General features: G+C 43.8%; 1 protein-coding gene and 2 long non-coding RNA genes across 17 annotated transcripts in view; 2 read left to right on the top strand and 1 right to left on the bottom strand.

Annotated features, from left to right (window-relative positions):
• Positions 1-44,047: 44,047 nt before the first annotated feature.
• Positions 44,048-58,626, top strand: LOC142064072 (uncharacterized). Of its 5 annotated transcripts, none has more exons than XR_012662983.1 (5): positions 44,055-44,339; positions 49,150-49,252; positions 50,041-51,769; positions 52,604-54,093; positions 55,072-58,626. It is a non-coding gene; the product is annotated as an uncharacterized LOC142064072 (long non-coding RNA). The 5 variants fall into 5 exon arrangements; XR_012662980.1 differs by having other exon boundaries at positions 44,080-44,339; positions 50,041-50,239; positions 51,623-54,093; XR_012662982.1 differs by having other exon boundaries at positions 44,048-44,339; positions 49,150-49,307; positions 50,041-54,093.
• A 6,399-nt stretch (positions 58,627-65,025) lies between these two features.
• BCAS1 (brain enriched myelin associated protein 1) lies at positions 65,026-121,310 on the bottom strand. Of its 11 annotated transcripts, none has more exons than XM_075108685.1 (13): positions 121,104-121,310; positions 120,442-120,471; positions 115,221-115,294; positions 115,033-115,114; positions 104,689-105,101; positions 99,009-99,164; positions 98,407-98,451; positions 90,371-90,406; positions 89,832-90,035; positions 81,592-81,759; positions 75,439-75,504; positions 71,407-71,673; positions 65,026-65,986 (listed from the first exon to the last, which is right to left on the bottom strand). In XM_075108685.1, exons 3-13 carry the CDS (start codon positions 115,287-115,289, stop codon positions 65,912-65,914), a joined length of 1,581 nt encoding a protein of 526 aa, XP_074964786.1. In that variant the 5' UTR covers positions 115,290-115,294; positions 120,442-120,471; positions 121,104-121,310; the 3' UTR covers positions 65,026-65,911. The 11 variants fall into 11 exon arrangements, with proteins under 11 accessions (XP_074964786.1, XP_074964782.1, XP_074964787.1 ...); XM_075108681.1 differs by having other exon boundaries at positions 104,689-105,272; positions 121,104-121,248; XM_075108686.1 differs by having other exon boundaries at positions 115,221-115,319; positions 121,104-121,199.
• A 21,641-nt stretch (positions 121,311-142,951) lies between these two features.
• LOC142064196 (uncharacterized) overlaps positions 142,952-144,179 on the top strand; it is a 20,728-nt gene continuing 19,500 nt past the window's right edge. Inside the window, exon 1 of the long non-coding RNA XR_012663027.1 lies at positions 142,952-143,024. This is a non-coding gene — a long non-coding RNA (uncharacterized LOC142064196). The remainder of the gene's footprint in view (positions 143,025-144,179) is intronic.

Below are 144,179 nucleotides of genomic sequence, written 5' to 3'. Positions count from 1 at the left end.
CGTTGCTATTGCTCCGCTGTCTGTGTGGAGGAAGCACAAACTGCTCTGTGACTCATCGTGTCTGTGAGGAAAGGTGAGAGCAGCTCTTGTGTCTGTCTGTGTGTCTGTGTCCGTATGTGGAATATCGATTTCAACAACACCGACAGAGTCATCTTAACCAAAACACATAGTTTAAACACACTACATCCTGTTGCCTACCAAGTTCTATCATTTCATCATAAAGCAAAATCTGTTTGTAATCAGGGAGATGCTCTCTATCCACTGATCTTCTTCCTCAGCTAATCCTGTATACGCTCTGAAAGAGCTCTGAATTATTTTTTCTTTCGTCACGTTAAATAGGTACATGAAGGTTTTATTCTCTAACCCACTGTCTTAAGTTGATGGGGTTTTTGTAAGTTATAAGTGTTTGCCTTAGCAGATGGTGATGTTTTATCCTTCATCATAGGTCCTTAAATAAAGTCAATGTTGTCAAACCCAGGGGAATTAAAGAAAAAGTCAGGCACGCAGGAAACCTTATGGCCTGTGACAAATCAATACCTTTCTTAATCTCCATAAACATTGGGATTTCTACTCTAAGAAGCTAATAGTGAGAATTCCGGGTCTCCCTTCTGATTTTGATGCTGAATTAAAAAGACAAGGTCTTGATTATCCCTCATTGTTGTGGTTCCTTATTTTTAGGAGGAAATTGGATATGAAATAGCTCCCGGACAGGATCTAAGCCAACTGGATGCTACCACTCTACATAATGTCCTAATACTGACTTGACATGTGGGTTCAGCTTCCTGCCTGCTTCTGAGCAATGTTCCATCCCAGAGAAATCCAAATCAGAGGCTCAAAACTTGCTGCTCCCCCATCCTGAGAAGACCCTTAGCCACAAAGTCATCAGCTTACTCTGCAGGCGGTACCTTCTCATTAAACAGTATACGCTCACCAAACATCATCTGGGGCAGAAATTCTGCCCCGCTCTCTGGTTAGCTCACGGAGTTCCCACGCGCAGTGCAAGTATTTTGGCATCAGCGTCTCACCATCTTTTTAGCTGAATTGAGACAGATCCACAGCTTGTGCAAGCTTGTGCTTTTTTTTCTATGTCAACATGAAATCGAAACACTTACTCTGCATTGTGGCTAATTGCAGTGGCCTCTATAAACTATTACCACCTGGATTAAATGCAGAAGCCAAATCTGCAGTAATAGCCCTTTCCACCGGGGATAAGCCATCTGCATTATCCAAGCAGGCAGTTTCAGTAGCACCAATTCCATTTTTCTCAAGCCACAGGGCTACACGCTGCTTCCGCTCTTTTAAACATCAAGAAGGCAGCAGTTCACAAAGCTGTTGCCAAATGAAACAAAGCAAACCTTCCCCATGAGTGCAAACCACAGGTAGAAAATATATTACAAAAAAAAAAAAAAAAAAGAAAAAAAAAGATATATAAGTTTATTTTAACTTTTACCAGGTTTGGACTTCTTTCCCCGCAAGGTTAGGTGTTTTCAGGATTAAGAAAAGCTGAAAATCGTTGCTCAGTACTTTAAAGAGAGAGAAAATTATGCCTAAGGACTCTAAATCAAAGACAGATTCCTGTTCCCCTCACCTAATCCTTCTCAGGAGCAGGAGAGAAAAATGTGATGGTGGGTGGGCATTAAGGACCAAAACAGAAACATATTTTCCTACTTTGCTGGATAAATGTCAAAAAGATTTGATTTAGCAGCTCCGTGCCTTGCAAGACCCTCAGTCAAACGCTTCCTCACCCGCCAGCCAAGAAAGTTCCAACAACTTCAAACAGTTGAGTCCCATCAGGTTAACCCAGCCCGGTGAATCCAGCCCTCCTAGATGCTAAGTACAGCTGAGAAAACCAAACCTTCCCTCATCTTAGAAGTAAAGGCTTCTCATCTCAGAAGTCAACGCTTATCAGTCCTTCAAAGCCCTCGATGATAATATATACTTTGATTTAATAATCAAGTGAAGATGGCCCCAATAGATCTGATCACCTCAGAATAGCAACAACGGGGCAGCCATAACTGAGGTGCGATTTGGAAATAATTAACGCTGGTAGGGCTGAAAGATGGTACAGACGCCTTTTATGATGCCGAGTCCTAACGCAAGTTCTCATCTAGAGAAACCCGACCCACACGGTTAATCTTCCACCCACAACCCATCAGGCGCTGAGGGAGAAGCAGCAGGGCAGATCCATGCCCACGAAGCCGTCCGTGGTGTGGGGCCACGAGCCTCCAAAGGGGAGATGGACGCCCATAGGTAGGTGCGAGAGCCTCGGCTGTCCTGCTTAGACCCATATCCAGCTATAAATTACAGCCCTAAATCTTGGGGAAGCTGGAGCTATAAAACCTATGAGCTCTCAGTTCAACGTATACTTTTGATGCTGGCCATCATCGGTGATGCACAAAATCAACCAGCATATTACTTAGACTTTTTTTTTCCCCCCCTTAAGCAAGGGGACTTTGAAGTAATTTGCTCACGGGCAGTGTGATCTTTAAAGCTTGCTCTGAACTCAGCTCACTCAAGTCCTGTTCCTATGTGAACACTTTAAATACATCACATAGGTCTTTCTCTCCCCTCCCCAAAGTGACAAACAGTAATGATGGCTTGTGAAATCCAATTTTGCATTTTACTTCAAAGTATTTTATTTCATAAGCTCCTGAAGCTTTTTGTATTGATCCCAGTTAAGGTCATCTATCTGCCAGTTTCTACTAGTCTTTTCCTCGCTGCTGACTCTGGCACGTCTGCCACCGAGGAAAATATGAAACCTGACAAATGGATGCAGCCAGAGAACTTCTGAAGCAGCGTATATGTCTTGCTGCATCCTTGCAGAGGAAGACATAAATCCAGGCTTATATAGTTATATATTTTGTGTACACAGAGACAGTTAAAATGTACCTAATATAGACAGGACAGAAATGAATGTACATTTTCATATATGTTTCTCACAAAACAAGTTTATACGCGTTTTATAGATGACATGGTTTAGACATATGAAAATATAAATAGGTATCAGATAAAAAAAAAAACCTATCTGAGTTCAAGCAAGCGCAATTTAAAGTTTTCCTAGATGTGCACTCCCCCAAAATCTGCAAGGATATAGAGTAAAATATCTTTATATAAATTATTACTATGGTCACAAGAGCTAGTGAAGGACCATACCAAATTGTTCTGACTTCCCAACAAATCAGAATAAAATGCCTTTTGAACTAGATGGCAATCCACTGAATCGGAATTACACATTAGGGCTGCGGCTACCATGTTTGGCAGAGGTTCAAGCCCTGTAAAGTCACCTTCAGAAAGTGGGCCTGACCTCTGTTTTCAAGAGTAAAGGGTGCAATAATTTGGGCTGCTTCTTGTGCTTTGTTCTCACGTGTCCCGAGAGCTCCAAAGGGAAACTGCAAGGGCAGCAGGACTTCCACTGTGCTGATTTGCTGACGTCCTACTGCTGATAGGAAATTAGCTGCTTGTAAAACAGCCGCAGATGGGCCTATAGGCCAAGCCTCCGTGGGGTGGGCAGGCAACACCGCTGCCGCCCTCAGAGACGGGGCTGAGGGGCAAAGATCAACTCAGACCCGATTCTTCCCAAAACTAGGCGCTGAGCTCTGCGGTGCTGCTTCAGATCTCGCTCTGGTGACTGTACGGTCACACCGTTGCCTCTTAGAGCTTCGCCTCTTTTTATCTTTCCATCGGGAAGAACGGGAATGAGAAAGACAAGCAGCAAAATTAATGCGCGCAAAAGAGCGTGTTACAGCCCTCTCCCATGCTGGCTCCTCAGCTTTTTATAATACTGCTGCCAAGTTAGTTTTATGATGTTTATGCTACCTCAGTTTCCTCATAAATACTGAGGAACTGGCACGAGCAAGACCAAACCACCGCAGTCCAGCCCAACGATCGGATTTTCAGTTTGTCTGGACGCCACGCGTACAACAACCATCTGCAACTGCTCGGCGCAAATCCCATTACTGGGCACAGTCGTCAACCAGAGGCTTTCTCTAATGCTGGCAGTAGCTGAGATTATGCAGGGGTTTAGAGTTGGGGGTCCAAAAGAAGGAAGTTTATCTTAAACCTGAAAGATGAGTCTTGGTCTCATTGCTATATCGTGGCTGGAAAGCCCATAAAGAAGAGATACCGGTAGGAGCCTAAGAGAGAAGGTGGGTGATTAGAGAACGAGGTGCAGCAGGTGGAAGAAAGTGTTGCGGTCCTTGTAAGCTGATGATGGGAAGCTCGCATGCAGGGGACAATTGGACGAGGGCAAGGAAGAAGTTTTATCGTCTGCATAAAGATGGATGAATGCCAAAGAATAATATGAGATGAGGGGCTCCCTTTTTATCGTGGAGCTCTTTGAGTTCTGGCCCTAATACTGTAACATCTTCTAAATACCTTGTTTTCAACTCAGCCCCTGTGGGATATGGCAAATGTAAATAAAACTACCTCAGAAATGAAAGAGTCTCTATTTGTGCAGTATTTGTAGCTGCTTAAAACACTTTTTATGTCTGTGTTTATTTGATTCCAACTTGACATGGCAATTGCTAAGAGTAGCATTTAAATGACTAAAGCATTTGCAAAAGAGACTGCATACATCTCCATTTCTTTAGGCAAAACAACAGCACAATTGTCATAAGTGTTGGAAAATCTAAACTTGAATTTCTACCCTAAAATATCCAATTATTTCCCGCTAATTTCTAAGGAGGTTTTCTAAGGAAAAGGCCTTTGCAAAAGGTTCTCAAATAACAAAAAGCCCCATAGCTCCGTCGGATTATTCTGTTTGCTGCAGCGTGTTACACCAAACACACGCTCCCAGACAGGTTATGCAGCTCTAGGGGCTCCCATGTTTAAATATGCTCTGCCCGTAGTTGATATTTCTCTGCTTTTAAAGTGTGTTAATGCTGCATTCTTTCAAGATCACTCAGAGTTGAACCATGCGTCTATCGCTTTAGCAAAAGAATAGGCTAATTAAAAAGTAAAAGGTGTTTTTTTTCCATTTCGTCCTAGAGGAACAACTGAAATGGAAGGATGAGTAGTTCAGAACAGTAAGACAATGTAACGCAAAAAAAAAAAGCCCAACTTACCCCTCTACCTCGTATTTCACAAAGGAAAATAATCTATTGTCTTTCCAAAGACAATGGCCCCGACTGTACATCTCTTGTACAACAGAAAGAATAGCAATCCTGAAATTATTCTAAATGGTTCACATGCCTATCGATTCCTTCAAGTTACAAGAGCTAAACAAAGACAGAGGATCACACCCTGACCCCTCTAAAAACATCAAAGTGCCACACTATGGGTCCCGAATCTTCCTTACAATCCAACCTTTGGCGATTACGTTACAGTGCAACTGATTATCCATAATCTGTCCTGAAACTACAAATTATTTATTGATTTTTTCCCTCTAATATTATCAAGTACTAAAGAATAATTACTGGTGTAATAGTTAGCCAAGTTGTTATGAGAATTGTAAACCCTTTTGGTTAATGCATGGCATATGTCTGAGGCATTCAGCTAATTCACATATCTGTCTGCACTATTAATAGAGAAGGTTACATGCCAATTATCCAGGGTTCAATCAGCCTGTTAGGATACAATAGCTGCAGTGTTCACACACTTGATGTGCCACATTCCTCACAGACATTATAAGCAGCTGGTCCAGATAAGACCACTGGGGCTTTAATATTTAGGAATCACTCCTTCGTCCAACCTGGATTGCGATTTCTTTATGGTTACGTTAACTGTGGTTCTTTTGTTACCTCTAATCTCTTTTTATTTTTAATTATTTTTAGATTCAGCAGTATTGAAGTCAACTGACATTTCCCTCCTAACAGGAGGGAAAACAGACCGTTGTAAATGGCTGTAGCAAACCCGTAGACACAATAGATTCGGGGGTTCTCCAAATTCCGCCAAACTAACAGCATTCTTCTCTCGTGAGGAGGCATGTTAATACCTCCTGCAATACCCAAATCTGCAAAAAGGAGCACGTTGAAAAGACTGTCCCATACTAAATGCTTAATCTCATGTAATTATTTTGCCTGCTTTACTTAAAACCCGAAATAAATAAACAAAAAAAACCCCAAACCCATTAATTTAGGTTGTTATTTTTTCCTGCATTCTTATTTCGTTGTTATATTTTGGGGCATAGTAACTTTGGAAGAACTATTCCTATTTATTTTAGCGAAAGGTAAGAAACAGCATGCAAACAACCAATTTAGAGTGCCACGTTAGTGAAGCCACTGTGAGCTCGATTGGGGATTTCACCACATGAAAACCAGACATTCATCTGTTCCCATGGAGATATTCCTTCTCCCAGTCAATCAGGGAGCTGTTCAGGTCAAACAATAGGCAGTGGTTCCTTTTCTCGTCTTACAAATAGATACCCCCTCCCTCCTCCTCCTTCTATTTACGAGTCTTCTCCATAACATTTAAACACCTACAAAACAAGCAATTATATTTTCAAATGACTAGGGAAAAGTTTTGCTGAGATTTTTCTCAAGCTTACAGAAACATTAATAGGGGCCTAAATTAAATAGAAATGAGGCCACCCTGGCCTCTCGCACCCTAACCATACGTGTACCCTGAACTTTTTTCCACAATATTTATATGAAGACAAAATTAAGATTATCTTCACGGGATTGGAGCATCATTTGTTGCCAGGCCCCCCCGAAAGTGTGTGAGGCCGTCCGAGGTAATCGCATGTAACTTTTTAATTGTCAGAACAGAGCCTAAAAGAAAGAATAATGCTGGGGAAAAAGCAAAGTGTGACTACTTACAGAGATATTTCCTAAAAAAGCAGTCGCACAGCCCGGAGCAGAAGGTGGAAATGATGTGTTGAACAGTGCTGCCCCTGCTCAGGAGTTTTGGGCAGGTTAAGGGACGCCACCTCAGAGCACGGGGCTGGGATGCTTCGGTACAAACTCAGTCAATTTAGAATTACCTTTTTTCCACTGCTGTTGCCCATTCGTTTCCACAAATTTGTGCATTTAAACATATTACTATATAATTCTATGTGTATTTCTAAAATTATCTACTTTTCTGTGTTATTACTTTGGAAACTACAGGTGCACTTTTTCCACTCTTAAAAAAATCTTACCTTACACATGATCGGGTATTAAATTTCCCTCTCCCAAAATGCCTCTGTATTACCAAGCTTTAGAAATGCCCTAACACCTGAGCGTGCGCAGTCTCGCCACCTGAGGACGGGCCCTCGTGAAACCAATCTCTTCCGCACCCTCCTTCCCCTTATTGACGATTTCAGAACCCGCAGACCATTTTTGGCAGAGCTCCTGAAATTTCTTAATTAATTTCTTGATTAATTCATCACAGTGATGATTAATCCCTTGGTTTTTATGCAAATGGATTACTTGGCAGAGGGAAGAGAGCACCCAAACCAAGGGAAAGGCAAGTAAAATTCCATAATTATTTAACCGCCAGGTAACTAATCAGCACATACCTGCCAGCAGCCCAATCCTGGTGCCCCTGCCCAGCTAGCAGGCAAAAAGACAGCTACAAAAAGAGATGTATTGCAGTTGGGTGGGGAGAAGACGGGGGTTTATTGCACAGAGTGGGAATCAGAACGGTGTCTGGTGTTATGTTGGCAAGATGAAGGGATCTAAGAGCTACGTAACACAAACGCATACAAAAGAGAAGTTCATTACTTCGCCTCGGAAAAGAAATTCCTTAAAAGAGGGTTTGCACTGAAGCTTGTGCCTGAAAAGCAGCTTTGCACGTACTTGTGTAAAAGTTCAGTGTCAGACACTGACGCCCTGATAATCTGGCTCAGTGGCCATGCCTGTGTAATGGCAGTACTGGTACTTAATCACTTAATAAATACTAATGTATAAAGGGAACTCCCCAGATTAAGGAGAAGAAAAGAAACAGCAAAGATACTACATGACTCTCCTCCGAGTTCCTCCTTAAATACCCTCTCTACTGGGAGGCACCAGCATCTGTGCGACTGGACTGCAGAAACACGCATCCCAGTACTCTGGCTGTCACGTTGCGCTTCCCCTTGTTTTATTCACTAATTGTCTCCCACACTTGGAGGCGAAACTCCTTGGGAAGGCTGCGTACACAATGCCTGCTTTTATGAGGGATGCATAGCGGGCCTCTTGGTGTTACTGTATTACAAATACTAAACAAAGGTAATCAGCTCCTGCCAAGGGTATGCTGAGACACAATCTAGCCCTCAGAAAGCATGGCAGCGTGCGCCGATGCAAGTGGGTAGAATTTCAAAGTGGCATTAACCGAACCAGAAATGCATTTACGGCAAAGCAGAAAGGATAATTTTCCAACACGCTCGCTTAAGAAAATGATAGGGAGGAAATCTTGCAGCATAAGGAGAAGATTTTTGCTCAGATGAAACCTGAAGGAGAAGTTTAAAGGCGAATTCTCGTTCAGCTCACTGAGTAAGAATAGAACAGGAAACTGCAAATGACACCAGTGGTTTGGATTGTACGATTAAGTAACTGCCCTCCTTTTTAATGAAGTCACTCAAGTACAACTAAACAGCAAAGCAAAGCAGTAAAGTCAATAGAGTTAAAGTCTCCCAGCTCTAAACAAGCCTGGCCAGTTATACGGCTTCTCAGAAAACTGCATTTCCATCCCCACACGGGGAGATCTCATTTCTCGGAGCGATTGGGCCCGAACAAAGAAATGCGAAATGTTCTGAACCGACTCTGTAAATAACCGGGGGGGGGGGCGGGGGGGGCGGAGTAGAATAAAGTCAGAGATAGTTAATAAACAAACAAAATTAAATTTCACACTGCAGATTTAACTGGGTATCAACTACCCTTTGTGCCATTTAGCCAGAGCCCAGCGGCCGCCTACTCTAGTCGGTGATTTCTCACCTATTGAAAGCGCACATTTGCAAGTGACTTGCCCTGTGCAACAGCCAGCACTGCTGGAGGGGCTGATGGGCTGGCACCTGCCCCCAAAACGCTTTTATCTATTCAATAAGGCTTGACTGTGCTCTTAAAGAAGAGCTCTGTGTTCTTGCATACTGTAGTTAACCCATTCAAGGAACAATATTACCGCTCAGGACTCGCCCTAAGGGTTGGGTTTTTTTTTTAATCTTTCCTCCCTGTTTGCAAGACCAAACTGCTCCGTGCGACATCCTGCATCAGCTCTTTCAAACCAAGTACTTGCTACCGAGTAACTCTTGGTCGCATATTCCTCTTGTGCCTTGATGCAAAGCTGAGAAATTAGATGGTGACCTTTCGTATCCGCGGAGCGGCCAACAGGCGCTGCGTCCCGGCTCGCCCGGCAGCCCTGGGGGCGTCAGCGAAACCTCTGCGGGTCAATATACTCAGTGATATTCCATTAAATGATATCTTACAATAAGGCCAATGGTTAAATAATATTATCAAGATGGAAAAGACAGTCGTGGATTTTATTTCCTAGTATTTCTTCTCTGGAGTATTTCAAATACAGGATAGTTTTACAGACAGCAGAAACTTTAACTTGCTATGGCAAAGCAGAAGGATCTGACGACCAGAAAAAGGAAGTTGCGTGTCATATTAAAAATGAGCTAGAACTGTCTGAAGTATTAACAGATAAATAGAAAAAGGGAAAGTAGCAAACAAAACATTACCTGAAGAAGAAAAAAAACAAAGGTTCTCAAACGAAAAGCAGAACTTTTGAAGAGCTAGATCCGCAATTTGCGGCCGTACCTAAGAAAAAGCAAAGCAAATCAGTGGACTAACTGATCTTAGAAGCAACCTGAATTCTCACTAGGGATTTTATGCTTGCAAAAGAGGGTGGAGGGAAATCAGGCAAGAAAAATTAGTGGCAAGAAAAATTAGTAGCAAGAAACCCTTCCCCTCCCAGAAAAACCCTGAGATGAAATCATAAGAGAAACCCTGCTTCCACTTAAATAAATAGGAACACGCTGATTTCTTTTACTAAGATTAAGAGCTCAGCCTAGGTGGTGGACTCGTTTCTGTAGGTACTGAAGATTTACTGCCCCTAACATAGGAAAAAAGCCCTAAAATGACTAGTTTGCTTTAAGTTGAACTGGTGGAATTCTTAACGTTCAAAAGATGGAAGGAAACAGGCAGTGCCATCGGAGGGACCAAGCTGAGGTTTTGCCAGGTGTGGTATCTTAAAACTATTGAGGATGTCCCGATCTGAAGTTACAACTGCGCAGGAAATCCAGGCCCCCAGCCCGTCTTGCGCTCAGGGCATCCAGACCCCAAGAGAAAGAAGCAACAGTGAAGGCAGCAGCCAACAGAACACATCTATCATTTTAAAACAATATTTGCATTTTTATTTGGCCCCAGTGCAGCAGAATAGTAGCAGGGCTAAACTGCAGAGGCCCAAAACCACACACCACCGGTGATTCATAGGAATTAATTCTTGTATGCAAATTTTCTCATTTTTACTATTCCATTATCTGGAAAATTCTGGGGAAATCCTGAATCCTTTGGCATCAGTAACAAAACTCATTAATTTCAAAAGGACAGAGTGAATATTTATACCACAGATCCCTGGAGTTACCAGGTTCCATATTCAAGACTGTATTTTCAGGATAATGAAAATTAGGCTGAATTTTGATATCTTTATCCCTGTGTGATATTTATTCAAACCAGATGCCTCAAATTCCTTACGAATGCTTACAGTAACTATTAATCAAGTACTCATTTTGTACAGGTCGTAACTGAGTGCGCTCAGATCTGCAGTTGGCTTCATGTATCAAGAAACGGTGATGTTTTTAAGCTTTCTTCATCAAAAAGGGATCAAATGTAAAAAATAGTAAACAACCATTTTTTCTCACACAGAATCAGCCTGGAAAATTCCTACAGAAAACAAAATATTAGTATTATTATCTTATATGACTTGTGCTGGGTAGTACTCAGGGTGCCCGGTGATGGATCGGGACCTCACGAGAATCCTAACGCAGACGGAAGAGGTCCTGTCCCGGAGGCACCACGGTTCAGAGATTACAGGGCTCTAAATATTGAACTCTTACCGGGGTGTGTTTTCTTTAGGGACCAGTTAGGAGGACAGCGCCTCCAAGACAAATGACACGGCAAGTGTCCCTTCCAGCGACAGAGAACCCTACAGAGCACAGCTTCTGCAGCGTGGGCTCTTCGTTGACCAAGCCGTGACGCTGAGGGGTCTTAAGCTGAGTAATGCAAGTATACCCTGAAATGAATAAACAGGGGTGACACACGCCTTATTCACACCCTGATGCGTTGTTTGTGCAATCTTTAACTTTAGGAATGATTCGAACAATAATACTAAGTGCAGGGAAGGAGTGTGCCAGGGGCTGCAGACCGTGGGCAAACACCAGACCTGCCGACTGTTCTTGGTTTAGAGGAATACGTAAACAAAATGGCCATAAAGACCTCAGCCTGTGCTTGCTACGTATTTACCTAAGCATAACTGCTCTGTGGAACAGCCAAATCCCAGCATAAGCAGGAAATAAAGTTGTCTAACAAGACGTTATCAGAAGGAAATAAAATAACTCAGTTTCTTAGCTATACTTGCTCCTCGTTGCTATTAGTTTTCCTGAATGCACACAACCGAGGCCTTCAACATCACACCTCAACAGAGTGCTCTGACACACTCACTGATTTACTTGCAGATGAAAAGGGTAGTAAGCCTATTAGGTGGCTAATTAGTAAGTTTAATTGTAAAGCCAGCTGTTTACAAAAAGAGCATGTTCACCCCAAAATATAATTCATAATAATAAATGACATCCACTGATTCTGTAAACTCAGATAACGGCCTAAAGAAACTGAGGATATTACACAGTAACAAAAGCCCAACACTGAAAAAGACCCTTATTCCCTCTCAGGCCTCGGCCCTCTGTTTGGAAAAGTGGAAAAAGATGTTTCTAAGATGAATATCTTTTGTCGCTGCAGCATGATTACATGATTGTAGTGGAACCACAAGCACGGGAGGGGAAAGAAGCAGCGCTAACGTGCGCTGGCTTTCATCACATGCATGAAAGTAATTCTTGTAATAGACTTTTGGGTCTAAGAAATTAAGATACTTCATATATATTATTGATTGGGGTGTCATATCTGAAGCCCAGCTGTTACACCGAGGGACTTTTTATTCTAATTCTTTTGTTGCCTCATAGTAATGGATTCTTATTTTTTAAAAAAACTAAAAAATACTAGTTTTCCGCTGAATTTTTTCAAGCTGCCTCTTCACCCCACAGGTGATAATTTGGAAGGTTAACTTCTATTCAGCTGTTTTGGTGGTTTTTTTTTTTTTGTTATCTAATTTGCCCAACTGAAACTCAGTCCGTCGATAAGCTGGTACACCAGCCCTGACTCAGCTCTCAAGTATGTCGGTGTATCTTGGGTGTGACTCCACTGAAATCAATCTGGTATGAAATTAAAACAGAAGCGAGTGTGAGGGGTACTCTGAGTGCCCGATGCGTGACAGCCAGGGGAACAGAGCAGCCGTCGAGCCCATTCCGGAGGGTGTCCCCCCTGATTTCCCAGGGGGTGCAATGCCCCGCAGCCCGGCAGAAGCGTTTCCCACCTCCCCAGGATACAGAGCACGGTGAAGAGCCAAGCTCTCAAACCCAGAGGATGTCACCTGCAAAACATCGCGTGCACGCACCTAAGAGAAACTAGCAGATAGCAACAAAGCCTGCTGAGTTAAAAAAAAAAAACAAACAACTAATCTGCAAAAGGTCAGGGACAGACAAAACAGAAATGTGCCAAGTCCTGCCTGCCCGATGGCAGGCACCCGCGTTTTTTCGGTCTCGTCTTTAGGCAGCTGTAAGACCACCAGCCCCTTCCCTCCCCCTTCCCGGCGAGGCAGGCGTTTGCTGTGCGTTCTGCCGGGACATTAAGAATCTTCCTCATTCACAGGGCCGCAGCGGGACGCCGGGGAGAAGCGGGATCCAATTAAGGTGGGGCCCAGCCTTACCCGGAACATCGGATTCATGCGAGAGGCAACGACACTATCGAGCCCTTGCAAAATAATTAAGGAAACTGTTCTTCGTATGAGAGGCTACTCCTAGCTGTCAGAAAAGAAAAAAAAAGTTCCTGTATCACCGCAAGCAAGTGAAAGTTATTTTAGTCTAGGCATACCGGTGTGAAACCGTAAGCATTTTAACTCAGACCTGCTTTGAAATGCATAAAAACGGAATAGGATCACAACTTTTCATTAAATTGTTGCTTAAATTGGTCCTGTTTTCTGGTCTGCAGTTGCTCAGGCCCCTGAAAATTTGGCACCAGAAACAACTCTCAAGAATATAGCTTTCCACTTATAGAATTCTATATACGTTCCCCACAGAGAGCCGAACCTAAAGCTGAGAGCATGCTCTATATTGTCATTAGATTGACATCAGTGCTTGCACTGGGAACTGAAATGGGAGGAGTATGCCAATTATTTTTTTTTAAACTTTTTTATTTAATAAAACCCAGTGAACCATGTGCTTAAAGTTAAGCACATGTTTAAAGTGCTTAAGGAAATAGGAATAGCTTAACGTATGTCTTTGGAAGGACAGAGTTGATAAGACAGATTACAGTTTTACCACAGAACTGATGCAAAAATGGATTCAAAACCTTTTTTGAACTAAAAACAGCTATAATACAAGTTTTGTCTACACTAAAGACTTCTGGCTTCGTAACCAGCAAACTGGATTCATATTACATAAATTTCCTCCCAAAACGCTAACTGTGCCCTCATACCATTTTTGTTAGCTCTTTGGAAAACAAATCATAAAGTCTTTTTTATATGATTCTGAGATCCTTGGTACAGAGCACGTGGTGAATTTAAACCGTTCCAGTTATATTAATATAACTTCATTGATGACTCTTCATTTTGGAGAGCAGGCAGTCAGCTAAGCACACTTGTGTAAGAGTAATTCAGCTAACTAGAAAAATTGCCCATGTAGGCAAGCTCACATGACTTTTAGTCGCGGCATATAATCCCTTAGTGCTGGCAAACAGGGTTTCTGGGGGAAAGGACTCGTCTTTCTCTTTTAGCATTTTACAGCGTCTAGCTCAAAAGCTCCTGATTCGTGACTGCATGGATTAATATTAATAATTTCTTTATTAATAACATTATTAATTGGGAAGCTACAGCTAGTCCCAGCCCATTCTCTCCACTGCAGCCTACCAGTAGCCCTGCAGAGCTTCGTGCCGGCCCGTTCCCGAGGGACAGCACAGTATGTGTGAATGGGGAAACTTGAAACGGGGTGAGAAACACGGTACCCTAAAAGAGCAATATAAGGAGGACCCACGTTTTCAGGCCAAACCTGCCTGTCTCCCCTACTTTCCTGCCAAAGCAATAAAGGAACGAGAAATTAAAGGACATGGTGGACTTGCGGGGTGCGATGTCCAAGATCAGCAGGGCGTTTTGGGGGTCTTCAAAAGAGAGCAGGCACAAGCCCACACAGCCACACAAGCACATACAGCTATTCCCTAGCCCCAATGTGCCAACCTGACCCCACAGAAGTAAAGAGCAAGATTAAAGCAGTGCTGTTGCCTGGCCAGAGGAGAGAAAGTAGCCTCAGGCAAGACGTAAGGAGCATCATCCACCAGCTCGGCCACAGCCAGAGCAGCACGCTTGTCACAGAATCCCAGCATCCCAGACTGGTGGGGGCTGGAAGGGCCCTCTGGAGCTCACCCCGTCCCACCCCTGCTGGAGCAGGCACCCCCAGAGCAGGGGCACAGGGCCGCATCCAGGCGGGGGGTGAATGTCTCCAGGGAAGGGACCCCACAGCCTCTCTGGGCAGCCTGTGCCCCTGCTCGGGCACCCGCACAGGGAAGGGGTTTGTCCTCATGTTCAGGGGGAACTTCCCGTGTTCCAGCTTGTGCCCGTTGCCCCTTGGCCTGGCGTTGGGCACCGCTGAAAAGAGCCCGGCCCCATCCTCCTGACACCCGCCCTTCAGATATTTATAGGTATTGATGAGATCCCCCTCAGCCTTCTCTCCTCCAGGCTGAACAAGCCCAGGTCTCTCAGCCTTTCCTCCCAAGGGAGATGCTCCAGCCCCTGATCCCCTTGGCAGCTCTGCGCTGGCCTTGCTCCAGCAGTTCCCCGTCCTTCTTGACCTGGGGGGCCCAGACCTGGCCGCAGCCCTGCAGGTGTGGCCTCACTGGGGCAGAGCAGAGGGGGAGGAGAACCTCCCTCGCCCTGCTGGCCACGCTCCTTTCCATACAGCCCAGGGCACTCTTGGCCCCCTTGGCCCCAAGGGCACTTGTCCACAGTCTGAGTTTCTTTCCCTTTCTGCCACCCCTCTCTCTCGCCCACCAACACAAAAAAAAAAAGTCAGTATTAAAATTAGAGGTTGTTAGGCAACTTAGCTAAATTTATATACATACTCAGCACTCTGCTACTTCCTTAAGGGAACAGCTTTCCTATCGGAGGGCTGTTGGTTTACATCTCTCGTTCTCTTTTCCAGCCTGTACAATGGTAAACACCTGTTCATTTAACAGCTGATGGAAGACATAATAGCTGTGTAACTGTAAATAGTCAGCAGCTGTAAACGTTGATGCAAATCATACCTAAATGATTGAAAGAGCTGACAGAGCCTATTATGCGTCCTGCGAGCAACGCCGCTCTGCTCTCGTGGCATTTCATTTTTCCTGAGCAGTGACAAGCCTGGTTTTACTCAAGTTAGGGGATGGAAGTACATTCTTCATTAGATCTAAGAATCTGTAACACCTTACTCCTGTGGTTGAAGTTTTAAAGTGATCTTTTGATAAGAATTACTGCTCTCTGGCTCCTGTCCCAGTTCGACTGAGGGCAGAGGCTGAAAGATATATTTTAAGTTGCAATGCTAGAAAATTAGTTGCGGGTGAGGAGAATGGCGAAACCGCCTGTTCTAACTGAAAATTACACTAGTTTCGAAAATATCTGTAGCAACACCGTTTAGCAAAACCATTTTTAAAAGCAAATCAATGCAGGCAAACTACCCTTCCCAGGAGTTTTTTGGCTCGGTGCTTACTACGCCGAAGCAGGGAAGCGCTTTAACTGAAACGCACGCGCGTGCAGGCACACAGACCCCCTTGCTGACTGCTTTTCACAGCTAGTAGGAAGCAGTATGGTTTAACAGATAAATCACTGGAGCGGGAGTTCAGGAAGCTTCATCTGTATCAATGCTATTAACTCGAGTTTTGTCCCGCTCCTCGGGAAAGGGCCCTCGGGGTGCTCGTGATGGGGGAGACAGGGGCTGCACTGGCTGCGCTGTGCTGCCTGGCATTTATCCTAGCTATCTGCCCTGTCTCCTGAAGGCAATACTGGCAGGTTTTTGTACAGGGCGATGCTTTGCCGCTGAGGGTCAAACATGTTTTTCACGCGGTTCTTCAGCTGTGGCCGCGGCGTTCGTCCCGCCGCGCCGGAGCCACTGGAGCTCATCGCTACCAGACTTCTGCAGCGAGGGGAAAAGCTGATGCGGCATCACCAGCACGCGCTGGGGAGGGAGTTCTCACGCAGGGAGCGGTGGAGACGTGGAGCACGCTGCTGCTGTCGCTGCTCCCGGCGACGCCACCCGGGCCCCGGTCTGCCACTGGGGACGGTGGGGCCGCCTCCCCTCGTCCTTCCTTGCTCGTGCTTGCACCGATGCCAGGGCAGGGAACGGAGCTGGCCGAGGATGAGCGCAGACACAGGGAGGGTTTATGCCAGATTAAAGCTACTGTAAAACCACAGCCCGAAGGCTTATGTTTACATTAAAAATGCCACCCAAAAATGTCATGACCTGACTCAGCATGACTATAATGACAAGTGTTTTTTTCTGAAGACCTGCCCAGTACCTTGTAAACACCTTATAGAAATTAACTGAATTCATCTAAATTCAGAGGTACCGGTTGAATATGTTTCTGCATCATTCATTGCCCAGATAAAATATTTATGAGCAGGGATTTTATTATTGCATTTTCTGTTCTTATAAAGTCTAATTTAAAGAAGGAAACTCGCAAAATAGGAAATTACAGTTTCAAGCGTGCTTCTTTAGCAATGACTGTTGAAATCTTGAGAATTTTACCTGTTAACCAATGATACAACGTTATCTGTGCTAACACTAAAACCTGTAAATCATAATTACGTGTAAAACCTTGCTTGTAAATATTTTTCCACTAAATATTGTTTACTTACATCCCGACTAATTAATTTAATGTCATAAGGTAATGTCTCATGTTATAACTAACTGCATTGTCTAGCATCTTTAAGCTGCATGTCTTCTTTCTTTCTGGCTCCCTCTTCCTCCTACTCCAGTAGTATCAAATTGCATTGAAGTCAATTAAGAACTGCTCATTTATTATACACACCTTGTTAAAGCAAGAAGGATAATTGAATGCCAAGACTCCCTTTCCTTCACGTTCATGATTTAAAGTAACACGATAGGTAATAAGGATTTTTGAGATTAGATGGCTTATAAATAGATGTATAGGATTTTTTTTTAAAAGGCCCCATTGTAAGAAGGCCCATTTCTTTGATTTTAACTATTGAAGTGTGCATTAACCTGTGGGGCTGATGTTGCAGGGACAGGGGGATTAAGCCCTTTTTTTGAATTTCTGTAAGTGAAGGGTTTTATTGGAGGAGGAGAACGAGGAGGGTGGCAAAGGCAAAAAGACAGCTGGGGAATGAATGATGAGCAGAGTCCTTTGTGCCACCATTTGGTTTTAACACTAGGATTGCTGTGAAATGGTGGCTGTTGCTAATGCAGTGGCAGCAGAAAAAAATATCCCAGCTGTGATGCCTTCTGGTGAAGCAAGGTGGTGTAAAAAGGAGAGAGAAAGAGAGTCCCTAAAACCATCTTTTTGACAATTCTTGCTTTTGACATTTATGAATACTGAATGAAAAATAAACTCCTCTCTTGCGCATGCATGGTTAGGTCCACCTGTGCTATGTCAACATTACCAAAAGGACTAGGGATGAACTATTAAAAAGGGCACTCTGTTGCAACACCCAAACCTGGCTTCCTTCTGACAACTGTGGGTTATTAAATAATAACATTTAACAGATTCTGGAGAGGTACCAGGGACCCAGAGAGATAGCCAGGCTCATGGAAACAAGCTTAGTTTTACCGGAGCGAAAGCAAACAGAAGGCCCCAGTAGCCGTGTCCGCTGTGATGGAGAGAGCGGCACCTGGGCAGTGATGCTTTGCCCATGGGTATGCATGAGGAAGTCTCCCTTTCATTAAAATCTCCTATTTCATAAGTGTCTTTTGCCAGAAAAGGAGAAGGATTTAAAACATAAAATATAGGCACATCCTCCATGCCACCTCCCCCGCCCATGCCTGTTTTCTTTACTGCTTTCTTTTAGACCACTTTCCTGTACATGCAAAAATCTGAGTAGTCACCTTCCCCCCCCCCCGCCCCAGGAATGTACATACAGATCAGATAAAGTAAGGTTCAGGCTGCTGAAATTTGCACCCATAAATTACAGTTCAGAGAAGAAAGCCTTGCCCAAGCCACGTCGAAAAACATCTCCTTAAATGTTCCTTCCTTCTAAGCAAGAGCAGTCTAGTTCATTCAAGGTGACTCATTTAAATACATATTTAAGGCCAAATGTCGTTCCACTATTATTTATTAGCCCAACACAAAGTCCCCAAGCAGAACTGGAAAGCCACAATCGCGAACTAGAGGAGTTTGCAATACACTCGCTACAGATTTATTTTGCTGCTTCTGAGAGAGAAATTTACTCCGGAGGCTTTAAAATATTAATTCTCAGGTGTAATGAAAAAAAAACCAACCCAACAAACCCAACCCTCTTGAAGAACAGTTTCCAGTTCCACATACCAGCTGTCTGGTAAAGTTAAATACGTGGGATGTTTTCTCAACCAATACGAAGCAATTAGGCTCGATTGTGGTTTAATGATTCTCCAAATGCCTTTTTTTGTTCTGTGCCTTTGTCCTGAGGGTTCTTCCTATCACATCGACCCAACCGAGGGAGGATGATAAAGTGCACATGTTTGATTGGGAGGTTTGAATAAGAATTCATCCCTAGCAGCTTTTTCCCCTCAAGGAAATAATGGTATGAAGTAAATAAATAAACAAGCAAACAATTAAGAAACTGTCTCTGTCCTATTTCCTTGAAGAAAGCAGAGCTGCTCCCCCCCCCCCCCCTTTTTTTAATTTTTATTTTGCTGCTTTTCTCGTGGGCCCCTTTCCCCAGCCAGCCCCTCCTGGGCAGCGGGGCAGCTCGGTGCATTCAACGTTTCGAATGCTGATGTTTAAATGTTTTCGAGGAATCTGTTAATTCCAGTGGACAAGCCTTGAGCAGGCTGCTGAAGCAGCAGCCTGAACATGGTGTATTTAGCAGATCCTAGAAGGCGATGACAGCTCACGAGGAGCTGATAAACGCCATTCCTCAGGAAGATAAATGTAAAGCAAACCTCAAACAATTTATTCACAAATCCAATTATTTTACGATAACGTTTTAAATTTAAGGGATTGTGAATTTAAAAAGCAACAATAGAACTTGGGCTTGGGTTTTATTTATAAACACTGAGCAAAACATGAGATAAAATGCAAAAGTCAAAAGAAAAGAAGGTTAGGAGGATATTAATATTCTCTACTTGTATGGGTCCCGGCTCCCTGCTGCGATGACTTCACGTGCTTGTCGTAATAACAGACTCCAAGCAAGTCCCAGCTTTTTTCAAATTCAATATTATCTTTAAAAGATTTGGAGGAGCAGGTGGATTTCAGAGCTTGTCCAGCCAGCGGGCTGCAGCGTAACTACCTCGAGCACGCTCACACTAACGCGGGCTCGGCTTCACGGGGACCCCCCAGCCCAGGCGCCCCACAGCTGGCGGTAGGACTTGGGCAGCCATGAAGCTTACAGGTGTCCCACCGCGTTCGTCGGACCCTGACAAACACAGGAACCTCGAGAGGAGCAACCGAGCGTTTTTTAAAGTACAAAACTTCATTTAACGATCCCACCCCCCCCAGGGCTGCTGCAGAAGCAGCAGTTGCCCAAGGGTGTGAATATTCTCTCACTTTCCAGGTGTACAGCCACTAGGCAGCTGGTGACAACACAGATCGGACCTTTCTTGCGTGGATCTGCACATCAGTGTCCCCACATAAATCTCTCGTCCTCAGGAACGTTCGGTGGAGTTGGGGCGATGCCTGGAGGATTCAGCTCTATAAACCATTTTGGCAGCCTGGTACAGGACCATAATGCTGCTTAAAGATGTTTCAGGGACATTGTGCCCTTCTTCAGATAGATTCTCATATAATATTATGGCTTATTTATTTAAAAAAAGAATGAGATGACTCGTATTTTACTAACAGACTAAAATATGCCTCAGTGGTTTTAAAATTTCTGTGGAAACCTCAGACTTCGGTCAAGAGAATGCTAGCTGCAATTCTCTGTTAATTTTAGAAAATGACATATGTGGGAACCATGGAATGGAAGCTGCTGACATGCACACCAAAAAAAAAAAAAAAAAGGGAAGAAAAAAAAAAAGGCCTGTAACCCCTGCTGTTTTCTTTTTGAGCATATCTGCATGTAAACACAGCAAGAGAAGAGCTCAGCGCAGGCATTGGAAGGTGTCCGGCCAGTTGTGCTCTGTAATAGTATCGCCACAGAGATCTGCTTTTCCTTTTTTATTTTTCTTTTCCCTCCAGTGTTAATACACTGAAGCGCTCATAGTTTTTTTTGCATACCTGAATCCCATAAACTAAATATTTGCTATACTCATACAATGTGGGTCAGTGGAGGATCAAAACGGTAAGGGCCTCAATTCTCAATGCTCTGTGGATCCTGAAGTTCGCTTAAGTGATATTTTTTGGCACTGGTTCTAAAAGAGTAATCCTTCGGATTGCATATTTTCAGGAATACCTCCCGTAGCAAAAAAGCAAGCCTGCTCCATAAACCAAATACGCTGCTTCTTGAGGGCGCTCTTCTCAGTTACAACAAGGATAATTGTGTTTTGGGATACGTAAAGAAATTCTTCTCTGCCGGGACATCAGAAACTGAAACCGTGAATAAATAAGGTGTGTAACAGAGAACCCGAGATACAGACAAGCGCGCCTCGAGTCATGGCAACGCGTTCCTCTGTTACAGCTTTGATGAAATCACAGAAATTGCACCACCGATAAGTCTGTCCCACTGGAGGGACGCGCACCCAGCCTGCTTCGTGAGCCCTTCCACTGGTACTGAAACACTGCGACGTGCCACTTCCCAGAGATGTGCCGGTCGCATAATTGTGCGAAACACACTCAAATTTGTCCTGGGCTATTTTTTTACTACTCAGAAATCAATGGAGCGGCATCTATCAGATCCTGCTGGGGAAGGAGGTGTCGGGCAGCCTGTGCTTCGAGCAGGTGGTGCTCGCTGCTATCCCAGACCAGCCGCTCGGAGAGCACGTAAATGAAAGCCTGTCCTAATCCCGGGATGGGGTCTGAATATTCTTGCTTCTGCAGCGCCACCCCACCGGCTATACCTCAGCTAAAATACACTTTTTATTGATTCCCCAGCTTGGCAATTATATATAAGTGCGTTTATATGTTTATGTAAGTACAGAAGTGCTCACGCAACTGCCATGTGAGGCTCCTACAGTGACTATTTTATCTTAATTGATTAATTGCATTTAATTATTGTATCCGTTGACCAAGCAGAACCTCATCTAAGGCAGAAATTTCACATTCTGATTTCAGAGGAGTGTATGATGAGAGAATCACTCACTCTACATAGTTTAAAGTTCTTTCATACCAATCGCTCTACTTGTTCACCTCTAGAGGAGGTTTGAAACAGGAGCCGCGCTCATGGATTTGATTCATACAGATTTCGGACACACATCGTGTGAAACCATTTAGAAAGATTCAACAGGTTTTGTTTTGTTTTGTTTTTTTCTTTAATTCTGCATCGTAATGACTCATTTGGAGTGCCTGCACACAAACTCACACAAAAACCCCTCAAGCAATGACTTACAGTAAAAATGTTCAGGGTGTGTGTCAATGACTGTAGAATGGGTAGCATTATAGTTTGTTAAAAGCTGTTTGGTGTCTGGGCAAGATTTCTGACTAAGAAATACTTCCTGTTATCTAAAATATTTTGGGGTATTTTCACTGGGAAAATTTGAAACATGTTGTCATCTACTGCATCTGCCTACGGAAGGGAAATTTCATAATTCCCACTGATGTTACAATTTGTTCAGCTGCGTGCATGAAAGGTGGGAGTTGCTGTTTAGCTGAAGCTCTACTGAGTTTCAGCATTTTTATTCTACGTCAGCTGCTTCGACCACAGGCAGCAGAGGCCAGTTCCTCAAAAGGTGCTATGCAGAATTTGTTAAAAAAGCAGTTCTATCAAGGAAGATACCAAAGTCCACATGACCGAGGTAGAAACATCAAGGCACAGATAACATGCTTTGCTCGAGATCGTGAGTTAATTCAGTATCGCAGAACAGAATACAGACATTCTAACTCTGATCAGAAACCCTGTGGAATAGCCTATTTCTAATGAATTTTTAGTTGGTATATTCCAAGTGCGGTTTCTATATTCTGAACAATGCAGGGTCTCCTGAATTCCAGCTAAATATTTTGTCCCATTTAGGACACACAACCGCTTTCTAATTATCCACCCTATTTCTTGTTGCAGGATAACACCTGAATTCTCTCCAGTTATAAGCAACCTGCTTTCTGATTGTTGATTTCTTCCCACATATTAACACTTCAGACTTATGAGACTTATAGTAAAAATTAACATTTATGCCCTGGTTTATATTACAACTATTTCAATTGTAATGTCAGTAAGAACGGCAATAGACAAATAGCAACACGAGCATCACAGCTGTAAATAGTATATTATTTTGCATAAAAATATGTTATTTATTATTGTCCAAACACTCCCCCACATGAAAATATTTCTTAGCCCAACTGTCCCTACAGAAAACATTTCTAGAAAAAGCTTAGTTTCTAACTAAGAATGATATGTTACTTTTGTTTCGTGCGAGTACTGTATCTAATACTGTGGCTGTTTAGATCTTAGGTCATGGAAAGAAGAGAAAAGATATTAACATATCAATGAAACACTCTCCTCAGGAGCCAGGGAGTGGGAACAATATTTGCATCTCCAGTTTGTTAACAGCACGGGCAAAACTGCTAGTGAAATTTCTTAAATTAGGGTTTAATGTGATGGTCTCTGTTTTCAAAAGAGAAACAAAAAGCCACCACAAAACCCATGTGCTCAGAAGTGGCTTGTTCTGTGTAAATATCACCATAAATCACCAGAGACGACCTGAACCCCTTTTGGTTAGGTAAAGAACAAACTTCTGTGACAACAAATTCATCCAGCACTGCCCTCCTGCAGCCGTCTTGGGCTCCCAACCAGGAAACGTGGGCAGCTAATCTAAAGTAGATTTGCTCAAAGTGCAGTAAATTAATTGTGTTATTTATCTGAAGAAATTACTACTTCATCCAGGTACAGAAATCGCCACATTGAATAAGGGCTCAGCAGATAAGCATCTTCTCCCTAACGTTGGCCAGTTCAATGTTTGGGATATTCAAGGATCTCGTAGGAGATCCCGTCCATAGCAGAGTTGTTTTCTAACCCACATCTGTTAATAGTGTCTTACGCCTTGGAGCCTGAGAAGTTATAATTTCTTTTCTTGCCCTATCGAATGTACGTATGGCTGTTGCTGATACACATCTAACTCTTTTTGGCTTCAACAACATCTTGTGATAATGAGTTCCATGGAATATTTGTGTTGCACTGCAAAAAGTATTTCCTTTAGCCATTTTAAACATGTCACTCATCTCTTAGCCACCTTTATTTATGAAGTATTTCTTGCTGAAATAAGATTGAACACAGTATTCCAGATGACATCACACCACTAACATTTTATACTTTATTTTCTATTGCACTCCTTATACGGTCTAATATTTTAAAAAAGAAATTGAAATCCTGGCTGAATGCTGAATACTGATCCCATTAAACTGCCCTCAATAACGCTCAGGTCTTTTTTTTCACACCTGTAGAACTCACTGCAAAGAAGAAATAGACCTGTTCTTTGGAACCATATGTCAACGGGATTGTTAGCACAGTCACTATCCTTAGCTATATTTAAAGCTGTTGTTAGAATGAAAACAAATATCAAGACATCAGAGTTTTTCACACAAGGGAACTGTTTCCTGGAACACCTTGTCAGCTTGCCTCTGTCTTCCAAAACATTATCCCCTCCTTAGGTCCAAAAAGCAGCGGAAGCTGAAGGAAATTCAGTATTTCTGAAGTTATGGCCACATATTCAGGAAAGTAAATATGGAATTAGGAGACTGCGCCAATTGCTAATTGTTTCTGAAAACCCTTAACTGGGTGATTTTATGTAGAGCCAAGAACTTAGCTAAAATTTTAACTTTCAAACCACGAGCTCAGGGCCCAGTTTTCGAAGTGGTGAGCACCCTTCGGTTCTGCAAAAGCCACTGTGAACTATAGCACTTCATAAAAATCAAGTCCCATGTTGTTTATTTAATTTATTTTTAAAAGATTTTCTTTGCTTTAGTCCGCTAACAACTAATTAAGCTGCCTCCAGATTAAGAGGCTGAGCCAAGAATTACAGGATATACCACATGCTTTCTCAAGGCAAATATTTACAGTTGTTTGTTGGGTTGATGTCTTTGACGTCTATCTTCTACACATAGGCCATTAAAAAATGCAACATCACAAAAATCACCACATGACATTATGTGAAAGATTTGCTTTTTGAAAAGCAAGATGTATTCAACACCAGCTTGCAAATTGTTTTGCAGATGCTATTTCTATAATGCTGGCATGGCTCCTTTTAGCAAAGGGGGTTGGGGGGGGAGAGAGAAACATAAAAGACTTAGATCAAAGATTCTTTTTTGGTAGGCAAAGGCTTCTGGCTTCTTTTTCCTAATAGAAAAAGTTTGTGATATCAGAGGAGACCGCACATCAAGCAGGGTTATGCAGCCCAGCTTTAGCATTCTCTTTATTCGTGCTTTGTGTTTGCTGCCGCTCCCTTGTCACTGTGTTGGTGTTTCATGGGGGCCTCTGCGGGATTTAGAGAACAGAGGCAGAAAACGCTGTAGAAATAGAGACTTCTAGTAATTTGTTTATCATTCCTGTTAAACTAACCCTACGACTGACTGTCCTCAATAAGGCTAATCCAGTGAAAGGCTCCGGTGGCTCCTCGCGGCTCTCAGTAACCACACAACGCCTTTATGCCTAACGGTGGCACGGCAAACGCGTCCCTCTGCGGGAGGAAGCAAGCTCCTCAGAGCAAACGCAGCCAGGCACTGCTGTCCCTTCTAAAATGACACGCGTCTCTGATGTCAATGGAGGTCGATAACAGCTTGCTCCTTTGGAAGAGTCAGAGTTACGCAAACAGGAATGCAAGGTAAACAGTCGTATGTATGGCATGCGGCTGTCCAGAGCGCTCCTCGTTGCCTCGGTTCTGCAGCCATTCAAGTTTAGGATAAAGCTCCCCTTTTCTCCGTGGGCAATGCCTAGCGTCCATGCGTCCCACCAAGGCGGTGACCGAATGCTTTCCCGGCAGGTTGCAGACATGCAGCGTGACCAGATCGGGCAGTTCCCAGCGTCCCTGTGCCGACCCGCTGAACCAGGCAGCTCCACTGACGCCGGGTGCGGATAACACAGCGGTACGCGCCTCTTCCAGCCAGCTCAGCAAACGGAGTTTGTCAAGTTACTAAATATATTAAAGTATAGACTTCAAAAGCTTCTGATTGGAAGATGGTGACAACGAAGGACACCATGCGAACAAATAATCTAACACTGTAGACCAGTTTAAGAGCTGGAAGAAGTGTAGAGAAGATTTTTCTCTCCCTCACCCCCATGGTTTTCAGGAAAAGGTCTTTGAACTTCTTTATCTGAGCACTTACATTTTTATTACAGGAAATTAAGAGGCTGAATGATGTGTGATTCAACTGTAGATCTCTGGACATGAAATGAAGCCATAATAAAACATTTTAATATGAAATCAAAACCATAAGCTTGACTCTCTCCTACTTCTGACCTCTGCTCTATGCAGGGGCAAGTACGGAGTGGGAGCCAACAATTGCTCCTTCGTTGTATTTCACCAATAAGTCTTTAGACAAGTTATGTGCTGCTTTAAATTATAATACTGGCCACGGGGTTTCTAAGAGGAGATCTCTGTTGTGTAAGAGAAGGCAGCCCAGGGATGCCCGGCCAGTGTACGCCCATGAGAAGGTAGTCAGCTGGTGTGGTTCTCCACTAGCACATACTGCATGTGCACTCATATGCCTGGTTGGTCTTGAAACTCAAGCCTGGGAGTCCCAGTCCGTCGATTTGCTTTGCCTCCTCCTACCACAGTAAGATGAGATGCTGAGAAGGTCTGAGATACAGATTCTGGTCTTAGATTCAGACGGATAAAGTCAAGAAACGAGATTAGGCAAGAGAAGGTTGCTTCAAAGGTTATTTTTGTTTTTGCTTTGAGTATTGCTACTTGGGAAGAACAACTGCAGACACTCGGTGTCATGCTGCTGCTAGCTGAGCTGGCAGAGAAAAACATGTGAGAACTGTAAGCACTAGTCCAAGAAATCAAGCTAATATTCTAATCGAGCACAGCTAAAATCTGTAATGTCCAATAAAAGACAATCAGCACAATTGGAAGAGTGCCAAACGACCAAACAATACAAATGTAGCTTTCCAGGGAGGGCCTCTCACATTAAACTAAAAAAATCAAGACAGACTTCAGTGTAACATCGCAGCTAAAGCAGTGCCACGGCTCGCCCCACTGCAAGCTCCCTTCGCCTCCCCTGTGCCAGCTTCTCCGACTGCAGGGATCTGGTTCAGGGAGCCAAACCAGCCAAACACTGACAAATTCCTTCTCACACTCAGGCCCCATGAAACGACAAACAAGGGTCGGTGCCAACGCAAGGGAAGTGGCAGGAATATATATCTGTGCACAGACGAGGAAAACCTTGTCTTTAGACTGGGTACACTTGGACGTTACTGGTAAGGTGACGAGGAGAGCCGAAGCACCCTGCCTGTACTCCGTCCAGGAAACCAAACCAGGGCTTGCGGCAGAACAGGCCACGGCATGCGTGCAATAGCACAACAACTTTACGCTCGCTGCTTTGAATTTATAATTGAACTGCAGTTGTAAATCTGAATAACTAATCATAGAAGCAAAACCTCACGTCTAGGCTTCCACAACAGTTCTCTGGTGGGTCATTTCCTTCTGGCTTACTGGGCTGCCTGACCTCCAAGGGAGTGTTTGGAGTCAGGCTAATATTTAAATAGTGATCTGCTTCCAGCAGCCAAACACGGTGTTTCTCTCAGTCTTTGGAATTCTGAGCAAATCACTCCAAGAGTTCTCTGGCAAACAAATCAGGTGTACATCTGCAAACTGGGTCCCATTTATTCATTAAGACTGTAACAGAAATACCGGAGAATTCATGCAATGGCAGGAGGTTAGACTAGGTGGCCTTCTCAGGTCCCTTCCAGTCCAAATTATCCTACAGCCCTGTGATCCTGCGAGAGTGATTTTCTTCCTACCTTTGTTCACAAGAGCTACTTTGGATAGAAACTATTCACCTACAATCCTGGAGAAAACAGCTCGTCCACCCTCCTCATGCAAGTCAATGAGGCATACAGTGGTCAGTCTTGGGGCGAAAGAGATTTTCTTCAGATACCTTTTACCGGGCATGGCTCGCTGAACGGGACACCTTGCTGCTCCTGCTCCTCACTCTTCATCGGGCATCCCTCACTCTGCCTTTCATATCAAATTTCTGCTCAGAGATCTGCTCCGTGTTCAGGAACCAGAGCTTTTGGGCAGCCCCTTCCGTATTTCTTTATTAAAATGGAGATGACAAGGGTGAACAGGGATACCGGTGTTAAGCCAGTTTTATGCCACCGCTATTGAAGAGTCAGAACATAATAGTTAAAGACACCCAGGACAAACGCCACTGTCTGGGCACTCAAACAGTGACCTGGGCATGTTATACCAGAAATGTAAATACAGGTGACGCAGTGACACAGAGCGGGACAGCTCTCCCTTACTCAGACGTCGGTACTTCAGCTCCCGTGGCACCTAAAGGAAGTGCACGGTACCAGCACTGCGAGCCTTGGTTGCTCAGAGGGGCGACACCGCCAGGCTTGTCAAACCTGGGTGCCAGAGGCCGGCTGTCGGCTCACCTGAGCGGGAGGGGCGGCGGGATGCGAGAAAGCAACGCGAGAGATGGATTAGCACTGAAAAGTGATACCCAAAGAGGGCAGAAACAAGACATGGAGAAGGGAAGTGATACAGAAACAGAGACAGGGAAATAGAGGAAAATAATAATAAAAAACAAAACCCCACAGTCGTTTTTCTGTTACTCAAATCTGAAGTAAAGGATTTGTTCTTGTTCCATGGGGTCTTTGCTGTCTTTTACGCTCCTGCCATCACCTATGCTGTCCAGAGCCCTCAAATTTATGGTCAGAAGATGCGAGGATGTGAAGGGCAGGACAGGGACTGTTGGTTTTGGTGCAACACCTGCAACAGCGTGTTCCTGGTTTGTAACCAACAATTGAAAAGGAAAAAGACACATCCATTGAAGCATCTGCTACTGCAGCATCTTTGTCACTGCTTCAGAATCAATTCTCCCACCTGTAGTGTTTGGCTTTCCATTTACATTTAAAGTGATGTGAAATATACAGTAACAAACTAGTATTAGAACAAATAAGCTTGAGGAGACAACTAAAAGAGGAAGTGAAAGGCTTAAAAAATAAAAATAAAAATAAGAATGAGACATAGCATTTGTCTCTGGCAACATTTGCTGATATGTTCAAATTGAAATGCCATATGGAAATGGTGCAATTTTTGCTTTAGGTATGGGTGAACTTGTCTGTCAGATGCTTTCCTCCTATCCTCAGCAGTCCACACATTGATGGAACAGAGGACTTCTAAGGTGGGTAACCTGCTGTCAGCCTTCCAGGCATAACACCATGAAGCCAAGGCTTTTCCATGCATGGGAAATCATAGAGGGGTTTTTATTTCCATTCCAAATTAGAGGTAAAAAAAAAATCTGAGTATGTGAGAATTTTGCCATGAAACCTCATAAATTTTCTATCAGCGGCTGTGCTAGGGATGCTTTTCCCAACCATCTGACCAAGAAGTTCCCAAGAGTAGCTCACGTGGTTATTTTCTCCGAAGGCCACGACCATGTCAGGCCACAAGAGCAGAAGCAGACGGCGCTACGTTGGTCTGCGTGGCTGAAACACGCCTCCTTCCCAAGCTTCTCTCACATGGCAGAGAAAAGAGTGGCAGCTGCAGAGCCACGAGTACTATGCGGCCAACTCCCATCTCGGCTGGGGACAAGATAGCAGGATATATTTCCTTGGTGTACCACTTCCAAATGGCTTGCGTATCACTACCAGACCTGGGCTTGTGTTTAGAAATTGGCAGTTTAGTTTACAACTTACACTACGAAAGGCCCTAGAAGCCCTGAACTTGATCAGAGTCGTAAGACATCACAAATTTTCCACAACCCAGGTAAACAACTTGTAGAGAAAATCCAGATACCAAACGCAGGGCCAAACAGAAGGTGACAGTCAGACACCAACCAGGAATAGGAACCAGCCTTCCCCAAATCCCAAACATCCCATGTTCTGCACTAGATCATATCGCCCGTGCATCCAGCTTGCATGGACCCGTCACTGCAGGACTCCTACTTCATATTGGAGCATCTACAAGCTGTCATCAAGTATTTGTAGCTTCAAGCAGAGTTTTGTGCAATGCGAGCAGATTGTCAGGTATTAGAGTGAATTAACTTATTTGGCAGTTGAACTCTTCAAAGTTTGGAGACTACTTCTCGATTCCTCATCGAAACATCTCCTCGGTTCACACTGCGTATGCGAAGCCTCAGCCGGAGTTATCGGGCTTATCAGAAACCCATTGACCTTTTCTAAGCACTTCTAAATCCATCAGCAAAACTCAAGAATGGAATGATGAGGATTATGACCATTGTAATACAGAAGTTGTCTTAATTTTCAGGGATACATGCAAGATACATGGCCTTGTTACTAAAAAATATAATCTAAGACAAGAGTTGAAAGACCTCTTGTCCCGCTCGCTAATTGTATTTAGAAATGCAACTCCTACACCTAAACACCTTCTGATAGGGACAGGCTTAATGAAGTAGCAGTGTCACGATAGCCAAGAAGACCAAAGTGTAGCAGGCGAGAAGGGAAGGGATTTTTACCTAAATAGCATACACCAAATGTTGTTAATTTTGTTACGCGCTTTAAAAAGTTATCAAGGTACGTGTCAACGAAGGGACATTCTGGCAATGTCCAACCGTTGTCCTGCCACTTCAGGTAATGCAAGAAATGACACTTCTTCAGAGAGAGCAAAAGCTTTGCTGCTGATTAAAAATAAAAAACAAACCTAGACACAAAACAAAACCCTGCAAAAGAGAAGAAATTAAAGGCAAAATAATTTTTAGAAGCGCCAAGTTCTTCTCAAAATAAACAAAACCTAAAGCTCAACACGCCCCCTTTTGCCAGCTGCCATTTTGTAGGCCCTTATAATTAGAAAGAATAATTTTAAAAGCCATTAAGAAAATCCTTTGCTGATCTTTTGAGGTCTTTTCAGTTACACTGTATGAATCTCCTGAACTGATCTCCTGTGTTACATACCATCTTTATTTGGGAAGCTTTTCTGAGGTTATTTCTAGGAAAAAGAAACTAGGAAATTACAATATCTGCTGTTGTTTCAGTACCTTTTTTAAAAATTCTTCTTCTTCTAATGTGGTCATCCAGAGATGACTGGAATGTTCAGGAGCAACCCAATACTCAGAAGAATAAAGTTCAAAAATAATTTTATCACAGACCCCCCAAAAAATGCAAGCCTGGTAATTTTTCCTGATTCCTTCTGCCAAGAAATAGAAATGCTTTCTGGTTCATTGAGCAAATTGGTGGGTCTGAATTCCAGAAATTCAGATATCCTCACAAAGGCAGCATTATGACCGAACAGGTTACGTGTTCAGAATTCTGGCCGGGTGCCACTTTGTTAATAAATACAAGTGTTGAATTCAGCTGGATTTAAAGCTTGTGTTCTTTGCTTGAGCAAGTCCAAAAGTGCCAGAGTTGTAAAATTATCGTTGCAGCTTGTATTTTGAAACTCAGAGACACCATCGCAGATAGAAACTGTCTCTGATTCTGCAAAGAGAATCAGATGGGCAGGTCTCACACCGAGCCCAGCTGACTTCAGTGACCTAAAACAGCGGTTGGCTGCAGGATTGCACGACCTGTAACAAATTAAACACTCGGATAATCTACAAAACCTATTTAATCTGGATTTTAATTTTTTTAATTTTAGAAAGAGCAGACAAAGCAGCAAAGATATTACTATAGATAGGAGCTAAAATTGTTTATTTTTGGGGTGTCTGTGCTCTGCTTCATTGCAAAGAATTTAATTTTCTTCAATAAAATGGGTTATATTCCATCATCAGCAACAGCAATCAACTAGAACGTCAATAAAAGCCTCCCAACAGTTGTTTTTTAGTTGTTTTTTTTGTGTTAGTTAAAATCCAGTTGATTGATTGCTTTAAACAAATTCTTCTGTGTCTTAATTACACAGGATAACATTTACATTTTATATTATACCATGGCAGTTATCAGAGCTGAACAATTCCAGGCAAGCAATTTATTTTCCTATCTGCTCCAGGTAATCAAAAAAACCTGAATTACTCAAAATATATTTGTTATTCAAAATTAGTAAGTACTATTTGCAATTAGTGGTTAATAACTAGACAGATTTCTCTCCCCCCCCCCCCCCCGTGCAGAATTACCAGATCCATTTCACAGATTAAAACCCGAGGCACAGAAAGGCATCTAACCCTGCACAAAACCAGCGGCAAATACCATCTCCCTGCTGAAGCACTGGACCACAGCGGTGGAGAGCGGTCAGATTCCTTGCAGGTACCTGCCTGTGCACATTTCCTTAAGGAGAGTAATCCTTGGATTTTATGCATGCAGGTACACATACATACATATGTATCTACGCCAACACTCCGGTTTTATCAATACCAGGTTCTACATATGCAAGGCGGCTAACAACTCGAGCTTTGTTTTTCATTTTTTGTTTTTAAACCAGGTTAAGTGCCAAGGAGCTGCCATCACTTAGGTAGCCTAAAGGCAATTCCTCCTTCCTAGTACATCTTAGTTCTTCTAATTGCTTTATACTGCCTTTCACTCTTCCTAAAAATTCGAAACTGTGCTGGTATTAGCAAGAAAGAGAATTTTTTGCCCTCCTTCCCCCAGTTCTGGTACAGCTAGAGACTCAGACTCGCGTGAAAGCCTTGTTTCATGAGAAAAACAATTATTTGATTTGAAATGACTCACATAAGAATTCTGTTCTGAATGGCTTCAGGGAAAACTGTTCATAAAATCCTCTTGTTATTAGCAAAGATAGTTTATTATTGGCATACTGTAGCGAGAGACAAAAAAAACCATGTGGACTGCCACTGTCTGCAAGAGAGACACGGCTCTTCCATCAGGTGCTGAACGCTCTGGCCTCTGGATTAAAGCACGTCCAACGCAGCATAGCTCCCTGTAGAGACCTGAACCGCATCTTTACAGCCTGTAGTAGCAAGATGCAAACAGGCACCTGGTGGGAAATTCCCTAAACTACTACTTTTCCTTACCCTTGAAATGCTTAAGTATTCCAAGGCAGCGATGCTGAGCATCTCCTAGAAGAATACGGTGAAAACTCCTGTGCTGAATGGGCCCCAGCAGCAAGGATGCTACCTTAGACTTATTTATTTTTGCTGTAAAAGCGGCTATAAATTCAGCAGTGCCCAGGTTCGTAGGACACACAAGCTGGCTACGCACCGACACCGTCCCAGAGGCAGGCAGAGTTTGTCAAAGAATCAGAAGAAAAGTTTTTTTCCTGTGCTGGAACTGAGTTTAGAGCAGGAGCGAAAGCACAGTTTGAATTCTGTGTTACAGGGACAGCTCAAGGCATTATTAACATCTCCGAAGTTCCTCCCAGGCACTGAAGGATTTAATTGCAGCAGCCTAACGAAACTCTGCCGTGCCCCCTTGCTTCTCCCTAGGGTCGGACACATGGGGCTGGGGGAGGGGACGGGAGGAAGGGAAAAGGAGGAAAACAAAAAGATCAGAAGTACATTGCTTATCTGAGCGCTTTGCTAGGTGCTTTTCATTACATTGTGGTAGCTAATCTGGTCAAAATAATCCAAAACATCTAGTGAGAGAGATCACTGTTCCACAATGAAACCTTGCAAGACGTTTGCTCTTCTTTCAGACGCCACCCACGTCCCTGTTTGAAGATTTCCACACTTTTTCCCCAATTAAGCACATTTAAAGTCACAGATGCTCCAGCTGTTCCTCATCATGTACGTGGCTACATGAAATCAACACTTTCTTTGTAAATGAAAGTCCATGTAAAGACATATGCACATGCGTACGCACAAAACAAAATACGAGGTTTGCAGAAGTGCCTGCATGTATTTACCAAGCTGCATATTTTACTTCTGTATTTGCACCGCTCAGAAAAAGGAACAGGGGAGCTTTAACATGGTTATGCTTATGATTATAATTCAAATACCTGGGAGATGTGCCTCTTACAACATCTCATCGCAGACATATTGTACCATCCTAAGAAGAGCAGGGGAAGCATTTTCATCCTTAAAAACGTCACTCATGAGAGCTGTCTCACCAAAATGTTTTGCGCTCCTCAGATGAGGGTCAGTCACAAATAGCAACTGGTTTGATATCTAATCAATGTCAAGATGCTGCTAGAAGTTAGTGTCTGTCCACCTCAGGGATCTAATGGACCTATTTTGTCATTAAAAATACATGGAGAAACTTCTCTTACACAAAGCTAGAGCAAAAAGCTTTTAATTGCTTTACAGATGACTTGATGGTGCATACCACATCGGTGGGCAGGAAAAAAAGCCTGTAATGACAGCTCAGAGCCTATTTTTGTTCCAGGATGGTCTTGAATCTACAGGGCAAAGCTCTCAGGTCTTGGTTTTTCCTTCCAAATTCACCTTCTACTTTGGTCGTTGCAGAAGGCAGTGGGAACTGAAAGGGGGATCAGATATTCCACGCAGCCTGGATGGAAGGATTTTGCTGTGGTACGCCTTTAGATAGAGCTTTTATGGTTAACCTTCAAAAATCTCTCACTTTCTCCCCACTTCTTATCCTTAATAACATTTTCGGTATGAGCACCCCTATATTAAATCGCTGTAGTCAAAACAGAACCACAAGGATCTTAACACAGTCAAAAGAATGGTTGTTCCTCCTCTTACCTCGTCATCTAAGTAGTAAAATGGCCTTAAACTAGTCAAAGATCATTTTCAAGGTGGAAATAACTTTTGCCTTCACTTGACTTTAGAAAGATCAGATAATTTTGATTAAATTCATTGTGAGAAAAAAAGGTTTTGCAATGATTACATGCATTGCAGACCTAAATTACTTTCTCCAAAGCACTTCCTTAACGTCAGACCAGTCTTCTAGCTGTAGCCTGCTTGCCTGACAATTTGTTATATTTACTTTTCGCTCTTTTCCTCTACTTTTTCACTGAAGTGTAGCCCAGTAAACCCAGATAAAAGGAACGAAGTTATTCAACTTTGAGAGATTTACCAAATATAATGAGAGGTTAACCTACCAAGCGTTCAGCCCCTTAGCCGGCTGAGCACCGAGTTTATGGTTTCAGCTGTTCTGCTACTTTTTCTTCAGGAGGTGCAGTTTTTTAAAGTTTAGCGGATAATAGCACAAAGACCCAGGTGGGGTTTTTTACCCAGTGATACAAAGGAAGTGGTTTTGTTGCTAGCAGGTACCTTGTTTGGGGTATTAAGATAATGAAAGTTCATCACCACAGACAAATTGTGACTGCACCCCATCCAATCTGACCTCGAGCTTGAGTTACTGAATAGAGAGACATGCATTTATAACAACCCTCCCTAATCCCCCAATAAATCAAATTCGCCTCCCCTAAGCTGTTGGAAGAAATTGAACTTTTATATACATAGATTTAATGGAGGAAAGAAGAAAATCTGTGAGAAAGAGCAGTTTCAATGGTGCTATGTGTGTGCAAATCTAAGGCCGGTTCAACCCTTAATCACATTTAGTTCTTTCTGCCAGCAATTGCTCGGTTACTTAGAACAACCACGTCCCAAAAAGGATGCACAGGGCGGGATACGAAGAGATGGGAAACGTTACACACAGACCCCCCAATTTCTGCAAGACCAGTCTGTGCCCAAAAGATTAGCTGCTTCTGCAGAAATACAAGTAGTAGATTTTAAAATAGCAGAAGGGAATACAAAAACATCGGCATGTGTGTTAATCACAGCGAGTGAATAACTGGGCTGAATAAACACCAAGCAAAGCCACTCCTCGATTTTGCAGGCACGCCTATAAAAGTTCTTCTCTACAGTCAGTGCTTTGCTAGTGATTTAACAGCGTGTTTAGTGCCTTGCGAGAGCGGGTGTGGTAAAGGCATCGTAATCTTGCAGGATAACCTGGTAACCTTGCTAAAGACACTTTCTCTCTAACCTGAAGTGTTCACTTTTCCTGATTAAAATGGGTACAAAATAATTTATGTTGGTGGTTACAGATTAAATAGGCTGGTGTACTTCAAAAGCCTGTTTACCTGTGATTTAAAACCAGTATCTTTTGATCAAAGAGATAAGCTGTCTCCATGCTGTCTGGTGATCACTACTTTCCTAAGGCCTTTTCCCCCTTTCCTTAACTTCTTTTAGGTTTTACCGGAGTGTGAAAAGATGCAAGTTTCAAATTTGTCCATGTAAGTTTACATACGGTTTTGCTAGGGTCTATCATACTGCATCGCGGATTATGTTTCAGCAGTTTAAGATTTAACAGCTGCTGCCAAGAATTGCAGTTGGATAATCTCACGGCTGCCGTTACTTTGAAGTTGCCAAGTCACAATAAAACCCACAGCTTCTTGCGAATGCTGCGTTTGGGATTATTCCCAGTTAATTGGGAGATCTGTTGAAAATATTGAGGAGAAAACACTAAAATGCTTTCCTATTTTTCTGCTAAATTCAGCTTGAAACCTGCAGCAAAGCGAATCAAAACTTTATTCTTCTTAATGGCAGCGTGGAGTAGAAAGGAAGAGAAGAGAGTTTGACCCGACTTCCTTTGGTGCTTGTTTATGTCATTGGAGCAGAAAGAATCTCAGTGCTTGGCAGCCCACTTCCTGAAGGCAGAAAGAAAATAACCTGCATTTACTGCAAATTGTATTGAGATCGTGAAGCTCTGATATCACAAGTCATTGATCTGGTCAAGTGTTAAAAGAGAGATGTGAGACTTCCCCTTTTCAGTTACAAATTCCAGCGCAGGAGACAAGAAAACAGCTATTTTCCTTGCCAATGTGTTAACTACTGAGGGAGGGAACCCGGGGATGGCATTTTGCCTCCTTGCAACAAATACCCACTTTTATTTTTCCCCTGATAGCAACAAACAATTTTTTTAGGTATAAAATGCTGTAACTAAGCTACTCAGAGGGCATCGCGATAAATATTTACTTGAAAATATTGTCAGAGTTGAAACTTAATTGAAATGCTAAAGCTTTGTTTGCTTCCCCTGCTTCGGCACAGCTGAAACAACAAAACCAGTCAGGCAACCTTTTTTTTTTTCCCCTTTTTTTTTCGGTCAGGTATGTGCTGAATTACTGACAAAAAGCGTCGGGGTTCTTAGAAAAGCTGCAACACCCAAGGGATTTCTCCCAGCTCCAGACAGAATGACTTCATTTAACTCCGTTGGGTGCTCTTTTTGTGACTGCCTTTCCCCGGCTTGGACTGAATGCGTATCTATTTTGTGGGCAGACATAGGATTTAGTGCGAAAACACTACTGGAACACCCTTTTCCAAAACATTAAAAGGTTTACAAATGAGAGTTTAGAGTTTCTGCATAAGCAGTTTGTGAGTGTAAAGGGATTGGGTTTTGGTTTTGCTGTAAACCTCCCCCTTCGCATAAACGAGGGCTGCGGAGATAAAAACTGTGTTCTTTATATCCCACTCTTTATTTTGTTTGTTTTCTGGATAAAATGAAATTTCTGAAATTCCATGGTGGGTTGTAACATTTTGTAGAATTCTTATCTTTAATAGCTTCATTTTTTTAAGCCTCTAAAACTTTTTTTTAAAAAAAGCTTTTCAAAGACACGTCTAGAGTAGCTGTGACCACACAAGCGCAGACTTCCATAAAGCGCTTTTACACCTCTTCTGCGTAACTGTGTTAATGTCAAATAAGTGCTACCGTCTCCATTTTACAGATGGAAATCTTCGACGCGGATCCTCACAAGCTGCCCAGGCATTTATCTTTTGATCCGCTTCCCGGGCTGTGGCGGGCTAGGCGAGCCTCCACCGAGCTCACCCGGGCAGATCCCCTGGCTGGGTGCGTGACGTCCTCCAGACCACCCCTGACCCTTTCCTTGGGTCTGGGGGTTCCAGCTGGAAACAGAGCTTGATGGACATGGATGGGAGAGGACGTTTCGGTGCGTAAATGAGGAGGAGCAACGCCTCAGAGTAGCCTGAACACAGCTACAGTACTTTTTTGCCTGCTGATTCTTCATGTTGCTGCAGTTTACCTGTGCTACCTGAATGAAAGCTAGCAACTGGTGGTATACACTATAATATTCTTCTTCTTTCACTCTGACATAAATGTAGACTTAGTTTCTACTGCTCCAGTGCTTAAAAGACTTCACACTCTCAGCCTAAAGTAATCCAAACTGCAGAAAGCTTCTAGGTCAAGATTCAGGAAAATGTCTAAATAAAGTCTAAATAAATGAAATATCCCCAGTATTCCTAGACAAACTGATCTTCCAACTGAAATGGAAGACATCTAACCTGCTCAGATCCTTGAAAACACCCAGAGCTGACCAAGTTCCACAGTATGGGAAAAATATATCACCTCTGAGTGTATTGTATATCCTGGCTTCAGGTTTTCAAGCTTCCCTCTTAGCTCTGTGATACTGGAAACACACGTAAACAACACACAGACACAAAAACCGAACCAAGAAACAAAAAAGATGTCTCAGCCCCGGCAGGCTTGCTTTAAAGTAAATACAAAGAGCTTCATGAAATGGTACAAAAGCCATGAAAACCCTGACAGCTTGAAAGATAGCAATCGTTTGTAGCACTAATGTGGGGCACGAGATGGGGAGGGCTACGGCACAACCGAGGTTGTTTTGGCTTCTATAGCAGTCACAGGAGGCGAGAAAATGAATAAATTGGAGAAATACAACATTTTTTTTTTTTTAAAAGAACAATTGTATCTGAACAGGGCACAAACCAAATGGACTGAAGAGCGTGCCATGTTCCACAGACACCACTTTTTCAGAAGAGTTTTTGTGTAAGGTTTTTCCAGTACAGGTATCTCACCCTGCTTTTCAGAAGGAAAGAGGAGAAAAATACAAATTATTACTCTGCCTGTGTCTGATAATACATATAAATTCTCTTCTGTTTCATACAGAAAATGTGGTGATGCATACCAGGATGTGGGTGACTCAAAGGTTAGCGTTAATATTATGCAAAGAACACTTGTAAGAGGTGGGGAAATAAATCTACAGGAAAGGTGTATATAAAAAAATTTCTGGAACCCTCATTAGAAATCCTCACCCACGCAAAACCAGACAAATATTCATTTTTTCACCTATTTTTCAGTAAGCTTTTTTTTTTTCTTTTCTGTAAAGAGCTTTTTAAATGGCTGACAGCGTAATAACCACCATCATCGGAGCGCGTCCCTGATTGCTGCTCCATGAGTTCTCAGGTAAGGGTTTTCAAATCGAGCACAACGCAGGCATTCAGAGCTTCGCGGGGCTGTACTCCGTACGGTACAAGACAGACCAGTAGTCTCTGACCTTACAATGTGAAATCATAAATCGAGATCATTTAGGGACAAACGTAGCATCTTATTCCATGTTTATTACCCCCGACTGCAGGAAAGTAACTCAGGGAAATGATTAACGGCAGGGATAAAGGGCTTCTGTTGTGAAGCGCTGACCGTATCAATGCCTAAGTGTTAGGCAGGGTCTAAAGAAAATGAGAGCCACAAGGCCTGGAGAGCCAAAGGGCAGCAGAAGTGTGCGGAGGCAGGGGATGCCTCATCTGCCTTTCAGATGAAACTTTTGGTGTGCTAAGAACACTTAGCATCCCAAAAAATTATGTTTAATTCTCCTTACGAGGCTTCCTCTTAGAGCGTTCACACCTCATTCTGCAGATTTACGATCTTCTGCATTTAAAAATGAAACTACAAAAGTAATGCTATTTTTGCGGCAGTTTTTCAAGAACTGACAGGGTGTGCTGGGTCACATCAAAAACTCAAGAGCAAATGTATAGAGCTCTGAATTTCTACAGTTCTGTTCATAGGAGACTGTGACACGTTTAGAAGGTGGAATAAGTGCCTTGCAATTTTGGAGAATGGCTGTAGAATCCTACTGGCATTTTGATATGCATTAATACATTTTGTTCTGTCTGGAAGCACTTAGGATTTCTGAAACGGTAGCGCAACAGTGGAAACTGTAGCTGTGTGTTGTATTTTCGGCCAAAGCAAAACTAAAAACCAAACTATTTCTTGGTGGGGGTTTTCCCCATCCACCCAACATACAGGGGAGATTATGGTGGTGTTATATAGCGTGCTGGAAGATTCTCCACCTGCAAGTAAAGAAACTAAAGGTAGTGAGTGGGTGAAAAGTATCACCAAGGTAAACACTAGACTGCAGAGGAAGATAGTCCATCTTGATAAGAAAAAGCAAATCAAAAAGCAGAATTTCAGAGGGCTAAACTGTGCAATCTCAAGAAAAACAGTGTGCTGTAACATTCTCTGATCCCTGGCCCCCGCACAGGGAATGCTGGACTGTCTATCTACGTCCTTCTCCTACCTTCTCGTTTAAAGCATTTCATTTGCCATTCTTAACAGAGTGAAAGAGCTCCTGCAGATCAATCCCCGGGCTAAACACCATCGAGAACCTTGGGTGCCCAATAGCACTGGGCTAATGAAATAGTGTGGCGCAACTGGAGCTCCTTCGTGGTATATAATTTGTCGCCAGGGTCTCACGTGCTTTTGACGCCACGAGGACATAGCTAACGAGGATAAGGGCGGCAGCTAGGCCTTAATGATTTATTTTTCACGATTTGAGAATGTCAGCTGTACCTTCTTTTCCCATGGCGGGAATCCATTGTTAATATTTACAAGCAATTCTCTAGCAAGCAGGTAAGGGCTCATAATCAGAATCAAATTACTGTACTCCTGATGATACTTCACGAGATGAGCACTTTATTAGGAAAGAAAAGCTTCCAGAGAGACTATTTAATAATAAGTACATCAGTTTCTTTAATAGTCTAATGGTAATTGCTAGTGAGACAATTATTTTTCTTGCCCAATGATTTTCCCCCCCAGTGAGAATTGTTGTACTCAATGCTTACAGCATAATATAATTATTCAGAGTTCATTAATAGACAATATCAATTCTCCTTTCATTAAACCAGATTGTTCATCCGTTTGAATAAGGATATATAAGTCATCGACCATGGAGCACATAGTTTTTAATTTATTATTTTTTTAACTGTTAGGGAAGGAACAATGTGAACCCGGCACTTACTATTCAATGAGTCGAGGAAACCCGACTCCTAGTTACAGCTTGCTGTTCATGGTAGCGTGAGCAAGTCTCTATCTCTCAGCACATCTGCTCCGCTTCAGTTTCCCACATGTCAGACAAGGACAAATCTTCCCCAGCTTCGTAGGAAGCTTTGGGAATTTAGAGATGAACGATAGTAAATGACTTACACTCTTTTCAAACTCCTGTCAGGCAGTAATGAGGACAACGAGCAGTGATAATATGGCCAGAATGATGGGACGAGCCTGGTGGCTCTGTAGTCCCATTGGCCTTTTGGCACCAGGAGGAGGAGAGCTACGCAGCGACCATCATTTTGGAGGGCCTTTTGCCAGTGGTGTTCCTTTCCACCACAGGGTTTCCTTAGGAAGTCTTCCTCAGCTGGATAAAACCCCGTTGTAAACACAGTGGTGAGGCTCCTGCACTGGATTTAGAGAGATGGAAGCAACAGGCAAACTCCTCTCCCTCGGCACGCCAACTCCACAGTCAGCCACACTCGCGTTGGGTGATACTAATGAGAAGCAAGGGCTAAGTAACGCCGTGTTCAGAAAGGCAATAGGCGAATCGAGAAAGCGCCCTCATGGATAATATCAGCCCAGGGTGACTCTCAGTGGGGCAGGAACAGAACTATCAGCTATATAGGTAATGTAAGGGACCCGCTTCACCTTGCAATATCAAAACAGCCTTCTCCCCCGCCTGAGCTCTCCTACGGCGCCGCAGATTAGCATTAACGCCACTGTATGATTAAAGGCAGCGTGTACCAATTTTTCTAAAACCTTGTAATTCCTCTTAAAAGAAATTCCGAAGTCCTTCGATTCAATTTGGCCTGTTTGCCCCATAAAGCCTTAGTCTTATTTCAAGTCAAGCAGTTAGAGTAGTGGGAAAAGCAGTTCTGATGCGGAGCAAGAAGACCGAGGCAAGTACTTCTCCTGAACGTTCAATGTGGTGCCAGTAATTACTGCCAGTAACGAGGGAAAACAAGCGAACACATCCATCTGCAGTTGTATCGTAGTACCACAGCACGTAATGCCGTCTGAGTTTCCCTTCTGTATGTTTTTGCATGCTAGGTGCTGATAAAGATCTTTTCCTCTAGTTTCATGTTTGCATGGTATTCTTGTGTAATGGCCAAACCTGTTTGGTTACAGATTCCTCTGTCTGTCCTGATTAATGTCCTTCTCTTTGGACCCCATGAGGGGAATCTGGGAAGCTTTTGGTGCTTTTTAGGCCATTTGTTGCATTATCTGGGCTGTCATTCTCTATTTCAGCGGGGGATTGCTCAATACCCAGCACTCCATGCATTGCTTGAGGTTTTACTTAGCTTCTCCATTCTCTAGAGCAACTTTTCTTTGAATTGGTACTGAGTTACACAGCACGTATGGTTCTGGGCTTGTGAATTCCTTACCAGCCAGCAGTAGTGAGCAAGAATTCCTGGCTGCTTGTCTGTTTTTCAGAAGAAGAGACAACACCTAGCACACGGTACCAACAGCAAAGGAAAGAGCATGACGCGCAGGCATTCCAGCCCCAGTGTGAGGCAAGGCAGGGGTAGCAAAGTCCTCTCCTGGGGGACAAACTGCTGACCAGAGCGGTTAGATATTCATTAATTCGTATCAGCCTTCTAAAAAATAAGCTCAGCGCAAAACGGGTTACACCTGTCCTGGGGAGTACTAGTATTTTAGCCTGAAGAACCTGGCTGTATGGGAACACTAGGCACAAAAAGGTGAATTAAATAAAGTTACTTTGATGTGACATCCCCATAGAGACTGTTGCTACAGCAACAAGACCTTTAGTTCCTGAAGTCACTTAAAAATAAATAACACTCGGAAGAAGAGACTTTGCCTCCCAAGCCATTATGAAGTTTTCAAAAAAGAAAATTTCACCCGAGAAGAACTCCGGATGAGTGTTGCTACGCTCGTAACCCACCCAGCAGGTGTACAGCCCTGCAGTACTGTAATCACAGCTTTTGTCCTGATCCTTATTCTGGGGCAGTTCAGCATCCTTTTAAATAATAGTATATATTATACACGCCGCCCCCAAAAAACAAGAGGAAAAGACGACAATGCCTGTGGCTACAATGTACTATTTTGAATGGCTGATGGAGAAACGGGGGAGGGTACGCGTGTGAAAAATGAAAAGTATATTTATTACTGATGCTCGCTATTAAATTTGACAGATAGCATTTGCCTCCAACCTTTCAAGCCAGAAGTGGAACAGATGTTCATGAAAAGCCGGTTAATTTCCTGCCATTTGTGAACTGATTAGAAACTGAAACATTAGCACACTGACACTTCTTTATTTTTAATCTTGCTCATGTTTTGAAAGGAAAAGAAAAGAACCATCGGGAGCTAAGGTCTGGTTTTCAGATAGGAATGGCTGCACATTTTTGTTTCCTCTTTTGACCCAAGCCCTCCCCGTTAAGGAAATAGAAAAGAGCAAAACTGACACCACGCAGCCAGTAGCAACTCGGTGCTGCAAACTGTCGCCTTCTGCATAGCCGATGCGGCGCTGCCAGCAGGGCGAGGGAATGAGGAAGAGTGCGGAGTGCGGAGCTGCTGCTTTCGCACACACCTGGCTATTGTTCCAGCCGCTAAGTAAATAACAAAGGGGCTAAAGCTGTTTTCAGATGCCGGTAGTAAACAGGCAGTTACGCTCGTCCAGCTCATTGTCAAAACCTGAGCGTTCTGCCCTGCGATGAGGAACAAGGAATGAGGAACTTTTCCAGTTTTAGTTTTCAGAAGGGCTGTTACGGAGCTGCGTTCGTAAGAGGCCAAGCAGCCTCTGCTTTCAGAGTTCCCAGAACAGAAATTCAGGCGCAAATACAAATCTGGCACAAGCAGGCTCGATTCCATTGAAAACTGAACGGTGTCTCCAGATCTAATTCACGGACAACTCACTTTTGTTATAAATATTTATGTGCTCTTATTAATCCCAGTGGGAGAACTTTGGGCACGCATTATCAGTTATTTATATACTCCCTGCCCCTAGAAAGCTGAGGCTTTTACGTCTGACCCGGGAGAGTAACAAGTTACTCAAAAGTAAAGCCAGTCAGAAACTTTCTGACAAAGCGAGGGTTTGTTGGATAATCACAATTTGCTAAGCCTGAAACGTGTTATTTAAAACATCCTGGGGTTTGATGAGCAGCCACCGAGGCTGGGGCAGGGTCGAGCCCAGCTGCTGGGCCAGCCTGCTGCCCTCGGCGCTTCGCCGCTGCTCTTGTCAATTCTCCCGGCGGGCTGGGGGGGCCCGAGCCCAGCGCCTGCAGAGATCTTCACCCCGCCAGTACCCAGAGCGAGTTCAAAATGAGCAAGCAAACAGGATTAAAAAACCCAAACAAAAAAAAGGACACAACCCAAAATAAAATGAAAAAAATCCCTGCAAACTGGAAACCCTGCTTTTCAAGCCAGCTGTACTCCGGAGTAATTAAACCAAACCAAAACAAGATCTCTGTATTTGAAACTGAGATTTAAAGGAGGAGAATCAGTCTGGAAAGATTCTGCCCCCGGTCAGCATGCCGGTCGATATTAGATACCCTTTGCCTATGTTGGGCGTACATCTACAACTGGAAAAGCACATGCTTTCAAGCATATATAACGTATACTTAGCTTATCTTTGCTTATCTACAGTCTGAACAGCGCAACCGTGGCCAAACAGAAGGTTCGGCGCGCAGCAGGTTTTGCCCGAGTGTGTGCGCGCACATGTGTGTGCGTGAAGTCAGAGCACAAAAATCACAGAAATGCAAAGCTGGCACACAGCGAGGGCTGCTGGAAAAGCTTCACGTTGAAAGACAAAAGCTGATGTGTTCCCTAGGAAAGATTTCCTTGCTCTGCAGTTATTTCACCCAAGGTGCGCCTTTCTGTGTGCATCTGGAAAGGTATGTAATTGTTTTTCTGACTGAGTTTCGTGTTTTAGTAACAGGTGGTTGGACTAATCCTCAGAAAATAGCATGCAACACACAAAGCTTAACTCATTCTGAATACTGCTTTTACCGTACTGAATCAGCACACACCCAGCTTAAAGGTTATGAAACCTCCTGAGTGAAACTATCCAAGTTGCTTACCTCTCCCCTAACACGGGAACAGTGAGGATGTTACACAAATACTCTCATCTGTGCTTTATCCTAAACCTTTAGGCCACGCCTTTAGTTGGAATAAATCAGAGGAGCCAAACCGATATCAGCAGGACAATGCGTGCGCTTAAAATCAAAGCCAACGGCTTGTGAAATCCAGAGTTTTCATTAACTCACAGAATTTAGCCCTCTTTCCAAAGATTTGCCAAAAAGCGTACAGTTCCCCTTTAAATTCCTTTCCTTGCTCCACTTTCAAGTTTTCTTTACTTTTTAATTCCTTTCTTCTTCCTCCTTCTACTACCACTCCTCTGCTTCCTCCCTCCACTGGGGGAGGGGAAAGGGAAGAATAAGTGCTTTGTTGTTACTCCCCTCCCCCAGCTTGTAAAGTTTTCTTCTCATATCCCACTGGAAAATAGCATTTCCCCAACCATCTGAAAAAAATGCTGCAATTTTTAATTGACAATTAGATGTTTGAAAAAGTAAAAAGAAAGAAAAAAAAAAAGAAAGGCTTTGTGGGGAGAAAGAATGCATCACTCTTTTTTTTTTTCCTGTCGGACACGTGATGTGTAACTCTGCAGAGTGGGACTCTGCATCACGGTGTCTACGTTCGCGATCGTATCGCTCCCACCAGTGAGAGCCGAGCAAAGTGAACTAATTGAAAAGTGAGAGAAGCCACTCCCTCCAGCTACTGCAGCTCCATCTTCCTCAATTACTCTGCTTTTGAGGCCTTTTAGGGTTTTACTTCTCCAGGCTCTGTTCTGCGGGAATTTCCTATTCCCAGCTATTTCAGTCCCTTCCACTTTATAAAGCGATCAGCTGTTAAACAATTCCCACCGGCAGGAAGTGCCATTACTCCACTGGAACACTTAATGTTCCAGACACGGAGGAAACGCAGGGCAGCCTGCGCCAGCCTCCCCGCCTGCTCAAAGGCCATCCTAATATCAGTTTAAAATTCCAAGCAGTCTCTTCGCTATTATCTCCGTACTCCTCTTTCAGCCTTCGCTACACCCCAAAAGCCAGCCGACTGTTTGAAAGGGGCAGTTTGTTGTCTCACGGAAGGACAAATGCATAATGAATAATTTCACACGAATCATAAGTGTGCTAAATTAAATCACCACTGAAGACCCTGGGAAAATAACACAAGTCACCAACTAATTTTAGAATCGTACAAACCTGATCACTGAGAGGAGCTCTGAACTGACAGGGAGGGGACTGGCAAAAAAAAAAACCCAACCAAAAAACAAACAACCAACACCAAAAAACCCCAGACTTAATTTGCACAACTGTTGTAATCTTCACAGAGACTCTTCTGTCTACCCCCCCCAATCCTTCCAATTAAAAAAAAGTTTATTACATTGCTGAGTATATTTTAATACTTCTGTATGAACTCCCTTTGATTTTAAAAACTTCCCATTTTTACCCCCACCCCAATGTCCAGCTGTTTATAGGGTTCTATTGCTAACTCAGGGACGAGAAAAATAACTAGGCTTCTGGGTGAATTAATTTATTTAAAAAAAAAAAAAAAAGACAAAAAAGACGACAACAGAAAGGTTGAATGCATGTAATTTGGTAAAATTATGACTAAGGGAGGATATGATAACAGCCTAAAATATTTGATGCGTGCAAACATTAAAGACTGGCATGAAATAGTGTGGGCTGAAATGAAATTAGACTGACTAGCAACACAGTCTCTCCTAGACTGTGGAATATTTTGCTAACAGGAGTGGTGTTTGAATCACTTCAACCTAGACTGGACAGGGAACTGGAGAACATACTACATGGTTAGAGACGCAGCTACATCAAAGGGTGATTTTCAGTCTATGAGTCACCGTGACAGCTGTGCCCCGCTGGGAAAATGCATATCACAAAGCTCAGGATGAAGCACATGAGAGGCAGAGACAAAGCTTTCTCTGTCGAGGGGAGCTGGCTACACAGCGGTCTTCAGCAAAGAGATCAGGCAAATCCAGAGTCTGAGCATCTTTAGGACACGCTGCAAAACCGCCTCCCTTGAAAAGTCTCTCCACGAGGAGACAAGCAGGATATTGATAGTCCCTTCCACTCTGAAAGTGCAACCGACTGACTGACAAGAAGTAAGGGAAAAAAGAAGACAAACCCCAAACACACCACCAACCCAACTTGTCTGTAAACAAAGATCTTATCCCAGAAGAACTTTGACCCTGAAATGCAGAAAGGACCCACACCCCGTGAAGCCCACTACAGACTCGCCCGTGCAGCGGTGCCCACACACTGACCTCTGAATAAAGCTCCTTAATCCAAAAGAGGAGTTATTCCAGCAAAATTAATAAATACATATTTTCTAGCAGTTGCTTTTCTCATATAAATAACCTCAGGCCCAGAGCACAGAAGAATCCTGAAATGACAGGGAAGTAAGTGGGCCATTTGGCCAGACTTCTTTAATTTCTTATTTTAAACTCAGCCTTTAAAACACCGCATGTGCAGTCTGCCCAGGGGAAACTGCTGCTTAAAATCAGCGTATTGGATGAAGATAAGCTGAGGATGAAGATATACCGATTTACACTCAGGGTCCACATATATGTCACAAAAATCAAAGTTTGCTAGCACTGTTTTGTTGTATTTCTGTTGTATAAATCCAGCCTAGTCATTAAAGCCTCACACCATCAGTAAGGTTTGCTGTGATGATCTGCGATGTTTATATACTTCAGGTAACTCTCTCCTTGTTTAAATAACCAAAATGAAAGCAACTCTTCCAACCAGGCTACTCATAACTAAAAGCTCATAACTAAAAACAGAAATCCCCTTTCTTCATCCAAAATAACTGCAGCTGGAAATTACCCTCGACCAGTTTTAGAGTTAAGAAATTCACTGTCATCTGAAAAGAAATGGGAATTTGGAATTAGGCAGGCGTCGTTCTTACTGTCTTATTGAGACAGAGCTGCTCCCGGGGTGCTCCCAGGAAAGCCCACCCCGCTGTACCAGTGACGAACACGGCCATTTAACAGGCACGAATTTGTGCAAACAATAGTTCTCGTGTACGCACAAATTCACCTAAAAACTAGAAATATTTGTTTCATATACTGCAGCTTTAAGTGGCAGCATTCTGTTCCAACCTAATGATAACAATGTTCATTTAGCCCTTCCCCCCTTCCCAGATACACGTAAAACCAGAAAATAAAACTACAGTTCTGCCAAAAGTTTGACTTGACTTTGGGTTGAGAGATACTGGGTTACTGGGTTTGTTCCAAATGTTAAAAAAGTCTCACATTTCTAGACTTGAAAACTCTTGTATTTTTCTTATTAGCATAGACAGCACTGTAGTCTAAACTATGAAACAAATGGACAAAAACAAGTACCCTGCTTTTCTCCTAAAACTAGTTTAAATGTAACCTTGTCAAACCTTCCCGGTTTTGACCTGAACAGAATCCTGGTTACACTGGTGGGATTTCACGAAGCACTTTAACTCCAAGAGTCCTGCATATAATCAGCTCCTGATTTCCTATGGGTGAATTCCCCAATTTGCAGATTAAACCAGACTCTGCCATGCCCAGGAGCACCCTTGCTGCAGAGTACACGCTACGCTGCCTGGCCTTGTTCGCCGTCTGATAATTGATAGGTTTTTAAAACAGGAATTTAATGTATATTATTCCTACGGCCTGACATCCGTGCTATACGATGGGTTTTGCTTTATGTACGTGGCTCCTCCCTACCTCTTCAGCCCCCTGAATAACCGAAAGCCAACCACGGTCAGCGAGTACGATTTTGTCAAACAACTGCGAGTTTGCTGCCAGACAATGCTTGAACGTCTGCCTTTTTTCTTTCAGGTATATTCTCACTAAACATACCTTTATAAAAAAATGTCTTGTATTAGCAGACACAGAATTAGTTTAGCGACCTTTGGGTTTTGTGTGATCTTATCTTGTGGTCTTTCATTTTCATTTAAACCAATGTTAAACTGTGGCTGAGATTATTAAAAGAAGCGCTATGTAGGCTACAGGAAACTAATGTGGGATTGTTTTAAATCTCTTCCTCAACCATCATTCATTTGTACTACTTTTTCTTTTTTGGTTCAATTTACTAATAGACAATAACACCGGGGCCATACCGGCACCCACCCCCCGCAACCGAAAGGTACTATTTTTGTATGGTCTGACAGGCCTGCAATGCTTCTGGGGCCTTTGCACAGTTTCACATCTAATTTAAATTACATTAGTGCGTGCAATTAGCGCCAGTGTGGCAGTGCACAGCCACTTGTGCACGTAGCTGCACAGTCTTTATATAAGACCAGCAAACCGCCTCTCTACAGGGAAATGAAGAAAGTGGCCCATGATGATTCATCAAACGAACAACTGCCCAGCTTCAAAGTTTTGAGGTAGCTTTTAAACCAAAGACGCATAAAGCATTACCAAAGAAATAAGGCAAGGTGTCCAAACACGGAGAGCAAAGATCTGAGCGGCTTTGTTGCCCAGAGCACTGAGGAAGAGCGGCTCCACCGTGAGCACCGGTGCAAAACACGTTGGGTTGAACAGGCAGAAGGGAGAGGGTTCTTGGGACAATTCTCAAAAGCTAGGCTTTTATTTGCATAACAGATCAGATAATTTGCAAGACCTGCCATCTCTTATTTTTTGTCATCAAACAGGAAACAGCAATAACAGAATGTGACTTGTGGCCGATCATGTGACAAAAAACCCGAACGACATGAACCGACTCCTGGACTGTCTACGGAAAAATCACAGGACACGGTTTGTTTGCACAGGCTATTTGATGATTCATTGTGAACAAACAGACTTAAATCAGGTGATTTAAAACAAAACAAAACAAAAAAGGATTAAATTAGGTTATTCGTGATCTCTGTGATCAAATCTCTAAGTGGCTTATTTTATTCCGTTCTACAAAATATTACTTTTTATCTAGACAGAGTGCCCAATGCCTAAGTTTAATGCATTTAAGTGTCTCCAGATAAAGTGGGCCACACGGAGCAATATTTTGAGTGAAGAAGGGGAAAGTTCTGAGCCTCTCGCAGCTCAGATTTGGGTCGCTTCTTTTATTCAGCCTAGTCTGCTCATTCCAAAGCCAGGCTTGACTTTCACTGACATTATAAACATCGCTTGCCCTACTCCAGATACTATGAGTCTTTTTTTCTTTTTAAGCCCACTAATATTCAAACACCTTCTGTGTGGAAACAAAATCAGCAGTTTCTCTTTCTATAACTATCTCTGACATAGATAGCACCGACGGCTTCTGGCACAAACAGGCAGGAGCTTTCGGAGAGGTTATCAGCCGCTGCACGCAGGCTGGGTACACACCCCCAAATCTTCCTGCGTTCCAGAAGTGGGGTTTCTGGCTCAATTCCACTGTCGCTTGGTAGACTTTAAAGAAGGAACCACTGTTCCTGCTTCGCAGAATAAATCATCCTGCAAAATATCAATCGCTCGGTTCCAATAAACCCCTGTGCACCTTGCAGGCTATATTCTTAGCTGTACTTTGCAGATCGTTCTTCTTTCAGCCCTCTCTCCCTCTCTTTTCCCAGAGTTTTATCGGTGAGCCTAAAATAAGTGATTTCTCAGAACACGGCCACACTCTTTCAAAGAACACAGAAATCTCTCAAGAAAATCTGCACCAAGATGTTCAAAAAGCATTGCTGCACGTGGGAAGTTGCGTTTCACAAGCCTCTCACGACACTGCCTCCATTATGCATGCCAATAAAACCAGGGCACAGGCCCTCGGAGGTAAGCGCTGCATTTATTTGGTCTTTAAGCTTTGATAGAGTATTAACTGCTGTGTGATCTTTATTAGAAGCAAGGAAACACTGTGTCAGGCAGCAGCAGATGTGAAGTAGTGTGTGTGGGGTTTTTGTTTTGGGGTTTTTTTTTGTTTTTTTTTTTTTTTTTTCACTCCTAGCAAGCTCTGTCAGCCCTGCAAACAAACACTTGGCCAAATGCTGTGTATCAGTGTATGATGTGCAGGCTTTTTGTGCTTTTTATTTCAAGCTTTCATTCACTATAGTGAGGTTATGGTCAGAAAGCACTATCTGAAAACATGCCCTTCCTCACTATGCTTCTTACTGTCTTATTGACCACAACTTTTACTGTATCTGCTTGCACTGCTCAGGTACAGGGATGCTGAAAGGGAAGCATATAAACTAGATTTATGCTGGTCGCCCAGATTTGCCCTGGTGACACTCCCTGCTTATTATAATAAATCAATACCTCCCTATGGAGGAAAAACTGGAAGCGGCTTATCGCTGAATCTTAAACCACAGGCAGGTCTCTGTGCCCACTCAGCTGCTCATCACTGCCATCTCAGAATTTGCTGGCAAGCTGCTTTTTATGGCTGCCTCTGGCTCATTTGGCCTGAAATCAACAAACTTGACCACAAAAGTGTGAAGTTTTCTGAAAACCTGGCTCCTTTTGCCTGCGGAAGGTTTGGGACCAATCCCATAAGCAGCTTTGCTCCCAGGCTGGGCAAGGGGCAGCGACTCTCCTGCCTCGGCTAGGCGAAGGTGTGCATCTGTGGTCCTTGCACGTGGGTACGTGTTGTCCTGCAGTGGAAGCGGAGGCCTGCATCCATCCTGGGCGCTGTTCCGGACTCCCCAAGCATCCCGAAAGCTCAGAGCTCCAGCCTGTGCCACCTCTTCCCTTCCAAGAGGATGTCTGGCTTACAGGAATGGCACTACTGGAAACGTTTGCTTGACAGAAGTGCAACAGGAGCAGCTGAGCAGGTTATCCCACCCTTCCTTACACCAGGCAAAGCTACAGGGAGATGTAAGACTCTTTCCTAGGCCAACTGACACATTATTTTTCTTCTTCTCCTTCCAGACTGTGTTAAAAAAATAAATATCTTTCTGGCTCTGTTAACTAGGTCTTTGTCCATCACAGGGTTCAAATGCATGGAGAGTCAGAAATATAGACCAAGCTTTCTAGGGATGAAAACACAGTGGTTTTGTAAGCACAAGAACCTGAAATTAAATTTATGGGGTTTTTTTTAACTCTTGTTATCTAAGTACCTGCCCCCTTCCAATAACTTCTCTTTTAACCTGTGAGTTGTGATTAAAGGGTAAACTGCTAATTGCCTCAGCCAACAGGCTGAAGTACTTATTCTTATCACCAAAGAAATCTCAGTGCATTGATGAGCCTGTCAGAACCCAGCAAAGAACCTGAACATTTGCCTCATTTACACAAAAATTCGATCTGGATCCGTGACTCATATCTGCCTGAACCAGAATGCTGACACCGAATACCAAGAACTTCAGACACCACGTTGAGTAGGAACCATCCTTTATGTTTAAAGAGAGAGTTCAGAATATGGTTTTTCCGTTATTAAACTGAAATAGGTATTAGTCAGTTTTAGAAGAGTTTCACCATTTTCAGTCTCAGGAAGTACCGTAGTTCCTAAGAGCCACAGCCACAAACTAGAACCCCGTTGTGTGAAGTATTGTACCAAAGGACTGAGAGGCTTTACAAAGACAATGCCTTCTCCGATTTATAACGAAAGGAGGAAATTAAGAATTTTCCTTTATGCTGAAAGGACGTAGCTGATAACGCACACCCTGGACGGGACCTGCTGAGTGTGCTGTTTAAACTGGGTTGAATTTGCACTAAATAATACCGGAAATGCTGGCAAATTATTTTTCAGCTTCAGCTTAGGGCAGGGACCTTGAATACTTTGAACTAGTACAGACTGCAGGATAAGAATACTTCCTTTTAGAAGCGACTGATTCTGCAGCAGCTATTTTGCTGAGGTTACAGAGATGACAAGTTAAGGACTCCAGTTGTCCCAGTATATGCAAGGCTTTCCCATTAGTAACTCAGCTGTCTGTCCAAGCTCAGCCTATTGTGACAGGTACGACTGCACTCCTATTTCACTCACGCAGTTACGACTGCGCACGGTATTTAATTAATTATGCACGGGACTAGGCAATTATGCATCTCACTAAGCAGTTATACAGTTATCCGACTTATACGTGAACTGAAAGCACAGAACTGACTGTACGACTGTATATATACTCATGACAGCTGTAAATCACGAATCAGGTGTCTTTGCTCAACCGTGTGCAGTTATCAGCCACCGACCCTCTTTATATTTTGTACCAGCCGCGCTTCGGTTACTTCCATGAGGTAACAGCTTTCCCAGCTGGATGGCAATGCTCGCAGAGAAAGGTTCACAGCAAGAGGTTTCACAGGTCTCAAGCAGAAAGCTGAAAGTTGCTTTCTGAGAAGAATACGGTAAGAGTAAACAGCGCCGTTTTTCTTCAAAGCAACGTGGTAAAGTACACAGGTAGGCACGTTTCCTCTCAGCCAGCCATCTGTCCCAGCAGGGCTTTGGCCCTCGCTTGTCATTAGCATTGTTTTTATTTCATTCTTCATACGAACAAGGCAGCGAGAGAAGAACAATAACACATCCACAATCGCACAAAAAGCGACTTCCGTGTTATGGTGTCGACCAACTCTCTCTTGACCTTTTTGTTTCTTCTGCATTTGAAAGACAAAGAGAGAATGGAGCGGAGAATACGTCTTTTCACATACATAAGGCACTTACTCTCATTTATCCTCTCTCTTTTTAATTTAAAAGCACTTCTGTGAGGCTTACTTAACATTCATGTCACACTGTGCACAGATACATTTTTAGGCATGTTATTATTTTTCTCCTGTCCTAAGAACATTGGTTTTCGCAAGGCAGCAGATGAAGCAGCCAGAGCGCTCTCATTTCCCCTTTATCATCACCCCTCTCCCTTTCCGTGACACTCCTTCGCTTTTGTCTGCCCCGCTCCCACAGTCACACCCCCCACATCACCTCTTAACCAGCGGGATCCCAGAACAGGCACCCACGGGCAGCCCACCTCCAGCGACACCCAGCAGTGCTGAGCAGGGCCTCTCCTGAGCCGGGCATCAAGTATTAAACCCTACGGTGGCATTGCTTTATTCTCTGTGAAGGAGGGTAGGATTCACGGGAAACCTGAACAGAGATCACGGGATGCAACATCCGCCCTAAGCTGTCAATTCCGAAGATAAAAAACTACCAAGGCGTAAGCAGAGGAAGAAGCAGGGGGGTTTGGGGGTGCGCGCTGTCGTGCCGTGCGGAGCGCAGAGTTAGGCTAAACCACCATTTCGCTGAGAAGGCAGAAGTGTTATTTACCCAGAGCACCGCTGTGAAGAAATTGCTCTGAAAACATTTTGGAGAACCCTTTCATTAGCCTCCCTCCACGGTCAGAAAGAGCCTCCTAATGAAAACAGATGACTTGGAGTTTACCAAAACGGGGTCCCCCAGCATCGTCCCGTGCTGTGACGTCCCCATCCCTGGCACATCTGCACCTCCCTGATCTCTACGTAAATTCTGATCATGTAGGTTTGGGTTTTTGGTTTGCTTGGGTTTTGTCGGTTGGTTTTTTGTTTGTTGTTTTTGTTTTTTTTTCTTTTGTCTCCAGGTTTCTATGAATGGGAGGACACCAAAAAAAAACACACAAACAAAAAACCAACAACCTAAACCTGCAAGTGCAACTGCTTGAATAGTTTTAGCGACTGAAGCGTCCAAGACACTAAGTCCAAGTGCCCTCTACTGGCATCGGCGAGGAGGATGTGGCTGGGTAACGTGGGTGGGGAGGGGGGTGGCAGGAGGAGGAGGGAAGTGGTGTTAAGCAATAGTAAAAGGAAACTGTGTCAATAAAGTGGGTATGGCCTGAAAACTATAATCGCATAGCAGAGCTATTAAATTGTTGGCAGGCTGGGTTGTTAGTGTAACGTACAGCACATGCCAAAAAGCATATTGCTGGTATGAAAGTAGTACCAAGCCAGGATGTTGAAACAACTTCTGTTTTGGGGGTGGGGGAGGGGGGAGATAGTGAAACTCTCCTTAATGTAATGTCTCTACTTCTGATACAGGAGATGGCTTTTTAAATTTTAAAATATATATTTATTTTTGGCTTTTAAATTTCACATTGGAAAAAACTAGTCAGAGAGGTAAGGAGGAAAAGTTGGTTATTTAGTACTTAATGTCTTTATTTTAAAGCTGAGAAAAGCAGTTGTGCAACAATAACATTACCACATGAATCTGGTCCTGGAAGAAATTATATCATGGGTGCTTATGGGAACTTAATCCATGAGGTCCCGGGAATGCCGGGATTGTATGTGTGTACATGCACGCACACACACTGACAAAACAGTTCATGGAAAATCTGTTTCAGACAGTCATTTTTGGACAGAACAACTCATTCTTGCCCTGCTAGAAAAGCAGGGTGTACTATTTTATTGGTACCACTGTGCTGACATTTAGTAAATTTGCAAGATCAAGAAGCACAGTGTCATATACATTGTAGGGCGTACAGATTTTACTGAGCTCAGTAATCCACAGGATCTTATCAACTGCCTCATCAGAAATTAAACCTAACGTTATTATAGACAAACAGAACAACTGCAGTAGAACAGCAGGGCTATGTAAGAAAAAAAAAAAAGAGAGTTTAACAGACATTCAAGCAGCAAACTTTGATAAACTGGTGGTTAGAAATACATGTAGTTCTGGGAAAGTACTTTCCAATTCCTGTAATAACAGCAGCCCCTTTTTTCAGATTTACTGAAGAGACCACGTCGAGAACGGAGAGTCACACAGCATTCACAAGACAAAGGCACTGGGGAAGCGAAGCCCAGAACAGGAGAGCTGGACGGAGATGGGATTCAGCTGCCGCATGAGGAAGCAACTTGGGGAAGTGACAATTCTGTTTGTTTTTCTGCCAGGAAGGCAGGGGAGGAGACTGCTCTGCACGGTCTGAATAGAACTGGATGGGATTGCGATTACTCACTGGAAGAGAGAGATGTGACGATTACAAATCTCTGTACTGTGTCCTTTTCCCCTGCTATGTCCAGAATCAGTTTCAGAAATGTCATGTACTAAGTAATTCAGTAAGTAGCTGCAATATTTATCATACTGAGAGAGGACGAGCACCACTCAAGGTTTGCAGAGCTGCATCTGTTCTGCACTCTGTGATTCTACTAAATTCAGTTTAGGTAATCCTGAGGTATATGCATTCATTACATTAAAAGCAAGTCAATTTTTGACATCTAAATTCAACATGCACTAGGATAAACCTACCAGAAATGGTGACAAAACCTTCTGTGAAATCAGGTTCATGCATTATATTTTTCCTTAAAAATTCCTTAAGGAATTTCCTTAGGGTTTTTTTCCTTAAAAAACCCCGCATATTATGCATTTGTCAGACTGGAACTCGAGGCGAGGATCACATCGAGTTCCCAGTAACCATGACCAGATCAGCCACACAGTATCAGCCTAAAAAAAAAGCTTAAAATCTTGGTCAGCTTTCTAATATAAAAACAAATACATACAAAAATCGTCCTGCTAGCCAGTCAGCTTAGGGTCTCTTTCTGTACGAAACAGATGTTGATATTTGATTACTCCCTTTAATAGTGTCCATCTGTGGAAAGGGCCGCAGTGCTAGTACACATGCATGAAAGCAGTAATCTTATTTTCAATACCAAGGATACCAAGGATTGTTTCATCTACCTCATCTTTAATATTTCACTGCTGAGACCAGGTTGTGCATGTGGCTCCGCAGCAGCTTGTTTGCAGCCCATTTCGTTGCGAACACCTCCCTTCTCGCACCTTCCCTTTTCCACCTGAGCTGATTCTTTGTACAGTGCGGCAACATTAGCTTTTATATAGTGTTCATCATCTGGCCCAGGCCTAAACCTCCTCATGGGCAGGATATTAAATCATAAACGGCTCAGGACTAGTTCTGATACTGAAAGTTAAATATCCCACCAAATGCAAAAAGGAAAAAATGAGAAAGAGTCCATCATGCCTAAGCATGGACACACTTGAACCACCACATGTGAATCAGGGCTACGGTGAGACTGGAAACTTTGTCCCTTGGAGACAGTTACCAAACCTGTCATGTGGAGGAGTGTCTCAGGTGTAACATACACCAGGAAAACTGAAATTAAACATATATATGTAGCTATCTTTTTACTTGTTCCTTGCATACTAGTCTGGGAAGAGCCTGGCTTGCCCCTGCCTAGTTCAGGGTCTTCACTTGGTGTGGAAGTCCCCGGTCCCGCCAGCTCCCAGAGCAGCAGAGGGTAAGCAAGCCCCACAGCCCCGTTTCGGCCCCTTTGCAGAGGTGGCGTATCAGCCCTCCATCTGCCTCGCCTTGCTCTTGGAGGAGGCTACGAGGGAAAGCACCGTCAAGAGGGAGAGGCCCTAAGGGTGACCCATGCTGCCCTCACCCCGCCGCAGACCCCCCTCCTCTGTTGGGCAGTGTTTCATCGCTTTCTGTATCTCTGCCTGCAACGTAAGGAAGCCCAGCTACACCTATGAAGTACAATAAATGCAAGAACAATGTATTCACTTACTGGAGGTGTCTATTTTGAAGGTAGACATTGCATTAACTTGCAAAAAACCTGATCTTTCCAGCCAGAGAATTGTTTTTCCTCTCTAGACTGTTAATGGCAAGATCCAAATTCAGACTAACAACTAGAGCAAAGACCTCGCTTCAAATATCCGAGACGTTTGTTAGTGATCACAACTGGATTGCTCACATTAGCTTTAATTCTCATCTCAGAGTGCAAATTGAGATCTTTCAGAAGCACTTCAGTACTTCGTGTTCCCTTGTCCGTAGGGCAGAGATCAACTAAACGTATTAAGAGGAAGTCAGACATTAAAAAATGTACTTAGATAAATGAGATTAATGCATGGGGTCTGACAATAAATTTTTGGTCCTAAACACAAAATATTCCACAGAAACAGATAATAAATCATCCCCAAACTCCGAAATCCAGTTCCAAACTAATAATATTTTTCAACTTTTATAGGAACTTACACTACAGTCTCAAAGACTAGTCATCTTGGGGGACCAAATCCAAAATAAATGTGAAGACTGAAAGCATGCTAATACTGTCAATTTGGGGTGACCTTTACACTATCTCACTGCCAAAGAATCAGTTTTCATAAAAGGTTAATTTCTTTGAGAAGGTACAAGCTGAATACCCCAAAACTGAAGCATGCATAATCATCAGTTGCTTAGGAAATTCTTGGCAGACGCACGTACATAAGAACAAAGATACATCTGTGAACAAAAAGCTTAAGGAACACTTTCTGCAAAACCCTAAATACTATTTCCACCCTAGAATATAGACATTTACATGTAATTCTGCCAGTAACCAGTAGTAATTTTAGTACAATGTTTGTTTCCAAGTGCTTGAAAGCACCTACTCTTGTGTAATGGGCTATGAATAGTAACTACCATCTTTATCCTGTCTACAGCAATTACTTCCCCCCCCCCCCCCCCCCCCCCAAGCTAGAAAAATGAGGCACAGGCTTGATGGAAAGAAAGTAAATTTTTCTAAATTCTTCCACATTCAGCATATGGTTTAGTTTCAGTTTTCTCCAAGCCAGAACAATATGCTTTACAGGAGACAAGATGATGAAGGCTTAATTCTGGGTTCAGTTAAAACAAACAACTTTCTCTAAAAGCACATGCTTTGTTTCAAAGTGACATTTGTTAAAAGCCTCAGTGTCCACATTACATCACTGCGGGTCAGCTATCATGACTGACACGGTGACACGGGACAATGAAAGGAAGGCAGATTTGCCTTAACCCTCGCCACGCCACATCTGTACGCTCTGACCACACCAGACTTTAGGTTCCTTCTGCATTGTTTTTACACCTCTTTGCCACAACCAAGGAAGAATACAAACTTAAGATATATAGAGATTTTTCCTTGCTGAGAAAAAAAAAACCCTAAATGTAACCCCCCAAGATTAACCTGATGAAAATAGACTAAAAAAGTATTTCCTACAGAGCACACACCAAGAAGCAATATCTCACGCTGTCCGGCACAGGCAGGCTTTCTGATGCTGGCGTGCCAAAATCCACCATTACTCTCTCACCTCAAGATACTCGATACAAGCCCTGCTTGGGTCCCTCAGTGAGGCTGTGAAGCGACATATCCCCTACTTACAAAACAGCAGCGCATTTTACAGGGAGAAGCAACTTCATAAAGTAAGCTTGTTATTTCTGTGATGAGTGTTCCTATGTACTTACAGGCTTTGGTAAATTTACATTTTAACATTGCCATTCACCTTTAAATAAATATTGATGGAGGGCAAAGCTGTTTATGTTTTCAGGGTTGAAGTTAGGTGGCTAAGTCCACATTTAGGCCTCTGACAAACAGGCGGGAAAGCGTATCACTTCACTGGGTTACAGGAGTGCAACGCGTCCCAAAGGATGGGTTTTAATGAGGGCTCGAGCTAAGGCACAGCTCCTCCCGACAAGTCACACCACGAACGCCAAAGAAAGCTAAACCCAGGAAAGCTTATCGAGGACCCGTGTCTCCTTGGGAGGCCATAGATGGACTCCATGCAAAAGGCTGAGCACATACTCCAGACTGAAAAGATAACAGAACAACCAAACACTGGCCTGTTTGCCCGAGGGATGGTTCCTTAACGCACAGCTCCTGGCTGGTCCCGTCCAAACCTGGCCTTTCTTCCAGCAGCTAACGTGCTAGCTCTGTCTTCCTTCCCAATCCCTTCCAAAGGAACTTAAACCTTCTCAGCAGCTTATATATGAAAACCAATTGGGCTGACTCACCCCACTTGCAGTAATTAACTCCAGCTGGTGCTCTGGGGGACCTGCAGACCCCGCCGCAACAGCAGGGCGATGGAGGCAAAAGCCTAGTTTTTACCTGGCAGTTTAACCGGCAGGATTGCATGGAGGCGAGAGGGTGGGAGATGAGAGTCAAAAATGGTTTTCAGGTATAGCCACAACATCAGTAAAAGCCTTAGCATGGATTTAGTCGCACTGGAATTAAATTTGTGTAGCTCAGGCCTCTGGCAGGGGTGCTCTGCTGGCACAGTTGCAAGCACTTAGCTGCAATCACCAAAATGCTTCTAGTGTGCACCAGTAGTGGGTTCATCTGGCAACAGGGAATTGTTCCTTTAACATCTAAGACCAAGATCTGCTCCAGGATTGGGGATTTAAATATAGATACAGCCATTTTTGTATCAACAAAAACATGCTAATAAAGTTATCTAGCTTTGATCACTGGATTTGATGAAAGATGCCTGCTAATTTGTGCTGCAGACATTTAGGAGGTTACTGTCTCCACCTGCTTGCTCTCCAGTTCTTCTGGCAGCTGAGCGAGAGGACACCTTTCAGTCATCTCAGGTCACACCTGGGGATGTTCGTTTACAGAGATACATATCCAGGGCTGTGAAATACTTCAGCTGAAGAGCTAGCACAGGTTTACTTCTGTATGTCTCCCATAGTGCTTCTAGTGAGAATCACCAGGCTTTAGGAGCTCACCAGGTATCTGTTCATCTAGATGTTTATATGAACCTGATCTCCTCAGCAGCAAAGCATGATGTCCATTCACACATAGCACGGTATCGCCTCTGGAGCAGTGGCAACAAGCACTTAGGTTCATATATTCACTAGAAATAGTATAAACTATGTAGAGATAGGAATTTATGGCCTCCTATACAGAGGCTGAGGGAGAAGGCTTTGAGAAGGAACAGATACGGGATCAGAAGCAGGCAGCCGTACATCTGCAAACTAAACCCTTGCTGTTCCTACAAGCCTCGCGCTATAGCAGCGATTACAGCGCTGCCCACTGCCCCATTAACCCACGCTCCTTCCCAGCCCACTCCGGTGGAGGCTAAAGCCAGCTGCTGGCAAAATCCCACACTTCCTTCAAACCCTCTGTTGGTGCCCTCGAAGGGAGACGCTTCCTGAAGGCAGCACTCGGTGACAACCTGCTTGCGGAGGAATCGTGACAGCAGTGTTTTGATTTGAGCCTTCTAAAGTGAATGAGTGATAGGAAGATTTTCAGTTCTACCAGACAGACATATGTTCTTATTTCTATCAGTCTTTTCCTCATCAGGGGTTATATAATCTTATTTGTGTAGGAACAGGGCATTTGATAATTACATGCTTTTCCAATACCGTGAATCAGTGGTTAAAGAAAAACAAAAACAAGCAAGATAAAGGATTGCTTCAGAGGCAAGCTCAATTTTACGAGCAAATTTTTCACAAGCCATTCTTTTCCTGCACTTATGGCAGCCACTGCCAGCACTCAAAAGCTGCAAAGAGAAAGCCTCCTGTGATGACAGTGCCTCAACATACTGGGTTGCTTCAGTCTCATTTATTCAAGCAATTTCAGTTTATACCGACGAAGAATCTATTTCTCCAATTGACTAGAAACTGCTGACAGAAAAAAAAAATAGCAAAAACTCTGCACCTAAATCCTCACTTCCCTTATGTTTTTCAAACAATCCTAATGAAGAAATCACAATCATCCTTAAAATTTGCGAAGTATTGCAGCAAAGATGAGTCTGCAAAATTCTAATCGTGTTTTAAATGTCCTGAAGGTTGTGTCCAGGGTCTGTCTTTATCATTCCCCCTGCATTGCGATAATCGTAAAGGACCTTACTCCCACTCTGGGTAAAGGTAGGTGAAGGGGTAGTGCCGAATGCTGCATCACCTGCTTACAGTGGGCTGTGATAAAGAAGGAATTTGGACTTTGTGCCTTTCCGGTTTAAAGTCAAACCGCTAATGCTTCCTGTGCAGGAGGCTGTTTTCCTCTGCAGTTTGGTAGGTGGCAAATTTAATAGGAAATGGTTAAGTAAAAACACAGAGTGTTGATAAGGGATTTATTCTCCTCCAAGGCTTTTGATAATTTGTTTTCAGAAAATAATACAATCTTTAAGGAATTTATACGCATCTTCAGCCTCCGTCAAGGCTGCTGCAGAATTTCCTGTTTTTGTGTTCTCAGAACTGCTAAACTGCTGAAGTTGCCAGTAAAGACCTGGGTGTGTTATCCAGAAGAGGTGGAGTCTATAGCAAATCCAGATTCTTCACTGATATCCTCAGATGAGTACACAGAAATTAGAGCTATTCCACCTCTACCCTCACAAATGGAGTCACTTCCCACAGCCACAGCTCATCTGTGCATTTACCATGTCTTTTATCTCCTGTTGTGCTCTCTTTTCTGTGTATGAAACCATGGATTTTGTTGCATAACTCGCCTCAAAGCCAGCTGTAAGCATTTACATATAAAAAGACATTAAGGTAGTCTTAAAACATGTTCTACGCCCTGGGTGCAGAGCTAGATGTGAAGCACGTGTACCCTGGAAGCAGCTTTGTACTCCCTCAGCTGTTAGATCCCGGTCTCAGTATGAGCACAGCGTCTCCTAAAGCAAGGAATCTTGTACTTACGAGGGGCAAGATCCTAATCAGATTCCCAGCTGGAGCCTTAACACCAGGCTGAGGGTAGATACAGGCCTGGCATGGTCAAAAGGGAGAAGGTCTGTACTTTCTAGATACTCTCAGAGGTGTTTATCGCTCTGCAAACCTCCCTGGGAATGCAAACGCAGCGTGATTGATGGATGCACACAATTCAACAGAACAAACCATTTCAGCAGACAGGTGGCCCAACAGGAACCTCCGAAGATGATGTTATGCAAGAACGAGACTGTAATGATGATATTTCCAAGCATATATTCTGCAGGAGCTGGGAGCCGCAGAAACTCCTTGGCGGCCGCCCCGCTTCGGCCAGGGCAGGAGCAGCAGGCAGAGGGGGCTGAGGGGACCCGAAAGCGTGTGGAGCAGATGGTGGGGTGCCAAGGTGTGGTGCCTGCCCACACAACAGCCAGCGCTGCTCTGGCACCAGCCGTCGAAGCAACGCTTCATCTCCCCACAGGTCACATGCGGTGAGGTCTCTTTCTTTCTGTGACCCACCAAGCGATTCCTTACACTTCATAGCCATTTTGGGGCTGCCAGAGAGCCCAGCGCCAGCACTCCTGCCAGATAAAAGCCAGGATGGATCACAGCAGCCTTCACAAACCATCCCCGAGCACAGACATGGGCCAGGCCCCCCCCAGCTTTGCCTCAGTTTCCCTCCCTCCCCTAAAATGTAGAGGGGAGCGTGACAACTCTGCCAGTCGCTCTCCTCACCCTGGGGGTGGGGACACAGACCTCAGGTGACAGGAGACATGGAGACAGCCTTGGCCATGGAGACAGACCTGGCCAAGGACACAGACCTGGCCAAGGAGAGACCTGGCCATGGAGCAGACTGTCCATGGAGGCAGACCTGGCCATGAATACAACAGACCTGGCCATGGAGATGACAGACCTGGCCATGAAGACGACAGACCTGTCCAAGGAGACAGACTTGTCCAAGGAGACAGACCTGGCCATGGCCTCTGACGGGGCCCCCTCAGAGCCACCCCCTCCGAGACACGCACAAGACAACCCGTGGACAGGGCAGGCTGCAAAAACCACCAGGTTTTTGGGGTTCTTGATTTTTTTTTAGGAAAGGGTCTGTAGACTATACTTACACCAAATAAATAATAGCTGCTGAAGTGCAATTACCTGTTTTGTGTGCGCTGCTAATTAGCTGCTGGTTACGCACAGAATTAATGGGTGGACTGTCTAACACCAGAAATCACATTGTTCCACTCGGGCTGTGCATTGTGAGAGTCTGCGCTGGGCAGTTTTGCCAGGAGTTATCTATAAAAACCTTCTTGAAATGCAGTGGAGTTAAACATCTGGACAGCTTCCAGGGAAGAATAATTGAGCTCAGGTATACCTTCCTGGGAGATAATTTGCTTTCGGGTTACGAAAACCTGCGGCACCCAACCTGCTGTGAAGCTGCTCGCTTCTCCGTGCTTCGATGGTGAGCTCGGCTCACTGAGGGCTCGTCCTGGAGACAGTGGGACACATGCGGCAGAGCCCTGAACCTCCCCCAGCAACGTCCTCCTTTACAGAGAGGGGGGAATACACATCTGTCCATTGGAGGGAAGCATTTCTTACACAAAAAGTTGCAATTTTAATCCGTTCCCTGAGATTTTTATATTTGTGAGATTGCATTAGCTTCTTAAAATTCTCCCAGTCTAAACGTAATGTATTTCTTTGGCTACTCTTTTCCTTTGTCTTGGATTGCAGCCTCTTCCAAAGCTTTGCTTTCTAAATAACTTGTTAAGCTTTACGCCCTGAACATAAAAGCTGTACTTTTATGTTTCTTATATGACACGTGGAATGCGGAAGCTCAACTTAACTGTGGATGCATCTCCTAGGACTTTTCTTCCTCTTGGGGCTCCGTGTGTTGCTGCTTTTTGAGAAGGCTGACTCGCTTCTTCAAAACTTGTGTTGTTCCTGTTATCAGAGAGGAATCAAACAAAACGGGGAGTTTCTACACAGGAGGCAGTGCCAACACCAGCCGTTATTTCATCTGGAATAATAGCTCGGTGGCATAAGGGGTATCCATGGCCAAATTTACTGTTTTTCTTGTTTTTCTGCCAAGAGGATTTCCTGATTCCTGAAATTAGCCCCGTTGCCAAGTGATATGGTCAGATCACGGGGTCAGCAGTCCTAATTGCCTCGGGAATACAGAATTCAGTCAACACAGACCTGCTCCTAAAGCACGGACTAGGGAAGAGCTGTTCTCTTCCACAGAAGGCCTGACCTATCCATAATACAAAATTAATATCTACATTGGCCGTAATAATAATATATATGGTCTATAATGTAATTAATTAGCCAGGGCACATTTTTATTTGAAAATTGCTTAAATGCTATTCTAACACAGAGGCAATTACAGCAGTGTGAAGTCAGCAAAGAGCATGATGGCTCATTCCTCCTGTCTGATAACACTCACTACGCTGACATCTGGCACTTTCATACCAGCATGTAACCGCGGTGGGCGTCTCTCTGTATGCAGCTCTATATGCATAGATTTAATTAAAGCTGTATACTCTTGCAGTGTAGACAAAGCCTAAGACTTATTTGTGGAGCAAAGCTGGCTATAACAAGCCCAATTCTTCTCTCAGGCTACCATAAATGGGGATGCACAGAAGTCACCGCTCCTACACAGACCTAGAAGTAGATCGTTACGAATCGGGTCTGAAATCTGTAGGCAGTCGCTCGTGATTGATATCACTTTATGTGGCATCAAAGGCCCATTGTGCTGGGAGGAGAACAGAAAGTACTGTTATAACTAAAGGAGCTTTTGTCTGTGCTCTCTGTGCATAGAACCAGCGGCAAGTTTTGGTCGCCCGCCACAAGTCCACAGGTTTGCAGAGGCCAGTGCAAAAATACCACCTACCTGCAATGGCTCGTATGGAGAAACGTGGCTCCTTTACCTCACTCTTCTATGACTAGTTAGAAATGTAATTCAGCAGGTTTTACAGAATCCTCACTTCATTTCCAGTTATAATCGTTACTCAAATAAAGAAAGAATGACAGCTATTCACTCCGCAGGCAGGGTTTTTGTGTGTTGATTTATGCCTTAATATCCCATCAATCACCAGAAAACAGGGACGTAAATAACAAACTTAGTTTTACCATTAAAGCAGTAAATTATTTTTTTTTACAGGATAAATATTCGTTTATTTTATCATAACAATGTCAAAATATACAGTATGGTATCACTCAGATGCTAGCGTGGATTAAAATGTCAGGCCCACGGTTCCCCGTCCAGGTTAGCCCAGGGTCGAATAAACCACAGAAATCTTAATTTTCTGTAAAATTTATTAATTACAGTTGTTACAAGAGTCTTGTGAAGCAGGGAGGTGCCTGGACAGCCTTGATTTTGGTTTTTATTAGGATTAATTACAAGTGTGGATATAAACAAGTAGCTGATGAAACCACTAAGTTTCCTATCATCTACAAAACATTAATAACAGGATTGTAGGTACAGCCTCGGAGTTAGGACTACGCTGGGGACGCGGGTGCCCCCTTGTGTTCCTATTAGAACCTTAAATAGTTTTTAATTTGTTATCCCACCTCACCAAGACGAGAGAGAAGTTGTCTCAATCACGTAAAGCCTTTGCATTTTAGCATTTTAATTTACATTAATAACCAATATGAAGCATAACTTTATAACCACTGATTCTATTGTACTGCAGACTTCTGGCTAATTTCAGCTCTATTGAAAAACCACAAAAGGTGACTTGGTTGTTTTTACATTTAAGTATAACATTTATCAAAGGAGGTTGGTTTTTTTTTTTTTTTCCTGGCTGCTTTAAAGCTCTCTAAAGCTGAGGATTTGTTGCTCACGCCTTGCTGCACCAGCTGCATTCCTTTGTCACATGCATTTTTTTCTGCCGTTTATTGAATTCACTGCCACTTTCTTACCTTACATACTCTACCCTCTATAGACTTAAAATCATCCACATGACCGTTCTTTAAAAATACTACACGTTGCTTGGTGATCTTTAGAGTTGCTGTCTAACATCTAACGAACAAACCCCGTAAATGATATACCTTACATGATACACCGACGTTTGCTTTAGCCTCAGGCATTTGATGACAGCCATGTAAAGGAAAATAATGAGTCATCTCTACTGCAAGGGAGCTTACAGAGAGCTGCTGATCCTTCAGCAGCCACGTGTGTTTATTACTTGGATTTCCCAGCAGGTAGGATAGACACGGGATCTGTTTGCACTTCTGCATCAGACATCCTTTTGGAGCCCTAGAGGAAAAAAAAAAAGATACAGAAATTTAGAAAAAATTTCAAATATTTCAGAACAGGTAAGTCTGGGATTATGTGTCAGAGTTTTGCTAGCAGATAGTTTTCCACTCATTTCGCTTTGCTGCTTTTCTTGATTTGCCCTTTATTTAATATGCATAAGTAAATGAGCACCATTTGCACCACGACAACCCCAAAAAGCTACGGCTCGCACCTCTGCCTAAATGCGTTGGTTATTTTAATATCATTTTCCCAGTCAGCATGGAAAGCTGTTGTCTTTAGAAGCTGGGCTAAGATACCAGAGACACGTTACTGCGTAATGGTGTTTTTGGTGTAACTTTCTCTAAAATCTCTCTGGCCTAAACGGTTCACTGAAACCACACTGAGAGTCCTTCAAGCATGATTAATAGCGTATTATAGCCAGCCATGGTCTGCTCTAAGTTAAAGGCCATTAAATACTTTTATGCATGACAGGTATTTGACAATGTTAGAGTGATAAAGGCTTTTTACACTACAAATATAATTCTGGCTTTGGAACCAGTTCAAGGCACTAATCCAGCCTAGATGAAGGAAATGCATGATCCAGCTATACCAGCTAAATTTTTGACTGGTAATTGATAAAAACTTAGCTTAAGCTTAAGATGCCTTGACCTGATTTTGCTGGCCCAGAGCCATCGAAACTTCAGAACATAACAGCAAAATGGACCCACAGTCCCTGTTTCAGAGGTCACTGTCAGCATGGCCAGGATGCCAATCCCGTGTGCAGCCAGATGCCAACCTCATTGCACGCCAAACAGAAAGAACAGCATGACGAAGCTAAAGGTGGCTGCTGTGTTCTTTCCCTGCAGTAGGAACCGTGCAGAATCATACACAAATTGTCCTTTCACACAGTACGTTTCACAGTGGAAACCTGACTCACCACTTCAGGCCACTGTAGGACTATTCTGTGTCAGACCGGGAGAGCGAAAAAGCTCAACTTCCTCATCCCTTTCAGGGAAGTAAAAACAGTGGGGTTTTTATACTGATTAGACTCCACCTCACTCATATTCTTTTAACTTTTCACCTTTGAAAATTTAAGCATAAAAAAGAGTAGCCAAAAATCACAATGGACTGAAAGAATCCCCTATCTTTAACCGTAATCTTGTGCAGCTCAACTGGTTGCAATGGGTTTGCTTCTGCTTACGTTGATGTTGGGCTTGGAAGATGCTCTAGAACCAAATCAAATTTTTTGGCCACTTATACGTAGCAGCAAATGGAAGACATAAAAAAAAAAAAAGGTAATAGGTCCTAATATCCATCAAACAATACCAAACGAGCAAGTCATACCGTATTTATCTAGCAACCCTAAAAACCTACACCTCAGTTAAAAGATTTCCCAAATTGCAAGAGTAACGGAGCCTGTCAGCTGTAGCTGTTCCTCTCTGATACGTGAGGGCATTAAGCCATTCCTAGACTGGTCTAGGAAACAAGGTGATACTATTTGCTATTCTTCCTATAAATGGGTGGAGGGAGGAGTAGAGGAGAGGGAGCTCATTTGAGATAATGCCCGTTTTGACTCATTTAGCACATTTGCAGAAGTGCCGTGTTATTTGCTTACACTACAGTCTCCCTGCTGCACCCATTTTCAAGGTGGCTGCCGATTAAAGCAGGAAGCTTTGAGGGAGACTGGCTGATGATTCTTGTTAAACTGGAATTTCCAAGCCCAGTCTGAAATAAAGAACTTTGTTCCTGTCCTTTCAAAGGGCAAATTCCAGCTCCGCTCTCCGATTCAGAGGCGCAGGGGCCGCCAGCTCACGTCGCGCTCTCAGTTACTTTGCATAGCACCTTTCGGTGCAGTGGAAGCTGCCTGCATTTGTGGCAGCTAAGCTGGAACGTCTTATTTTGGGCAGAGCGCTTTGAATCGCACACACACGAATGTCATGGTATTGCAGTATGTATTTTTCTTTCCCAGCTTGTGCTCAGGAGGCGCTTGTGCCAGTATACCAGATACTCCGATCAGAGTAGGTCGGAATAGTTTCCGCATGCTAAGCACTCTCAGCTTCTGACAACTTCAGTATGAGTTATTCCAGCTCAGGAAACAATGTCATTAATCTTCTGGGTTTTTTTTTTTTTCTTTCTAATCTAATCTTGCTAAGACTCGCTAAATACCTTTGCATTTTATATAGCTTATAAATTAATCTCTTTTACCATAGGAACAGCCACTGGACCTTATCGTCTGTGCTAAAACCCCGCAGCTGGGCCGTTAACGCTACTTGCTTGCATAAATGGCTCCATTTCTATCAAAAGTTTCAGTATTTGTTAGCCCAACTGGGAGCAGATGCTTGACCTAAAGTGTTCTCATCAGCTGCATTCCTGCGCTATGACATCCTCTTACTCTGTGCCCTTTCCCAGAGGGATCGATGGATTCAGGAGAGAGTGGTGTTAAGAGCTGCTATTGAAATAGCTCACCAGAATTTAGGAGGAGCTCGGTAGGCACAGATTAACGAGCAAGTAAGGCCTGCTGGCTCCCCTCTTAAATATCTCCTGCTTCCATTTTATCAGCATAAAGCGTAATAGTTCTGCTGAGTTGTCACCTGTTGTTCGAGCTGGTATCTTGAAAGGGAAATTCTGGCATTGGTTTGTGTGTGATCTAATACTTTTAGATCAATGATTACACCTTCCTGGACTTAGTATGATCACCTAGGAGATGTGTGGATTACTTCTGAGAAGCACTGCAGGATTAGTTGCTTAGGCGTGGGCACCCTTGGGGATATTCAAGAAGAGGTAGTCATTTTCTGTGATGTATTTTCCATACACAGACCTTATTGCTGTGCGTTTGGTTTTTCCACCCCAGTTTACAATAAAATGACAAAATCAGCTATACTGTTATCAAAAACTTTTTTTTTTTTTAAAGTGCCTTCTTTTTTGTTAATGGGAGAGGGAAGCTGTAGGAATACTATTGACCTCTATGATTGCAACAGAAGATAAGGGACTATTCAGCCCAACTGTCTGGCATACTACTCGAGCAAGCGAAAGTATCTCACAGAACATCTCTACTTCCTCTACCTTTAGTCTGCATTTTTTTTCCCCAAATGGTCTTTCTACTTCTTCACCATCTCCTCTTTTGATCAAAAGTGTTTTTCTTGCCCTTTGAATCAGAGACACCTTTCCTGCCTCCCTCAGCGTCTTTCATGAACTTGCACTTGAAAGCACATTTCCTCACTAGCTTGCGCTTCCTCATATCTCCCTTTCTGGAATAATTCTAAATTTGTATTTATTGTTAAACTCTCTGAAAGATTTTTGGATACAGCTTGGGTGAATGACACCACACAAAATGAAGTGCAGTTGTCAACAGACGAAACCTTTCTCATACAGTGGCTACAGAGAGAACTTTGGCAAAGGGGGGCTGTCAGTGCTTGATTTCAACAAATCTCCAGTCCAGAAAAACAAATCTCAGTTTTCTCCAGAAAAAACAGAAGTAGTTAACACGTGCTCCATTTCTAGATAACCTACGCCAGAAAAATGTGGCTGTCTTCCTCCCCTCTAGTTGACATGAGAGATCTGTTCCCATCATCTAAGTGGTTTAAGTAACAGCACTCCTGATTTCCCTGCTGGGGGAGGCTGCCGGTGCCCAGAGCAGGATGCGACACCCACACACCACGCTTGTGAGCGCGGGTCAGATGTTACGCACGTGCGCCGATGCTGTGCACAAGGGAAATTTCGTACGGAATTTGGAGGCAAAGGGGGCGAGGAAGGCAAAACGCAGGTGAGCGCGCATGTGTTTGGTAACTTCCATCAGCTGGCATCGTTCACAGAGACATATAAAACACCACCCTGGCTTTTTCACATTGTGCTAAGCACAAAGATTTCTCCTCTTGACTTCACTGCGAGCCAGGATGAGTGGAAGACAATGCAAGCCTGTAGTTACTTTGGGTGAGCTCCAGGACTTCCTTGCTCCACCGAACCTACGGGAAAATCCCACTGATTCATGGTGGACCAGGATTTTACCCCAGCCCAATGGGGTGAAACAGAAAGCAGAAGTGGCTAATCAATATTGCAGAAAGTTAGTTTTCTTCTGTTCTTAATTCTCCTTCTAATATGTAATTATTCTGGTAATGCAAATCGCCCTCTGTAGGATACATAGTAATTCTGTGAAATGCGTGCAAATTAAACACTTCTTATGACGTGGAAAAACATCTGCCTCTCAATGAGTCATACTGGGCTGCATGGCAGCCTAAGTTTATAACTCGGCGTCCTAACAGTACCAATTTTCAAAGCTGCCTTACCATTTCAAACTACATTGCGTGACTTCTCTTCTTTCAGACCTGGAGACTGCCTAGCTCTTTTTTTTTCCTGACAGCCTTACAAGTAAAGTAGGGAGGAAGGAAAAAAAGCTGTATGTCTCTCAGGGGAGCCAGATTCACTAGAGATCACTGCAGGTAACAGTCAAACCTGTTCAGGTTCTTTGCATCACTTGAAATTTGTGATGAAGCTCAGTTTGCACACAAGGTTTCCGAAAGATGCTAAAAATGACCCCATAGCTCTGTGGATTCATCGCTGTCGTGGCAAGGTGAGGAAAGGGGAGCCAACTGCATCCTTCTGATTTATTTATAGAAAGCAAAGGAAATCTGCCCTCTTGCTGAGGCTTGAGAGGCAGTCCCAGGTCTCACCTGTGCTTTTGTGTCTACATTGGCGCCTGAATATGGACAAGGGGGAAAAAATTCCATCTATTTAATGCTCTGAGGAACCACTAGTTGCATCAGTGACATGAAGCCTTATAGAAACTCTGATTTTTAGTATGCTGAATTCTTTCATTTCTAAATGTCAGGTTTCAGTGATGGGGAATAGCAAATCTAGGGTAAGATCTAACAAAAAAAGCAGGAAGAAAAAATACCACATGTATTTTTTTGTGTGCTTTAACTAATCTATAACCGATTGCTAACATGAAGCTCTTATCTTGTGACCACTCTGCTGGTTCCCACCCACCCAGTGGTCTACCTTGATTTTTTCCTCACAGGGATTTCCCGCCTTGCAGGGATGTCCCAGCTGCTCTGAAGCAGCAGCGGAACCACCATCACGGCAGGCAGGTTACTCTGGTAAACCAGCACCACCACCACTCTTCCTTAATAATAAACACACCGTAATTTGTAGGTGGTTCAGTACCTGCTACAGGAACGGCTGAGTCACCCCCGTAGCCGAGGCACGAACCTCTAAAACAGCGGCGTGGGAACAATTATGGCTCTCCCGTAGCAAACCGTACCTGCCTGTGAATCAGTACCCCGAGGCCCAAGTTTTCTTGCCTTTGCTTGAAAACCTGCTCTTGCTTGGCCTTAGTCCTGCAAGCCGCTCCGCCCGAGGAGCACAAATCTCACGTGGTTAACAGCTTGCAGGCTGGGTGCTTAAATCAGCTGAAAAAGGACTAAGATAAGATTAAGTTAACGTACAAGGCCCTTAAAAAACCCTCCAAGTGACTGCCTCTTCTCTGTCTTCTTGAAGGAGGGTTCCTTCGAAGCGTCTCCTCCGTTCTGGATGGAGTCGGTCTCGGCCGCTTGCTGCTCCCTGGCGTCTGGCTGCTCCCTGGTCTCCTGTTTGCTGCCTTTCTGCTTGCTCAGCTCCGCTGCAGGCTTCTTGTCTTTTGAGCTCTCTTTGCTCTTTTGGCCCACAGGTTCACTTTCAGCTGGGGCAACTGGCCTCTCTGTGGAGTTTAACGTCTGAAGCAGTTTCAAACAATGGTTATTTTTAGTGTGAAATGTAAACATTTGGAAGGCGATCCACAAATATATTAAAAAAAAAAAAAAGGCCACCTGGCAGGGAGAAATCCTGCTGTCCGACAGGTTTCCATTTACAGAGGCTGGGACAGGCTCCTGCAGCCTTGACTTAGGGAAGGACTCCCAGGGAGCGGATAGAATTACTTACATGAGTAAAGACTGCAAGATCAAACCATCCCTGCATAGACTTGCTTTATTTATGTATATGTCTATGCTGAAGCTGTTTTAGGAGGCAGAAAACATGCATGGAGAGATGCAGAGAGTCACAAGCACGCACTGCCAACAGAGATTCCCCAAGCTTTCGCATCCCAGGCTGTGAAAGCACCCCAAAATTGCAAGGGAAAGATTTGGGAGAGAAAAGAAGTAAAAGACACTATAAAGCAAAGGATAAAACCAAAATAGCAACACTCCACCAAAAAATTAACAACACAGGGCTTGGCTATGGAAGGCCACAGCATCATAGAAAATCTCACTTACAAGTGCAAAAGAAGAGGTAGCAAATATTCCAAAGACAAACACAATGACAGAGCACCTATTTATAGTAAAGGAAAAGATCCTGAAGCTCAGGGAAGTATGGGGTATGTTTGAAGTTCACAGGAGACAAATCAGATCTGGCAAACAAAGGACAAGACAATGAAACTGTCACAGTTTGCAGAGAAGCAAACGACTGGATACGTTTTTGCTGGGGGATCTGTTTGCAAATGGAATTTTCTTTCTTCTTATGCAAAAAAAAAAATCATGTCGCCTTATTTATTAACATAACAATTAAAATAGCACACGAATCTGCCACGTTGAAAAGCTGGAAGTCTTACATCTGCCCTCAGGGCACAGCCCAGAGCTTAATGCCAGTAATTTTTCCAACTTTGGGGATTTTACCATTAATGTTGAAATATTCGGTGTTCTTTTAAAGGCCTAGGGTTATACACTTACGTGACAAGCTTAGCTTTCATTAAAAACAAATACATTTTTAGACATCATTATTTCAGAGGAAAACCTGAAAGCAGAAACTCTAGGGAAGCAGAATGCAAATACCCCTCTCATATCTATTTAAAAAAAAAACAACCCTCAAGCCACTCTAATTTTGGGGAAACAATACTACCACTGACCTTCTTCACTTGATTCACCTTTCTTCCCCACCTAATCTAAAAAAAACCCCATATTTAAATTATAGAACCTGCAACCATTTAATACATTTAGTCTTGACCAGATAGCTTAAGTCCTCAGCAAAATACGTGCTTGTATTTAACCATTTCCTTTTCCGAAGGGCAGACATACGTGGGCATGTATTTGCTTACATCTGGATTTGTCTGCTTTCAGGCTTCAAAAAGAGGCTCATGAAGGTCGCCTTTGCTCTGGCTGCGCAGGCGATCCGTGAGGGCAGCGCATGAATGCGGAGGTGCAGGTGCTCCGTAACCCCGTACAGCGCACGCAGGCACCGTCTGAGCCTCAGTACTTTATTGAAGCAAATTCAATAGCCTCAGAGTAGAGGAGAAGCATCGGCCGGGGCTGCACAGACACCAGCCACTACCTGCATCCCGATCGCCTCGCCTGAGGAGAGAGCCCCGCCTGGATGCTCCTCCGAGCGCCCGAGCGACGCAGGAGCTCTCCGGGCACGAGGATGAACTGACCTCGATGAACCCAAATTTAAATCTGTCTCTTTCTTTCTGACTCATTTTAACTACCAGACGGGAAGCTCCCCGTTGCCGAACCCCTTGGTTAATTTGACGAGATCCTTCTTACTCTTACTCGCCTTAGCTCGCTTTTGCAATGTTTCTCTTCGGTACAATCGCAAACGTGCACATTCAATTCAAAAATAACCACGGCGCCCAAAAAGCAGCTATGAGGCTGGATACGGCCGAGTTCAGAGGTGCCAGAACAACTTCTAACCTTATTAACGCTCTGTGAAATCTGCGGGTTTATTCTGCGGGTGTAAAACTAGAGTCGAGCCTTCCTCACCACACGCGTTTGATGGTGTAGGTGCCTCAGAGCTACGCTGTGGCAGCCAAATCCGAACTGGATGCAACGGGACTATTTCTGCGAGCAGGTTTGGGCCTTTGATGTTAGTCAAACAAAACACTTTTTAAAAAAAAAAAAAATTCATAATGCATTTTCCAGGCAAAATAAGAAAAAAAAGAATTCCAATCAGATAATCTCTTTGAGGTGTTTCATATTAACCTTGAAAGGCAGGAAATTGGCATATTTTATATTGATGGGAGCAGCTCAGGAAATACAAAGTGAAGCCTATGAATAATGAAACATGTTAATGTTCCTTATTCTAGAGGGTGATCTGCACCTGACAGATTGCTTTTACCCTCTCAACATTAACAGTGCCACTGAAAAAAAAAGAATAAATAAAGATTAACAGTGTAGAATTTTCCCCCGTCACGTTACAGGAGACCTTAATCCAAGGCTTCTTTTTAAGAGCAAAAGGCAGACCCCTAAATTTCCACGGGTTTTGGGTCAGTGTCGCAATGCCTTTCTGCAGCGCACAGAATGGCCGTGGTGAAAAGCAAAGAAGAATCACAGCGTCCCGGAGCTGCGGTGGCATAATTTAAGGATATCATTTCACACAAGTTCTAAAAAAGGAAAAAGTCAACAGAAGATACAGCCTTCCTTGAGCTCTTCTGGGTAATAAAGCTGTGCTTTACCAGTGCAAGGGGGAGCAGGAGGGAGACTAATGTTGATCTAAAAAAATGGAAGGAAACTGGCTACTAATTAAAATAATAAAATAATAAAATGTAGATCGAGGACCGTAACTCTTGCTCTTGTTCATTTCACAAAGCTGCTGTATGAAATAAAGAGCAAATGTCACTAGACCACACCTTCTATATTTGGTATGCTTTTAGAGAAATAATTCATGAAAACTAACATTGGTATCATAAGACTACATGAAAATAGGAAGAGTGAGAAAATAATTTTACTACTAATGAAAAAAAGGAAGTTCTGAAAGGTCAGTTTTCAACACACCTTCAGGTTTGCTCCCAGGTTAGAGGAAACTCTATGTCTATACACAGAACCTGTGTTTTATTTCTCATTATTAAACACAATTTATTCTGGATATCGTGACTTTGCAACAGACGAGGGTTTGACTCTCAGAAAAGGTAACAGTATTTGTATTTCTAATGAAACTGTGATTTTTCTGAACCATTTTTAAAGCCGTAAAGAATCTAATGTCAAGGTCACATCCAAAGTTTTGGTTTAGTTTTTATGAACATAGAATGAAAGGAACAAAAACAGAATAGGAAAAAGTATTTTCATGGCTTTTGTTAAACTGCAGCGAACAGTTTTTGTTCTCACTTTAATTTCTCTTCTGTGGAGTTTCCACTCAAATGATCCTTTCCTCAGCAGACAAATAAATCAACAAAGTAAAAATCATTCTAACTGGGTGGATTTAGTTTCACTGCCTAAGCCAAGGTACGTGCAGAAAGTAAAGCAAGAGCAAGAGAGAGAGGAATAAAATTGATCATAAAAACGCTAATTATTTTAAGAAAAGGAACACACCTGGAAAAAGGCAATTTTTCATCTGATAGTGACCCTTTAAAATCTTGTTTAGTAGCATGCGTAGGTAAAATAAAGAGATATGTAAAGATACAAAGCTCAGTGGCCACGTAGCACTTTTCTTTCAGTGATTTTTACATTTCAAAAGCTCGAGTCGTAAATAGGTGGCAACAACCCACCACCAGAAGATGAAAAAATCCAGGCACTTACTTGGTGACGGGGGCTTGGGCCAGTTACCTCTTCTGAACTGATTGTCCCTCCATCACCCTTCACTGACTAAAATAACAAAGGGTTATAGGACTTCCAACGGGGTTCTTGTTTGAGGCATTAATTCAATATGAAAACACACGTGAATAAAAAAAAAAAAAAAGCAAGGTTTGATTTAAGGATACTCTTTACAACACTGAAACAAAGCCAGACATTTCAGAAACTCTACCAATGTTTTTGAAACACCCACATCTCCCGGGCAGATTTTTGCTAGCTCTTTTCTCTGTGAAGCGACTGCCTCTTGCAAGTCGATTTTCCCATTAAGGCCTGAGAAATGTGAACGGGGCCGCCGTGGACCAGAGGGCTTATCAGCCAGTAGGCGAGGCAGCGCTATCGGCCACCGGAGTTCTCTAGGAAAGAGCTTTTGTTTGCTTTTTGGAGACAAATCTGTCTCGTAGGATCTAGTGGGACTTCCTTTCTATTTAACGATCATACTAAGTGCATATCCCGTAAATAATTAAAACCCACTCAGCTTTATAGATATATTTCTGTATTTTATCATCAGCATTTTTTTTTTTTTTTTTTTTTTTTTCAATTTTAGCTTTCCAGTTTGTGCCTTCTCTCTCTATACGTCTAAGTAACGGCCCTTCCTGGTGCTGGCTCTTCCCAGGCAGGAGAAGCAGAGCAGACCCTGAGGCTGCAGCACTGGCAGGTCATTCAGAACAAACCTTGACCCTGAAAAAATGGGGTTTTCTTTAAGGTACGACCCCCTGTTTCTACCTAGATTTAAAAATGAGAAAAACCGCTTTGACAAGACTGGCTCAGTGAAGAAAAATTACAAGATTTGTGACAATTAGATTAAGCCTTAGTTACAATTAGTAACGTAAAAGAAACTAAAGGGATGGTGTCTACCTGTTTAATTAAAAAGCATGTTAGAGGGGTCAAGCCGGTATTCTCCTGAGTACCGTACAAACCACGGAGCTTAGCAGCAAAGCAAAAAGTATAAACTCTAGTATTTCAAAGTGCCCAAATTTAAATGTCATTTTTCATTGCATAAGTTCAATGAAAACAATGAAAGGATGTGACTTTCGTTCTAAAGATAGATCAGGCGGATTTGTGGTTTTCTGCACCTTGTAGATTTGTTACTTGAAGCACAACAGCATCAGCTTGATCCTATGTATGGTGTTATTGCCAGGACCTATTTCACTCTCTGATTTCCCTATAAACCCACAGAAAATCAATATGTAGCAGCAGCATGACAGAAAACTAAACCGCCCCATGATTCATTACTTGTCACAAATAGTGGGAAAAATTCTCTTTCTGGAACACGCTGCTGCTCAGCCTCTTGCGTGTTTATGCTCGTGACTCTTTATCTGTCTCGGAGGTTGCAGAAATGGAGGGGAGGAAGCAGTGTGGTCTGTCTCAACATTGCAGGAGAGAAACCCAGTCCGGAGCCTATGAAGATGTATTGTGATAAGATCTAGTTTGCATTTCTATTTCAGTAAGTCTTTAAATGCCTTTAGGAAGAAAAAAAAGGTTTATGCTACAACAGCAACCGCCTTGTTACCTTCTTTTCCCTGAAAAAAAACCCCAAAACCCAGAAAAAAAGGAAAAACCCCTGGCTTAGCCAACTTTTAGTATCCCATCTGTCTCTTTTTTTTTTTTTTTTTTTTTAAACCAGAATATGAATAACAGGGTAACAACCTGGAGGTCTTTGCCTATACAAAGCTCCCTCTTGCCGTCGGTGAAACGTATACGTAATGATGGCAAGGGTTTCTCTCTAGAGCACTGCTGACCTCTTATCCCTGCCTTTGGTCATTTAGGATTGCTGCTGCTGAAAGCTTCCCGAAAGGGTTGTCTGCGGCAATGAGGGTGGATCAGCACATCCTTAAATGGAGGAGAGAGGGGACAAGCAATAGACTTGCTCCCTTTTCATGAATAATGAAGGAAAATTAAGGTGGGCAACATAAAATAGTTGTTCTTGATTCCAAATGCTATTTATTATGTAAAATCTTATTTATGTGGGGAAGTAGGTAAGCACAGACACGGCAGACAATTTGGAAATAATCATTTTTGTCATTCCAGAAAGACATATTCTCCTTGGGAGCATCTTCAGTAATCCAGAAATAGGATGTTTTATTTGCAGAGACCAACCATGCTGCCGGTCAACTTCCTGGCTGAGCACAAAGGCTGCAGCCTCCGTTTACCATTGGTAATGCTGATTAAAAAATACCATTTCACACCCTTACCTCCACAAAATATCTCAGAACAGACATTTTGAAAAGGTTTACCTTACCTAGGTTTGCATCTGTTTATATTCTATGGAGAAAGCAGGGACTTTCAGGGCTCACACCATCTGATATCAGTCCTAAGGGGCTCTCAGACCTGCTCACCTCTAGGCAGTGCCTTTAAAGGAAACCTGGGGTGACTAGCTCAGGTGTAGCCATTTCTGTCAAGACATCTGCACTGGGTCTGATGTATCCCACCCCGTAAATAAGAAGATGGCTATCTGATATTGGTTAATGAGGCACGAGTGAGTTGGAAGCACAGGATTTCACATCCACGGAGGTGTGGCTTAGAGAAAAGAGCTGCGGTATTTCTGCATCTCTCATTGAATCGCAGGGCTTTAAACCAATATTTTGCATCTTTCTGTATTCTCCCAATAGCTTCTATAACGCTAGCAAACCCTCTCCCATTTTAACCGCAGCGCTGACATTTGTGACCTTTGCAATTGCAAACGATTTGTCACAAATGAGAAGGGACGGCTGTACTGAGCAAGCCAGCAGGCGGTCTTCGAGATGTGCACTGCCTTCTCCAGAGTAAATTACTCCTCTCCTCACAACGGCTACCCTTGTGTCAACAGCGGTAACGACACTGCTATGGATCTAAACGCCTACTTGCTATCGGCCTGTGCTTGTGCTCTGTGAGCAGAACGTGTCAGAACTGAGGCATGTGGAAAATAACTGACGTGCATCTCTGAGACTCAGGATGGACTGAAGGAGAATTAAGCTTAATTTCTGAGTCCCAGTCGATTCCTAAGAGGATAAGCCACCTTTTCTTAAGCACCTGGGTGGTTGACCTGTGTGACATAACCGTGGATGTTATCAGAGTACCTTGGGATCACCTTCTGCAGGCAGAAGAGAAGCCTGGTAGAAAACCATATAAATGTAAAATTAAAAGTCAATCTCCTTCAGCAGCCAGAGCAATAATCCCTCTGTTGCCAGAATGGCGACTAAACAATAAAGTGTATCAGAAAATAGGAGCCTGGTTTTATCAAGGAAGTCCTGCCACGTCCCTTCCCGCCGACAAGCACGGTTTGTTTCGGCGACCCTAAGTACCTGTGCTCGTTCAGATCCTACCTGATAAGAACCCATGGCTCTCTCCACCTGCAGCAGGGCAGGAGTGCTGCAAGAGGACCTGCTGGACGAGCCAGTGACCTGCACCACGCGGATGGCACGGTTTGAACAGGCTCTGACGCCACTTGAGGGTGTTTCCCACACCTCCGGCAGCCCCCAGCCCCGGCGTCACCTCTGGGAGGTGGAACACCACCAGGTACATTTAGGCGTTGGCTGAGTTTTGTCCAGATTTGCAAGTGAGAGAGGTTGAACAGATGCAACCACGTAAAGACATCGTTTTATCCCCAGTGCTTCAGGTGACAGGTGCTACGGATTGAGTTCCTCACGCAGGTAGAAAGCACAGGGGGACGGTCTCATGGCAGGCCCGTTGCTGCGCTCCTCAAACGCACATTCACGCCCTGGCCAGAGCTGCGGCGTAAACTCTCGTACATCTGAGTTAGTTTTAAATTAACCAGCATTAGTACGAACAGCAGACTAATGACATCAGCATGAGGGCTGGGGGGGCTGCAAATGGCAGCCCCCCAAAACGTGCCAATTCCTCTGCTCTGAGCTCCGCAGCACCAGAATTACGCTGCTACCAGGATGTGAGCGAGCTATTGCAAAGCTGGCTCGGGAATATCCTCCACGTTATGGCTGTTACTAGCGGGTAGCCAGACCTCAAGAGAAAACTACAGCGCAAATGGACTTTTCCTGGGTGGAAGCGATACCTTCCATAACACAGGCTGCCAGTGTAGCTATTCGGAGCAGCAGGGCCCTGTTAGGCACGCCTGCAGTACTCATCTCAGCCCCGCAGCGCCAGAGCTTCCCCCGCTTCTCCTTGTGAGAAAAATCAAGCCTGTGTTGGAGTCTTAAACATGTCATGCATTTTCAGCACTCACCACCAGTCAAAAGCCTTACAGAAGCCAGTTGTTTAACAGTGGCTTAAAAATCCTTCTGTCTGCCTTAGGAATCAGAAATACTGATTGACCAGTTGGCACGAGGGGCAGCTACACCGCTCTGCTTGTGCGCAACAGGATGGCAGTGATCCAGCAATCCAAAAGTTATTCGGAAGGAACAGCCTGGGACATGCGTCAAAGACAATAAATATATTAAAATAACCCATAGTCTGGTTGGAAATTGATAGCCAAAAGTAGAGCAGATGAATACTAAAGGTTTCAAAAAGCTGCCAAACCAGTTACACGGTTAATACAGTTCTGTTTTCCGTCTGGTTAGATGTTTGCCTACACACTAGTTCGGTCTTCCTAGGCCAAAATCTGGATTAAACCCCTGCTCTGATTATAGCAGCGTTACATCTCCCGCTTTTAACACAGAGCTGCTTTCTCCCATGGTGACTAAGATGGGTGTGGGACAGCTTTATTTTTTAATCGGTGCCATATTTTTTGGTAGGGTGACATAATTTGTAGTCTTGCTTGCCACAAACACCAGCGTTTGATATGTGCTGCTCCCGAGTCACCTGCTGCATGCCTAGCACGCGCCATGGCGACGAGCCTCCATGCGGGATGACCACAAGCCCCCTTGGATTTAGGAATAAGGTTGAGATTTTTTATGAAATGACTAATTTTGTCAAGCGTTATTTGGAATTAAAGGCATATTGGATGCATGATTCTTGGCTGGTATTATGAATTTTATCTTAGATCCTCAAATAAACCAGAGTAGCTGTGTGGTAAAATAACTCTGAAGACAGAAGTAAATGCACCCATCGTGGTTTGGGCTAGAGGCTAATGAACAACTGAAAATAAAAGAGCCACTGTAATATTTTGGAAACAAAAAATGTAGATCAGGATTTGGTGTGTTGCTTGTACCATCTAGGGTCTGACTCACAAATTTTAACCATTGGCAGTGTGACTGCTCACAGCTGCACGTACCAGCGCGTGCCCGAGAGCAGACAGTTCGGACAGCCTGGGCTGTTTATTACATTGCGTTATAAGAAGACGTTTATCACGTTTTAATGTATAAGCTACTCTGACACCCGCACCACGTAGCTGCCTGAAAGATAAGACTGATTAAAACCTGAAATCTTTCATACACATTTGCAAACCTTGCCGAAATAGATGAATTGCTATATAAATCCTCAAGGCCTGCTACAATTTGTATCGGGGAAGTGTTAGTTCTAGATTTGGATTATTTTCCTGGCCACTTTTCTAGACTCTTTTGAAGAATACTGTCTGGCTGCTGTTTGTACTCAACTCCATCAGGACGGCTCTTCGTACCTACAACCACAAGACGATACGAGCCACATCATCGCCTCAGCGGTTTCCTTCTTCCCCCCAAGTCTTCCTCTGGGAAGGAAGATTGGGTTCTACTTTGTGCCTTTCTTTTTCCATCTAACGTATGACATCTTCGAAGCAGCAATTGCACCCTTTCACGTGCGAGTTTAGCTACCCTACGTAAGCTGCTAAAAAAGTTTTACCACCAAGAATACGACTCCCCGAAGCAAGCAGGGGACTTCGCAAGGGCGCAGTGCGGCTGGGTACGGCCGCGGCTGGCGGCAGGCGGTTTCCTCTAGGAGCCCCCCACCGGGGGCTCGCCCGGTGGCCATCGCGGCTGCTGGACGGAGCCCCACGGAGCCCCACGGCGGGCGTGGGGCTGCGGCGGCCCCGGGCTCTTCCTGGAGCAGCCACGAGAGGGAGATGCAGAACGCGAAATGCGGGGGATGCGCGGTGCGGGGTCACGCAGCCCTGCGTGGGCACAGCCTCCCCCCTCCGCACGCTGCTTTTCCAAAGGTTTTCCGAGAATTACCACCCCCCGCCTCGCAGCGAGCACCTCGCCCCAAACTCTTGAAATTCAGCGCTTTGCTTACCAGCTTAAAAAACTTCCTCAGGTTCGCTTTGGGGGTTTTACTTTCTTCTCTTCTAGGTTTTGCTTCTGCAGCTTCTGGGCTCTTACTCTCCTCTCTGTCAGGAGCCACGGCTTCTGAAAACGCATCTGCTTTTTCATGGCTCACGATCTCTGCTTCCTCCGATGCGTTCTGGGGTGATTTGGGGCAAATATTAAGAAAGTGGGAAGAAAAAAAAAAACCAAACCAAACAGACTTAATCCGTGAGGCTTTGGGGTTTCTTACAGAGGTTACAATCAAAGTGCTTCAGTAGCGCGGTAAGTCGGTACATCATGAACAAACGTGGCATTAAAGCATTCTCAGCGTCTCTCTATCTGTATGGGTTTCTTCAGGAATTTGATTCATCCCAATTAAAGAAAAATATATAAACTGGTGGGATTTTAAGCACTTGTTTAAACTGAAGAAACAGCCTTTCTTGATTTGCAGTACCAGTTCTCACACACAGTGATTTATCTTTGATTCTGATTTAAAAAGAACACTTAAAATTACTTACACTTACAGCAGCATGTGCCGTGAGCAGATGACACTTAGGTAAAAGCAGTAAAAATGAGAAAGATCGTGCCCAGGAGTTTGCACACAAAAGAAAGAAGCTGCTTAAGTAATTAAAACCCACCATGGACTTTATTAATTGTTAAAACTCTGCTTAACACCCTTCTTAGAGTGAAACACAAGCGCAGTGTCCCAGCCACAGCGTTCTCAGGCTGGTCACACAGGCAGCGCTAGCTCCTCTTCCCAGTTGCAAAGATATAAATGACTTCTTGGGGTACAAGATAGTTAAGTAGCTCATCTATTACTTCACTTAATCCCACGGGTCACAGTCACCCTCTTTGATAGTGATGACCCTCATTTGAATTCAAGAAAAGCCGCTGGGTACTCAGCAGCGTTGCCTTTAAAGGAGGATTTTTGGGTCCCACTGAGCTTTTGTGAATTACTGAAAAGTTCCTTCTATTATAATAGTACTTCAGCCAGGGCATGCGGTTTGTAAATTCCTCTGAAATATGGATTCCCATAAGATTTATCGATTAACCTCCTGCATGCCTCATTCCACAGCCTTCGCGAGGCTGTCCTGGGAATGCTCAACGTGCTTAAGGGAACGAGGAGACCCGTGCAGGGCAGGACGCGCGAACAGGGGGCACGTTTCTGCCATAGGAGGTGGAGGCACAGCTGGGCAGAGGCTGGACATGCATCTCCTTAGCTCACACTTCTGCCCTGGTAAATAACTTTCTTCCATGCCCTCAAAAATACTAATTAACTCCCACCTCACTGGAACTCTATGAAGAAATACCTCCCTTTCTGCCATCAAAAGAAGCTCTTATGCTAATAAGCAGGTAATTTGACCTGAAGCAAGCCCTTTACCGTTCTGCAGCTTATTGCAGGAAGGTACAGAACCTTGGAGAAGTAGGATAAGTTGCACCCTCAGCCTCCAATACTGAATCAAGTAGAAGCAGTTACCCTAGGTATTGGCATTTCAACACATGCTGCTGCTTAAAAAACCCAGCATAATTACAGCTGAAGCGTATACTGTGGTTACTATAGGAGAGAACTGCTGTAAGTCAGTCTCGATTATTTATATTTCACAATTTTTACATATACTTACAGGAATTCACATCCAACGCATGCTCATAGTTATTTTGACCAAATTAATTTTAGCCACACGAACCTGAGAAAGATTTGAAGGTAACATCAAAGAGTCTCTGCAGCCCCAGAGCCGGACGCAGAGGCAGAAATGGCTGCCCCCCCCCGCAGCAGCTTTCCGTACTACTGCCCCCAGGTACGTTTCCAATTGTCTTCAAGTCAGCGCTCCCCAGGTAGTAGCTTTAGTTTAATAGCCTTTGATGTTTTTTTTTTTCCTACAGGAGTTTAACTAAATGATTTCTGAATTGATGTAAGTTCCTGACATCCAGCAGCATCCCGTGACAAAGAACTCTACAGCTGAAGTTTGGGTTTTTTTTAAAAAAAAAGGACTTTCTTTTTGTTTGTCACTATATTTCTTTTGATACTCTCTACTGCCTTTATTTTGAGCAACAACTGATCTTTCCTGTTCACCTTTTATGTTACAGTAGCCATTGCGTATGCTTCTGTCATCTTCCTTTCTGCCACTCCTTTCTGAGCCAATAAAAAAAAAGCATTTCCTAATTTATGTAGTCCTTGATACAGACGCCATTCAATACATTTATGCACTTTTCTCTCCGCACTTTACCTTTTAGTTCTGCCATTCTTTTTTGAGCTAGGGAGACCCCACATGCAAGATGGGGACTCACCATGGACTTCTACAGCAGCACGAGAGAGATTTTGCTTTGTTCTTTGCTCCTCTTTTGTGGAAGGAATGAGCATTTTGGGGGTGGGGTAGGGGGGGCAAGAGTGATGAGGGAATAAATATTCCCTGTCCCCTGCTGCCTGAGATGACTGCAGCATAACCTGCTTCCCCACGGAATTGTAGATTTAATTTATATTTATGAACATTTTTGAGATGATCAATCTAATAATTTTAATCTATATTTCTATTCACACATACATATAATCAATTCACCATCTATTTGCTTGAAGGAAATGATTCATTGCATGAGTTGAAACAGTGGCTCAATAAAGCAGCAGCCTAGCTTCTGGGAGCTCATCATTCAAAGATTACAGTTTGGGATCGTATTACTGCCACGCTGCTCCAGCTGCAACCCAAACGAGTTTCGTCTCTCAAGCTATGTCTACACAACGGTGTTAGTGTCACTACTGAAAACAAATGCGTCCTGGGGTGAGATGCCAAACTCTGAAAAGCACTGTCTATTTAAATAAGGAAAAAGAGCTAAGTGATAGTCAACTCTTCAGAGACTGATTTGTTTAAAGTAATGGGTGACTTTTTCTTGATGGATTCCACAGGAGGCTTTAGGAAAGTTTAAATCCTGTTTTAGAATACCTTATTTTTACCTTTTTTTTTTTTTTTAAACTTAGCTATCCAACGTACCTCTGCAGTTACTTTAATTTGGTACTATTAGGCATACCAAAGTTGTCGCAGAAGTTACAGGCTATCTTGTTTAAGATCTTAGGCTTGCTATTAAAAAAATTATGATAAATTTCTTGTGATTATCTCCAGGAATCATTCTTGTATACCCATCTTCCTCTGTAAGATCGAATTAACTGATGTTGAAGATCTTCTGTTACAATTTTGTGATCTCAAAGATATCTCTGGAGGCCTAGTCCAACCTCCTGCTCAAAGTTGCTGAGGGCCTTGTCAAGTTGAGCTTACAGTAGCTCCAAGGCTGGAGGTTCCACAACTTCTGTGCCATCAGATCAGGGTATTCAGATATGCTGGCACAGAAGGAAGCTCTAGAGACATCACAAAACCCCCTCAAGTAAGACTGAGCAGGGTGACAGGTTCTTGGAGACTGATGACACACGGCCAGGGTACAGTGGTGTACTTTCAGAGATGCAGAGATTGGTCTTTCACAGTAGAAGGGAAACCCCCTTTCAGCTAAGAAGGTTTTCTGACTTACTTAAAAGACAGGAGTTTTTAATTTTTGTTCTTGTTTCCCCTAAGAAACTGGAAGAAAAACCTCCATTTCTGCATTCAAGAGAATCACCAATGTGTTTCTGGCAGGAATTGAAAGTGTAATAGGAAGAGCTTGATGAAGATAAAAAGTGAATACACTTTGAATGATGTTACATTAACCTAAACGGTTCTCTAGAGCAACGGGCTAAGCTACTTCTTTGTTTCACCTGGGAGAAAGACAAAAAATTATATCAAGTTTTGTGACTAGCTTTAGGATGAAACTGCGGTTTGTATATAATAATAATAATTTGCAAACAGCCCAGCTCTATCAGCTTCATGAGCCTTTAATGCCTAAGTGTTCTCATATATGTCAGTTATCATCTTAGACCTATAAACTGCAACAACTGAGGTCGCTGGATTCATGGGTCCAAATTTTGCCTCAGGCACAAATTGTAGTAAATTGAACTTAAGTCAGCAGCTATTTTATGCACCACGGAAAGTATTTTACTTTTTACTAGGCTCTTTGTTTCACTACGCTTGGGAAGCATTGCTCCATCTCTAAAGAGACAGTGTCCCTAGTTTTCTCTAGTAATAAGCTTATTTAAAACAGTTATGGTGGAAAGTTTGTGTCTACTCTTTGGAGTTGTCTTGGGGTTCTTGTTTTGGGGAACCGTTACTACACCATTTTCTTGTCTAGGTTCCTGACCATACAAACTGTTGCCTTACACGAGTGTAACTTGTGTTGTGACCTGGATAACTTTGACAGGAGTTTTCTTTTTGCTTTCTGCATCTTTCCTCAAAATTGAGATAAACACAATACCCTGCTTTGATCTTGTGCTAGAGCCTGAACTGGCACTCTCCACTGCATTTCATTAGACTCAGGGAATAGTTCTGTTTTTCCTGGGTCATACCTTCTTTATGAAGCAGCTTTTCTTTTATCTTAACAATATATATGAAAGATGACCTTTTGCTCAAGAAATTTCCACTTAAAAGAGCAGTTATGCTTGAGATCTGTTCCTGCTGCTCACAGACTCACAGGCGGGAAGCAGAGAGGGTTAGAGAGACTTTAATCCACCTTTCCGCCCTCCTTGGCCAATGCCAAGACAACAGAGGCTGCTGCCGTTAAGGCACCTCAGCTTCAGCCATCAACGTGCTCTTGGACCTCCACCCTGAAGCCCCCATGACCTACAGCTCCTGCCTGAACGAGCCACGCAGCAGACCTTGAGCTATTAGAGCTGAGACTATATTAACTAATTAGTATTAACCTCTGTCAGCTTATAGTTAGACCACACCGGTCTGCAAAGAGCCCAGGAGCATGGCTCTGACTCACCAGTTCAATTGCCTTTATTTGCTGGGTTGAGGAGGCGAAGGGCCCTCCCTGCTGCAAGGATGGCACCTATGGCAGCAGGCAGGCTGCGAAATGGCACCCAAAAGCCCACTGCTTATTGTCCTCCTCGCTCCCTCAACCCGGGAGGATTCTCATTAAAGCTTCTTCATCCACTTACCCAGCAAAAAACAGCCAGAATCTCCTCTCCTGCCTGGTGGGCAGCATGTTCCAGTACGGGGGCAGGTAAACTGCTCCCAGCCGGGAATATGTGCAAACTTGATAAGTCCTCAGTAATTTTAACTTTTATCTTGCACACTCCACCCAAATATTTATCTTCGCTTTCCTATGGCAGAGTATGGTTGCAGGCTCAGCAATAAAAAGGTGTTATTCTGCTTCACTTAATAGCTAACCAGCCTGCTGTTTCTATTATCAGTGCATAAATATCCCCCAGGAGAAAGGGCATGATTTTGTGGTGTTTGTATGGCAACAGAATTGCAACAGCTTAAAATTTTACTTAAAAAAAAAAAAATAAATTTGCTTTTAAAGATAATTCACAGAGCAGTCTAAATAATACTTCATCAATCACTTTCCTCCATCATTTACTGGCATGCTTTGATCAGATATAAATGAAATGTCACGTTTCTCTGCCCTAATCAGATATCTACAAGGTCTTGATAACCAGGTTTCCGACACAAATATGTGAAATTACTAACTGCAATCTTCTATTAATATTCCTTAGTATGTGGAAAAAAATGCTAGTTTGACAAACATTTAAGCAACAGTCGTGAAAATTCTGGTGCGGACCCATCAGGAAACGGGGCAAATTCTGTCGAAGGGGTTTCCATCCAAGGAGTTGAATAAAGATTTTAGTTCTCTTTCTTTTACATATTTATTCATCTGTAGTCACAGCAGCGGCATTAACTGCCACGTGTTGACAGGCACTTCATTAGCTTTACTTTGAAGTGAAAGCTCATCAGAAGATAGATATTTGAGAGACTGCCTGGAAAGAGAGAAGTTGGACCCGAATCCTGGATCTATTGAGTGTTGTGGTTGCTATTTGTTAGTTCAAAAGGAAAATCTACACACGATGGAATTATACACCTCTTTGGAACAGTTGCTAGCTTCGATCCTCCAACCTAGCAAACGGGCTGTACATTAATGGTGCCAGAAAGATAGATAAAATCACTGCAGAGAAAAAATAAAAGGCAGAATCCTCGAACCAGGCTGGGGTTGAGGCTAACCTGTACTCTGAGGACTTGTATTTTTTACTTTTTTGGGTTTTTTTAAACTTCAAGCTGACTGGGTCACTAAGGTCTTTTTCAAAGGAAATATATTATTATTCTCTGTCAGGAAAATCCAGTAAAGCAACATCAGCCTTTTGTAGGTAAGGATTTGATGTGCAAGCAGGCAGAAATATTTATTTTTTATTTTTTATTTAAAAATTCCATAGGACCAAGTTCAGTTCTGTACTGCAAAAGTTTACTCCAGAAAACTTGCAAAAACATTTGGTCTCTGGACGATTCCAGACCCAAGAAGTTCTAACTAGGCAGAAACGGCCTCATTTTACAAAGTTAAAAGTCAGATTTCACATAGTTCAGTGCATTTGGGTAAATGATTTAACTAACCCTTAATATTTTTGGTAGCAACCCAAACCTGCTCGGAGTTTCAGAGAGTTCCCTACGCTTTCCATTTACTGATGTAAGCAGCTTTATTTTAATGTCGATGTAGGATAAATTGAACCCAACACTATGGAAAAAGAGCAGGGAAGGACAGAGTTTTGGCACAAGGTTTATACCCCTGAGATGTCCGAGATCCCAAGGACTTCACGTGAAGGTTGTTGCAAGGTTAAAAAGACCCAGGGCATTACCTAGACCTAGTTTAGCTTAGCTATGAGATACGGGGAGCTGGTGTTCACCGAGGGCAGAACCAACATGACACAGAGGAGTAAAATATCTACAGCTACATTAGTTTGCGTTAGCCTGTCAAAATAAGGTTTTGAAATCTTACTAAAACCTTATCAGATTATTATTTTTTTTTTTAAACCAACCATCAGAACCAGTTAATCCCCCCCAGGAGTGATTTTTTCACTGTTTTTCTGCAAGAAAAAGAAACTTTCCTTTCTTACATGCTGTTTCTTTGTTTCTCAAATACACAAAAGGCCTTGTTGCTTTATTATGAAAATACTGGACTTTAGATTTATCACTCTCAGTTTTATACTGAAACTGCACACAACCATTTGCCAGAAGGCCTCTTTTTTTTCTTATTTTGTCCTGATGTTCGGCACACATCCTGCTTCCCATCTCTGTTTTCAAATAAGCCAGACTACTCAGACAGAGGAGGAGGTTTCCGTAGCAACAGTAACTATATAAAACCCCTCCCTGTCCCTCTCCTTCACAACTCTCCTTTCATTCCAAGTACCTGATTTGCCCAGTTCCAGAGGAAAATAAGTCGGGAGGTGTTTCTGTTTCAAGCTTAGATTGTTTACAAGCACGTTTACTCTGTAAATATCTAAACACCTTCATTTTTTCAACATACCCGAACCGTATCTCCATGTCACTGCCCAGGGAGGGCAAAAACAGCTGAAGAAGCTGCAGGGCGAACCGCTCTGTCAGCATCTGTGTGTTTGGAAGCTTTTCATTTCTGGGATTTGAACTTGAACAGAAGCCCAGGAAAGCAGTTATTCAACATACAGTGACTCAGTAAAGTTTCATACAGCTCTTCTCTTAAATGAACAGAGAAGAGAATAAGCCTTCAGCTTATAAACGACCGAGGATCATAGAAACAGGAACCACGTTTCCCAAGTTAGTCCTAATTTTAGTTAAAATCATTGTTCAACCTGAGGAAAAATATATCTTCCCAAGCAATCGACCTCCGTCCCCAACCTTAAAGACGGATCTGCTCCAGTATGAAGCTTTTATGTCTACTGAGTAAGAATAAACCCACCAGATTCCAGGTTTTCAGACCCTGAGAACTAAATCAAACAGTTCTCAAAAACGAAACGTGCTTTCCTAGCTCTATTATTGACATAATTTGGTAAAGAACACCAAATTTCTGTAGGATTTTTAACAAGCACATTGAAGTAGCAGCGTGATGTTCCTTCTTCCATAACATCGTTCAAAAAATAGTACAGGCAGATTTAAAAGACTACTTTTTCATAAGATTCCTCTGCGGGAGTCTAACTGCCATTACTGGCCACGCGCGTACGTGACTGCCCCAAAGCTCCCCTATGCGTTTGTAACCGGGCACAGCATTTACGCCCCTCATGCGTTTAGCACGTGGGTCGCGCTCAGCTTTGCCGATACGACTGCTTTACCGTAGCTCTATGCTTAGCGATAACTCTAGACGCTGCGTGAAGAGGGAGCTGTGGGACGCACCAGCTCCGAAATCCAGACGTACCTTTTTCCAAAAGAGCTTGCTCAGCGGCATAGGGGTGGACGACGCTTTCTCCTTCGTCACCTCTCTGGGGGCTTCGGCGGCTGCTGCCTGCTGTTGGGCTGCAGCCTCGGGGGCTTTTGCATTCTGCTTAGTTGCCTGCGGCTCTTGGGAGGAAGGGACGCTTTTGTCCGGTTTTACAGAGGTAACCGGCTGCTGTTCGGTGCTCTGGAAAGAAACACGAACACGCAGGTTATCGGAAGCGCGTGAGGGACGTTGCAGGGCATTCGGGCATCGCCTGGCACAAGGGGCAAGCGCGCAGCGGACCACCATGGCACAGGAGCGCCGTGCAACAGGGTGCCGCTCGTGAGCTGCATTGCCCCGTCCTTGCAGATGAATTAGTGCCTTGAACAGAGGAAGCAAATAACGTAGTAACCCACCCCTTGTAACAGAAATGATTGATTAAGAAATTAAAACAGTGTCTTTGAGATGGCAAACGACAGCAAGAATAATTACCCTTTGACTGCGTTATTCATACAGATAACTCGAATCATCCTACTCACTTTGGTATTAGTTGTCTGTTGCGTCTCTTTTGCAGCCTGGAGGGAAACAAAGCACAAAGACAAGTCTGTCCCCAGCAACGTCGGCACTCACAGTTACAACAGTTCAGGAATTGTCTGTGTCACAAATTATTTTATTTTTAGCGAATGTTTGTGAAAGTCCTGGCTCCTGCAACCATGGAAACTGATCTCTGGCCGAGGCGAGGCTGCCCGAAGGGACGGCCGTCTCGCATCCTTCTACCTTGCGTTGAATCGCTTTGCGCTCATGCTACCATGCCTGCAGTCCTCAGCTTGTTCTTTAAAAATACGTGTATTTATAGATGCATTCCCAGTTTCTCCAGGTAAGGCATTACACTGGATTTTATGACATTAGCGGGCATTTTTTTTGTGAGCTGGGTCTGCGTGTGCAGCTTCCCGCGCACACACGTACAAGCCAGAGCTGGGTCTTTTCCACTGGGGGAATTGCAGACCAGTCAGGGATGTGCAAACCTTGCCTCCAAAGCAGGAGGCTTTGCTTTCTGGGACACAAAACTGAGGCAGACGACTGCCTGGAAATGAAGGGCATAGAACAGCAGAGGCTTTATAACTTAGAAGCAGGTGTTGCAGCTCCATAAAGAGAAGCTCTGAGGGTGCTGCAGGCTCGGTTAGTCCATCCGCTCACACTTTTGCACATTAGGTGGGAGTTACTTTTTTTGTGTGCAAAAAAAATCATTCACAGGGATGTGGTTTCATCAAAATACACAAAGCCAAGAAGGATGCTGTTTGTTAAACGCCTTTCTGACCGGTGATATATATCAGTATCTACAGTCCAGCATTGCTTACACCAAAGATTAATAGCTGAACTGTAAAAAAGAGGAGCAGCAAGCCACAAACTCAAGTAGATGTGAGCCCAGCACCCCCGGGCTCAGGCAGCCTGCCACACACTTCACAGATTTCTTGAAAGAATAGGTGAGAGTTATTTTGCAGGAGCCAAGAACTTCTTTTTGTGGTTAGCTCTAACGAACAAGATCCAGAGCAAGTGGTAAAGAAAGGAGTGTAATGCCACAAGCTGGCTTCGGTACTAGTGCTGAAAATGAGTGATTAACCCTTCTGAGTCAAAATTCCATAAATAAGTACAGATATACTGCAAAACTGGCATGAAATGCAGGGCAAATAGACAGGGATGGGAGTAGAAGAACTGGCAGGGACCCGGCTGTCGAGGGCCATCCAAACTCAGTCTTTGAGGTCAAATCCCATCCCATCAGCTTATGTTATGGATTTATATTAGGAAGCACATTGCTGTTGGGAAGCAGCATTGACAAGTTGCTTTAAAGTTAGTATTGATGTAAACACAGGACACCGAAAGACAATGTTTGTTAAGCTAAGAGTAAATCTTTTCTTAGCCAAGGTACCGAGAAGTGCGATGTGGAAGACTTGCAGAGACGGAGCTTTCAGCGAGCGCAAAGTGCTCAAAATGAAATATGACTACGTATATTAAAATGATCATTTCAAAGGGAATTCATTACCTATTCATCTAGCTGACACATCACGCCAAGGCATTTAAAATGAAGAGACATAAACAGACCCTTTTTTTTTTTTTTACTACAGGCGATAACTTCAGGCCTTGCCCGGCCCATCATTGCTCTGATTTGAATTTTCACTTTCAATCAGCTTTATAAGCAAATTGTTGGTGCCATTTTAATTCTTCTTTTTTATTCTTAATGTGTCATGAATGATACCCCACTTATTGTTTCTGTATTTTGTATGTGGAAAGGAAGCTGTGAAAATGAACTCAGAAACAAGAAAAAAACTATTTAAAAAGTAACGGCATTTTATAGGGCAGATTTTTTTCTTACTGTAAAAATTCAGTGCTGTTGCATTCTTTCAAGATAACTGCTTTCATTCCAGACCAAGTCTTTAAAATTCTATCAAATAGCCTAATGAAAACCAATCATCTCTCCCAACAGCTCATGGTGAGATTTTCAAATATTGTAGAAGAAACTTAGCACCTTAAAATATGCTAGCCAGGTATGTATTTATTTTTTTACCAGGAAGCCCTAAATCATTACGAACAAGTAATTCATATTTTAATTGTATTAAATATCAAAGCTATTAGCTCTTAATGTAGTATATACAAGATGAGATCTTAACTTTAAGCTGTTGGCAAGAGCTGTAGGTTTATAACCACTGGGAAGATTATTATTCCTTCAGTAATATGCAGATGACATTTTTATCTAAAAAATGAGACAGTGGAGAGAACATTTTTGTTTTGAAAATGCCTTAAAGGACTCCCTTTGCCTTGTGCCCCTGATTATAAAGCCCCCTACTCACCAGAAATTCCACGTGGGTGTTCTGAGTGAGCATTAAATATTAATTACTTTCCTCCCCCAGTGGAAGGGTCTCTGCTTCTGCATTCTTTAGGCTAAAAAGCTACAATTCTCTGCTTCCATGCCACACAGCACCAGGGCAAATTACCTTCTTCACAGAACACAGAAACGCCCAAATATGGACCTTGAGAGCAAAGCTGATGAGAAGTTTTCAGTGACTTTTTAAAAAGAGATATAAGCTAATGTCTTCTAAGACAATTATTTGCACAAAAAAATGTGCCTTTTGAACTTTGAAGTATCTTTGAAAACCAAACTTTTTCCATCCAAACTAAACTTCCAATTCAGTTGACAATTACTTTTCTTGTTTTGAGCGAAAAGTAACCATTTCTGACGGAAATTCCACGCTCTGACCTCCTCTGTGCCATTTCAGATGCCCCAGTTCACAAAATGTTAACCGCAGGGCAGCGCAGGTTAAGGCAATGTGGATCACGAAGCCTTAAGTGTAGTTAGACCGAGCTCTTAAACCTGTCCTGTCATTGCAGGCGCTGTTCATATCTGCATAATTCATTGTCAGTACCTTTAATCTTATTTTACGTGGCCAGGGAGGTTTAGTCAGGGTTAGTAAGAGTAACTGGGAAGCGCATAGCAGGGAAGGTTAGAGGAATCGTTTCAGAATCCTGAATTCACAGATGGTATAACGAGAGAAACGTTGCGCATGAAGCTTGTTTTCATACACGTGGCACAGAAATGCTCACGCCAGTGGTTTTCAGAGCACTGCACAGCTGGCCAGATGCTGATTTCAGTTACCAATTAAACAGCTTTGCTCTGTGAGAGGAGCCATCTGTTACTGCTCAGGGTTCCGCTCTTGCCAGAGGTTCATACAGACCTTGTGCCTAAAGAGTTTACTAAATGTACTGTGTCCTAGCTTGGGACTCTCTGCCTTCTTTTTCTTGGCTCCTTTAGTCTGGGATTCTGCCGCCGTCTTCGGAGCAGGTTGCCCACCATGGCCTTTTTCCGCTTTCGATCCCTTTCGTACAACAGCATTTGAAGTTGAATACTTATTGCAGAGTTCTTATTTGGTTCAGGAAAAACATTCACTCATACATCTTGTATTAAACCCAAACATTTCCTTTTTGCCCTAGACAACAAATTGTGTTTTCAATTCTCAGTTCTCCTTGGACTTTCTTTGACATAAGTAGCGAAATAAATATAAAAGCTAGGGCAATCCAGTTGACTCAAACTAAACCACAATTTGCCCTCCAAATTCTTCACTAAACAAAGCTCAAAGATCGAGACTTCTGTACTTTAAATGTGTAAGTAACCAACTGAATCTGGGATTTATCAGTTTAAAATAGGCAGATACATAAATCGTTGAAAATACCTTCATTCTTTTTATTGTAGTATTATAGGGACTTTAAAATGTTTCACATAATGCATTATTTATGAAAAGGGCAGTATGAATATTCATGATATATATGTTATATTAAATATTTTAAATCCCCCAAATGTTCATGAAGTAAGTTAAAAACAAAAGTATCAGAAAAATAGTAGTGATAGACTGATACTAAAAGGGTTGAACCAGAAAGAGCTGCTTCCTTTTCCTGCCGTTCTAAACGCCCGCAGAAGGCAACCAGCGCCCACTGACATTAGAGACGGGATCTCTCAAAATCTAGGCACCACATTGGAAAACCCACTCCTGAGCGCTATAAATTAAAGAAAAACATTGATACTGATGTCTAGATGGAAAAAGCAGTATCAGGCTATTTTTAAGCCGACTCCCTGCAGCTCAGTGCAGGAGCTACCCCGCCTGGTGGGCAGGGTGGAGGTGGCCCTGCTCAGATGCGTGACTTTTCTACAAGTCTTGAAGAAACTTGCGTAACATTTGCCAAAGCATTCCATTGAAACTTTTTACAGCATTGGAAAAAAAAATACATTTCCAAATTCAAGAATCTCTTAAAAATTTCACTGTTCAAGCCCCCCCTTCCCTTCACCAAAGTTCAACACAACCCCCTGGATTTATCAGTGCAAGAAAAAAGCTTAAAATTTCATGTTATGGACAATAAGGGTGGGTTTTTTCCCCCTTCCCCACCATCTTCACCTTTTCAATAATAAAAAAGGAGGGGGACACAAAGCCACAAGTATCTAAGGTTGCTTAACTGAGCTTCAACATAAACAAGTTAACACAAGAGCCTGTTCTATGGTAACTGCACTGTAGATATGGGCATAACGTTGACTAATCACAAATAACACGGGGTAGAATTCTTCACCCTTCAGCGGTTCACAGTGTCAGGTTTCAAAGCAGTAAGATGTACTTAGTACAACAGAAGGTGTAGTATTTTTTACTTCTGCTTGCTAGTATCCTGGACTTCATTCTGGTCTCCTTGAAAAATTTATTTCCTGATTTAATTAAGAGTCAGGCCTGTATATAGTGAAGGAATACAGATTTTGAAAATCCTATTTCAATGACAGATGACCCAAGCGTTCACCCTCCAGGTAATTAGCTTGTCCTTCCGCAAGCTTCAGTTACACTTTACATTGCACATTTTCTTGTACGCTTGAACAAGGCAAAAATAAAAGCTTCCAACCAGAAAAAAGCTTTAAAGTGAGTTGCCAAAAATTTCCAGGAACTATGGAAGCATGAAGAAACCCGAACTCCAAAGAAACAATGAGCCTACAGGATTTACAACGTGAAGTATCAAGCACTGTGGTCCACCACGACTAGCAGGGTTAGGAGGAAAGGTCCAGGGTACAGAATGGACCACTCTGAGCACGTGAAGTTGAGATCTTTGTCTCAAGCTTGTTTTATTCAGTGCAGTTACACACTCCCTACAAAGTGCCTTGTACTATGAAGACACTGGGGCCCGTCGCGTCGAAGCTGGCCCTTCCCCCCCCCCCCCCCAATATTCTGCGCCATTCACTGAGCGCTTGGGAATACCGAGATGCAGGAACAAATCAGGAGCTGCTACGGGAGGGTCAAATAGGTGGTTTGTGGCAGGTGTGATCTGAATGCCATGTCGGTTAGCATAACCTCGCAGAGGATCAATCGCTCCAAGGAAGTATGACTCAAGTCAAACTCCTGTGTTTACACAGATGAAATGACAATCATTAAGGGCGCGCCCAGGCTGCTGAAAGCATACATGCCTTTAGTCAGCTGATTAAAGCCAGAGGCGTTGCTGATGACAGCACGTTGCTACAAAACCCACCGAGATCCGCTTTGCTGATGTCACACGCCTCTGCATTTCAGCGGGGAGGGGGGCGGAACATGCCACCATGCTTGGCAGAGCTGAGGTGGGCTGCGGCTGCTTCTCAGATTTATGAGAAAGCTTGTCTCTCCTCTTCGCCATGGGAGAGCACTGCCCAGAGACCCTGGGGACGTACCAGCCCTTGTGTGACAAAACCCAGCTCCTCCCTGCAAAGGAGGCGCACGAGCAGCCAAAATGACAGGGCGACAGGACTCAAAGGCACAGCGGCCCCTGTGCCAGCGGCACTTAGGAGAGGCTCAGACGGCACGAAGGGGAAAGCCCCGCTCAAGAACACATCCTTACCATTAAGACCAAAGTTATTTCTCAGAAGAAATGCTTATTATTTCATGATACCTGTCAGCTGAAAAATCTGCAGCTTTTTAATATGACAGTGGATAAATTCACCAGTATAAAATATTTTTCCTTTAATGTAGTGGAAATGTCATTCTTTGTATCAGGAAGATCGCGAAGATAAAGAAATTCTTTGTAAAAAAAACAACTCCCATTTAACCTCTATATAATGAGTTTGCATATCCTGCTAGTCATCTGGATGTGTTTACCCTCAGAGGTGTGATAGCAAACCAAACCCCAACAGCATATTTGTTTCCCAATTACAGTACACCCACACCAACAGTCACCTGTTAGAGAAGCACATGGGTGCGCTCGATAAGGTCGGGTGAGCAAACAGGACTCAGCAACTGGGGTTTTCAGAAATTGTTGAGAGCACTACAAGTCTCACTGAAACAGTGCAATTCGATAACTCCTTTTTTTGGATATCTTGGAAGACCTTTAGCCCTGGTTGACCATTTCCAGAATTATTGTGCTATAATCGGGGAGTGACGTGTATCCTCCAAGTACTCACCAAGCTGTCTGGAGAGCCTGACAGCACCATTTCAGTACCAGGTGATATAAAAAAATTGAACGGGACAAAAAGGATAAAAAATAGGGCAGAAAACAAGAGTGTTGATGCCTGTAGTGATTTTGGCTACCTGATAGTTGCATGGAAAGACCATTTCCTCTTTTAGGGTTTCATTCTTCATGTGTTAATCAAATTTTATCACGGGCGTTGCAAGAAAAACTTTAGTTATTAGTCACAACAATGCATAAGGACATTGAATGTTCCCAGTTATGCAGCCAGTGATGTGCCTGGAAGCCACTGAAACACTAGAAGACAGAAGGCAGCTTAATACAAATTGTCTCACTACTGCTTCTGTTGAAACCCTTGTAAGTTTTGGCACTAACAGAAGAGGTAAAAAGGGGAAGGAGTCTTTGAACACCTGCATTTTTCCATTTTAGAAGATTAAAAAAGAAAAAGTGGGAAAACCTAAACTGTAAAAACATTAAAAAATTTGTTAAATATGTTGGATTGATCTGATATTTTCAATGTCTCCAATACCAAATGAAAGCTATAATAATGAAGCTTTTCTAAATTCACATATAAAGGATCATCACTGCTCATGGATGCTAAAACCGTTTCTTCTTGCCAGTGGAATCCAAGAACAGATGGTTCGTAAAGAGGCAAGCAAGAGGCCACATCTACCTGTTCCACGGAGGAGCATTTTCCAGACTGGTTTTGTACCAGTCGAGCCAATACTGATTTCAGTTCCCAGCGGGAACATCACACGCTTGCAGTCAGCCTGATGCATTGTATTAGAACAGCTTGAGCATTCAATGCACCCCACTTAAAAACCCCCTGATCCTCATCTCTGCACATAAAGGGAAGAATCCTGAGCAGTCGGGGAAGGACAGCTCTCCCTGCAAGCCCCAGAGCTGCTCAGAGCAGCTCCATCGTCTTCCTGAGGTTTCAGCTGCTGCTGGGGACCGCCAGCCCTGACCGTAGCACAGGGCATACGGGGGTGCTTCAGCCAGAGGAGTCCCGGGGAGGAAATGCTGGGATCTCCTCCTGCTTTTTACTAATCTCAGTGGGAAGCTGATCCTTGCCCATCCTCCCGCCCCGCAAGGGGGTCCCCGCTGTAGCTGTGGGTGCACTGCCGGGCAGGAGGGCGGGGGCCGGCTCCTGCCCACCCAGCCGCGGAGCTGCCCAGGCGGGGGGACCTCGCTGCTCCTCCCCGCCGGGACGTGGCACCTCCAGCAGGTATAAAGAGAGGTAAAGGAGACACGCATATATGTAACTGGAAATGAAAAACCAGAAGCTTTTTGTACAGCTCTATGAGCAAATGGAGTTTTCTGCGGACTCGGGAGGATTTCATCGCAGGGACCTGTAGTTTTAGATCAAGGACAAGTCAGAGGTATGACCAAAAGCACTACCAGGTCATCATAAACCTTGCGGAAAATGCTGCAGTTTGGATCTTAATTGTAACATATGGTATGAAGAATTGCACTGTTTATGCTCACCTTCCTTTCAAATTTATTCAGGGGAAAAAATATTTTAAATTACTTCAAATTATAACTGGGGAAAAAGCAATACACTGAAGAAATACCAGTGTCAAAAACATCTAGTGACCAGTGACAGCATGAGGAATCTGCCTACCTTGTCTTCAGAGTCACTTTTGGCTTCAGCTTTGCTTGGGGAGACCTTAAATATTAGAGAAAAAACAAACAGTCACACCCAACCCAATCTTCCAGACAATCTGAAAGACCATATGTCTGAAACTAGCAGGTTTTTTTCTAGCACAAAGGTGAAAGAAGTGCAAGTATTTCTTTCTCCCCCATGTGGGAAGGTTTCTAATATAAATATTTTGAGAACAACTTAAAGTCAATGGCTAAATTGAAAAATATCTGGACCAAAGATATATTATTCAAGCTTATATATCCGAATAATCTATAAAAATGAACTTTTAGAGATTTTACAAAATGAAGTTCCATCATGCAGAAAATCCTTAAGACAGCTAAATACCTCCACGTCTGCAAGTATTTATGCAGAAGAGGAAGTTTCCAGAGTAGGTCATAACCTTTGACCATAACTGCACTGTACCTACACATCTACCACTCTTCAAATCATTAAGGCATCCGTTTGGCTTCATTACTCCTCGGTGCCCGTGACAGTGAATATGTTACTTTTAGCTCAACTTGTCCACATGGGATATTTTTATAAACCATCTAAAGAGATGAGAAGGAAAGGCAAAAGCTTACCAGCGTTTTAAGGAAACTCATGACGGAGTTGTCTACTGCAGCAGCTGGTTGGGGGTTGCCTTGTTTTACTTCTGCCTTTTGAGGTGGCTCAGCAGTGAGACCGTTGACACCTGCCGAGTCCTGCTGTAGGTCTTTTTGGTTGCAGTCATCTATCTCCTAAAAAAAAGGGGGCAGAGTTTCCTCAGTCCTAGCTTGCTTAATTTCCAGTGGAATGCAAAAGTAACATTTGTGACTTGCATTATGTTGCTCTGAGAGTCACAACCCTAATTCCAACCATACTTCTCCAGCCTACGTATTCAGAACAATCAAGCATTTATACAACTCTTTCCCCTCTTTTCTAATATATTCAGCATTCGCCATTGGTTGGAGGAACATTGTTCTCGGCTACCAAGTATAACAAACACAAGTAAAGTTGCACACGGCATCCCAAACAACACTGCTTTTCTCTTTTCAAGGCTGAACTTGTGAATAGGAACAAACGCTGAGATTTTGGCCTTTGACAGCTCAGTGTCTGACTGTGCCATACAAAGATTGCTTCCGATACTCCGTGTTCTGTGATTCCAGAAATAATTTTTATCTAGCAAACACAAACATGGTACAGATTAAAAGAAGGAAAAACGCAGCAACCCTAAGTTATTCTTCTGAGCCAGATGGAGCTGCCTCCTCTCCTCCTGGAATTACGGTTTCCAGAGCCCAAAAATAGTTTTCCAGTGCTCAAGAGCTCAGAAGTATGTAATATTAAGTTACAGTTTCTCTTTAGACACCTAAACAAGGGTCTGTTTTTTTAAAAAATCTCCTCTTGGACCAGTTTTGAAGAGCTTGGCACCCTTCTAGGCTGAACTTGCCTGCCATTCTGGCCACTTTCACCTTGAGCCTGCACAGGTAAAGCCAACACAAACATTGTGCAGGAGAGAGCAGCTCGAGACAAGTCCTCAGGTCCCACTCAGCATTTCCTTTTTTTGACATTTAACAGTACTACATCGGGCTCTAAATGTCCGAGTCTGATAATAACCCTCCTCCCTTTTGTCTGTCTACAGTGTAAGTGCAAGGCTGGCTCTGTCAGTTGTTATTACAGTAAATGGTGCCTAGCACGATGGTGACCTTGACTTCGGTGGGGGATTTGAGACGTTATCGAACGGACAATCACTGCAGTGCCAGAGTTCTTCAGCAAAAGTTATCGTCCCCAACTGTTTAGACAGCATACACATCTGGCCATTTAAGAAACAGGGACTTAGGAAGCAATTGTTAGGATACTAGATGCCCAGATTACGCCAGAGGAAAAATCAGGACAAGAAATAAAACTGATGAGCCTCTCCAGGTGTTTCCAATAAACAGCATCTTTGAATCACCGCTCTCAAAGACTGCCTGGAGGTCTAAGTGACACCAAGGCGTTTTTCCTAACCTGCCAATTAGACGTAGTTCAGTGCCATTTTTACCAGGAAAAGTTAAACTAAAGTTGTGCTCTTGAGCACTTTTTCCGGTATTGGGCGATTTAAAATACCCCACAATATTTGTATAGGATTTGCAAAGGGCATACATTTCTGGAGGTCACTAAAAGGAGGAGTAGACTAAAGATGCGTAAGTGTTTTAAAACTTCAGAGGGCTAATTTGGCATCAGGAAAGAAGAGCATGGAGCAGCCAGTCTCCACACAGCATTTAAGGAGTTAAAATACGCAAGGTTTTAGTCGCAAGAAGAGACTTCAGTCTAATTCTCCACCCACCATTTTCCAAGTTTACCCAGGAAGAAACAGAGCCCAGTAGTTCAGAGTGCTTCAACAGGCTATTGAGAAGTTTCTTACAAGGGTCTAACACACCACTTTGTCCCGCTGCCAGTTATGGGCCAGAGTGGCTCCAAGAACAATATGTCCCATGCAGAACACGCGTGGCCACGCCAGCTTCGGCAGCCCTGCTTCCAGGGATGCCATCTAAAGAGCTCGGGTCGCATGAAAAATGCTGGCTCTATTTCAGATACTAAAGGAGCGACAGAGGCGTGAGGCAAGGGAGCAAAGAAGCAGGAGGCAGAAGGTGTGTTGCTAAACAAAACTAGCTTCATAACTGAAGTAGTACTTGATGCTATCAAACAAAAACAAACAAACTTAATTTTTTAAACACACACAAAGCTCTCGTATTGGGCTGCACTGTTTAGGAGGAAGGATCTCTTCGCAAAGCATTGTAGCAAACGGGTGTTATCAGCAGAGACCGCCTGGGACAACTGCAGAGGTGGCTGGTACCACCGCTGGCAGCAATAGCTGCTCCAGGGCATCTCCCTGCTAAAGCCACGCTTTGCCCTGCAGAAGCGAGAACTGTTGCAGACTCTGCGGAGCTTGAGGCACGACGCCACCCAAAAAACCATCCCCGAACTCTGACTGGCAGAGCACAAATGGACCCCATAATGGCCCAGGGCTGCACGAGGAACCCTACTCCAGCATCCCCGAGCCAAGGCTGCCATCAGCTACCCAGATACCGCTGAAATCTGGACTTCGATAGATGCTGTGATCCCTCTTGCGCATTCATGGGAATCCTGCTGTAGGAAGGCGCACAGACTCAGGCCATCAGCATATAAATCAGGGAGAGATAACGTGGAGTCCTACAACATCACATTTTCAGAGCCGTAGTCAAATAACCACAAAACCCCTCTGTCGCAGCTCGCTGCGTAATGTGCTGCGCAAAGCCCCGGAGGCAAATAAGGAAAGAAAACTCTAGAAATAACAGAAGAAAGTCAGTATTAGAAGTTAACAGATACTATGTAAATGTTGGATTCATTTCTTTGAGGAGCCAAATTTGAGGGTAATAAACACCTTAAATACTTGTACTGTAGTTTCAGTTCAGCCATTAGAAAAACATATCAAAAGAATGTATTCCTGCCAGCACTTTTGTTCGTATGAATCATGGCTCAGTGAAACATTTCAGGCATATAATTTATCTTTTCTTTGGCTCCCATAGTAAATGCTTCATGAATTAATGAATTCTGTCCTTGTTTTAATTATGCTGTGTTCTGAATGTAGTTTTGTAGACCACAAAAATAAAGAGTGGTTCACCAAACACAGAATGTTTGTGCAGCTCTTAAGCTACAACTGTGGAGCCTCTCTCTTACTTACCAGCAATGCTGTTTGTTTTGTGTTGGCACTCTATTCAGGGAAACTTTGCTTTGCTTTCAGCTTTTACAGATACTACAAGTCATAATCCACCAAATAATAATAAAAAAAGAAGCTGTTGGCAGCAATACCTGGATTTTTAGTATGATTATTTGGTAACAGTTTGTAGTTACTACAGTAACAGCAATTAAATTAGTCTTGGTCATTCTCCCATCCTACATGAGAACTGGCAACTTTAGAGGGAACAGAAGGCAACTGTGCTGCAAGGCAGAGCCACAGCCTTTGTTTTAGAAATGAAGTTAAAGTAAGTTTGGCAACATATCAGAAGTGTTTAGTAGATATATTTTTCCCAGAAAAGGTCCTTAACTCCTCTCTGCCTCCACCATATACTCCTTTTCATGTTTGAAGAGTGAAAAACAAAAATTGCAGTGCAGAAACTCAAGGGTAAGGTTAAATTTTCACTCTCCCTGTGATACAGTTCTGCCAGTCATTTACACTGAGCAACCTGAACCCCGATTTTGTGAGTCCTCAAAGATTGTCGGTGGAACAGCTTTAAGCACCCGTGTGTGGAAGATGCACAGTCACTTTTTTTAAACAGGAGACCCGTCCTCAAGCAGGCCCCCAGGGGCCAAAAAGCTGTTGTGTGGGGTAGGATCCTGCAAATGCTTACGCACATACCAAACATAGCCTACAGCTGACGAGTGCCTGGGATTTCCAGATTATTCCCATTAGTGAGGTTCAGGACGTGGCTAGGTATAAGCTGAAGACTGGAAAATAATTCAAAATTAAGAAAGCTAGGCATTATTGATATAAAAAAGCTTGATCTGAATGAACAGTGCTTCTAGGATCTCAACTGGCAGAATAAGATCTAGATTATCTTGTCCTGTCCCCTGACGGTTGCTCATTAAAAACACTTCCTTACTCGAGCTTTCCCAACACGACTCTTTGCTACCAGCAAATGTTTAAATCCAACTCCTGGTTAAAGCTACTGCAGATCGTTATTTCATTAGAGTTTCACACTTCAACAGCACCAACCGTGACCTTTCACACTCTGTAGTTTGCAATCACAGCAAAATAGGAAATTATGCATTTTGCATTTGATCGTAAAAGTAACAACTCCTGCGAGCCACGGGCAAAACTTGTTCTTTGTGTGTATTTGTCAAAAATATCTGCAGGAGTTTACAGTGTTGAAAAGCTTTACTCTTCTAAGCTACAGACAGAAGTACCAGTATGCACTCAATAGATTCTTCATCCTGAATTATTCACCCTGTTCTGTTTACGTAGTGAATGACTTGATATTCTGCTAGGTGGAAGCTACGGAATTCTTTAAATGCACATATGTAGCTGTCTGAAATACCAGTGATGGGTGCCACTGTTGAAGGGCAACGGTCAAAAGCGCAACTGTTTAGTCTTATAAAAGAATCTTCAGAAAAACAGTAAAATTTTTAAGTTTATACAAGAAATGTGATCTTAAATTTGAGGAGGCATGAGAGAAGACAAAGCAGAAGAACAGAAGTTGAAGAAACTTTTGGGGACACCCTGCAGCATCATTAGTGCAAGCAGTGGGCATCTTGTGAGCTACGCTCAACGCTATTCAAAGCATTTGCGATCATCCAGCAGCCTTGCTTGGAAGCCTGAACTAGGCCAATAAAAGCAGTTATTAAAATGGCATTTACACATAGATTCTGATGAGGGGACCGTGCAGTTGGTTTCTCCCTCCTCTTCCCGACATTGGGCAGGATTTGAGCTAGATCATCCGTTAGCCTACGCTGGCACCTCTCCATCGCAACTAATAAGAGTTATGCCACTTATCTCCATCCAGGGGATGGACTTTTTCAGTAGTTAATTACCTGAAGGTTAATCCTACAGTATTTTTGCTGATATCAAACTTTGCAGGAAGTATAAAATCTAAACATCTCTGTTTTCAGCTCCTTTCTTTGATTAGTGTGTTCTCTCAGATAAGTTACTTAATTTCTTATACCATGTTCTTGTCCTGTAAAAATCAGTTCTAAGGGACCACGTTTCCTTAACTAAAAAAATCTCATTAGCTAAGAGTGCAAAAATTGCTACTGCATAATATTCCTTATTGTAGTACATAGGGTATGCAACAAGCAGCTATGGCTCAAGCAGAGTAACTATTAAGAATGGCACACAACGTGCTAAAGAACTCCTTTAAAACCATCCAGTGTCAAACTCCAAGCTCCTAAAGCACAAAAACCAATCTTACTTTCAGGTATTTTTCCTTTCATTTGTAGCTGGCTGCTGTTCATCATCCCAGCAACTGGAGCATGAGCACAGCGCTCTCACCCTAACCTTTCAGAGAAATACTGATGCATTCAAACCGGAGGTCAGATGCCCGCGTTTATAGCCACGAGGCAGACAGCAGTGCTATCACCACTCCGCCGTAGGTGGTCCTCCCACACCTCTATTGAACCACCCCTTGGGGGGGGGCGTTACCTGCAATAATTTTAAAAGCAACACCGACTCGTTCACGCAGCCATCACGATGTCAAGTTGCCCTGCACTATTAATATTCCTAAGAGGTTTCATTAAGAGAGAAATGGATATTCCTACTGAAGCACTTGCCTTCCCCTGTGGGACGCCGTTTGATGTGCTCTGTAATCCAGCAGCCTCTTTCGCTGTGATGGGCCCGTCAGGAAGGTCTGAAGTCTGCCTTTCCTCCTGGGTATCAATTTGCGTTTTACTCCTTTCCTTCCCCTTCTCCAGTTTGAAGATCCTGTCAAAGAAGGTTACTTGTTTTGTCTTTGAGGCGGCCGCATCCTCTCCCTCAGGTGTCACCGATGCGGTGAGATCGACGCCACAAAGCGATGCTGCCGGCGGGGCACAGGTCAGGTTTTTATGTGCGCCTTCCTCCCGCGCAGCTGCCGCGGGAACCTCCACGCTGTCACTTGGTGCTTTGTTCGCGCCGGGCGCCTCCGAGCTGACATCAAGTTTCGCCGATCCAAGTGATGAATCTGTAGCTGGATCTTCAGTACGCCCTGGTACAGACCATGAAAACGCAAAGACAGAGCGGGATTTAGCAGATGGCAGAGCCCTCCTGGCAGCGCTCCCGAGACTCTGCCCGCCCGCGTCGGGAACGGGGCTCTGCTCCATTGTCTTCGGGGAAGAAACGGCCACATTATCCCGTGCAACACTTGCCTTTGCATCCACTACAAACAGAAGCATAAAACAGTAATTATCCAGCACAGCAAAGAAGTTATACTGGTTGTACAATTAATCACGGTGACCTCGCTCTTTAATAAACTAATTCTGAAACATGGAGCCTCGGGGAGGACCACACAGACTGCGGCTTGTTTAGAGACCCTGTTGTCTTCCCGCGCTACATACGAGCTGCCGCTCATCTATCAGACCTGCCCATCTGATTTTCTTTCCTGTCATTCCTCATTGAGGCTGGTGCAAGTTTTACATTCTCCGCAGCCCCCTCTCAGCTGCCCAAGTCAGAGAGCGGCCCAGGGTTTTGACTACTTGGCCCAGTGGACATGCTGAGGATATTTTACTTTCCAGTTAAAATTAAAGAGGTGATACATAAAAAAAAAATCAGTAAGACTCGAGACAACGTTATATATTAATATATTACACTTTCCTCTGTCAAAGCTAAATGGGAAAAAAGAATGGAAACTGCGAGGAGCGGCTTCGTTTCCTGGCTTGCCAAACCCCCCCCAGGGCTTTGCAGTCATAACTTATTTCGTTCCTTTTTCCAGTGCTGCTCCTTGCCTCGCTGCCTACTCTCCGTAGTGCAGTTTCTACTTGCACTTCTCTATTGTCTGTAGGGTAGGTTAGTTTAAGCCTGATTTGAATACTTATAAATCACGTCTGAGCCAGGTTTCTTATCCTTATATTTCTCTTTACCCACGAACAATATGGCTCTTAATCATGTTCCCCCTGCCAAAATTCTCACAAGTAATTCCCCTTATGTACACACGTGGCCATCACACGAGATGTGAAAAAAATCTTTCCCCTTAAAAGTGCATTTTATGATTTTATATTACAGTGACGCTTCGATAAAAGAGCTGAGGTGAAAATCCCTAATCCTGTATATGCAGGAGAAGGGCCCTGCTTTAGAGAAGACAAAAGAAACAAGAAACAAAAGACAAAAAAAATCTTTCTCGTATCTGTTTTGTGGATGCGAGACTGACTCACAGATGATGTGAAACCCCAGTGAACAAGAGGAGGCTTGTTGAGAGGTAAACCTTGCGGCTCCCCCTCAGCTTGAGCTGCTCTTCCCTGCTTCGACTAGAATATATGTCTGATCTCCCTGTCAATCATTGCCACAGATTTCAAGGATGAATTTAGATCTACTTAATTATAACTATGAGAAACTGACAGTCTCAAAATGACTTGCTAAATTAGAATTTTAAAATTGTCAGTTTCAGTGTAAAATTGAAATTATTTCAAATTATAATTGTAATAGTCTAGTCAATATTATGCCCTTCACATTTTACTTTAACAGAAATAAAACCGCAGATACCAACAAAACCCGACTGAAACGCCTGTCTTCCACAGTGCAGATCTTCACCGTTCAGTTTAATCTTTTAAATCCCTTTTGAAAATAAGAAAGCAGCACATTTTTAGATCACAGCTTTCAGAACTACCCCATAGCCTTTCACAGCAAAGCTACCCCAACTTTCCACCCCCAAGGCTTTTGCGTGACACCACTCAAGCACCAGCAGGCACCGCGTAACGCGTGTCTGTCCCCCTCAGATGCTGTCGCCCTGCGGCAGCGCTCGGGGACCCTGGTCATGCCCCTGGGCAAACGCAGGAGGAGAACAGAGCCCCAGCACCCAGCTGAGACACCCCCTTCCCCACAGCCTTAACCCCGTGACCCAGAGTCCCCGCTGGACCCTGGTTTCGCGGTCCAGGCTTGGTGCTGGCTGGCAGGAGGTGGGAGCCCCCATAAACCCAAGAGCTGAGACGAGCCGGAGCGTGCAGCGTGCTGGGGAATCTCAAGTGCCTTCACCGAAATACTCGCCGGCAGCGGAGGCAACCGCTGCCAAAGTAAGGGCTGCGGTGGCAGGATTCACAACTGCGGCCAGTTTTACCAGCCGCTGGGGAGCTGGCTCCTAACTTCTTTAATTCTAGCATTTTTAACCTGATATTTTCTTTCTCATTGTGTTTCGGGCATAGGCAAGCATGCAGAGGGGCCAGAGCGCCTCGGTACAACCTGGTCTGTCCAGGTAAATAGATATTCATTTCTTTATGTGCACTCTAATGGAGAAAATGTCTTTCCCTGGATTCTCTCTGTTACTAGTCATGTAAGAAAATAACTCACATAGGCAAGAACCCTTTGCCAGTAATGTTCTTCTGCAGTATTTCACGAGCACCTATTCTAACATACTGACATGCAAAGAAAAGGTACACATAACTTGCTACTCAACCACCTATTCAGTCAGGGCCACTAAGTATCAGTTATAGTTTCCTAAGCCTCCTGCAGTGCTGTGTGAAAAAACTGAAGCATTAACTTCTAATTTTAGTTGGAAACTTGGGAAGGAAGCAAAAAGCAAACCCTTCCCCAGCTAGAGAAAGGAGGAACAACATCCACTGGAAAATAATTGTAATAGATGCTGAACTTCTGCTTTATGTAACAGATAAAAATGAAACACAGGAAAACTCTCTTTAGTACAAAAATAGGAATATAAGCTCATCATTGAGAAAACCAACCAAACAAAAAGTAGCTCATGAACCTATCAAGCTCCTTTTATCTCTGATTATCATGGAAGGAATGAAAGACCTGGAAAATATCACCGGCCTGAGCTCTGTAGCGTGTCTTCTGTGTCAAAACATGCAAACTGTTTGAGGGAAAATCTGCTCAGACACCAGGCAAAGCAGATCCCACCACCAGAGAGGAGACACTAATGTGGTGGGCTGAGCAGAAGTTTGACTCATGCCATATTCTCAGCAAACTGCAGGACAAACGCTTTGAAATGGCAGTTTTTGGGATGAAAAGCGCATGATATTTTCGTTTTTAAAGACACACACAAATGCCATTCCTTCCAAAATTACTGCACAATCCAGAGGCAGAATTAGGAATAGAAGTAAAACCTCCCAGATTGTAGGCCAGGTCTGCAAGTAGATCAAAGCTGCTCACTCTGGATGAAATTAACTGCTCTGAAATGAAAAATCAATACACAATTTACAGCACTGCTGTAAGATTGCATTTCATACTGCTACACAGGCAGTTTCCTTTCAAGTATTTAACAAAAAGACAGACACACTGCAGAAGATTCATCCTTCCTTTCCCTTCACTTCATCAGGGTACGTTAAAAAGGCAATACTAGAGCTGCACAAAGTCCCTCTTCTGTAAGAGCGCACTCAAAATAAGGATACTTTCTCCAAAATTTGCTAGATTAGACCAACATTTTTTCCTTGACTTATAAGAAAAACTGTACAGACAAGAGGAATGGTTGGTGCAAGGTTATGCCAGTACCATTTCCCCACTGAGAAGTAATTGCTGACAGACTTTCTCCCCCTTCCTTTCATATCCTTGACTTTTTAATCACTTCCATAGGCTGAGGCTGAAGAACAGCACTATGTTTGCTGGCACAGACTGGGACCGAGTCCGCAGAATTAGCACCGAGTTTTAAAAAGCAAGCGCTTAGGTTTTAGTAGGCAGATCCAGAAAATAACGTATTATAACGGACAAAGCCTTAAGGTGAGCTCAGGCTTTAAGCTGACGATGCCAGCTGCAAATCTGACCGTACAGGTACGGAATGATTTCTTTCCGTTACGGGACCTACCGTGGGCGGGCAGAACTGGGGAAGCATCGGCGTAGAGTGCCTGCAGCCAGGCACCTCTTTCACATGTGTTTGGGACCAAGACGCAGCCCTCGACCAGAGGGAAGAGCAGATGCCGGCAGGAATCCTGACAATGTGACTGACATGAAAGGAAGTTCAGAGCCGCCAGTCTGACATAAATGAAAAGGCTGCCTGAGCTTTTGTCAGCTGATTTGCTTTTGCTAATCAGTGGGAATATAACCAGACTTCAGCCTGGTGCACATAACAGATGGCAGCCAAACTCCCTCAAGTGGGACCAGAAGCAATTCTGTCCAGCCTTTCCAGATTGCCTTCCCCCCTCCTCCACTATAACCCAGTTCTCTCTGAAGCTTAGTTTGCTCTTTTTATTCCTGGCAGCAGCCTTGGCCACGTACTAGGTAGGCATCTATTTCTGATGCTCAGTTTGCCCAAGTTAAATCCTTCAGTCACTGTCTCAAAACATGCTCCTTTTCCTCAGCCTTTGATTGCGAGGCTGGTTTCAGCACTTACGGCTGATACTCACACCCTCATGGTTAATGCTTACACGTAGGGAACATGTAAAATAAAGGTCCTGTGGTGTCTTACATGGGCAGCTTCTCACCTCCTGCCATTTATCCCAGCTCTTTCATAGGGCAAGTAATCTTTAGCTGTTGAACAAGGAGCAACTGGAACTGGCACGGTCTTCAGCATAGACATCTCCTGTAGGCCACTAGCATGTGAACAGGGCATAAAATAAATGCTAGGAGTAAACATTTTCTGGTGCTGTTGCTTTTGACAGTGGGGAAAAAACCAAACAGGGTTTTTTGAGACTGAACCGAGCAAGCCATCAGCAACAAATACAGTTGGAGTATCTCTGGCTATTTTGACTACAAGCCAGTTACAAACAGGTATTTTGCTCAGCAATGTGATTATAGCACCACAGCATTATCTTGTTCCCTGGAGTTCAGGTAATCATGGAGACAATAGATTTTTAAAAGCCATGAAGGAACCACTAAGAGCTACGAGGCAACATTTGGCACTAAGAAGTCCATCAGTGTAGGCCAGCACAATGGATTATAATAGCCCTGAATGAATTACTGCAGCAAACACTAGGCTTAATCTAAATACCTAGCAATGAAGAGTGAATTTTCTAATTCACATTTCTGATAGATTTTTATAGATATCGTGCAGGTCAATTTTTCCTTCCATTATTTCGAACTGAGTTGGTATCAATGCTGCAGTTTTCAGATCTCCGCGTATATATCGTGTTTGCGTGGGAAACCCCCAAAAACTGCTGTGACAGGACTAAATGTGCTTCCAAAGCATTAGAGAGTTCCAAAGACAATTTTACCCTTTCTTAAAAGAAAAAACATATTAATTCTTTTGCAATCTTGCTCAACCATTCCATGCAAATAAAGTTGACATTTATGCTCTAAGAATTATTTTGTTTCACTAAGTTAAGTAGCATTGTTATTTACCTAACAGATTTACTGAAATTCATGGAAATTGGGGAAGAGAAGCTAGCAGCAAGAATAGTAAAGATCATTCTTAAAAAAAACAACCAAAACTAACACACATTGTGTTCCACACACCTTACAGGCGCACGGAGTTATTGCCGTACACTCATTTCTGTAGCTACTGGCTAGTGGCAGAATTTGCTGAATCGGATTTATCCCCTGGAACAGACGAGTTCCATCTCAACTGAACTTTTCTTCCTTGCATAATCTTTATTAATGATACTAATAATGAGCGTGTCATTGTTTTAATCAGCATGTAACTGCCAGCCAAATACAAAGATTTTCCCCATTTTGTCCTCCTGATAAGTTTCTGCTCTATGTGGTGCAAATCTCAGCGACATACGGCTTTCAGTTCTGGCCGCCTTCTCTTTACCTGTTGTCCACCAGGTACTTACATTACTTAAAGTTCAAGGAGGCCAACAGAAAACATTAGGAAGAGTCAGGATCAAGTTTGCTGTCCTTTTGCTTGCGAAGCAATGCGTCACGAAGTAGCAGTAAGGGCACAACTACTAGTCAAATGGCATTTCAGGAGGAGAAGGTGGATGCTGTGCAATGTCTGCAGCCCTGGTGATCAATAGAAGCGGGAAAGGCAAGTCATGGAAAGAATCCCTAAGTCCACACATCTGTCAGCCTGTTTGAGCAGAAGCAGCAAATGCAGGGATCCAGCCAGCAATCTGCTCACCCAGATGTGAAGCAGATGGTGACGGGGCTCTTCCAAATAACATTACTTCCTCTGGTCATATTAAGTTAACTCTCTGGATTCTTTTTTCATTATATTAGCAGATATAGATTTCATAGAGTCATTTATCAACTATACCGTTTAATGCACAGCACATGGTCGGATCACTGGCAATCACAGAAATGCAAACTAACAAGACCAAGACCACAAACATACCTCTAACACTATTAATAAAATCCTCTTGCTCCACTTGCTTTCTTTGCAGCTCTTTTGTCTTCCCCAGAAGTGCTCGCTTTCTGACCATAAAATAGATTACAGTACTATTTCTTGCTTTATTTCATTTTAGAAATACTATCAACTACATTTTCCACAGGAATAACTTCTATCTCCAAACAGCCCTTGCACTTTTATTTCACCAAGACCTTGATTACATTACACAAGCCGGTGAGATTCCAGTGGTGTCTAAATAGTTAATGATTTTAACTGGTTTTTAAACAATAATAAAGTTAAAATGCAAGTAATATCAACACAGGACAGTAATTTTTCAACTTGCTACTTAAACTGATTTAGTAATTACATTAATTAGGTGATCCATTTAAGCAAAACAAGGCTATATGCTTCATTTTATATATTGTGAGTGAAACATACACTTATTTTTTAGGTCTTCAGACAGTGTAAGTCATCTGGCTTTTATTTACTTCCCAGAACTCTGCTGGTTTACACCAGCAGAAACACACAGCTACAGGCTTTTATTTTCTAGGAGGCAACCATTTAAACTGACTTCTTACAGCTAGATGGCATTAGGGATTTCGCCACGGAACAGGGGTTCCCAACCGTAATCGGTACCACCTGCATGTTGCCATACCAGTCTTTGATTATTTTTGTCTCAGCTTAGATTTTTCAACTGGATGTAACAGGCTAAGAGGTTTCCCTTAACAATGAATTATAAAATATTTTCATTCCTTAAGGAGATTGGGGAGAACTGCTGGCTTTTATTGTATCCTGAAAACAGAAGGAAATCCAACGCAAGGAAAACATTGGTGAAATTAAGGTGGCTGCATCTGCAGAGACGTGAACTGAAGTAATGCTGCTCCAAGCAAGCGCTGCCTGAACGCTGCTCGAAAAGGGTCCAAAGCCAACAAGAGGTGGAAGGAGAAATTAATGAGGTGCTGAAAGGTGAAGGGAGAGACATGTTTGTGGATGAGGGCAATTGCCCATGAATATGTGGAGATAACTTTTCAAAACTACTTGGAGCCAAATGTTTAATGCTCAGGCCGTGTAGTTCACACCACATTTCCGAGATGTCAGTGCTGGAAGTGGGGCTCAGCTGCCGACAGGCACCTTTCCATGGGGAGCCCAGGGTCCAGCCTGCCGCCGGTGATGGCTCAAACACCCCCAGACTGGTCTGAAACGGGGTGCCCTTGTGAGCAGTGACTTACCCATACCCCCGGCAACTACTCGACTTCTACACTAACACCCACGGTTTAGACGTAATAGGGGCATACTGATTTTATTTCGTCTGTGTCCAGAGAAACAAGTTGGGGGGTGTGTGTCCCCAGCTCTTGTTGCCTTGGCGGTAGTTGAATAATATCCAATACGGTCTATAACAGCAACAGGGGAGCGTTAATCAGGGTTATAACATCAGTCCTGCGACACAGTTTTAATAAATTCTCGTAAATAGGCCTGACCTCTTAGTAATAACGTTGCCAGCCATGCTGCATTCCCAGCTGTCACTTATCTAGCTCTATAAATTACTGTGCTACGCCTTAAATTCCCTAGAATTCAAACACAGGTAGTTGACACAGATGTTGTTTACAAAGATGTCAGTGCAGATCAGAGGTACTCTGCTCCCGTCAAGGTCTGCTACAGCTGAAATGAGAGCAAGGCAGGTTTCTACGTACGAAAGGCACCGCTAAGGCCCAGCTTTGGATCAGGAGTGGCATTTCACTGCAAAACCTCAGGTCCAGAGGCAGTTACGTTGTAACATCACTGCAGGTCTAATGCTTGCTGCCTTACAGTACTTTTCCCACTCATTTTTTCTAAATGACAAACAGGACAGGAAAAAAATATCCCTGTACATATTTCATTGTTAACAAATAATTGTTTGGTATCTTTGAAGTCAAAGCAATGCAACTACTCAAGAACACAGGACCAGAAATCACAGAACAAGATGGAAGTGTTTCAACGAACAAAGAGGCACTCACATTTCTAGCATATCACTTGCTGAAATTGCTATGAAAGGATCAGAAATAGGGTTTCACACACACAAAAAAAAGAATGCAGAGGTGGTTTCTAAGACTTTACAATCTTGTAGATGAGATCATGTAGCTGGGGCCTGGATTTTATTTTATTTTTTAATTTTATTTTGGTTTTTGTAACTAGTTTGCAAGGAGTTTTGCAAAATTTTCTTTTATTTAATATTAAGCTATTCGAAACACCCCAGAAGGCTGAGTACAAGCAGAATGTTTCAAAATAATGTCTTTTATTGCAGCCACTAAGAGAAATCCCCCCCAAACAGTTTCCTACTCCCTTCTTTTTCCCTGTGTCACTTCAATACATTACTCTGGTCTTTAAATAGTTTACACCAATACACTCCTTTTGGGCCTGCCTGATTCCCCCACCCTTTCCTACACTTGCTAGTGTAGGAACCTGGGGCACTCGGTGAGCACCCTCAGAGTCACGGAGCTAAAATGCCAGCTCAGCAGGGTGAAGTCCTCCTTTACCAGCCTCGGGTATCCCTTGAGACGCCTTCCTCAAGCTCCTTACAAAACTTAAATCGAGTGAGATGCATTGACCTCATTGGTGTTACCTGGAGCAGTACAACAGTCATTTTTATGGCCCGTTACTGCCTTACCTCCTCCATCCATCCCAAGATACTCCACTTCTGCAGAGCTTGCTGCAAAGCAGCTGTTCTAGCCTGCCTATCTTTAGGCATCATTGTTAGGTAATTTGGGGATAGACCTTTAAGCCTCGGGCACTTTGTTGATTCCTTTTATAAACAGAAAATTATAGTGGCTCTCCGTAACAGCCCAGTTTCTGCCTAGTCCCAGAGTTGTGCCCGATGGGACCAGAGAACAGGTTTGGCAAAACAAAGCCGCCTGATCAACAGCACGGACGTGTGTCTTGTGAAGGTTACTCCACAGTGGTTGGGGAATATTTTGAAGCTCAACAAATTTAGTTTCTAGCCTGCATGTACTTTTTCCAATGTATTCAGTCCCCTTGTGGCATTGTTTTTGTCGGTTGTTTGTTTGGTTGGGGTTTTTTAATCGCCTCCTACATCCCCTCCAGACTATGGGTTTCCACACCAGTGGATATTTCAGTCTGGCATCCGAGCACGACGACATCACCTGGTGACTCCCTGCTAGCAGCAGGGATGCCATGGCATTACTTAAAGCCAGCTTGCTCTCCCTTCCAACACGCGAACTGCTCTCGTACTCCAGCCTGCAAAACAACATTTCACTGTGCCCCCCACAAACACAAAACCTCGGTAACGGCCACCGACCCTTGCACTAGTGCCGTTGCCACGTTCTGCCCCTTTCAGGAGCCCCGGTTTGTGCTCCTTGCAGCAACGATCCCTCCAAGGCTCTTAGAGGCACCATTTCCACCAGAGCCCAGCGCAGGGGGAGCTTGTCACGGGACACCCTGAGGTTTGCACAGCAACCTGAAGGGGACCAGTGCCAAACCACTCCTGCCCTATCATACTTCACACTAACCAAAATCTTTGCTCTATAAAACCACTTTTTGTGGACCAGATGCAGAACCAGATCCTCAGAACAACTAAACAGCTTCCAGAGGACTTTAGAGACGTTTGCCTATTTTACTCTTTGTTATCTTTAAACTTTCAAGCTTCTGAAAAAAACACATGTACTGATTCACAGGTAATTTGAGGCCACGCACCAATATTTGTTGTTGCTCCAGTATAAACCTCTCTCCACCTGTCTGGTGAAAAAGAAGTGCAAATATGCCACCCTTCCCCAGTACATACCTTCACCATTCATTGCGGGAGCATGAGGCTGAACGAATGCAACAGATCCATTTTTAATATTGTCAGGAGAGTCAGACAGAGCCTGAAATAGCAAATAATACAGTTCTTAGCACTGAGTAAATCATGCAATTTGAAAATTGCAATACTGCAATAAGCAGGGAAGGTGGGAGCGGGCAGCTCTTGCGTACCTGATAGCTCTTTACCATGCATGTATTGTCTTCTTCAGCTTCCTCTGGGATGCTCATTGTATTCCCCATAATTCCTGCAAGGGGGAAGGAAAAAGAAACCTTTCTTTGTCATTAATATGCATTTACTGCCTAATTCAAATTAAGAGCCAGCCAATGGCGACAGACTTTTACAGGCTGTTTAAGTTCCTAATAAGCCCCACCTGCCTCCCCAAAGGCACCTGTCCCCGTCACCGGGCTGCACCCACCGTTCTCACTCGAAGCCAGTTATGCACAGGGGCTCACAGCTGCTCACTGAAAACGGTACAAACTGGTCCTGTTGGCTGAGGAAGACTGGGTGCAATCACACCTGCACCATTCATTAGGACTCAGTCTATAGTAACGTGGAGTTAGCAGCAGAATAAAGTGAAAAAGACCAAAATCCGTGAATCAGCGGCTTGGTGGGGGTTTATATTTTTGTTTGGTTTTCATTTAAAAAAAAGAAGAGAGAAAAGAGGCAGCATGGAAAGACATTGTGCACGTCAACTCTGAAAATCAGGCCCTGTAGGTCCTGCAGTTACGCATAACAAATCCCTGGGCAGAACTTTCGCCTGTGGCTGTGGAGGTATTTCGCCTGCTCCAGACGGCTTCAGCAGTCGCCTGCAGCTCACAGCAGTAACTGCACTCCCTCTCCTTGGCTAGTCCGAGCACTGCCAAGACTGTAGCTGCAGCAAGTCAGAGACAAGAGGAACCAGCCACCGCAGCGTTCATCTGGGGTCTGGGATGTGATTTTCGAGCATCTTGCGTTGCCACAGGTGCAGCACTACTGACACCCAAGCTAGTCAGTTTAACATGGCTTTCTTATGGTCATACCTGCTGGAGTCACAGCTCTGACTGCAATCCAGGCATAATCTTAGCTGGTTAATTACTGTTAGTCCATTAGATAGTTCAACACTTAGTGAAACACTTCTGATTTCTTTAAACTTTGTTTCAGGAGCAATGTGTTTGATTCGATTTTAGCCTCTTTCCTATCTACAAGTACATATAAACCTGCTGGGGTTTTTTGTTTTGTTTGTTTGTTTTCTTTTCCCCTCAATTTAAAATACATTTATGTACCCTCTGACCTCACTATGCTTTAGGACTGCAAATTCTTGGGGGCCAAACACACTCCCTGCAACATGGTTGAAGGGCAAACCAGTTTGAAGTTGAGAGGACGGTTCCTATTGACTTTGGCTCAGGATATATATGTATATACACTGTTAAAGCTACACAAACAATAAGGAGAAACTATTCTGAGCCACACCTTGAAGGAGGAAGGTCTCCCAAGAGAGGAAGGCAGAGGGCTGGAGCCGGCTCCAGCCTCAGTGCTCATCCTGTTGGAAATCCTGCACAGCCACCATGGGCACCAAGTGCTCCTCTGCTTTGTTATTGCTCTGGTTCATGCCCGTATGAACCAGTGAAGCTGCAGAGGTATGGACAAGAGGAACTTCTTTGGTGTTTTAATTAAATAACCCTTGGATATTGGAGAAAAGAAGGAAAAGAGTATTTTTGCTAAATCACGTTCACCAGAATTCAGATGGGAGCACTGGGGGCAGCTCTCCTTTCAGCCCACGGACCCAAGCCTCTGCCTCCAGTTACTGCCTGCAGAGCTTGAGCCGGTGTTTTCCTAACCCCAATCTACAAACCTTTGCTTTACAGGGATGGTCCAGATCTGGCTTCTATTTTATGTTGCATCCTAGCTGGCATGAAATCCAAGCTGGGTCTCTCTCCAGAGATGGCTGTTGTTCTCTGCTAAGTGCCCAGTGCCGCGCTGGACGCCGAACGGCCCCCACTGATGCTGAAACATGAACTGTGGTCGTGCACTGCTGAGAGTCGCTGCATAAAGTGTAGCTGTAGGACTGAGCCCTGATTTCAGAGTGCAGAGTTATTTTACAGCGATTTTATCTTCTCAGCTGATATTTCCACTATAAATCAGAACTTCTGATTTATGGTGGAAAACAGCCAACGTTTCCCCGTGGATGTACAATGGCCTCTTGTCCTTGCTATGTGATTCTGTTTCCTAGCAACTTTAAGCATTATCCTATCGGAAGAGAATAAAACAAGATTCAAATCCTACTGCTTAGTCTCGATGGTAAATTTAGTATCTGGCTGAATCTGGAGGATTTACTTTTGTTTTCCATTCACAAGGCCGCCTGGTTTATGCCAGAAGACAACTTAAGCAGAGGACGGAATATTTGCAGGTTATGTACTTCCTTTTTCACATGTGCTGTAAAATCAGCACATATCTGCGGGGAGTGAGAGAAGCGAATTCCTTTTTTTTTTCTCTCTTTTGACAATGATTTGCAGCTTGATTCTCAATTAATTCAGTTTCCTGTTGATGCAGCTCTACTCACATCAGGTAAGTTATCTTTAACTGATACAAAGCAGAGATGACAGGCTCTGAGCTCTGGCATATTTTGCTCTAGGACGGGTTACCCATTCTCTACAATCAAGTTTATAATTCTCACTGAAATAAAACACACACAGTGGTCACGTGGAATTTTAAAGATTTTCACTCACCGGAACCCTCTCTCTCATAGAAAGCTGGACAAGACTTGGAGGCTTTTTTTTGCTAAATATGGGATCAACCTGCTACACAACCCTCTCGGGAATACGAACCCAAAACAGCAAATGCAGTTCTCCACCATGCACGTATACAACATGTCTTCAGACTTTTCCACTCCTTGCAATAGTAGTCGATTACTGTATTGCACTGCTTTTTGCGTTGTGCGAGCAGTATTACAGCTGCACGTTTGTCATGCTCTGGGGCAAAGGGGCTACTGAAGAAAGGGGACAAGGCTGTGGCCGTTTCTCTGGGTGCAGGGCGCAGTCAGTGGCACAGCCTCACAGCCCTGGCCCAGATCCTTTAGTAAAATTAGGAGGATATATATGTATGTATGCTTCGGTCCTATTTTACAGAAAAAGTGAAAGGTCACTGCCACCTATAGACAAAAGTGAGTATCAGCAGAAGTGATAATATACTCATACAAAATGGTATCAAATTTGCAGAGTTTCAAGTTTCCAAGCAAGTAATGTCACAGCTATTTGCTTCTGCCATCGCATCTAGAAATTGCTGCTGCAGAGGCTATCGCATCTGATGGCACCCATATGCGGCTCTAGATTTACATAAATGAGCAACTCCAGCCTGGTCTTTAACACTAAAAGGTTATGTTTTTCCCAAAGTGCTCAGGGCTCTAGTTCATATGAACAAATCAATTTTTTCCTTCATTTGAAACACCTTCTCGTGAAGATAAAATTATTAAACATGGAGCCAAGGAGGTTTTCAGAAATATAAGGAACTCCCACAAGGCTCTCATTTGGTGTCTTTTTTCACCAGTGCATTTACAAAGACCACCATTTTAGACGTGGGCTGCCAAAAGCTAAGCCCCAAGCCCCATTTTGGCAACCAGCTAAAGCCCTCACACAAACAAAGGGATTTTCAAAGGACGCTGAGGGCTCCCGTGTGCAGTGACTCGCCTGAGAGCCTTGGGGGGCAGCCAGGGTCTGGCCACACGCTTGTTCCTGGTGGGCAGAATCAGACATTGCCAACGGCTGAGGACCTCTATCCAGCTGCGAACCCTTCACTGTCTCTTGGGATGCTGACTTAGTCTCTCCATTGGGTGTTTTTGGTACATCTCGGTTATTAACCATGGCTATTTCTTAGCAGTACAACCACCAGGCAGGACCTATTTGTGCCCTTTGTTCTACACCTGAAAAGCACAAAGCTGGGCTCTGTGGTAAGCTGTGAGCATGGAGCAAACCTCCACCAGAGGTGGGAGGTGTGGTCGGCAAGGTGTCTGTTTTATCAGGGAAGCTTTCACAACATTCACAGGGACAAGACAATTTTCATAGAATAGAACCATAGAATCATTAAGGCTGGAAAAGACCCCTGGGATCATCAAGTCCAACCCCAACCCAACACCCCCAGGCCTCCTAAACCATGCCCTGAAGTGTCGTGTCTCCTTGTTTTTTGAACCCCCCCAGGGACGGTGACTCCCCCACCTCTCTGGGCAGCCTGTGCCAGGGCCTGACCACTCTGGCAGGGAAGAATTTTTTCCTAATATCCAACCTAAACCTCCCCGACGCAGCTTGGGGCCGTTTCCTCTCATCCTATCGCTAGTAACTTGGGAGAAGAGACCAAATTTGGGAGAAGAGACCAAGGGGATTTTTGGGGATTGAGAGGGAAAAACAGATGGTGCTGGTGTAAGAACACTTTTTTCAAAATGAGAAGAAACCCCTTAGAAGTTGAGAGGAACTTGAGTGAGCTCATCCTCATCCTTAAGCTTCCTTTCTGGATACAGATTTTTCGGTTAAGTTTCAAGGATATTATCCTTGGGGGGGTGGGAGTGGGGGGAGGTGGGAGGAGGACAGACCCATGGACTCATTCAGACCAGCTGGAATGCAGCCCAACTGGTTTAAAAAGGAACATGAATTACCAGCCTCCAGATCAGACAGAGCTCTGAAACTTGCCCAAATTATGCTTCACTGCTTCTATTGTAATTCAGAAAGCAATCCAAAAGAAAATTTCATTTTTCAGTTTTTTTTCAACATTATATGAACTGTAGTGTGTCCCAAGCATCAGCTCAAGGCTTGGTAAAATTCTCCTTTTTCTCTTACTCTCAAAAATCATTATTTTGGTCCTGGCGGAGTGGTAAAAGCTTTGAAAACTATGCAAGAAAATCACAACAAAATCCGTGATCTGCTGTGTGCCCTGGCTAAAGCCAGAGAAGCCTGACCTTCCTGAAGTATTGACCAACCGCGAATATTACGATCACCTGTGTCACAGTGTCTATTAATACAAAAACTACACAATTAGTTCCTCACTAAAACTTGCCATATGTTGTACTTAAATGTCAGAAGAAAACCCAATCACCTTTACTTAGTTCTGTTTGCATATCCTTTCGTTACAGATACTCCACTCCGCAGGTGTCGGGGAAAGACTTAAACAAACTCGCGTGTATTCCAGAGGCAGAGGAAGGTCCTAGCACGCAATAATTAATGCAAAAAGCAGCCGGCCTTGTGGCCGCAGGGCAAGGACTGGATCTGCTTTAGTAGGTCCCTGTCCCTTATCCTGCCTCTTGGAAAAGAGGTGAACGTGGGGACGTGTCAGTCAGCATCCAGCTAGAAAGGCAGGAGGTCCTGCTCTGGTTGATGTGGAGCCGAAGAAGGACTCCGAATAGGATAGGGTTTTAGAAAGTCTCCTTACCTTCCTTCAGTGCAGCTCTCGATTGCTCTCCTGCGGAAAAAAATAGCTCAGACACGTGTTGGGTATGATGAAACCACTGGACGAACGCGCCTGAGCATTGTCCGTGGCTCCGGAGGAGAAATGGACACACAATAGACAGTAATGAAGGGACAGGAGAAGGAAGGATTGAGATGACTCACCTAGAGCAAACAAGAAACACCCAAGAACAATTTGAATAGCAACCTGGCAGCTGGCCGTGCATCCAGGACATGCAGAATTACAGTCCTTAAGCCTCTAGGAGCAGATTTTAACGCATTTCTTTCAGCCACCCGCATTGTAACCAAATGGGAAAAGCAAAACAGTTCAAACATTCACACCCTGGGCTTTCAGGGAGGGAACGGTTCAACAGTGCCACAAAGGTGAACAACACCAACCTGGCTGGTGGAAACGCTCTGTCAGAGAGCTGATCTTGTTATTCTTGTGTCCTTTTGCAGAAAATGCCAGTGCACCAAAAGGGAAAATTTATACCAAGCGCTTTAAAGCCCAAACAAAAAAAGCTCCCAAGATCATTCAGCACCAGAGCCCATGCAGGACTAAACTCAAGCGTCGGATGAAAAACCAGCAGAAAAAAAGAAAAAGCAAAACCCAGGAGAAGCCAAACTGACAGCAGCAGCACAAGTTACCTGGGGGAGGGCGGCGGGGGCACGCAGCACCCCTGGGAGCGGAGCTGGTCAGGGCGAGGTGCTGCTGGCCCAGCCCCGCAGCGCTGCCCCTGCCCCAGCCTCTGCCTCCCGTAATCAGCACAGGGAGCGCTCACAAACACCGGGCGCAAACACACAGAGGGCTGGTGTGGTCCACCTTCCCAGCCCTTCTCAAAATATCTTCTGTTCCTGAGCCACCCAAACCTGATCAAATGCAAGCTCGACTTTACGGCTCTGGGGCAGCCCAACGCTTGCTGGAAACTGCAAAGTTGTGCTGAACACCTAAAAACCCCTTCCAAAGATGGATTTTTCCCACAATGGCAGAAAAAAACCAAAGTACATTTAATAATATGACTGTGTGCTGTAGTCAAAGTGGATCTTAATATCCTCCCATAATGTGCAAAATGACTAGGGGTTTATATTTTAAACCTATTTCCATAACTTACTGCTCCCTTACGTGAGTTACTAAGCCCACGCTCAGTCTGGGGGTGTCTGGAGCAGGGAAAGGCTTTCCGAGTTCTGAGTTTCTGGTCTGTGTTTTCACACCACCTCAGCCAATAAAAGGTTTCGGGAACTGGGGTTCCCACAGACTGTCGTAATACCGATAAAAAATTCCTTGTTTTGTAGTTTGGGAAAGCGATAGCAAAGAGTTGTGATATCATAAACCAGTGTGGGGACTGGCTGGATCTCCCGCTGCAAGGCTGCGCCCCAGCACAGCCCGTGGCAGCAGCAATGCTGTTAACAGTCATGGTGAGAAGGTACTAAAAGCACAATGTCAACTTCTCCTTAATTATTCATTAAATATCCTGAGGCCAGGGGTTCCCAGAAGTTCTCTTTAGGCTTCCTTTCATCCAAGCCTGGTGTCCATCGATCACTTGACTGTCAGCTTCAAGCCATCAAATATATTAATCAGCTTGTCTCCAGCAGTGTGTTGTCTGCACAGAATGCGCCTCAAGATTCAAATAAACTGGAAAGCCATTGCAGTCCCTGCGATCTGTTCCCTATATACTTGCTCCTATCATCCCGACGGCACTCTCATGTCTGTGTCGCTTCATGGTTTTGAATATAAATCTGTTATTAGCCATCGTAAAGAAACGGATCTGTAACAAGGGTGATGTGCTGGCTGTGAATGGTGACAGATGCTTCAGAGGATGATGAAGGAACTATAGGCGTGAAAACAGAGCTTCTGATTACGTCCACCAGCTCAGCCGTGCATGGGAGGATGAGTGGATATTCTGATTCCCTCAGGTTTTCAAGCGTGAGGTCGAGCAGTTTTATCGTTTTTTTCCTTATTTTATCACCTTAGATATTGCAAATCTTTGCCTACAAGCACAGATGATACCCCACAAGTTCAGTGTCATAATCCTGTCCAGAGAAAGAATCTGGTGTTTGGGGATGGTCTCTGGATGGCACATGTGGTGGCGGCAACACAACTTACCTGCGGGCTAAGGTGCAAAATACCAACCTGGCTGCGAAGCCAGTCGCCCGTTCAGTGCCTCTGGACTAGTTTTCATTCACTGATTTTTTTTGTTGTTGTTGTTGTTCTTTTTTGGTCTTTCTCCTTGGGTTTAATTATTATAATGAAATAATTTTGAAATGCAAGATGTAAATGTTTCAGTCCAGCAATACTTCATTTCTTTAAGAAAATGACATTCTCTTATGTCATAAGATTCAGTATGTTTGATTTCCATGGAGCTATTTGCTCCTAAAAACACATAAAATTCAGTCTTAAAAACTTAATGTGGGTTGTGAAAAAAAATAATATGGATTACCGTATACTTCACCTTATGGCATTTGCTGTGACTATATGAATAAAAATACTCCTTTTCCTTGAAAAAGTCCATTTTTAGAATTAAGCCCAAGCAGACGGTAGTATTGCTGAAGGATGTTTGTACGCTTTCCTTTATTTCCCACAGGATTGTGTTTGCCATTATTCATCCAGGCATTTTTCCCCTTCATGACATGGACTGGGCAGGAATAGTTTAGATACTTTTAAAAGGAAAGGTCAGTGCCTACCTTTGGACATTCAACATAAGCGTTTAGGTGAGGGGACGCATCTCCTTTGGATGCTGCACAGGCTGTGCTGTGAATCTGCGTCACCGCGGAGAAATGAGGAGGTGGCTGTGACACCCATCAGAAGTGTCTTTCCCTCTCAAGGCCGATCCCTGAATTCTGGCAACGGAGCTGGATGCCTGCAGCCAGGCAATGTGGACGCTCTCGGTGTCCCCCTGTGTCTTTCTGCAGTATAAAGGCTATTTGTGTTGAGATCAAAGCCGTTTCTCCCTCCCCTCCTCCTCGTAGCTCATCCTCCTCTGACCTGGTTTGGCAGCGCTTACAGCAACAGAAATAACTGCAGCAAATATCAGAGGAAATATCTTTCTGCTGTGACTCCTCCAACATCAGTGCAATTAGACTGAGAGCTAATTTGATGTGCAGCCACTGAGATGCTCTTCTTGGTTACACTGGCGTAACCTTATTAAATTAGAGAGATCAGAGGGAGGTTTATACCGATTTAATTTTTCCCAGTTATGGGACCCTAATGGACAATTATCCGTCCATTCTTTGAGGCATATTTCAGCTCTGGTTTTATTATTCTTTTACAGCCATTTCGAAGGCATCCCATGTATTCATGAGGGACAGGCCAGCGGTGCACACGGTGAGTTTTGTTTTGCCTCGTGCTCAGGAATTATTTAGCTGGATGGCAGCGGAGGGAGGGCGATGGCCACGGAGGAGAATCCTCTCCGGAGCAGAGCAAACTGGGTGTTTCTTTCATGATTTTTCAGTGAGGAAAATGCAATTTTTTTCGATCCAAAATCTATAATGAATCCATCACCAAATAAATCTTTCCTCCCTGCAGGAAATGCTCAGCGTGTGCATCTGACAGCTGCATAAAACTTCATGTTAACTAATGGCACAGAGCTCCCAACAATTATATATGATTAGCCAGCTTCTTTTATGACTGTCCAGAATGAAAGCCAACACCATTTCAAATATTGATAATTGAAGAGGGGATTAATATTAGTCTATTTTTGCATCTCCTTTTGCTATATGTGGTCCTGACAGGGGCTGACGTGTTAATTTAAGGTAAGGACATCCATCTGGCTGTTACAGTCAAGGTTTATTTAGCAGAGCAGGAGGGATGAGCAGCAATACACCCTTAGCAACACTAGAGAGAGCTGAGAGGAGGAAAGTGCAGGAGAACAGCTGGGGAAGAAAAAATGAAGCATAACTCCAGTCAAATTGTGACAGGTTCAGACAAAATACAAATGAAGCTTTGACTCAGCCTTTCCCATTTCAGTCCCAAGAGGATGGATGAAGGGAGTCGTGGACTTCCTCCTTCTTTCCGATGAGGGAGGACCAGCCCAACATTTGCATTGCTTAATTTACCCCAGATCCCGAGTGGGAAGAGCCGTGTGAGCCACCTAAACCCCAGGGCCAGCCCAGGACTCACCTGCCCTCGGCACCCGGGCAGGTCCGGACCGACTGACCGAGGGGTGACACACCAACCGCCAAGGTCCGCGGGGTTTGCCCTGCACTGACGGCTGAGTAACAGCCGCAAGCAGGGATGAGTTGTGAAATAAAGGAGGCTTTGTTTACAGTGAAAAATTCCAAGTTCGTTGAGTTCAATTTCAATCCCGTCCAAGACGACCGTGGAAAGGGTAAATGGGGTATGTTTCTGCCTTCTTTGGTCAGAGAAGCAGGCTGAGCTACAAGGAATCCAGCGGGGCTGCAAGTCTAAACTAGGTGATTTGGTTCCAGGCGGTGCTGGAAGGAAGCAGACACCAAAGTAACTGGAGCTGGTGGCACAGAGTTGTTTCTCACAGAAACTCAATAAATCTGTCAGGAGCTACGTAACCATCTTCCTTTCCACCATTCTGTGGTTTCAGCTTAATCTGAACGTCCAAACCACATTTAATATCATCTGACTATCCCAGCGGGAATTTTCCGCAGTGAAAACGTTGGTGAAATACCATGTTTCAGGGAAGGCTGTCCTGGCAATGAGAGTTTTTTTACCCTAACACAATCATTTCAGAAGAAAGGGAGAGTCTCCGTCCTGTCCAACGCTTCAGTGCAGATGGCACATGGCGAACACAGCGACTCCTAGTCTTCAGGGGTAACCTTGCCTCCCTAAGAAGCTTTAGGTGAGCCCTCTGAGGTTCAGATTTGTCAGATCAGTGTAAGTTACTTCGGTAACCCACTGTAGAGCAGGTTTCCAGACACCCAGAGTCAGTGCAGTGTTTGATGTTGTTACAGGCCTGCGGCTTCACCAACCGATGTAGCCCAGAATAAGATGCTGGCGCTCCTAAACACCTGGAGTGAAAGCTATAATCCTCAGGACAGGCACGAGATCGAACGATGGGGCAGAGGTAGAGTCAGACGCATCACACCAGCAACGCAAACACCCCCATCTTCCAGAGAGCAGGTGCTGTTTTGAACTAGAAAAGAAAAGCACATCTGAACTCATGTGCCTCCAAAACTGAAATGCCTGACTCAGAGTTACACGGAAAACTGTTTCTGCTTAAGTTCTGCTTCAGTTTTAAGCTTTATTGGATCTGGCTCCTTTACAGTTAGCGATTCCTAGTGATTACCGAAGAATTATGTTTTCAGCAAGTAGGTTTTCCCCACTGTCTCTTATGGAGTCCATATTAATTGTTGCATCTGTCTTGTATTTAGCCAATGCGGTCTGAATGGGTAATGAAAAGGAGAGAATAATTGCTTCAGCGCGGGGAGCTCCAGGGAAGCAGAATCATCAGTAATTATTACCATGCTCCCCGTACCTCTCAGCAGGGACCGCGAGCGAGGCTGCAGCCTGAGTTACTGCGGTTTCACTCTGAAATAACTCCACCAAACCCCGTGGAATCCCTCCAGATCCCCACTAACGCGAAAGCAGGATTTGGCTCACGCGCTTCAGCTGAAACACCATGCCGAATGAGAAGCCTTCGCTCGTGCTGCTGACTGGGAAGAGCCTGAACATGGTTTTTCAACCTATGTACTGCAACTTCTAGTTTCTCCAGATGCTGACTGCGGTTCGCAGTGTTCATGTAGGAAGGCAACTGGTGATCTGTTATTGTTTCTCTTTCCCCCATCACAAAAAAACAACAGGTTCCTGCTGTCGCTATTTTTTTTAAAGAGGGAGAATTACAAAATATATACCAGCTATTTCTTCATGTGGGAGCTTCTAGAACAGATAAAACATTACTGTGTCAGGATTGAAACAGAGAGTTATTGTATACATAGTGCCTTAGTGGGTGGGACAGGCATTTGAACAACAGTTATCCTCCTGTATGAGCATTTTATGTTTCCCTCAAATATGCACTGATGATAACAATACTATGTTAAATATTTCACTTCATTAATACAGCTTCTGCAAAGGCTGGGCCACGACTTTCGCCAGCTGTCCCAGCTTTGAAGCCTGCGGGCTGCACTTTCCCCCTGGCAGTCTATCACCCTTCCCCTTCCCAAGCCTGAAATATAAAATGTGAGGAGCTTGGCTTACTAAGAAGAAAAAACAGGGGTGAAAAGGCTTGTTGTAGACCATGTATTTCGTTCTTCGCTTTGGCGAGAAGCTAGCCCAGTCACAATCAGCACGAACCCGCGGCAGCATTAGCAGTACGAGAAGTAATTGTCTTTCAGAGGGTGCTTGATCCGCGTGGATCGTGTCTACGACGCTCTTCTCTCCTGAGGAGGAGGCAGGCGTGAGGCGAAGGCTGCGCCAGCACGCAGCGGGGCGGGCTGAGCTGGCGATACGTGCTGGCTTTCGCGCGGAGGGCGAGTCCCCACAGTCAGGTTTTGGCTTTGCAAACGCCCGGTGCCGACTGCCATGAAGGCGAAGCGGTGTCGGCAGTCCTGCCTTTCTGTTGTGCTCTTGATTTCAAACCTGTATTTCACCACCAGCTGCCCTCATGGCTTTGGGCTGAGGAAAATGTACAAATTTTTTCTTTTCTTTTCTTTTCTTTTCTTTTCTTTTCTTTTCTTTTCTTTTCTTTTCTTTTCTTTTCTTTTCTTTTCTTTTCTTTTCTTTTCTTTTCTTTTCTTTTCTTTTCTTTTCTTTTCTTTTCTTTTCTTTTCTTTTCTTTTCTTTTCTTTTCTTTTCTTTTCTTTTCTTTTCTTTTCTTTTCTTTTCTTTTCTTTTCTTTTCTTTCTCTTTTCTTTTCTTTTCTTTTCTTTTCTTTTCTTTTCTTTTCTTTTCTTTTCTTTTCTTTTCTTTTCTTTTCTTTTCTTTTCTTTTCTTTTCTTTTCTTTTCTTTTCTTTTCCCTTCCCTTCCCTCCCCTTCCCTTCCCTTCCCTTCCCTCCCCTTCCCTTCCCTTCCCTTCCCTTCCCTTCCCTTCCCATCCTCTTCCCTCCTCTCCCTCCCCTCCCTCCCTCCCCTCCCCTCCCCTTCCCTTCCCTTCCCTCCCCTCCCCTCCCCTTCCCTTCCCTTCCCTCCCCTCCCCTCCCCTTCCCTTCCCTTCCTTCCCTTCCCTTCCCTTCCCTTCCCTTCCCTTCCTCTTCCCTTCCCTCCCCTCCCCTCCCCTCCCCTCCCCTCCCTTCCCTTCCCTTCCCTTCCCTTCCCTTCCCTCCCCTCCCCTCCCCTCCCCTCCCCTCCCCTTCCCTTCCCTTCCCTTCCTTCCCTTCCTTCCCTTCCCTTCCCTCCCTCCCCTCCCCTCCCCTCCCTCCCTCCCCTTCCCTTCCCTTCCCTTCCCTTCCCTTCCCTCCCCTCCCCTCCTTCCCTTCCCTTCCCTTCCCTTCCCTCCCCTCCCCTCCCCTCCCCTTCCCTTCCCTCCCCTCCCCTCCCCTCCCTCCCTCCCCTCCCCTTCCCTTCCCTTCCTTCCCTTCCCTTCCCTTCCCTTCCCTTCCCTTCCCTTCCCTTCCCTTCCCCTCCCCTCCCCTCCCCTTCCCTTCCCTTCCCTTCCCTTCCCTTCCCTTCCCTTCCCTTCCCTTCCCTTCCCTTCCCTTCCCTTCCCTTCCCTCCCTCCCCTCCCCTCCCCTCCCCTTCCCTTCCCTTCCCTTCCCTTCCCTTCCCTTCCTCTTCCCTCCCCTCCCCTCCCCTCCCCTCCCCTCCCCTTCCCTTCCCTTCCCTTCCCTTCCCTCCCCTCCCCTCCCCTCCCCTCCCCTTCCCTTCCCTCCCCTTCCCTCCCCTCCCCTCCCCTCCCCTCCCCTTCCCTTCCCTCCCCTCCCCTCCCCTCCCCTCCCCTTCCCTTCCCTTCCCTTTCCCCTTCCCTTCCCTTCCCTTCCCTTCCCTTCCTCTTCCCTTCCCTCCCCTCCCCTCCCCTTCCCTTCCCTTCCCTCCCCTCCCCTCCCCTCCCCTCCCCTCCCCTTCCCTTCCCTTCCCTTCCCTTCCCTTCCCTTCCCTTCCCTTCCCTTCCCTTCCCTTCCCTTCCCTTCCCTTCCCTTCCCTTCCCTTCCCTTCCCTTTTCCTTCCCTTCCCTTTTCCTTCCCTTTTCCTTCTTTCCTTTTCCTTTGACTTCTCCCAAGAAAACAATATTGACTGGCCCCTTCGGCACCTTGTTTGGATGCTTCTTGCTCACAGGGCGTGATCTGGGAAAACCCTACGTAGAGACTCCAGATGCGAATCCCTGCAGCTGCCGCCGCGCGCAGTTAATACTCCTCTTCAGCGCAGGAGAGCTCCCTTAGGTCACTGCAGGGTTAGGGCAGCTGGAGCTAATATTTCTTCCTGGAAAAATACGATTTGTTAAACTTCTGTCAAGTGAAAACATAAGCATGGGCAGCCCTAACTTTAGTACACTGAAGGGATAAAAGCTTGAAATTATTAAGGAAACACTAATTTCGGTGAATGGCTGTGGAGTATGAGAATACTGTATAATTTCATGGCTACCACTGGAGATGAGCTGCCAGTGAGATAGCTGATATGACCTCTGCCAGCTCCTGCGCTGCCCCTTCCCCTTTCTGAAACCACCACCTCAGCGCTTCAGCTAATCTCCATGACTCTGCCGTATTACTCAGCGAGTTCTTGATTGCTACAAGCTAAAGCTTTCTTTCAGGATAACTCCCAGCTTTAAACAGAGCGAGACCACCCTTCGCCATGGAAGTCAATGACATTGCGCCAGCAGAGAGTGAACGTGGCACCGGTGAGCTGGGAGAAACAAAGCAGGAGTTTCAAGCAGCACGGGAGGGCTTCTTGTAAATCCTCCTGGTTCATAAAACCAGTTATTTCACGTACCAAAAAATATGGCACATGTCTCGGGATTTTGTAGTTTTATTGATTCAGTGGTGCTTGTGTTTGAATGTGTTTTAAAACATTTTGATAGATTTGGGGTTTTGTTTTAAATGAATTGTCAACGTGAAAGAGATTGTCAAGTTGTAAAGAAGCAGCAAAGAGGAGCTATCAAATATTCAAAATTCACACTGCGATTCAAGAGATCTACAAACTAACTGTAACTCACTACCAGTAATATCAATAATACTCAAATCCAGTAACATTTTATATTTTTTGTGGGGGATAATATTACCAGATAGTAACTTCTTGACTAAATTTAATATTTCAAACTGTAAAATCTCAATAGCAAAAGTGAGAGCTATTTGAAGATTTCTAGGTCTGATGCAGCTTGGAGTAATTACTTCTGGATTCAAAACTCTATATCCATTTTTCTGCTTTAAATGAAGAAGATTCACCTAATTTAGGAGGAGCTCTGCAGGAGTGACAGGTTACTGACACACTGTGCCCTTCAATCACCAGGGTATGCCCTGACCTGTCCTCCATGACCGAGGCTCAGGATTTCTATGTTCTATGTAAGCTTCAACTTCGTGTTTCATTTTGCCCACTCGTGAAATGGAAGGGCAACTTTACGTCCCACCACGTGCTCAGCATCCCATTGTAGAGGATTGGGAAGAGCTAAAATATTACTGCAAAGGGACTCCCAAGCATTCAGAGAGATGTCAAAACTCAAGTCCTTGTTCTTGGGCTTCAAGAAAAAGACATTCAGGCTCTTGAAGAAATGCAAAAGTGTTTAGTCTTTCCCCATTTCAAAGATGCATCCCCAAACACTGTTGATCACTTGCTCTCCAATACCTAGTGAAATTGTGTTCCTTCACAAACTAACCTGAAAATCCCTAGGATGCAGTTTCTTAAGGTGAGAACTTAATGCCAAGTCTTTTCTTCTCTGTCCTTCAGGACTGGTTGTAAGGACATTCTCCTGTGGCCCCACTGCAGTCCTCATAACACCCAAAATTCAGTTCACAGACAAGCTTTGGATGGCAGAGGTGATGTTCTGGCAGCCAGTTAAAAACCCTAGCAGGACGAATAGTGGGGATGCCCTGGTGCCCTCTCTGCTAGGCATCAGAGGATTTGTTTGACTTCATATGTTGCGTTCATTTGTCAACATATTCTAGAGTGTACTAACAATGGAGCCAGAGGTGCAGAAATCACTGCGACAGAGGGGTTTTAATGCCAAACAGGTGACTTTGTGCTATTTAGAAGACATACTTTTTGCAGTCGGGTTCTTTGGAACTAGCTCATTGTACAGATGGATGACCAACACAACATTCCTTTTGATTTCATGGACTTGTAAAGTCATAAACTTTGAGCTTCCCCCCCATTGTATGTCTCTAGCCAATATTGTCCAGATTCCTAATGCTTTGGTATAGTATTACAAAGTCATGCATGTCCCTAAAAATCAACATTGCGGAAATACAATTAAATGATCCAGGTAATAGCTGAATGAGTAACACCCACGAAAGTAAGCAAATTATAGATCAGATAAACAAAGCCCAGAGCAAATGTGGGTTGAGCGAAAGCACCTCTCAGTCTTGATAGTACAGAGTGATTGCGCTTTGCCTTTGGGAACAGTGCCAAAGGGAATGCCTTCTGGGTGGAAAAGCATGTCCCCTGGCTAGCTTCAGTGCTGGCTTGTGTTGAGACTACGCAGTGAATACCTCCGCTAGTTTAATCCTCCAGTGGGGAGGTGAAGTGCCAGCAGCACGGATCTAGGCACAGCTGATTGTAAGAACGGTGAGTTAGCCCTCCCCTGGCAAGAAACACTAACCAATACCTGGAATAGCCGGAATGTCTTGGCCAGCGACACCACAAACAACAAAGGAGTCCGTGTGAGCGCAGGGCAGGACATCCTCCTGCCTTCCCCTGAACCCCGATGTGTATCCGGCTGCGCCTCGTTAAGCCTAAGTAAAGCCATAACTGCATGGAAGCAACTATACTTAAAAAAGACCACACAACAACATTCCTCTCTCACTTCTTGCCCACAAAGTTGCACAGCTTTTACTCATGTTACTCCCAGAAGGGGCTGTTTGCAGAGCTGGGAGCTGGTCTGCGCCGGCGTCCAGCCCTGCCGCCGGCGGTGACTGAACCGGGTGGCGGCGCGCGGTGCCCCCGCGCAGGGCAGGGGCCCTGCGGTGGCCCCCAGCCCGCCTCGATGCGCGCGTTTCTTTCACACGAAGGGAACGGGGAGCCTGTGCCCGGCTGTGGCTCTGGGAGCCGTCCTGCACAGCGCGCTCTCGCAGGACAGCCACAACCCTTCCGAAAGATTCCTGCCATTTTCCTCGTTTTCCAGTTGAAAATAGGCAGTCCGGCTTTAAAATATTCCATTACGAGGATTTCCTTACGTATCTTAAAACTGACATATGGAGTACAAATATTTTACTCATCTACCAATTTTTTTTCTCCCAATCTGCCCTTTGTAGGAGTATCTTAAGGGCAAGAGATGTGCAAGAGATTGTTTTGTTGACACCTTTCTCTTATTGCTTCTAATAAAGACTCAGCAATATATCTTCTCACTCCATGATTTATTTTAATTTAATCATCCTCTGATAACCGTGAACCACCCAACCTTTCCTCTGATACTTAAACATGAGGAGTTCTTCTAATATTCCTTTTTCTGCCAAGCTCCAGTTTGTTTCAAGTGTTATTCTGGGGCCTTTCTTTAATTTGCCAATTTTGAAATGATGCAAATAGATTAAACGCAGAAATGTCACCTGCGTTGCAAAAGGGACTACAAGAAGCTTACCTTGTTATTATGAATGAGCTTGATATATATTTAAAAGCCTTTTATGGATTTATGCTGCAAGTCAAACAATGGATTTGTTATTCTTTGCTACTTGTGCCTTTTCACATTGATCGTGTCCTCTTTTTCTTCTTCCCCATAGGTCTCTACTTTGAAGCATGGGGGTTTTTTGTCAGAGTTAGGTCTATTTTGTTTTTCTTTTCTAGTGTGAACTTTTCATTATCCTCTAAACTGCTTCTTCATAGGCTCCCTCCAGCAAAGCAATAAATGGTGGCTGCTCTCCACACCATTTTTTCTTGCAAATTCAATAAAATGAAAGTTCACAAAAGTGAAATAGGTGAGTCATTGCCAGGTGAGTCAGGGCTAGTGAGAAATCACATGAATTAAACAAAACCGCCACTGAAGCCAGGCTTTCTATAGCTCCATTGTGACGAAGAGGAATAAAGCTCTTTGTGCACCAAGGCTCTCTAATTTTTGCCTTCTGGGTATTTACAAGCCAGCCAGCCCTCTGAAAGAGAGCCAAGATTTCACCTTGGATTTCTGCTGAGAAATAGAGAACAAGAAATGAATTCTTCACTAACTAGTTCCTCTTCCACTACAGAGGCTGAAGTATCTTCCCATTAGTAAGCTTCTCCAGCTGTGAGTAAGCATATTTACCTGTGGGAGCTGGTAACCCTTGGCATCTCTTTCCACAATTATAAGAGGTCTGTTGCCTGCTTTGCACTTCTTACTCCTCTCTGCTCAATTATTCTATTGCCTTTAGCCCCACGTTAAGATTGAACAGGGTAGGAAACAAACGCCGGGGAATGCAAGTCCAGAACTGCAGTTTGAAGGAACTACAGCATTAAAAACTGTAACTTCTCCTAACAGCATTTTTTAAAAAAGAGAGACTTTTTCCGTTGTTACAAAGAATGAGAGCACAGATCAGGCTGTTGCTGCTGCTGGCATAATTCATTCACATATAGAAGGTAACCTACCCTATAGATTTTATTTGGAAGCTATCAGCAGATTATAGAATTACCCACGCTACTTTTGTAGTGGTGTGGGTTGTTGTGGTTTTTAAATTCTGAGACGATGGCAACGATAACGCATGAGACAAAGCAAAGAAAAACATAAAACCCCACAACTTCCATACTGCAACAATTCTGAGATGTAAAAACAGGGATGAATTCACCCTGCTGGAAACATTTTCCCCGCTCTGACAGCAAAAGCAGGGAGATGGGGCCCAGAGTCCAGGGCTGTTGCAGCCTGACGGCAGATGGCAGCCTTAAATCACACTGAACAAGGCGCCTCGCGCTGTGTGCAGCGTTTTAGTCCAAAAGAGGCAGCAATGAAGCAGTCCCTGGGATCTGAAAGGCAACATCCACTTGAGAGGGTTTAGAGTCTGCTTTGGAGCTGAACCTCGCTGCTGCGTGGCCGCCCCAACCTGCCCGCGTAGGTAAAACCACAGCTGGGTGCCGACGCTTTGGGTCGCAGAGGCTCAGTTCTGCATCTGAGCACTATTGCGAATGGTCAGAAATATTCCCAGCAAAACAAAATGCCTTCAGATAGCAAAGTCTTCCATCTGGGGTGTTCGACTAAAACACGGGACCCCATTTTTCTTTTTCTGCATTGTTTTGTCATGCATTCGCCAGGTGATCTGGGCAGCATCTCTTAGCTATTAATAATGAGCATTGCAGTTCAATGAGTGAAAAAATTACTCAGGGATGACTCAAAATGAAAATATTTCTCAAACAAGTGAAAAAGAAATCCTCAAACGAGCTAGGTCATTTGGAAAATTTTATTTGATCAGGAAGTATGCATTACATAACCCACTCTAATTCATTAAAAACCCCCACATGTCAAGAATTTACAAAATGAAAACAAAACTTCTGAATTTATTGGAATACTTTCCCCTACTTTTTTTCCTTGCCAAAATTCTTCACAGGATTTAAGTAGTTTCATCAACATCTAAGAACAATTTCCCTCCCGCTTTTTTTGCCACTGTAAGAACTTCCTGCTGAAAATACCTTGCCTTAATCCCTGTGAAACACAGGGCGATTTTGGCTAGATGCTCCCACTCGGTGCGCTTTTGCCTGTGTCACCTTACCTGAATCACTTTGTATTCATCTATTTACAAATTGGCCGAGCCCACACGTTGCAGCGCAAGATCTAAACATTTGAGGAGGAGGAGCCAGAGGAAAGGCCATTATTAGCACTGCTGCGATGACAGATACGTAACTCTCGCGCTTGTTCATACTTACAGAAAGAATGCCCTAAATCAATGGGAGCCTGTTGCCTGGCAACGCTGTTATCAAGTGTCGCTACTGCAAATTCTGTGAATGGATTTGGGAAAATATGTGCCTCCCTAGTTAGACGTGAACGATGTAGGCAGCAGGAAGGAGGGCGGATCCTCTGAACTGCAGCTGAGGATTCCCAGAGGCCAAACTCTCACTTGAGTCGCATGGTGGCATTTCTCCGTTACTCCCAAAGCTGGCGAGAGCTGCCGGCAGAGGACTGGCAGGAAGGAGCCGCTCGGAGGAGAACATTCAACAGCATAAGAGAGATTTGTGAAGGGCAATGTTAGGGAAGCAATACCTGGGGAAAGAATGGAAAATTGGCAACCAGCATTTCTCCTTGATGTTGTCTGCTGCAGCGGTGACTCATTGGGGAGTGCCTGGAACGCTGTTCTGGTTTGCATTTCACTTTCCCCATCAATCTGATTAATAAAGTTGGCTGCACACGGCTTGGGGTAAGCCATCGCAAGTACCATTTCTTACCGACTTGGGGTTTTTTGGATTTAATTGTTAGAGCGACACTTCAGATATACATAGCTGCGTCATCATTTGGCTCCTTTATACCCCTGCTAAGCTGTAGAGTTTATCAGTTTGGTATACGCTGCTCCTCCTGCCACACCTGTCTCCTTCATGTCTTTGCACGTTGCACTTCTAGGCTTGGCATCTCCTTTGTTCAAATGCAGTTGGTTTGGCGTGCACAGTGACGATCACAAAGGGCAAAGGTTGAACCACAGCACGCATGAAACTCGGATTTCAGAAGCCTTCAGAGGACATTGGCTGCCATATGAAAAAAAAAATCCAATAATAACAATGGTTACTGCTGATGTGTTTCTGAAATAGCATTAAATAGAATATTTTAGGATTTAAGACAATCTCTTACTAGAGAGTAAGAGACCCCTAATAAGGAACGGTGTGTTTGGTACCTAGCTAAAACCGTCTCTCTCCTGCCTTGCTTTGAAGGTCTTAGATCACCCCTGGAGACAGCAGGATCACTGGCTGACCAAAGGTCTCACCTGGAAGAGTAATTCCAATGGTTCAATAGTCTGATTGTTCAATAATTTAGATGGCATCTTGGTAACTATACTAAAAAATAGAATCACAGAAACACAGAACGGTTTGGGTTGGAAGGGACCTTAAAGATCATCTAGTTCCAGCCCCCTGACATGGGCAGAGACACCTTCCTCTAGACCAGGTTGCTCACAGCCCCATCCAACCTGGCCTCGAACATCTCCAGGGATGGGGCATCCACAGCATCTCTGGGCAGCCTGTCCCAGTGCCCCACCACCCTCAGAGTGAAGAATTTCTTCCTTGTACCTAATCCAAACCTACCCTCTGGCAGTTTAAAGCCATCACCCCTTGTCCTATCACTACATGCCCTTGTAGAAAGTCCCTCTCCAGCCTTCTTGCAGCCCCCTTCAGGTCCTGGAAGGTCTCCCCGCAGCCTTCTCTTCTCCAGGCTGCACAACCCCGACTCTCTTAGCCTGTCCTCACAGCAGAGGGGCTCCATCCCTCAGATCGTCTTCGTGGCCCTTCCCTGGACTCGCTCCAACAGGTCCCTGTCCTTCTTATGTTGAGGGCCCCAGAGCTGAACATTCCTGGTAACAAGCCATTTTCTTTCATATTATTTCCACCAAATGAGAGTATCGCGTCTACCAAAAAGTTCCATTGTTCCAGCAAGCTTCTATTTTATCCATTATTTGGTATTTTCTTCCAATCTAGGTTCAAGTTCCCAGAGGACATTGCTGTGATTACAATCTCAGCACGTGGACTTCTGGCTTTCTCAACTCATCCTGCAGGTATGACTTTGGGAGTTTGCCTTTCCAAACCTGCTTAGTCTGGTTCATAGCTGTCCACTGTGTTTATCTTTGCATAACTATTTTGCAGTCTGTTTATGAATTCTGGATTAGAAAGAACTCAATGCCTCAAGTGAAGTCCTGTTAAAACCACCAAATGTTTTCCAAGCAGTATGATTTGCATAATTTCCCCAACAAAAACCACCTTTCAGCCATATGCTGTCCTTGACATGAAGCTAAAGGCCATCTGAAATGTCAGACCTGGGATTATTTGAAACGCAGATTTGGACTATCTGGGAATTTTGCAGAGGTCACCTTGCCATGGGATCTTGACTCATTTGGCAATTTGTGTAGGGTAGTCTGAAACTGAGTTTGCCTAATCTGTCCTCCAACCCGAACGTCAGCAAGGGGCTGTGGTTCAGGACATACTTCAGACAACTATTTCTGACATCTGTGTCCTGCAACTTCCATTGCCAGAAAACAAGCCATCCCTTGCCTTGCCTTTTCCTCACTAGTAGCAGGCGTCATGAGGTTATCAGCCTCATTTTTAAGTTTCTAAACATTTTTGTTAGTCGAAATGGGGTACTCTTATGCAGTCTCATGCCTTATAACCTTTCATGGGTACTTCCAGCCACTTCGTCCCTCCAGCAAGGGAATTTTCTATCGGTTCTCTTTTGCCTTGAACCAGGGATAAACCGTCTGATTAATTGCACATGTATGCGCATGTTTGTACAATTCAAGCCACAAGTGACATCTCTACTATTTAATCGCCAACCCCTGGAAAAAACTCGTCTTTTTAAGCACTCTGATTTTTCTTCACGCTTATACAGCACACGGTTTCCCTTGTGTTATTAAAACACACACACTGTGGTGACTGTGGTGACTGACTGGAGAGTTTGGCTGCAAAAGAGCTGTTCTTGTCATGACATCCTCATGGCCAGGTCTGTTTTTAGCATCTGTAGTAAAAACATAAGTCACAGCTGTGAAAATAATATGTCGGTATCATCAGGCCAAGGTACACATACGTCCTTCAAAAAACCTGTGTGGTCCCCAAAGCATGTTATCATTTCAGTCGCCTTTTAAGTAAAGAAATACAACCAAAACCCAGGAGAAGCGAAGGTTTTTCTTTGACGCTTGGCTAGTTAAGAGTAACTTAAACATTTCTTTAACTGACTATCAAATTACTCTTGTTAGCATAGACTGGACAAGGCATGAATGCACTAGCTCTTACGTTCAACTCCTTGAGCAGCCAAATTATTTCCTACTCTAGCTTTATTCTTTTGTTCTCATTTTGAACGAGAAGGCCGATTTAGGCATGAGAAACTTTCCAAAGATGCATCGACCTCCCCGGCTCGTCCAGCCACAGCCCCACCGTGTGTACGACATGACATGACTCAGGTTGTCTTTCAAGCCGCAGGACTGGCTATGTTTGGCCCGAACTAGTCTCATTCTAAAGTTAGCTTTTTCAGATCAAGTTTTTGCGTTGTTAAATTTGTTCCCTGGGGTCATGGAGTCCATGCTGACATTTTCAGGTGGGGTTAATGATTTAATGTGACTCATATGTTAGTGCAAACTCACTCAGGTCTCACAACAAATCCAACTGATGACTCAGGAAACGTTTTTATTATTGTATTTAAATGATGTGTGCTTACAGTGCTCAGGATTTCTAAAAGAAAGAGAAATAATATATATTTAGCAGGGGTTTTTTGTCCCTACTATCTCTTTTCAACTCTGTGAAGTGATTAGATAGCCCTTATCGGAAACAGACCACATCTCCCAGAAAACGCCAGGTTATGGCCTCCCTGCTGCTGATAGTGGGCTGGGTTTAAAGAGGACATAGTGGTTAATGTTTTTGCAGTTAGCATGTGACTTCAGCCAGAGGGGACACACAAGTAAGGAGAGAAAGGGGATCTGTATATCATGTGGCACCGTCAGGGTTGCCGAGTGCAAAAGACAATAATTTCAGGCCTCACCTAAGCACGTTCAGCCCAACAGAAAGGAACCCACCAATTTTAGTAAGCTCTGGAAACCACCGTTAATATGCGTGAAGAGTAATTACAAGAACACTGTAGGAACACTGTTGTGCTTTGCAGGTGCTGGTGTGCACAGCCTCGGCACTCAGACGTGCTCAAAGACAAGAACGGCCCCGGGCTTAGACGTACGAGCGCATCCCAGGTCCGTGCCAGCGTGAGACCTTTGCACAGCTTTTTGCACCCTGCTCCTGACTTTCCTGGGTTATGGAACAAAAAGGAGCCATAGGCTGCTCCAGGTAAATGTAGTCACCACCTGCCCTGCAGTTTAGATGTAGCCAACAAGAACTCCTAGTTCCACTGGAGAAACATTTATTCAGTAGAATACCTTCAAGTCTATTTCCTTCTTCAGTTCTGAAAATGAGCTCTAATAGCTTTTTCTGGACATAACCAAAAGGCTTTTGAATGCTGTAACTACGCACTGAGAGCTTTCTTAGCACTTTTTTTTTAACACCTACAACAAAGTAAGATCTTGGTGATGAAGCATTGAATTGAATTAATTTTGGAAATGGTGCTGAGCAGGGATTACAGTAGGTGTGACTGCCATATGTCACCATGCCTGTTGATTTGCCAGAGGCAGAAATAGTATAAATAGCAGCTAAGTTTTGGTCAAAAGTAAAGAATGAGCTTGAAACGTTGAGTCATAATAGATACCACAGAGGAAAAGTATAAGCACAGATCTGAGACCTGGGGGTGGCTCATAAAATGGGATTTCTTTCACATGTTTGGTAATAGCTTAAATACTGTGTTATATAAATGTAAGTCTTTCCTATGGTTGTGAAAGACAGAGGCTACTTTTTTTCTAGAAAAATTTTGGTTAGGAATTTTAAGAGCATCTTTATTGTATTTGTGGATCCTGAAATTTCATATTAAAGCAATTCGGAAGAGTGATCTTGATATTTACCTAACTCTGGACTTTTGCGAGTTATAAATAACTGGTAGGAAGTACCACACATACTAGCTTGTATAATATTTAAAGGAGGTCAGTGTGCAATGAACTCTTCAGGTAACGGAGTGCAGTAGGCAATTATTGCCTGACACTTCAGTTTTCTATTTGGATAATTTGACCTTTTAATTGAGCACTTAACCTGAAAGTTTACACAGTTTGGGGCCACTTTCAGGGAAAAACTCCTCTATTACATATATTCTTCTCTAAATTTCCAATTAGAGAAAAAAAGAAATTGAAAAATATAAGAGTTTACATTTAGCTGACAACTGGTGTTAAAGCTTACAGGAAAAATACCGGGGTGTTTTTCACCCGAAGCAGTAGTGCCCATATTTTCCGGCAGGGCAGAGTGGGTCACATACTCATGTCAGTGCTGGGATAGGCTGCACTCTTTGGCCTTTCCCTTATCGCGTAAGGGATTCGTGCTGTATATTTGTTCTGCACGCACATGGTAAGACCCAGCATGAGCTAGGTTTGCTGTGCATACACAACATGACTGTATTTCGTGTTTTCCCAAAACTCGACGCTTTCCTGGAAGCACTGGATTCACCATGTGTGCGCAGTTAATTCACTCAGCAAATTCTTAAGGGCACGCCAGGAAAAGGCTTGAGGAGGCAGCAGCCAGGTGCGGGCTGCTGCCGCCCGTACGATCGTGCCTGCCTGCAACCTGCTCCCTGTGCATTCCCAAACTGCCTCCTAGCACAGGCCTTTCCAAGACCGGGCTGAGTATGCTTTTAATCGTCTTGATAGTCTAGATACTGCCTGCAAGTCGTAGGCTGAGTTGCGTTCCTAAAGAATGAGACTCGTTATAAAAGAGGATTCTGCTGAAAACATTGTTTAGAAAAGCCACGTCTTGCTAAAAAAAAAAAAAAAAAAAAAAAAAAAGTAATTCTTAGTGTACTTTTCTGCAGCAGCTAGTTAATTTTACAGCTCTTATGGGCTGCCTGGCTGGTAAAATGGGTTGTAACACTGCCAAGGAACTAGCACAGAGCTTCTGAGGCCTCAAATTCCAATGTTTTTTTTTCCAGCCTTAATAATGTCTAATAAAAGATAAAGGATGAGAAGCAAACTGTTCTCCTTTAGAACAACAATTGCTGAAAGCAAGGGCAGTGCTCTTACTCATAAGCAAGCTTGATAATGCCAGCAAACTCACTCATCCATTCTCTGAGACAAATATATTCCAGTTCGGATCATGCAGTTCATTGCTGGTAAGAAAGGGGACAAACTTTTGCAATAAGTTCCTATGAGCTGATCATCCTTTCCTACTAGCCTTTTTTTAACAGGTTGCCCAAGAAAATTAAAGAAAACCCCAACTAGACTTTTCCACACCACTAGCTACCCAACGCTTTTGTTGGCTGCAACGAACTTCGACTTGGAAGACATTGCGCAACATGTAGGTGGACTGGGCGATGGGGACAATAACTGAAAATGCAAAACCAAACTCAGGGTTTAGGATGTGGGATTTTGGATGCTTCTGCTTTGGGTGAGAGGGAGAGAGAGGGAAAGAGAAAGAAGTTTGACACAGAACCGGTTCTTGCAGAAAATTCTCAGTAAAATTGGAGGGAAATCAGGAAGAAATGGTTGTGGGAGATAATTTTTGTAACAGTTCTCAAAACATTGGCACGGCAAAGAAAAACCGGTGGCTATAAAGGCTTTCATGTCTTTGTTGCCAGTTAGACTCTGAATGTTTTCAGTATCCTCTGTGCAATAAGAAAGCGGTCTTGACTGAAGCCTCGCTGGACAAGGTGTCCGCAACTGTCCTTAGTGGCAGCTCCAGCTGAAAAAACAAGCAATTAACATGCAAAATTAGTGATAGTCTCTCAACTGGAACAAGACCATTCAGGTAAAGGCTAATGGAGCTTTAACGATGTCTAGCTAGAAAATGGAAATGGTCATTTCCAGCACAGCCGGGCATATCCCTTTTACCATCAAAAACAGGGAAGTGATGTTGCATGTCTGGGATATTGAATGTTGTCGTAAGATGGAGGTATACAATCAATGGAGACATTAATTTTAAATCAAAGTAAATGTAAAGAATCTTGTGGAGCAAACACAGTAACCTGAGCCTCCTCCTGCTGGGACTAGTGACAATGACCACATGCATTTCCTTTTACTTGGTAGGTTTTCTTTAATAATAAACCATCAACTAAGCCCTAAGTGGGAAACAGAAAATGGCTAAAAAACACTTTTCAAAGAACAGCACGTAGCTCCATTCCTTTTTTCACACACCGCTAATAAATAACTTGCACTGACTTTCCTGCTGAGAGCCGGGGTCCTCCGGGCTGGCTCAGAACAGGCAGAGGCTGTCCATCACTCCTCTGGGTGAGGGCTATGTTGGCTCCTGCTTAATTCATCAGAGCCGGCAGAGCTCGTATGCGCTAGCAAAGGAAAGTCACAATGTACATGTATTTATTATGCTGTCAGCCAACTCGTTCTGGCTCCAGCCTAGCCCCGAGACACAGCCACTCCAAACCTTGTGCTCCCACTATTCTGGCTGTAAGAGCCTTCTCACCTTTACCCAAGGGATGGTGTCTGGGGGAAATCTTGCTCTGAGAGTGCCTGTGAGAAGGAACCTTTAACTTGTAAGAGTAGGGAAGAGCAACCAGTTATTCTGTATGTATTTATTATTTGTGTCTTAGTCCTGTCCAGTTTGGAAAATTTAAAAAAAAAGGATACTTTATTTCTTAAGTGAACACAAATCTGGATTAATCCTTGTAACGTTACAGGAAAACTGGGGGAGTAGATAGACCAAAAATAGGGGAAATCCGCATGGGCCCAGAAAAATGTTAACATTTTTTACAAATAAACATAATGTGTCGTCGGATGATCAAGGTTGCTGGATTAGTTCAAATATTATTCTTGGAAAAGAGTAGCAAACAATCCCTTTCTGTTTCTCAGTTAACTTTCAAGTAAAAATGCCAGTAGACCTGAGAGTGTCGCATACGGCTCTGAAATAAACGCAGCTCTCCTGGCCTGGTTTTCCTCCTGTCTTTCCTCCCTTCTTCCGAGGCCAGATGGCTACAACGTGCCAGATACCTACACGCTGACACTGACTCCCACTTGCTGCACCGTAACCCACGGTGGCATTTTGGGTTTATGCACGACTCACGTTATCTCTGTGCAACGCGGCATCTTAAAATTATCTGGATCCTTTACTTCCCCTTAAATCATGACTCCTCCCTGCTTTCCAGACTCAGAGCAGCTCCTACCAAGCGAATACGAGAGAGGCTGGGAGAAATGTGGAGCTGAGACTTGTGAGCCTGGATCCGCCACTCGTCCCTGCCTCGTGGTCCCCGGGAGACATCCTCCCGACAGCCCCGCGCCGCTCCTCTCCTACAGCAGCAGGCAGGTTGAGGCACGAAGCCTGTGGCAGTTTGGGCGCAGTTCTGTATCCAGGCTGTGGCTGCCCGGTCACCAGCCAGGGGGAAGTTTGGCACCCCGGGACCGGCCAGGCCGGGCTGCGCGCCCGCACGCGGCGTGGGGCTGAGTCACCGCGGTGCCGCCGGCAGCCCTGCACGCACCTGCTCCTTCTTGCTCAGGCGTTCTGGCAGAGCCCTCTATTGTTTTTTAAGTGGGTATCAAGTCATAAAGTTCACAGAAGCAGATTGCAAAGAAGTGGGAATGTATTATCACGCACCGTGAGACTGGTTACTTATTAAACCCTTTTTCTATTAATAGCAAAACGCCATCAAGAGGTTAGGAGTGCAAGTTCAGCCAGTGTGTTTTCCAACTGAAGGATGCCAAAAATAGGCACATGAAAGTCCAACCCTGATAAAACTTTAATTTTTTTAGGAAAAAACACATACTATACTAACTCTGTGAGCCCTGGAGGCACTGAACCCTGATACGTACTTGCTAGCTCCTCAGAAGGTATAGACTACACGTTGTCTTAAAAAAAGCAGGTAAGCATCATCTACTTTATTTGTAGTCTCTCTTGGTAGAATTTCCAAATTAATATATAGCAAAGGGTTTGTCTGCTTTTCAGCTGGTGAGTTGAAATGAAGTTCAAGGGTGTTTTAATGTACTTTATTAACTGCAGTCAAAATGAATACAAAGCAACAGTTAGGTCAATTCTAAACAACAAAAAAAAAGTATTAGATTTCAGTTTCGATGTTATGAAGCTGCCAGTATTAATCCTGTGACTGCAGTAATCCCTAGTTTGGCATGTGCTGATGTAGCTGAGAACCTACCCATTCCAGAAGATATTCCACTTAAGACTCAAACCTACATTTCTTGGACACTTCCCAACTTACGAGAAAGTTGACAAATATTTTCAGCATTCAAGAAAGACAGGACTGAGCACTGCAGTATATAAAGACCAACCAAAAAGTTGTTCTCCATGTCTGAAGAACTGTTCACCATCAGCACAGGGGAGACAACATCAGATAAGTGAAAGAGAAATTGCCATAAAACTCTCAAGCCAATTAGCAAAGGATAACTAAGCAGCAAATTGTTGACATGAGGGAAATTCTTCCTCCAGCTGGAGCTCAAAGCAGTTGCAGGGAACGTTTTAGAGCTGGCATTGCCAGACGTATCTTCCTTCAGGTTTTCTTTCACAGTTGACTCTGAGATTGACTCACTCAGTGGAAGAGTTTTGAAATAAGCCTCTTGGGACGAAATAATTCAGCAGGTGACTCTAAGTAGTGTCACAGGTTATTTTAGGAAAACATTGAGTGCAAGTCAAACCAGTTTAGTGAAGAAGACCTAACAGATGTGGGGTTTTTTTGCTGGAGATGAAATGTACACCGCCCCAGGTCCTTTGACCTAGCCTTATCACATGGGAACTGCAAAGCAGCCACCACATGTATCACTAGCAACATCATGATAAGCTCAACATTAAAAATACAATAAAAACACAGTATAAAAACACAGAAGTCTCATGACTTCCACAGGCAGCTGAGATGCACAGGTCATTGTCTGGCTTTCCAGTCGGCAGCCCTTATCTCCTGTAAATAAGAATCTGTGATAGTTAGACTTTCACCCAATAATTAGTGCCAACGCAGCACCTTCTGTGCTTATTCAGTTGTGGGTCATCCAAATGTATTTCAGCTCAATGG

This window comes from Phalacrocorax aristotelis, chromosome 13, assembly GCF_949628215.1.
Source record: "Phalacrocorax aristotelis chromosome 13, bGulAri2.1, whole genome shotgun sequence".
NCBI lineage: Eukaryota > Metazoa > Chordata > Aves > Suliformes > Phalacrocoracidae > Phalacrocorax > Phalacrocorax aristotelis.
This window is presented reverse-complemented; position numbering and strand designations above follow the sequence as displayed.

What these genes read in the sequence shown, in the direction of transcription:
- BCAS1 (XM_075108677.1), bottom strand. Translation starts at nt 115,289, where the DNA reads ATGGGGAATACAATGAGCATCCCAGAGGAAGCTGAAGAAGACAATACA. An exon ending in GCAAGCTCTTTTGGAAAAAG is followed by an intron (nt 81,760 to 89,831) that starts GTACGTCTGGAT and finishes AAATCACCCCAG; the next exon opens with AACGCATCGGAGGAAGCAGA. An exon ending in GAGGGTTTTTTAAGGGCCTT is followed by an intron (nt 65,987 to 71,406) that starts GTACGTTAACTT and finishes TTTTTCCTCTAG; the next exon opens with GGCTCCAAAAGGATGTCTGA.